The 121,896-nt window shown below is 40.3% G+C and overlaps 4 protein-coding genes and 1 long non-coding RNA gene across 5 annotated transcripts; 2 read left to right on the top strand and 3 right to left on the bottom strand.

The window, feature by feature from the left end:
• Positions 1-214: 214 nt before the first annotated feature.
• On the bottom strand, positions 215-18,207 carry usp38 (ubiquitin specific peptidase 38). The gene is made up of 11 exons (XM_054780088.1): positions 18,060-18,207; positions 15,758-16,448; positions 15,549-15,684; positions 15,341-15,470; positions 13,632-13,733; positions 13,260-13,418; positions 7,356-7,549; positions 7,184-7,277; positions 7,004-7,110; positions 1,588-2,887; positions 215-1,230 (listed from the first exon to the last, which is right to left on the bottom strand). Exons 2-11 carry the CDS (start codon positions 16,437-16,439, stop codon positions 1,063-1,065), a joined length of 3,072 nt encoding a protein of 1,023 aa, XP_054636063.1. The 5' UTR covers positions 16,440-16,448; positions 18,060-18,207; the 3' UTR covers positions 215-1,062.
• A 695-nt stretch (positions 18,208-18,902) lies between these two features.
• On the top strand, positions 18,903-34,987 carry smarca5 (SWI/SNF related, matrix associated, actin dependent regulator of chromatin, subfamily a, member 5). Its single transcript, XM_054780271.1, has 24 exons — positions 18,903-19,169; positions 20,465-20,590; positions 20,684-20,850; positions 22,368-22,468; positions 22,564-22,664; positions 22,759-22,938; positions 24,495-24,650; positions 24,766-24,897; positions 24,961-25,029; positions 25,112-25,221; positions 25,298-25,524; positions 26,811-26,932; positions 27,018-27,170; positions 27,250-27,382; positions 30,287-30,435; positions 30,526-30,648; positions 30,721-30,828; positions 30,911-31,024; positions 31,102-31,224; positions 31,305-31,437; positions 31,504-31,622; positions 32,503-32,715; positions 32,814-32,924; positions 34,495-34,987. The coding sequence occupies exons 1-24, from the start codon at positions 19,098-19,100 to the stop codon at positions 34,558-34,560; spliced, it is 3,108 nt and encodes a 1,035-aa protein (XP_054636246.1). The 5' UTR covers positions 18,903-19,097; the 3' UTR covers positions 34,561-34,987.
• Positions 34,988-37,693: 2,706 nt separating this feature from the next.
• Positions 37,694-81,516, bottom strand: frem3 (Fras1 related extracellular matrix 3). Its single transcript, XM_054778587.1, has 24 exons — positions 76,515-81,516; positions 75,389-75,478; positions 62,413-62,559; positions 60,708-60,938; positions 60,491-60,616; positions 58,418-58,669; positions 55,425-55,574; positions 55,149-55,358; positions 54,863-55,060; positions 53,376-53,540; positions 53,116-53,298; positions 52,917-53,047; positions 50,546-50,704; positions 50,115-50,418; positions 49,916-50,047; positions 49,511-49,842; positions 49,014-49,206; positions 48,829-48,933; positions 48,480-48,607; positions 43,825-43,959; positions 43,610-43,736; positions 43,342-43,529; positions 38,806-38,952; positions 37,694-38,728 (listed from the first exon to the last, which is right to left on the bottom strand). The coding sequence occupies exons 1-24, from the start codon at positions 81,514-81,516 to the stop codon at positions 38,174-38,176; spliced, it is 9,390 nt and encodes a 3,129-aa protein (XP_054634562.1). The 3' UTR covers positions 37,694-38,173.
• Positions 81,517-89,451: 7,935 nt separating this feature from the next.
• On the bottom strand, positions 89,452-112,955 carry LOC129182452 (uncharacterized). The gene is made up of 9 exons (XM_054778598.1): positions 112,791-112,955; positions 110,950-111,177; positions 110,622-110,711; positions 107,480-107,527; positions 107,318-107,397; positions 105,262-105,364; positions 103,801-103,881; positions 98,860-99,069; positions 89,452-90,160 (listed from the first exon to the last, which is right to left on the bottom strand). The coding sequence occupies exons 1-9, from the start codon at positions 112,822-112,824 to the stop codon at positions 90,156-90,158; spliced, it is 879 nt and encodes a 292-aa protein (XP_054634573.1). The 5' UTR covers positions 112,825-112,955; the 3' UTR covers positions 89,452-90,155.
• On the top strand, positions 104,441-114,372 carry LOC129182453 (uncharacterized). The gene is made up of 3 exons (XR_008570645.1): positions 104,441-104,497; positions 112,901-113,039; positions 114,193-114,372. It is a non-coding gene; the product is annotated as an uncharacterized LOC129182453 (long non-coding RNA).
• Positions 114,373-121,896: the final 7,524 nt, after the last annotated feature.

The following is a 121,896-nucleotide window of genomic DNA, read 5'->3' as shown; positions in this document are numbered from 1 at the left end:
CTTGTGTTTTGGATTAAAAAAAAATATTTGGACAGAGATAATATACATTATAATGAAATATGAAACATGTTATCAAGTATAAATATTTGTGGAAATTATAAGTTAAATTTAATGTTGATTTTTTTGTAAATAATTTCTATAATACAAAAAAAATATTTCCTAAATAAACAGGTTACTTTCAACAGATGCCTGGTAATCTCTGCATTTCAGTAAATGAACACTATACTGTATGAAGAAATGCAGTAAATAACATGTATATGCAGTGCACTTTTTCCTTTTAATGTATTTAATTCGACTGAGTTTTCACAATAATTATTCGTTTCTTTTTAATTATTGAGGGGAAAACATCTTACATGACACTTTTCAGTTCCCTTTTTGCAGCCTGTACTCATTTCCACATGTGCCAATATATTTTGCGTGTTAAACAAAACAGCATGTATTGGTTTTAGTAGTATTATTACAAAACACCATACAACTTTGTATCTTTAATAGGGAGAATCATCATTGTGTCCAAGATGCAGAATGCAAATAGTCATTACCTTTAAAATGTACACACGCACGCATACACACACATACAGTATACAAGTTAGTATTTTCCAATTATCAAGGGCTACATTTTAAGTCAAATGTACATTTATTGCATGTGATATTAAAATTTATAAAAGCACAAACCAAATACTTAATCGGTCGGGGGGGACAACACACACACCACAGGTCATGATTAACAACATGCATGTAAATAAGAGAATACATTAAGATAATATTATACACTTTTAACATTTTTTTTGTTACTCAGAGTCTTATATGGTGTTTGTGTGCGGTTGCATATGAGGTATTCCCAAAACGAGCTTGACTGAAGAAAATATATTTGTAGCCATGATTGCTATTGAGGTTTATGTCAACAAAGACCAAAAAATGGCATCAATAAATAAAAAATGTTAAAAGTGGTATAAAACTGCAAATCCAAGCGCCCTGCTATGATTTCAGTGCTTCTTTATGAGGGTGTATGAACATCCACACACAAAGTAGTAGTCACATTGTGTGCTTTTTTTTTTTTTTGGATTAGAAGACCAGTCTACTAATGGTGTTAAATCCCCCTCCTCCACCTCCTCCTCCCCCAGATGGGCCGCAACTCCCGGGTGGGTTGTTGTCATCTGAACCATTGGGCCTGAAGGAGCAGGAGGATGAGGGGGCCTGCAGAGCCTGGGTTCGAGCGTTCAGTTCCTGCTCCTATGGAAAGAGAGAGAGGATTTATTTTTGGGTATCACACATATGAAACGGCACCCTCTAGTGGACCATTTATTACATTTATTATTTTAACTGGGGCCGTTCCGCTCATAAAATTATGTCTTGCATCTTTTGGAGAAATGAATCAGAATTCACTTAATGCAATTTTTTTTATCTGATGATGCTTTATCAAAGTTTCTTCCACTTCACAAAGGACAAATTTTTTTTTTTTTTAAAAAGCAGGCTTTGCTACACAACTTAAAATAAAGCCTGGAGCTCTGCCAGCTATCCATCACTCAGCTACAAACGTGGGAGGTGGAAATATGAACTGTGTCTACTGTGTCTCCCTTCTTGTCTTACCTGTAAATACAGCTTGTTGTCCTTGATGATAGCATCCAGGAGCTCTTTCTGCAGTGGTGGCTCTGCACTCTGCCTCAATCCATTTGCCACCAGTCCTTTATTCACATTCTGACCCGCTAGCTCCTGCTTCCTGTACATGAGCACGTAGGCTGTGTCCTTGGGGAAGCGACTGGTGATGTTCTGCACCGACTGAAAGGACGTGAATGTCACTCTGCTGTCGTTGAACAAAAGCCAGTCACTCGTCTCCAGTCCGCGAGCAGGCGGTGTGCTGCCTTGTCCGGTTGAACCTGGGAGAGCGGCACACTCGCCTTGTCCGTTCCTCACATCCTCCTTGAGGCGACGGGTGGGATCGCCATCTGTTGCTGTGATGTTGTGGCCGCAGGAGTAATAGTGGCCGCTCTCGGATGAGATGCCTGAATGCATCACGACGGAGCTGAGGACGTAGTGCACTTGCACAGACAAGTCTCCTCTCCCTGCTTCACTCTCATCTTCATCCTCGTCTTTCTGAGAGGGCTTGAGCTTCTTGGCCAGGTTTTCGCTGCTCTCGGGAGAGTCCACCTGCAGAGGGGAGGATGTGCAGGAGGAAGCCGGCGAGGGCGCAGCCGGGTGGTGAACAGGGAGGCACAACTGTGGCGGGATGGTGACGTTCTCCAGGATTTTCCTGCGCACGTGGCACTTGGCGTCGTAGGAGAAGCGCAGCAGGGTGAGGATGAGGTACTCCGGCGCCGACACAACCTTCATGGTCTTCTCGGCCCGCTGGAGGCAGCTGCACTTCTCACAGAAGTAGGCGTTGTCCTGGTCCAGGATCTCCGGCGCCAGGAAATAGTTGACCAGGTCGGGCACAGAGAGGGGAGGCCTGCTCGTCTCTGGCGCAGGGTGGACGTGACTAGCTTGGTCTGTGGCTGAGCCTGGCACAGGAATCTCACTGCCACCGTTGACGGAGCCCTGACAAACCACTTTGGGCTCCACAGAGGGGCCCTCGCATTTGGTGGCGTCCTGAGAGGCGGCAGAGGGGTAAAAGGCCAACGAGAGGTCGGTGAAAGGCTCCTCTTTCTCAGAGATGCCGTTGCAGTGCGTACAGCGAATACCTGTCACCAGCTTGCCGCCAAAAGTCCTCTCTATCAGAGTCCTTCTGTCATCGTCTGCTTTGCTTTCCGCAGGACTCAAAGAGGACGTTGCGCCCTCTTCGGGAGAAGTCTGACCTTTTGGGTCTTTGCTGATGGAGTCCACAAGGGCAGCAGGGGCAACACTTGGCTTTGTAGATTCCAGCACCTGGATTGTTTTCTCCTCTTCATGTAACCTTGAGATTAGAAGACAGGGGCCATAAAAATCTGGAGGAGAACCTACAGTGGAGCCTCTAAAGTCAAATGCAACTCAACTCGTACTGTCTTGTGGTTCTACCACATGTTTGCAAAGCTACTGCACAAAACATGAAACTCTGAACCACCATCATGTGCGATGTCACACAAGACTTCAGTATCTGACGCATGTTTTTGCGTTTTCTTGAGCTTTTTATTACATTGTTTTGGCATGCATCCCAACCATAGAACCAGAAAAGGGGCTAATGTGTCTCTGTCCTAGCTGCTCAGTACAATACGTCTAAAGCAACTATTAATAATAGAGGAAGAAGGCAGAATGTGTTTATGTGAAGAGACTCACCTCCCAGGTAAAGGCAGTAAGTATTGTTTTAGGTTTTGCCATACAATGGTTAACTTAAGCCCATATTTTCATTTTTAAGGCTTTTTTGAGACACCTGTTAGCAATCCAGTGTTTCCCAAATATTAATTTATTTGCGGCAGACCACCACCAATGAATTTTGACCAACACAGATCAATTTGGCACTACTTATTAAGAATTCCCCATGCGCGCTTATGCAAAGACTCCCATTTTGAAACCTTTGACTTTGAAATTGTCACTTCTGCTTCCGGTTTGTGTGTGTGTGTGTGTGTGTGTGTGTGTGTGTGTGTGTGTTACACACGGTAATCTTATTCGTTCGACCACTTTCTATGATCTACCGATGCAAAAGTCATTGTCATCGTGAGTTTTCTTACGCTTTAAAATATATTTGGGGCTAAGATATAGATATATATAGATATAGATATATTTTGAGGATATATTAAGGACTTCTCCTAAGTGTTAATGATGTTTAATGATGTTCTGATAAATGGCTAACCTGCACACGGCGATTTAAAGGAATGGTTCAGATTCTTTGACATGAAGGTGTTGGACATCCCCATCAGCAGTGTGGTGCATCTACTGTGACTTTTACCCCTCTTCGTCCCGTGAGCCTGTGTGAGCCCGAATCTCCCTATATATGCCATTGTTTTCCTGTCACGGACATTGCTATTAGGAAACTTTGGCTTCTTGCCATATTGGCTATAAAGTGGGAACCAAAGTGGCCAGAACGAAACAGCTTTGTGTGTGTAGTGCACACTTGAGCGAGGATGATTACGTTCCTACAAGCCTAAGGCAGAGGAAGAAACATGTTTTCAAGAGTTCTGCTTTTCCAGCACCCCAGGTAACAACCAGCTCATGTGATGCCGCCGACCACCTTGTTTACGGTATTGCACTTGAAAAAGGCTATCAAGGAGCAGCTCGTAACACTGAGTGCAGCAAATCACCAAATGTCATATTCCCATGAAGCCGCTCCATAACATTATATGATGACTGTGTCTGTTATTATTATTATTATTATTATCATCATCATTATTATTGTCAGCTACCTGGAAGTTGTGGCCTATGAGTATGCTTCCTGTCACAATTTATAGGTTAGCTTTTTGCGAGTTTTTAAAAACACTGACATATGTCCTGTGTCAGTTGGAAATCAGTCAAAATAACACGGCATAACAGACATGTTTACTCTCACTATCCCAGCAGTAAACACTGTGAAACAGGTGATGGACAGGTGATGGATGGCGCGCAGTGATACCAAGGGAGAGAAAAAAAACAGAGCGATTGTGAGGTTTGACTTTTTCATGTTTACATTCATATTCAGTTTATATGCACATATGATGCAAACATTGAGTAACTAAAAGTAACGTAATTAAAGTAACTAAAGTAATGCACTATTAAAAGGAAAACTGCACTTTTACAGGAATTTTGTTCATCATTCACAATCCTTATGTGAGACTTGAACACACGCCTTTCTCTTTTCTGTGTGTTCTAAAGATATACAGTAAAAACAGCTAAAAAGGGGCAGCTAAGAATGCATGTAATGGGATGCAAGTAGTCCTCCTATAAAGCCTTCTGAAAAACCTCCAACAACCACCAACAATGCACCATTTACATTAGCGGTCCCCAAACTACAACCCGCGGGCCGGATGCGGCCCGCCTCCACATTTTGTCCAGGCCCCTGAACAATACCAGAGATGTATGATGATTTTTTTTTTTCCAGTCTGGCCATGTGATGGAGACTTGTACATGCATAGAACGTAACATTCTATTCCACCCTTCTGCAGTCTGTGCTCTATCTGAAACCTCTCCCTCAAAACAAAAAAAAAATCCTGGACACACCCCTGTTAATTAAAATAGAATAATGGAGGAAAGAGTAGGTAAGAGAAACATTTATTCAGAATGCAGGGTATTTAACCTGCAGTGGACAAACGATTATTTTTTTGTTCAACGCAAAGAAAAGGCTGTTTGTCTCATCTGTCAAGAGGCGGTGGCTGCATTGAAACACTATGACACTATGAATCCCATCACAAAGACAAGTATGCTAGCTTGCAAGGCCAAATACGAGCAGACAACCTCTCAAAGCTAAAAAGTGGACTAATAGCTCAGCAGAATACATTTGTACGCCAAGCTCAGCTGAACCAGTCCTCCGTTCGAGCGAGCTTTCGAGTTGCCCAACTGATAGCAAGCAGCGGTAAACCTTTCACTGATGGAGAATTTGTCAAGAAATGTGTGAATGCGGTCACAGAGGAGGTGTGTCCCAACAAGAAAGATGTCTTTAATGCCGTGAGTCTGTCGGCGACTACAATCACAAGACGCATTGAAGAAATCGGGGGTAATGTATATGCCCAGCTGCAGCAGTAGACGAAAGGATTTGACTTTTTCTCATTAGCACTGGATGAGAGCAGGACGTGCAGGACACAGCAAAGCTGCTCATTTTTATTCGTGGAGTTACTAAAATGGAACCTGACATTGAAACTTCTCACCAGCCAGATGCAGGCCCACAGTTCACATTGATGAACATATATAGGTAAACTTACTTTTCTGACTTGAACGAGCCATTGTGAGTACAAACAAATCCGCTCTACAACCATACTGGACAATACAACCATAATGTATTGTGTTGGTAGGTGTTGTATCAGTTTGGTTTCTTAGCCTGCTTGATTTCTGGTTTTCATAGTGAAGTTGATGAGAGAGAGAACTGCAAACAGTGGTGAAAGGTTTATGTTCCATGGCCTTTTTTTCTGTGAAAAACTTGAAAAGGGTTATTTGTTATTATTTATTTCATTGATCGTGTTATTATTTATTTTCAGATTTTTTTTTCTTGTCAAGATCCCAGAAAGGGTTAAGATTTGGTTATGTGTGGCTTTCTGGAAAACACCTCTCCGATCGTCACACTTTTTGTGACAAACTGACCCTGGCCCCCCGTCAGAGAAGGGAAAATTTATTTGACCCTCACAGGAAAAAGTTTGGGGACCCCTGATTTACATAATGTGACCTGCACATTATCCAAGCTATAGCGACATTGTTATTATTATTGTTATTAACATTGTTAAGCCAAAGAACTACGTTACTGCCGTAGTGACACCTGGCCACACCACAAAGGCTAGCCACTAGCCGACTAGCGGGCTTTGTAAGCGCAATAGGTATGTCCCATTACATGCATGAATTAGCTGTTTTTATATCTCTAGAATGCACAGAAAAGAGAAAGACGTGTTCATGTCTCACGTAAAGATTGTAGAAGGTGGGCAAATTTTTTTTTTTTGAAAAGTGCAGTTTTTCTTTAAAGTTGATGAGTCCATCTGTGTGACTTTGGTGTCTCTGACCGGAGCCCCAGAGTGGTCAATAATTCCAAACTCCAGTTTCAGAGATTAATACTCAACACGACCTGTTAGCCCTCCTCATAAATGCATGTGTCATGGACATTTATGCAAATAAGATGGTGACATCATCCATACCACTCGCCACAGTCAGAATGGCAGTCCTTTGGGAAATACTGCAATCTTGTACTAAAGCGTTTCATTTTTGTGGTGTTTTATAATGGTTAACTTCTTTTTACACTTGGAAAACAATTACATAATGTTCAAAAGTGAAATGTGTTGTCATTATGCCTTTGTAATCTGCCATCAAAGTTAAGACTTTGACAGTTATTTTTACACTTATGACAGTTAAGAATGTTAAAATATCACTTTTAACCCTGTAACAGACGTATTATTGAGAGTACAACATCAACTGTTTGTTTTACCTGTCTAGGAGAAAGCGGAGGTACTCTGAACAGTCCTGCTGAGAGCCCACATTGAACCACGGGGGTCGAGAGGCCTCTAAGAAATTTCTGGGAGCATATGCCGCCCTCTGCAGGTGGAAAAAAATTGACATTGCATCACACTTGACAGTAATATCTTCACTCCGTATGCAGCACACCAACCTGAGTGTGTGCAAGGAAAGCAAACAGCAGCTGCAGCTTTTTCATCAGTGTGTTGGATCCATTGAGGTGTAGCGATAAAACATGTCGTCTGAAACTGGAAAAAAAAGAAAAAAGAATGTAAGTATGACGCAATCATACTGTAATCGCTCCACAAAGAACCTTGCGGACTCACTCTGTGGCCATGAAGAGAGTCTGAAGGATGCTGTTCATGTAACAGGTGTTCCCCAGGTTGACCAGGCCCGTCTTGCCCGTCTCGGACTTACAAGCCTGCCTCAGTGGGCCGGAGGTGAAAGAGTTGGACTGGGACGTCCAGGCACTTTGATTCAGCACCAACTTGATCTTCTCTTCGCCAGGTTTTGGGAGATCCTGGAGAAGAGATGATGGAGTTTAGATAGCTTTTTCTGCTGATTTTCAGTCTGATTTATATATTTGTACAAACTGGGGATGATCAGTAAGCTGCATGACAAGCGAGAAAGTACAATTTCGGAAAGTGAATGCAGTGATGTTCCCTGAACTGGCTCACTTAGTACAGTGTTGCAGCTGCTGGAATGACTTTTCAGATACAGATATTTTTCTGCGAGATCAACAAGGCTGGAGATTTGTTTACTTTGTTAAGATGGCTGAATATGAAGACAATTAGCTTGGAGGCTCAAGTTTCAGTGTCATTCTGCTGTTTTGTCAAGACAGTTAATGTTTAAATTGTCCAAAAAAACAGAAAAAGTCTTATTAAAGTCAAGCATTTTTGCACTTTTTCCATTGCATGTTACCTACACCTTGCACCAATCCACTTCAAACGTCGCAGAAAGCTTAAAGACCACGGCGCATTGAACGCATCAGTCAGAACAAGACATGCTAACAAATAACAAGGGTCTCCTAGTTATACACTCCTGATCAAAATTTTAAGACTAGTTGAAAAATAGCAAGAATTTGCATTTTGCACTGTTGGATTTTAAGAAGGTTCCAAGTAGAGCTTCACAATGTAAAAAGGTGGTGAGACAACAAATGTTTTGAATAAGCAATTTATTGCAAACAAGCATTAAATTGAAATAGGCTGTTCATCAGCTGGTCAAAAGTCTCAGACCACAGCCTTTAAAAGCCAAAATTTGGCAAAAATGTGGATTAAATGTCATTTTGTGTCAGGTATTCACATTGTCATGACCTCTTGACAGCAAAGGCAAAAAAGCTTTTTCTCTTAATGGCTTTTTGAACAGGACAACACTGCAGTCCACAATACCTACCTGACAAAGGACTTCTTCCAGAGGACTACACGCACTCTTTTGGACCATCCTGCATGGTCACCTCATCTAAATCCAACTGACAACATTTGGGGATGGATGGCAAGGGAAGTTTACAAAAATGGACATCAGTTCCAGACAGTGGATGCCCTCCGTGAAGCAATCTTCACCACCAGGAGCAACATTCTCACGTGCCTCCTCGAAATACTGGCATCACTGGCATGGTCAAACCCATTATTGAAGTGATTAACGAGAATGGCGCAGCTACTCATGATTGAGTACTAGGCCTGTCACAATTAACCATACGATAAATACAACCTAAATCAATAATTTTTTTCTGGCCTCAAGATAGGACTGGGCGATATGGACCAAAACTCATATCCTGATATATTTAGGTTGAATATCGACATACAATATATATCCCGATATTTTTTAAGCAAAGTGAGTTTCGACAAAATCAAAGCCAAATAGGTGTGTCAAGTTGTTTTCTTGAAATCATTACTTAACATGAGGATGTTTTATGAACTTTTAAAGCTTCCAGCATCCATTTAAAAAATCGTATCTAAAAATAGCCGCTAAAATAAAGTAGGTCATCCTCTTTTTTTTTTCTTCCAAAATTGCGCCGTGAGTGGCTGCCGGTTACAGCAGCTCTGTACCTTTCTTCCACCTTTTAGTGTTTTTATAGTATTTTAGTCTTCTTCTTACTTTTTCTTTTGGTCGCATTTTGTCGAGTGTGCAGCTATGGAGGTTCATATTGTTACTTTTCTAGTCTGCGCCTTGATGCTCTTTGAACATTTCAGTTCAACTGTGGGAAACCTCTTCAGCCACGGCTCCCCATTCAACCAAGGCTCCATTGTTTACACCCAGGATCAGCTGTTAGCCCTGAGCCACACACCCCCTCTCTGCGCGGAGAGGCCGCAGATCCCCTAGGAGCTGCGGAGGAGCAGAAGAGGATGCAGGTCGGGAGTGAAGTGCAAGAAGCGGAAAAGACAGTACAAGCCATGTCTACCGTCTGTCATCATGGGGAACGTAAGATCTCTCCCCAACAAGATGGAATAGCTAACGGCGCTGGCCCGACTGCAGAGGGAGTACCGGGAATGCAGCCTCATGTGCTTCACAGAGACGTGGCTGAGTGAAATTTCTCCGGATTCACACGTCACAATGGACGGATTCCAGCTGGTACGCGTGGACAGGAAGGCAACGGAGAGCGGTAAGAAGAAGGGAGGGGAAATCGCTGTGTTTGTGAATGATAGATGGTGCCACCCGGGACACATCTGTGTGAAGGAGCAACTGTGCACCAGAGACGTGGAACTGTTAGCGGTTAGCATGCGGCCATACTACCTTCCGAGGGAGTTTTCACATGTTATTGCTATGACTGTGTACATCCCCCCCCTCAGCGGTCGCTGCTGCAGCTATAGAGCAGATCCACACCATCGTCTCTCAACTTCAGAACCAGCACCCCCAATCCCTCCTCCTCATCTCCAGTGACTTCAATCATGCTTCCCTGTCCTCTGCTCTTCCCACCTTCAGCCAGTATGTCAAATGCCACACTAGAGACAATAAAACTTTGGACCTCCTGTATGCAAACATCAAGGATGCATACACCTCATCCCCCCTCCCCCCGCTGGGTCGTTCTGATCACAACCTCATCCATCTTGTCACAGACTACACTCCAGTAGTGAATAGACAACCCCTTGTGAAGAGGCCTGTGAAGCAGTGGTCTGAGGAGAGCAGTGCTAGGCTCAGAGACTGCTTCCAGACAACAGACTGGGAAGCGCTCTGTAGCCCCCATGGCAGTGACATTGACAGCATGACACACTGCATCACAGACTATATAAACTTCTGTGTGGAGAACACTGTGCGCTCCAAGTTGGTGCGGTGTTTTCCCAACAACAAAGCCTGGGTGACCTCTGAGATTAAGGCCCTGCTGAATAAGAAGAAGAGGGTCTTCAACTCAGGGGACAAGGAGGAGCTGTGCAGAGTCCAGAGGGAACTCCGGCATAAGATCAGGAAGGGGAAGGACTGCTACAGGAGGAAACTGGAGAAGCAGCTGGAGGAGAATAATGCCAGGGAAGTCTGGAGAGGCCTGCAGACTCACAGGCCATGGTAAAGGAGTGGGGAGAGACCAAGCCAGTGGGGACAAGATCTGGGCAGATGAACTCAATCATTTTTTCAACAGATTTGAGTCTGCCCCCCCCCACCAACTCACCACTCTTCACCCCCACATCCCCATCCCAGCCATCCTCTACCCCCCTCTCCATAATTGATGATCAGGTGAGAAGTCAGCTGAAGAAGATCAAGGCAAGGAAGGCCCCGGGACCGGACGGCATCAGCCCTAGAATCCTCAAGGACTGTGCTGACCAGCTCTGTGGAGTTCTCAGGCACTTGTTCAATCTCGGCCTGAGCCTGGAGAAAGTCCCGGCCCTGTGGAAGACCTCCTGTGTGGTCCCGATACCAAAGACACCGCGTCCCAAGGAGCCTAACCACTTCAAGCCTGTTGCCTTGACCTCTCACCTGATGAAGACCATGGAGAGGATTATCCTGCAGCACCTGCGACCCCTGGTGGGCACTCAGCTGCACCCCCTGCAGTTTGCTTACAGGCCTCGGATCGGAGTGGACGACGCAGTGATCTACCTGCTGCACAGATCACTGCTACACCTGGAGGACAGCGGGAGCGCTGTGAGGGTCATGTTTTTTGACTTCTCCAGTGCCTGTAACACCATCCAGCCGCCACTACTCAGAGTGAAGATGGAGAGTGTGGGAGTAGACCAACACCTGACTGCATGGGTTATAGACTACCTCACCAACAGACCACAGTATGTGAGACTCCGTCACTGTGTGTCTGACATGGTACTCTGCAGCACAGGAGGGTACGGTGCTCTCCCCTTTCCTCTTCACCTCGGACTTCACACACAACTCCACACAGTGTCACATCCAGAAGTTCTCCGATGACACAGCCATTGTGGGTTGTGTTTCAGAGGGGAATGATCTGGAATACAGGACGGTCATCAGGGACTTTGTCAGCTGGAGTGAGCTTAACCAGCTGCAACTCAACACCAGCAAGACAAAGAAGATGATCATTAACTTCCAGAGGAAAACATCCCATTTCACACCGGTGAACATCCAGGGAGCGGACATAGAGTTGGTAGACAGCTACAAATTCCTGGGTGTTCACCTTAACAACAAACTGGACTGGTCCGTCAACACCCACGCCCTCTACAAGAAGGGCCAGAGTCGCCTCCACCTGCTGAGGAGACTGAGGTCCTTTGGTGTGTGCAGGACTCTCTTACGGACCTTTTATGACTCTGTGGTGGCCTCAGCCATCTTCTATGCTGTGGGCTGCTGGAGAGGGGGCAGCACGGACAAGGACAGGAGCAGGATCAATAGACTGATCAGGAGAGCGAGCTCTGTCCTGGACGGTCCTCTGGACTCCGTGGAGGAAGTGGGGGAGAGAAGGATGTTGGCTAAGCTGACATCCATCATGGACAACACCTCTCACCCGCTACATGACACTGTGGGTTCCCTTAGCAGCTCCTTCAGCAGCAGACTGTGACACCCACGGTGTAAGAAGGAGAGGTTCCGCAGGTCCTTCATACCGACCGCTGTCAGGCTCTACAACACCTGCACCACCTGAACCATGTTGTAGTCAATATGTATTCTTTACTTGCGTATCTTGCTTGCTGCTGTAACAAGTGAATTTCCCCGCTGTGGGATAAATAAAGTACAAATACAAATACAAAAAGTCAAATATTATCTTTTTTTATAAAAAAAAAACCTTTAGCTATGCTCTAATCCCCAGCTAATAACAAAAGAACAAAATATCAAGGAGTGCCCGGTTTAAGAGGAAATTTTAAAATGTCAGCAACTCAACAATACTTTAAATTGAACAGTAGTATTTTTTTAGGTAAACATTTTTAGAAGACACAAGCATGTCCTTACTTTGTGCCAGGAACACCAACCTGTCAACTGCATCAGGCTTAGCGACTTTCTAACTTCCTTGTGCATTTGTGGTATCGCTGGATATTGTTGAGTCCATCGTTTTCAGCCAGCTTCTAAAGCAGTTTTTTTCCCCACTGTTGTAACGGGGACAATACCAGACAGACAACGCGCAGCCTTAACAGTCCTCGTATTGGAATTTGTGCCAAGTTTTAAGGTGGTGAAAAAGATTCATTTGTGTTCTCAATTCGAAATATCTCCACATTACTAAGCTACCGCTTATTCCTTGCTGACTAATTCTTCCACTGCAGGTACTGTGCAAATTCAGTCTATACCGATACCAACAATATGGTTGGTTTTGATATCGTACTTAATTATACAGTAGAGTAAATATCAATATTTTAAAAATATCGATATATTGCCCAGTCCTACCTCGATATATAGACATGTGCATTGCCTGTTTTTTTCAAACATTTTTATATTTTAGGTTTTGTTTTGGGGTTTTTTTTTACCTATGGTTAGCTGATGAACAGCCTATTTCACTTTCATACTTGTTTGCAATAAATTGCTTGCTCTGCTTTTTTGGCTCACTCCCACTTCTTTTTGCATTTTGACGCTCTACTTAGAACCTCCTTAAAATCCAACAGTGCAAAATGTATATTTTAGCCATTTTTCATTCTTTTTGCATTTTGACGCTCTACTTAGAACCTCCTTAAAATCCAACAGTGCAAAATGTACATTTTAGCCATTTTTCAACTGGTCCCAAAATTTTGCAGCAAAGTGGAGAGACTATGGAGCAGTAGATAAGGCAGCAGCTGTACCATTACACCACTATGGACTGACAGGTGAGTGGCTGAATTCACCCATCTTATTCTCTTATACTATAGTATTGCGTGTTTGCGTACCTTGATGGCTTCTAAAATGTGGTCATAGAGGTCAGGGAAGCCAGAGTACTGGTACATCATGCAGTGTATAAGCTCAGTGAATTGCACCAGGAAAGCTTTACTGGTGGGGAGGCAGTCCGCCTGCAGAGACTGGACCAGATGGACCACATGTGGAATAACCTGAGAAAGATTACAGTACATAAGGATACATTGCTAGATAAAAATATACTCGTGATCTTTTTTACACTAAAACGACACGGGCAAACTTTCATACAGCATTGGACGTAAACCAGAGGCAAGTCTGGTGAAGCCATGGGAAAAGCAGCTTTTGTGGTTTTGAGGTCATTTAAGACAGAAGAAAAATGAGCTGTGAGGAGACAGGACATCCCTTACCAAATGGAATGCCTCTGGAGAGTGCTGGAAGCTGAGCAGCATATGGGAGAGGACGGCTAACGCCCCCTGTCGCACTATGGGGTACCACAGACGATTAAACACCTGCAGAGAAAACGGTAATTAAACAATCAAGGCTTAAACATTTCACATCTTGTGAACAGCTACTATCTAGGACCTTAATGGCTAAAAGGAGATCCAGTGGCGGGTTTTTATCTGTGTCCAAGGGAACAAAATGAAATAAGATCTCAAATAAGCATAGCAAATTATGACCGGATAGATGACTGAACAGAGGTAAGTGTTGTTAAATGGAATTGGAATCTGTATCAGATACAGGTTAAACTTGGTTTTGACATTACAACATCTCACCGTGAATACACATAGAAAATATGATTCTTTTATTCATTAGTTACTTATTTGTGATTATATTTATTATACTTAACCCTGTGGGGTCCCCAAGGACTTTGTTGTCTTTTTTGCTCATAACTTTGGCTGTGTTACTCCATATGGCATGATTTTTCCTAAGACGTTTATTTTCATGAAAAATTATAAAATTCCGATTTAAAATTTGTTCCTGGGTCAACCAGACGGTTTTCAGGTCCCTAGAGTACAAAAAAAAAAGTCTACTGCCCAAAACCTTAAAAAAAACTTGCTTATAACGGAAGTCTATGACTCAATGGCTCGAAAATTTGGAATCTGACCCTGCAAAAAAAAAAAAAAAACATCAAAATCAATTTTCTTACTAATCTTATGTATTGTTAAGCCTGATCTTTGACATAGAGCCCTGACCCCCTAACATTTATGATATGGAAACTAACTCATTTTGCAAGTATACTTTCTAAGCAAAAACAGTGACGTAAATGTGTCAAGTGAACATTTAGAGGGTTAAAATAATACAAAATATTTACACGTTTGGTATTTTTTATTAGATCTCAAGTTAATTGAGAGATCTAAGCAAAAAAGTCGAAATAAATATTAATCTCTTATGTGTTTATAGCAGTTTTTTGGGAGTAGACTTTTTTTGTCCTCCTGGGACCACAGCGGGTAGTAAAATAAAAGGGATCCCAGGAGGTTACATTTTGTTTACTATACTACAGTAAATTTACATTTAAGGTGTCAATTTACCTTACATTTCAAATTCAAATATTGAATTTGCACTAATATATAATCTAAATTTTAAAAAAGGCATGTTTTCTTTACATATTATGTCAAATAAATAATTGTGAATTAAATAATTACAACATGGAACATATTACAGGGTAATACAATTATAAATAAAATATATATCAACTTGAAATAATTGTTTTTACTTAATTTATTCACACATGTATTTCATTCATTCACATTCATTCATTGCGTCAGTAGGGCATCAAGCGCAAAAACTAAGCCAAAACAAAAAAAAGTCATGCGATTGACTTGCTGTGGCAACCCTGAAAAGCCAGAAGTGAAAAAAGCAAAACAAAAAATGCGCATTCATTTATTTATTGATTTGGTTGTTTTTTTGTCATTAATGTGCTGAACATCTTTGGAAGAAAACAAATTCTTTCCACAAAAAACTCTGTATTCGATAAATTCAGAATATTTAGAGTTGCATACATTTAAATAACCCAGCACCATATTAAAACGGAGGTTACAATCATAATATTGTGAATAATGACAAGGTATGAATGACTAGCCATCTCTTCAATGTAAAATCGAATGAAACTACTTACCAGTTCAATTTTGAGCAGAGTAACGTCAATGAGGATGGTGAACTTCTGAACGGCAGCCAGTCCTTTTAGCAAAGCAATGACCCAGGTGTCAACGTGATGCGCCAGAGGCCAGGAAAGCCAGTCGATCATCCTAAAAAAAAAAAACAATAAGAGTGTAAATACAGAAATAATCAAGAGTTGCCTCCTCCACCGTGTGTGGCATACACACCTGCATAGTGCTTTTGTCATGTTTGCATCTTTGACGTTCTGGTCCGTGGTGAGGCTCTTAATGAGGACTGTGATCATCTGAACCGGGATGTGCTGCACCAGGCTGGCCAAAGCGATGGACGGGTCAAAGGACGGGTCTAAAAAAAAAGTGTGAGATGTGAGACTTCAGCCAGAGTGACCTCAGTCTCAAATCAGAAAGTCAGGTCTTACCCGTGGAAGAGATGATGGCAAAGACCTCCTGCAAGGAAGGCAGCAGAGTGGCCGGCTCGGCCTTCCAGATGTTCTGCAGCAGCGTGCTCACCTTGGTCACCTGACCCACGTACTCCCCAAGCTCCTGCTCTTGACGAGCCATGCAGTGGAAGTAGCTGATGGTCCTCACCAGCTGCTGGCAGAACAAAACGCCGGACTTGTCCCTCGGCACGCACTGCACAAAGTCGGACAGCATGGTGCTGAGGCGGGCGCAGAGGGCCGGGTTGGGCCGCTCGCACACCAGCCTTAAAACCTCCACCTGGATCACACTGAAGAGCTCCAGCACAGCGGGGCAGCTGATGAGCAGCCGCAGGCCGCAGTGGATGTAGTCCACAAGGGCCGGATCTTTGCGGTCCAGCTGCTCGTAGCCTCCCTGGAGCAGACTGAGTACAAAGTCTTTGCTGAAGAAGTCCTCAAACTCAGAGCGGTGATAGCGGGCATAAGCTTCCAGAACCTGGAAGCCCACCTGCTTCTGGAAGGCATCCTCGCCCAGCAGGATCAGGCGGGTGGTGACAGTAAACAAAGCCCGACACTCCTCCGCTGCCACGTCCTTCTCTGCTGCTTCTACCACCTTCTTCACGATGGCCTTCTTCACTGGAACTGTGTGACCCGAGCTGATAAGGCCCTCCAAAATCTTGTCCATTATGGCGGTCTGCAGGGGACAAGGGATGAGGACACTGACAATAACTCAACATAATGCACTGAAATGTCCACATATCGACAGAGGACAATACATATCTTGGATGTTGTCAAGTGACAGAATATTCAGGATATTATTGGAAAAGTCGTAAAAAAGTTGACAAAATTAGGCCATATGAAGTGTTAATGTAAGGAGGCAAATGTTGCAGAATGACAAGAATAACATTGTAATATTTCAGGAATAAAAATCAATGTTACCAGAACATATGTATATATAAATATAATATTATATGGGTAAAATTAATATAATGTTGTAATGTTGCCAGGATAAAACATAAATGTTATGAGAGTATTTTTTTTAACGTTACATACTGTAACTAAAGTTGCAATGCTATGACAATACAGTCATAATGAAATGAGAATTATGTTGTAGTGGTACCAGAATAAAGTCGCAATGTTACGAAAATAAATTTGTAAACAAATAAACTTTTTTTTAAAGTCGAAAGTTGCTTTGAGAATAAAGTGGTAATGTTAGAAAAATTATTTACATTTCCAAAAAAAAGTTGAAAGGTTAGGGTGAATAAAGTTTTAACGTTGTAATGTAATGAAAATTTTAGGAGAATAGTCGTAATGTAATAAAAACAAACTTCTAATGCTACGAGGAAAAAGATGTAATGTCATGAGAATCATGTCTTAAATATCAAGAATAAAAGCCGCAATGTCACAAGAAAATGTCACAAGAAAATAGACATATTACAAAAAAGAAATAATAAATAAGTTTTAACATTTCGCAAAAAAAAGCTGCAATGACAATCGCAAATCAAATCTAAATTTAAATTCTTAACGTTGCAAAAATAAGGTGCAAAGCTGCGAGGAAAAAGTGATAATGTTATGAGAATTGTCATGTGTATATATAAAATAAAGTCAGAATATTACGAATGTTACGAGACAGTTTTTTTTCCCCTGATATTACGGGAATAAAGTCGTTAATGAATGCCATGAGCTAAAATGAGCAATGTAACATCTTGAAAGTCTCATCACATAATTGGGACGTTTGAGTGTTCGAATGAACTCCAGTAGTAAACGAAACCATTTGTTTTTGTGTGTGACCGACTTTGAAAGCTAACATACGAGAAAATAATTATTTTATTCTTATCGTGATCGCGTTGACAATATTAATGTTAGGATGAGGGGCGACGACAAACACAGATTCGACAGCATTCCAAAGTGTCAAATGGAGAAGATAATACTAATTTAAATTTAAATGTAGTTATTTAAAACAAAAATACCATGCTTGTTTTCCACCTTTTCCTCCTCTACGGGAGCCCATCTGTCATGAGCACTAGCGCGTTGACGGTAGCCGTAAATGTTGACAATAGCAGCCACTGCATGGACACATGGATTCAATTCATGGAAAGTACTGCAACCATATATTTGTATTGTTCACTGCGCTATCATTAATGATTTGACATAACGGGATCGACATGTTGTCTACGAGCCCAGTATGAACAAAGCAACTTCAAGGGCCTGACGTTAGCCTGCGTGGTGTCTCTCTTAGCCACTGACTTAGCATAAATGTTTCCACGTTCTGGCGGGACAAAGACGGTGTCAAATGCGTCCTTACCCAAATGGAGCATGTCAGTGTTATCCAACCTGAACCTCTTACAGTCCCTCTGGTGTTAAAACGCTTATAAACAGGTAAAAAGTGTTCTATCTTGGTTAAATCGATGAACCGGAATCAGCTGATCAACATGGCCTTGACGTCATTTCTACGACCAGAGAAACAGGAAGGACCCCGGTGTACTGCTGACTTTGGTGGCCTTAACGTTGCCTTTCTTTGTGTAGTTTTTAAACGAAATTCAACTGTAATCTGAAACAGTATGTAAACGATTTTACGTAATTACGGCGTTTTTATAGTCAACTGGTGGAAAGTAACGAATTACATTATCGGCGTTACTTTAATTGAAGAGTTTTTTTTGTGTGTGTATAGTACTTGTACTTTTAAAAGTCTTCACAATGTACTTTTACTAAGTATGCCTTTTTAAACAAAAAAAATGTGAATAGTGAATTATGGGCAACACAACCCCCTGAAAGTTGCTTTTACTATGAGTAGCTCAGTTACTTATTTACTTGTACTTGAGTAGATTTTGAGACCGTGATTCAAATGTCAGAAAAGTTCTTGTATATTTACTTGAGTACAACATTTCAGTATACTTTCCACCTTTAATGTTCAGCAATTTATGAAGCAATTTTAAAGGAAAAGAAGATTCCCCTTGGTTCGTGTACCGCTGGCAACTTGTGCACTTTATTTTCGTAGTTTAAAAAAATAATGACTTTTCTAATTAGCTAAGTATGACATTAAAGTACGGGTATGTAGTTTGTTTTGTTTTTGTCGTTATAATGTGACTTATTAAACAGAGTGGCAAAGTTTCCGAGTTTCACGAAGGCAGCATGAGCAACTCTCGCGATAACACAGCTAACATCACGCTGTGAGAACGCGGGGGAACTACTGCTAGCATCAACCGGTGTTGTGTCTTTCATAACAGGCGACAGCACAGTGTCAGACTTAGACAAGAAAGTTGTCAGCGATCTACAGAAGACCCAACAAGGGACCACACTGGTGAACGATATTAAGACAAATTAAAGAGGAATCGCCTTAAAAATGTCGGAAAGTCCAACCTGCGTGGAACAGCGGGAAGAGCAGACGGAACTTGAAGACGCCGGGGGTGCTGAGGTAAGATGGTTGAAAATGGAAATTGTTTTTAATGTTCGTTATTGTTTCCCTTTCTCCTCTGAGATTATTCACACACACACACACACACACAATTCTATTGACTCCTGTAATTACTTAAAGTGTCTTAAGTTGGTTAGCGCCCGCTAGTTAGCTAATGCTAGCTGCCGCTGAGCTCAGGCTAGCATCACAGCACAACTTGCTAGCTTGATTCATCAAGGCACCACCGCCATTGTTCACCACGCGTATGTTGTTAACGCTCAAGACTTTAAAAATACTGTTCCTCGCTTATGAGAAGAGGTCGGGCATCATTAAATTGTCCACGACTGAGTTACCCAAAGCGGGTCTTTGTTTTCAAAGAGCCAGTGCGGCGATGCATGATGTAGTACACAACAAGGAGGCAAAAGCCAGCGCCTGCTTGTGCCTCACTTTTTGTTTTCCTTTTAACTCCAAGAAACGAACGTTTTAATTTTAAGTACTGGGAATGCAAATGTACTCAGGGAAATGTCAGAGCAACAGAAGCACACAATCAGCGAAAACCACAATGTAATAAACGGATCAAAAGGATGCAGTCTGCAACAGATCTGGATCAAAACTGGTTTCCAATGATTGTGATTGTTTATGATCCCTGAATACAGTACATGGATCTTTCACAGCAATACAACTGAAAGTGTCTGAAAAGGCAATTAGATTTTTTTTGTCACCATCACAAATTGCTGCTAAATCTGTAGGATGTCTGGATAGTGCAGAAGTTTCCCCAAGTGATTTTTATGTTTTTTTGTTTTTTCAGGCACCAATTGTGTGTATCTTTTTTTTTCATCATCATCCATCCATTCATCTTCTATGCCGCTTAACCTCACTAGGGTCGCGGGGTATGCTGGAGACTATCCTTTGGTCGAGAGGCAGGGTGTACCCTGGACTGGTCGCCAGTCAATCGCAGGGCATTTTTTATTATTATTATTGTTATTTTTATCTGCAATATTAAATTTCCATCCATTTTCTATGCCGCTTCTCCTCATTTCACTGTGCTGAATATTTTGTTTTAAGATTCATCCTCATGTAAAAATAGACTAAAATGATCTTTTCACTGTAGCCAGTGGTGTACAGACCAGTACAAGAAATTATACTTTCAATGATTTACGTAAATTACTTGTTATATAATGTGTACATTTATTTTTAGTTTGTTTTGTTTGGTTTAGTTTTTTTGGTGTGGAATGTTGGAATTCTCACCAAATAGTAAAAAAAAAAAGGGGGGGGGGGTATGAAAATGTGTGTTTTACTGTATTTTTGTTTTTTAGGAAAAGTCAGATTCCTCAGATGCTGGTAAAGAATCATCTTCAGATGCTGGACCTGATGGCCAAGATGCGTCGTCGTCCTCCTCGACCAAAACTAAAGTTTCTATTCCAGGTTATGAAGAGAAAGTGGTGAGCACACCTTTCATTTGCAGCCCAATAGATGAGTAAGTCTGTATTTGGTAGGTGAATAACCAAATTTACTTTTTGTGTGTGTGTGTGCAGCAAACAGACCGGACCAACAGATTTGACTACCTGCTGAAGCAAACCGAGTTGTTTGCTCACTTCATCCAACCGGCCGCACAGAAGACCCCCACGTCCCCGCTGAAGATGAAGCCGGGACGTCCTCGCATCAAGAAAGATGAGAAGCAGAACCTGCTGTCTGCTGGAGAGTGAGTATGGTGTTCATTAGAAAAATGTGGACCGCCACAAATACATTTACCACTACCCGTTCGCCCTCGCTCCTAAACACATTATAATGGGACTGTCTGTGGCTATAGCTGGTCGTTACAACTCCGTACAGCAGATGGAATCGTAACTCTGCTTCTTAGCACACCTCATACGCACAGGATCTGCCAGAGAATAAGACGACATAACAGGACGGATAAGTGTTGCCAACTTAGCTACGTTGTCCCTGTATTTAGGGAGTATCAGACCCCCCTAGATTGTCTTTTACAAAAAAGCAACTAGTGACAAATGTAGCGACCTTTTCTGGCCTTTTTGGGGACTCAAACATAAAAGCATGTGCAATCTTCCATCGTTTATTGTGGTTAATTGATTCCAGACTTGATGAAGTGAATTTCTGCAAAGTAGGATTCAGTATTAAAAAATTTAATATTTTCATAGTTTGAGCATAGAAATATGTTTTTACCATTATAAGAGCCCTGTAGACAAGGGATGCTCTTACATAAATTAATCATGGCGGGGGAAAGTCAGGAGAATTCAAGGGTTGCCTGACTGCCAGGGGGCCCAAGAAATGAACGATTAAATGAATACGGTAATTAATTAATAAAAAAAAGAGGGGGACAACGTGATTTTTTTTTCTTCCCATGGTGCCCTCAATTCCTGGCTGCACCCCTGTTGGCTAATTGGCTATATGATATGAAAAAGGAACCATAAAATCACCAACTTTGGATGTGAGATCGAGTACATGGGTGGAGGCCGAGCAGGACTTCCAGCTAGCACGTAGGTGGGCTCTAAGTTAGAGGGCTGTCCGCGAACCCGGTGTCTTCCACCGCTTGGAAAGGCTGGTGATCTTGTCCGAAGAATTGTTATTGTTCGGGTTATTTGCTTAGCCTTCTTTCTGACTGTCACGCACATACGGGCGAGTGTTGTCCAGTGTTTTGGCTGCGTTAGCTGCTTTTTGTATGATGATCACACCGTGAGCCTCGGAAACTCACCATACTCGGTCAAGTGTTTATTCTTCAAATGCCGTATTAAATTAAAGCTTTTTAACATGCGACCCCTGAGATATTTTTCATGGTATGTGATGAGTTCCACACAGTAGTTTTTGGCTTTGGGACGCCTGCACAGTGGGAGGAGGACGCTACTCAAGACACTACACTGAACGTAGGGATCGTTACAGGCTGCATGTTGCGATGTTCGAACCACACAGTGGCGTGGGATGACTGTATTTCTCTTCTCAACGAGCAGCAGGCACTGCTGTGCCCCCATCTAAAAGCACTGATAAGCGGCCCTGTCTTGAAAAAAATGTAACAGGAAAAAGTTAACGTGTTTGTTTGCTTTTCTTTTTTTGTGTCCCATAACCACAAATAGAGTGCAGTCCTGCGGTGTACCTACCAATGTGGTGGAATATTCCATAGGAAATAATGGAAATGACAATCTGTTCCAGGGTCAAACTCAGATCAGTGCGTCATGTTGATGGATTACTCCCATTTGTGTTCTACAGCAACCGTCATCGTCGCACAGAGCAAGAGGAGGACGAAGAACTGCTCAACGAGAGCACCAAGACCACAAACGTCTGCACCCGCTTCGACGAATCACCCTCCTGTACGTAGCCATCTGTTTTGTTTGTTTTTTTGCTGTTGAAACATAAGAAACATGTGCATGGGATGAAGGTTATGTCCCCATCTTTCCCCTTACAGATGTCAAAACAGGAAAAATGAGGGACTATCAGATCCGCGGTCTGAATTGGCTCATCTCTTTATATGAGAATGGCATCAACGGCATCCTCGCCGATGAAATGGTCAGAGCTTTCTCCTCACAGTCTAACGTTGTACATCTACACTGAGCTGTTATCTTATACATTTTGAATTTGTACCACATTTGTGTGTCACCAGGGTCTGGGAAAGACACTCCAGACAATTTCTTTGCTGGGCTACATGAAGCACTACAGAAACATCCCAGGGCCGCACATGGTGCTGGTGCCCAAGTCCACCCTCTACAACTGGATGAACGAGTTCAAGAGATGGGTCCCGTCTCTACGCGCAGTCTGCCTCATCGGAGACAGAGACGAGAGGGTAGGCTATCTTCCATTTTTACATTTGTTTAATGCTGATTTGTTATTACTTTATATCTCATCATTTTTCAAAGTAATGTCATTTTGCAAGAATAAAGTTGCATTATTATTAGAAAAAGTTTCAACATTAACAAATTCCAATTGTTTTTAATAATTCAACAAAACATTTAGAGACAAAGTCATAATTGCGAGAATAAAGTTGGAAAAATGATGAGAAAAGTCCCAATTTTCAGAGACTACAGTCATATTACAATAGAAAAAGTTGCAATATTACAAGAATAGTCAAGGGGGGGAAAACGCAGCTTGCACAAATGTTTTTTTTGTAACATTGTGAATAAAAATGAAAACAATAAAAATAGTAAATAATAAAATATGTAAGATATAACAGTCGTCCCTCGGCACTTCACGGTTCGAACATTGCTCCCCCTGGAAAAAGTCCTTTGTGCCAATAGATGGTAATCACATGAGGCGTGGATGTTGAGTGGCGTGGGAACTTTATGTCAGCCATGGGAAAGATGTACATTTTGGGACACATGATCAGTAGTGTACCTTTTGAATCAGTGGGTGTTTTGGCCTTTCAACACTCACATCAAAGGCGGCCAACTACATGGTGATCAAGGGTGAGCCTTGTGTCCCATGCCCACCAATCATGAGTAATGTGGTGCTTGGAGAGCTCATTAACACCTGGCATCCCAAGTGTGTGCCCCCTCTGCTTTGAGCCCAGCAAGTGTACTTGCCCTTGATCCACTGGCTGCTTCTTTAGGCCACTTCAGAGACTGATCTTACTGTCAGTCGCAAAGCCTGTCCATGAATGCCAAGGTCTTTCATAAGCCTGATGGTAGAAGAAGCCACAAAACCTCTGCATCCTACTTTAGCTGGATAGACCTTCGTCTTCCATCCTTGTTGTGCATCTGCTGCCAGATCTGTGTAGCGCAGTTTCTTTCGTTCGTAGGCCTTTTTGGTGGAATCCTCCCATGGGACCGTGAGCTCTATGATGTAGACTAACTTTAGTGAAGGGGACCATAGACCAATAAATAAGAATATCACGCCAAATTTGTCTGAGTTCAGGTTAAAGTCAGTTGAATTAAGATCAATAACGTGTATCAATAAAGTCTGTCTAAGTCTAAAAAGGCCAATTAAAGGTTCAGGAAGGTTTTGCAGTTCATTTTTTCATTACAGCATGAACCAGTCGTTTGCAATATTGAACTTTTTGACAAATTAAAACATTTTTATGACATACTGAATTTGGGGTTTTTATGTGAACTAGGGATGTCAAAAGATCTTGTAACGTTTTAATTTTGTTAAACGAGATCTCGCAAGATTAAAATGTGACAATATTTCTCGTTTAGAGGAGAAATGTCTAGCGGGAAGAGGGCAACCAGGCGCTAGTCAGGCTTTAATTTTGTTAAACGAGATCTCGCAAGATTAAAATGTGACAATATTTCTCGTTTAGAGGAGAAATGTCTAGCGGGAAGAGGGCAACCAGGCGCTAGTCAGGCTGTATACGCCGGTACAAAAATTAAAACACATCAAATGAATGTAATTGTGTCATTTCAGACGGCTCTAATCAGAGACGTGTTGCTGCCGGGCGAGTGGGACGTGTGCGTGACATCTTACGAGATGCTCATCATCGAGAAGGCCGTATTCAAGAAGTTCAACTGGAGATACCTGGTCATCGACGAAGCCCACAGGATCAAGAATGAGAAGTCAAAGGCGAGGGAGACTCCCCCCCCCCCCCCCCCCCCCCCCCAAAAAAAAAAAAAAAAATTAGCGATTTCACTGTGGTTATAAGAAGCAAAATAAAGTTCAAATGTGCATCTCCTCACAGTTGTCCGAGATCGTGCGCGAGTTTAAGACCACCAATCGTCTGCTGCTGACCGGAACGCCTCTGCAGAACAACCTGCACGAGCTGTGGGCTCTGCTCAACTTCTTGCTACCCGATGTCTTCAACTCCTCAGAGGTATGACTTGGAATAACTTGGCCACGCTGACATTTTTACTAATGTGTCCCTTTTGCTTTGTAGGACTTTGATTCCTGGTTTGACACCAACAACTGCTTGGGTGATCAGAAGCTGGTGGAGCGTCTACACACAGTATGTGTTAAATATGCAACATTAGCACAAACACTCACATTTGAAGCACACTTTGAGGTTGTTTTTTTTTGTGCGCGACTAGGTGCTCCGTCCTTTCTTGCTCCGGCGTATAAAAGCCGACGTGGAGAAGACACTCCTCCCGAAGAAGGAGATCAAGATGTACGTGGGCCTCAGTAAAATGCAGCGAGAATGGTAAGCACCTTCTACTGGACAACATTCTAATGCGGCCAGCCGTGTTTCCTGCTAGTCACCGTCTTGTCCCTGCTAGGTACACAAAGATCCTCATGAAGGACATTGACATACTGAACTCAGCTGGCAAAATGGACAAGATGCGCCTCCTAAACGTTCTCATGCAGCTGAGAAAGTGCTGCAACCACCCCTACTTGTTCGACGGTGCAGAGCCCGGCCCGCCCTACACCACCGACCTGCACCTGGTGGTCAACAGCGGCAAGATGGTGGTGCTGGACAAACTGCTGCCCAAAATGAAGGAGCAGGGTAAGTCTTTGGCAACATGTGTATTTTTTGGTATGTTTCGGAGGTATTGCATTTTTCTATTTTGGTCTTGACAAAGTTTCAGAACACTAGGTTTCACTGCATGACAGCAACCAACAGAGGGCGCAATTATCTCAAGCGCTCAGTTTTGTTAACTGAAAAATAACACTTAACATCATTGTAAATGTTACAATGCAGAATAAACAACACAAATTAGGTCAAATCAGTGGACTGAGGTTCCCAGGGTGTTTGTGCATTATACATTGTGACAGTGTCTATACCTTTTGAGCATGATGTATTTGTTGCTAGGCAGATCCATCCTTTTTCAATGCCGCTTGTCCTCAGTAGGATCGCGGGGGTGTGCTGGAGCCTATCTGAGCTGACTTTGGGCGAGAGGCGGTGTACGCACTGGACTGGTCGCCAGCCAATCGCAGTGCTAGGCAGATTTCTCAAGTTTTGAGTCTCTTTATCTTGTCACAGTTGGAAAGTGTCTTGTGTTTAATTTAAAAGAAAATTAGCTCTGAGTAGGCCTGCCAAAATAATACGTGATTCCCTTAGTATAACACCTCATTGTGCACCAAACACATTTTGCTGTATCGAAAACATGTACTTTGACCAAAGTCCGACAAAATGTTACACCTCATTAAACATAAACAGCATATTCCACACACACACAATGTTGGTAAAAGTGAATATCATAAGAAGTGTATGAGTATTCTCGGGTTATTTCTTCATTTTTTGTTAATATTGAGACAATCATGAAAGTGACACTGATTCAAAGTCAGAAGTACGGCGTAATGTCAATGATACGTGTAACGTTTCAGTTTTCGACTGATCTATTTTATCTGATCGATACACTTTGGGGAACTGTTGTTTCATCATGCTTCCACCTGATTTATTTTATTTAAAAGCTCTTGACATTCCAATTACATTGTTAAATACTTTTGAGAAATTAAAGTTTATTGCTTTTGATGTGGTGTACTCAAATTCTGATGGCATATACTGTCATATTATTGAAAAATCTCAACCAAATGTTGGCAATAATGTTATCAACAATAATTTGTAGGGCAGTTATCGTCCAGCAAAATTGATCATGACAGGCCCAGCTCTGATACTCAGCTTCGTACACACATTTTAATTCAACATTGTTTTCTTAGAATTTTATAATTGTTAAAAAAGATGATTCAATAATTATTTAGAATATAATGTAATATATGTCTTATTGTTTATAGTATAGTTTGTATTTTGTATTTTCTTTCCATAACTTTAATTCATCCCTTCTTCTCCAGGCTCCCGTGTGCTCATCTTCAGCCAGATGACCAGGGTGCTGGACATCTTGGAGGACTACTGCATGTGGAGGAACTATGGCTACTGTCGCCTGGACGGTCAGACGCCGCACGAAGAGAGACAGGTGCGTCACCAAATGATTCTCTTGTCCACAGCTTAAGAAAAAAATGCTGTGATCATAACACAAAGCATGTTGACGCGTGTTTCAGATCTCCATCAATGCGTACAACGAGCCCAACAGCAGTAAGTTCATCTTCATGCTGAGCACCAGAGCCGGCGGCCTCGGCATCAATCTGGCCACCGCCGACGTGGTCATTCTCTACGACTCGGACTGGAACCCCCAAGTGGACCTTCAGGCTATGGTCCGTACTCAACTGTTACACTTATTGAAACCTGAGGGACTTCAGGAGCTGCTGGATCTGATTTATCTGTTCCCAACAGGATCGAGCTCATAGGATCGGTCAGCTGAAGCAGGTACGTGTCTTCCGCTTCATCACGGAGAACACAGTAGAGGAGAGGATCGTGGAGAGGGCGGAGATGAAGCTGCGCTTGGACTCCATCGTCATCCAGCAAGGTTAGCGCCAAACAAAAAGCAAACAATCGGACGATAGACGATAGACTTGCACCAAAGCCTCAACTTCACAGATACCCACCTACAAAAAAAATCAAAACAAAAAAATATGGAAAATTGATAATTTAATATTATTAATAATATACTATATAAATATAATAAAAGTCTAATGATAAAATAATAAAACAATGAATTAATAGCCGCTTTCACACAGAGCGATATTGCTGCAATTGTGTGCGCTTTTACGAAGCATTGTCGCATTTGGACAATGACATTCATGTTGTATAAAATACTTGGTGGACAGTGACAATTGCTTTCACCTAGGGCTGTCAATCGATTAAAATATTTAATCGTGGTTAATCACATTTTGTCCATAGTTGACTTGCAGTTAATTGCACATAGAAGATGTTATCTGTAATAAGTAGGGCTATAAATCTTTTTGTGGTAAACTATTTGATACGTATCTGCATACATACATGGGTTAAGATACGATTAAAAAAAATATATATATATATTTTTAAAATGGAGCTATTCGATACAGTGTACCAATGATACGATTTTGATAAGATACGATCCAACGGTTACATTTGTTGATGTAGACATTAATCTTACATTATAAAATAAAGAAGCCAATACACTAAGTCCCCAACTTACGAACATCCGACATGCGAACATTCAGAGATACGAACACAAGCTGACTGGTCTATATTTTCATGTATTTTGCCTTTTGGAACTCCATATTTATACTGCTACATGCTTGACCAATAGAGGGCACTGTGACACTGCTAATGGGACCAACAGGTAGAGGGAGAAGAGGAAGAGGAAGAGGAGGGAGGAAGGCTAAGTTGTAGTTATATGATACAACCCGGACAGAGCGTGTGATTAAAGTTTATGAAGAGTTAATAGGCCTGCTTAATTCTACACCACCCACAGAACACTACCTCTTTTAGAAGAGTCTAACGATGACAACCATTTGTCCTTTTTTCCAATATCTCCTCCTCCACCACCACAACGACGTATGCTCGACCACTCCTCTTCAAAGGTAAATAACATTTATCATTACGTATTATATTATTTTTATTATTAGTGTTTTTTTCATTAATTATCCTCGTTTAATATTACTACTGCATCCAAACTCATATTTACATACATACGCATATACTGTATGTATACTTAGTGTACATGCATATGCTGTATGTATACTTAGTGTATACATATATGTGTATGTATGTAAATATGAGTTTGGATGCAGTAATAATATTAAACGAGGATAATGAATGAAAAAAAATAATAAAAATGATATAATACGTAATGATAAATGTTATTTACCTTTGAAGAGGAGTGGTCGAGCATACGTCATTGTGGTGGAGGAGGAGGAGATATTGAAAAAAAGGACAAATGGTCGTCGTCGTTAGACTCTTCTAAAAGAGGTAGTGTAGGTAACTCTTCATAAACTTTAATCACACGCTCTGTCTGGGTTGCATCGTACAGCTACAATTTAGCTTTCTCTCCCCAGCGTCTGTTGGTCCCATTAGCAGTGTCACAGTGCCCTCTACTGGTCAAGCATGTAGAAGTATAAATAATGGAGTTACAGTACTTAAAGGAAAAATACATGAAAAAATAGACCAGTCGGCTTGTATTCGTATCTCTGAAAGTTCGCAAGTCGGATGTTCATAAGTTGGGACCTAGTGTACTGTATATGTATACACGTACATGTAGTACCTATATAATTGGTAATATTAAATTTTTTGCAACTTAAGAACAAATCGACTTGCGAACAGTCATCTGGAACCAATTGTTTGTTGGTTGGGGACTTAGTGTACTGTAAAAGTGGCATTCTTGCAGTATTTTCCAATGTGTTAAAGAGCACATCATATACCCAAGAATGCCGCGAGGCCGGGGTCCCAAACCACCATGCTGTGGGAAACGTTACGACGCAAAAAAATTAAAAATTAAGTAATTTTACATACATAAAATTGTATTTAAAGGGATATCAATTTTGAAAATATGGGCCATTACTTTATTTTAAAAATAATGCACAGTTAGAAATCTGCACAGTTTTCCTATGTTTAATGTGAGTGGCGACTATATTCATATATGTATGGTGCACCTCTCTGAAAAACAACCACCAAGCTCGTACTAGTGGATGGTGGGTCTGTATTTATATTTATTTATTTAGCACTTTTAATTTGATGTTCCTGTCATAGTTTTACATAATACATTATAAATAAGAAAAATGAGTTCGCTATACTGTATGTATCTTTTGCTGATGTGATAAATGTTGACCAGCGACTAGCTAGTGAGCTGCTAATGCTATTTACATCCATTCTCGTCTTCAGTGTCACATTGACACAAGCCCCTAAATAGCTGTCCTCAGCTATGCCTGCCGGTAACTAGCAGCTCATAACCCAATTTTAGCTCGCAGTTCAAAGCGCAAAAAAAAAAAACACTCGTTAGTTGGCACACTCTTATGCCAAGGTACCACTGTATAAATGACAATAATAAATACTGGTAGTGCTTCAGTACCTTTTCACTTCTCTCTGGCATTCTACGTACTCCATGACAACTCAACTCACAGCCACAGTAAATACAAATAACTTGCCAGGGCTTTGAAGCTAAACTTACCATTCAAAATACTCTTTGTCTATTTCTCCTCAATATTTGTTCCCGCTTGTGGCTCCACATCCACCGCTCCGTTTTCTCAAACTACAGCGGCCCATGTTAATCGCCTCAAAAAAGAATAGTGCCGTTAAAGGAAATTTCCATTACCTTTGGCAGCACTACTTTCAACACTACAGTGTGGAAAAAGCCGGCTATTCCAAGCAATGTAAAACTGACTACTGAGGTCCACAGGCTTTATTTCAGATGTAGGCACACATTCAAGTCGCCTATTCTACATCTCAACAGGCCGACTCGTGGATCCGAGCGCCAACAAGCTAGGCAAAGATGAGATGCTGTCCATCATCCGTCACGGCGCCACACACGTATTTGCCTCCAAAGAGAGCGAGATCACAGACGACGACATCGATGCCATCTTGGAAAGGGGCGAGAGGAAGGTGAGTCTGGGCGTGCCACAACACACAACCATGATTCTGGGAACGGAAACGGCACAGTTTTGGTGATGTTGCTTGGCTGCCGCCCACCAGACAATGGAGATGAAGGAGAAGCTGTCCTCCCTCGGCGAGAGCTCTCTGAGAAACTTCACCATGGACACGGAGAATAGCAGCGTGTACACCTTTGAGGGGGAAGACTACAGAGAGAAGAAGAAGGTACGGTTGGAGGTTTCATTCATATAATATGGAGCCGTTACCATCATCTGCTGATGATCTTTCTCCATGCAGGTCATCACCAACTGGATTGAGCCCCCCAAGAGAGAGAGGAAAGCCAACTACGCTGTGGACGCCTACTTCAGAGAAGCCCTTAGAGTCAGTGAACCCAAAGCCCCCAAGGTAAGGACCTACAGGAGCACGAGACAGACAAGCATGAAATACCTGTATTGTGTTTTAACTCTGATTGGTCGACACCCTGCAGGCTCCTCGTCCACCCAAGCAGCCGAACGTCCAAGACTTCCAGTTCTTCCCTCCACGTCTCTTTGAGCTCCTTGAGAAAGAAATCCTCTTCTACAGAAAGACCATTGGCTACAAGGTAAATGTTTCCCTGTCTTCTGGGGATGTCCTCTTCAGGTTTGAATGAGTTTTGTTAAAGTCGACGTGTCTGTTCAGGTGCCCCGTAATCCCGACATGCCCAACTCAGCCCAGGTCCAGAAGGAGGAGCAGGCCAAGATCGATGAAGCAGAAGCCCTGACCGAGGAGGAGCTGGAGGAGAAAGAGAACCTTTTGCAGCAGGTATCCCACTCTGATCCTGTGTAACCACCACCTTCTAGTGTCTTGGCTTTTACTTCCCCCCTCCCAATACTCCATCGCAGGGATTTACCATTTGGAACAAACGTGACTTCAACCAGTTCATCAAAGCGAACGAGAAGTGGGGACGAGACGACATTGAGAACATCGCCAGGGAGGTGGAGGGCAAAACTCCAGAGGAAGTCATGGAGTATTCTGGTAATGCCTTGGTAATTCCTTGGTAGTCTTCCTAGTGATTTATAATTTATTGTCAATGTTCCTCAGCTGTGTTCTGGGAACGCTGCAACGAGCTCCAGGACATTGAGAAGATCATGGCTCAGATAGAACGAGGAGAGGCAAGAATCCAGAGGAGGATCAGCATTAAAAAGGCATTGGACTCTAAGGTCGGTCCACAAGCGGAAGCACATTCATCTCCCTGATGAATTGTACAGTATCTCATAAAAGTATACCACCTAAGTGAAACGTGGATATACTTTCAAGTAATCTGTGTACAGCTTGTATAGCAGTATATATTTGCTATCTACACACAGCCATTATTGTGTAGATATCTCGCAACAAAAGTGAGTCCACCTCACAGTCAACATGTCCACGTTGTGCCCTTGGGGTAACTATTTAGTGTGAGCACCATTGTTCTCTAGATAGATACTTTATCTCTAAGAGAAATTCACGTACTGTATTCACTAGTACTGCCTTAATCCTCTTGTCCATGGAATTCACCAGAGCTGCACGGGTTGTTACTGGAATCTTTTTCCACTCCTCTGTGATGACATCACTGATGGAGCTGGTGTATATTTTCACACCTTGCGATCCTTCACCTTCCTTCCACTTGAGGATGCCCCACAGGTGGGTTCAGTTGTGGACTAGACGTACTTGGCCACTCCATCACCTTCAGCCACTTGTCATCTTCGAGGTGACTTCAAACTGCCATGCGGCCTACCTTCTGCTTCACAATTTCACAGTAAATGTTGGAATTTGTGTTTCTCCATCAATTAATGTCAGTTGGTCACCATGACACTACCCCCACCATGCTTGACTGTAGGCAAGACACCATTATCATGCTACTCACTTAACAATAATGGCTGAGTGTTGCCTCATTTTCAGTGGATAGTATAGCTATACCGCAATGCAAGCTGTATACTGACTACGCTGTATAGTATATCCAAGTTTCAGTTCTATAGTACTGTCCCTGGACTGTACTGTAATAAAAGTGGTTGCTGAAATGTGACGGGTGTACTCCCGGATCAATACCTCTCTGTGGTACAGATCGGTCGCTACAAGGCGCCGTTCCACCAGTTGCGCATCTCCTACGGAACCAACAAAGGCAAGAACTACACAGAGGAGGAAGACCGCTTCCTAATCTGCATGCTGCACAAGCTGGGATTCGACAAGGAGAGCGTGTACGACGAGCTTCGCCAGTGCATCCGCAACTCACCGCAGTTCCGCTTCGACTGGTTCCTCAAGTCCAGGACAGCCATGGTGAATTTGTCATCATACTGCTGTTCTTGTTTGCAGGGGGCGGCGACGTTTTTCCCAATCATATTGATGCTAAGATATGTTTGATGTTGTTTGTGTAGGAGCTCCAGAGGCGATGCAACACGCTGATCACGCTTATCGAGAGAGAGAACATGGAGCTGGAGGAGAGAGAGAAGGCAGAGAAGAAGAAAAGGGGCCCAAAGACTGGCTCTGTAAGTGGAAAACCACGCAGCCTTGCAGCCAATCATGGGCTCACAATTTTCTAGAAAGCCCACTTTACGATCCTCCCAATTAAAAATATTTGGCGGGAGAACACACATAATCGAAAGTGGTAATGAGTTCCCCTCCTGGGCATACCAGGAAATCGGGAGGGTTGGCATCTCTGAAGTCGTAACATGATTCCTTCCAGGGCACTGGTGAAGCTTCAAAAATCCATTTTGTAATCTATTTTTAAAGGGATAATTCGGATTTTTTGAGATAACGTTTTATGACGTCACCATCGGCATTGTCGTCCATTAAACGCGATTTAAACATAAAAAGGCAGCGGGAGCAAAACTGAGTTCGGTTGTACTTAATTGAAGTATTTTAGAATGTACTCACGTTATTTTTGATCAATCCTCATCCACAAATCCATCAAAGTCTTCATCTTCTGTATTCGACACACAAAATAAGCCGTCTTCTTTGCCGTTCGCTTAACTTGTCAGTGTTATTCAGCTCTGAACCGTGGTAAGAACGACCTGACTCCAGCAAAGAAGGAAACTTCTCCTGTTGCTTCTGCCAACTTTATTTATTGAACGCGGCCACCAGACAGCAGCTCAGAACACACACACATCTCTCAGCATCGTCTCTCCTTCCTGCTTGCCCACAAGGCAAAGGTTAAACAAGCCCCGCTACATAGCTGTTCAGTCAATGCCTGTAAGAAATGACACCGTTTATTTCCTGGTGTGCACTGGTCAATACTGTAATGCCGCTTGTTGTGGGGAAGGAGAGACTCACGTCGCCGATGCACTTTAATGGCTTTATTAACAGCGGAGAACACTGCAGGACTTTACATCCACGCCAACATAAACACACTTCCCAACTCTCTCAAAACTCACAGCTAGCACTGAGCCTAGCTCTCCTTCTCGGGACGCCCACCGTCACTTCCCGTCACTAAAACTAAACTAAAGCTGTAATGACAACTCTGCCGTATAAAAAATAAAATATTAAAAACAAGCATAACAAAAGACATTACTAGCACAGCTTTGTTCTGTGGGTGGTGGATAATAACAAGCCTAGTAGTGCTGTACAACTTTTATCCGCAGTCCCACAGTGCCCTCTACTGGTCAACATTGATCTTCCCCTCCCCCCCCTTTTTTCCCTCTACTGGTCAACATTCAAAATGGCCACCAACCTGTCTATAGAGGCCACTTTTGCAGTCTCCCTATAGTGGCCACTATAGACAAGTTTGACTGTGTGTATGTATATGTGTGTGTGTGTGTGTGTATGTATGTATGTATGTATGTGTATATATATATACTGTATATAGTTTCTGAACATTGGCGAGTGATAGGACGAATTTGCCAAAGCCTCTCCATATAAAGACAACTCCTATCCTGATGTGCATTCTGTTCTTGCATGGTTGAGTTACATTCTACAGTCTTCATCCCACTTTTCCTCTTTTGTCATCACTGGTACACTTCTTTGGTGTGACTTATAATATAGTGTATCTGACTGGTTCTCTGTGTAAGTTTTTTTTTTTTTTTCCAGAAAAGCCTAATCAGTCCCTTTCTTCTGTCCTAGGCCCAGAAACGTAAGCCTGAAGGCAACCCAGATGGTCGTGGCCGCCGGAAAAAGCTGAAGTTGTGAAGCTGACAGCTCACTGTATGTACAGCATAACGTTATCATCATCAGCCAGCGACAGACAGACAGACAGGCAGACAGCCAGCTAGCAACAAGAAGAGTAGTATTAGTGAGTGTTTGAAGGCTTTAATAGTGTCAAACATCCTACTAGACCTGGTTGGCTTGTGATTAGGTTCTAGCAAGTTCTACATTGTTGTCATTTACTGAAACACTGCAGCTGTGCTGATTTTGTTTGTCTTCAGTCATTTTTTTGTATTAGTACTTAATGGAAATAAATGTATTTATGCCTGTTGGTTGTACCACATTCCAATTTTTGTTTTTAGAAATGTCTTTTTGCCTCAAATAAAGATTCCCTTTTTTAATAAAAGGAAAACGGAGTGTGCAGTTGTAAATAACACATAAATGCAGGGTAGGTTCAGGGACGATTCAATTTTGCCATCATCGAAGACTTGTCTTCTAGGTTTCAGGAAAAAAAAGCATATATTAACGACTTAATTGTCTTCATTGTTCCCAAAACATGTACGAAAGGTTCACTGAATATTTACCAGTTCAGTGTTCCCTTGTTCATCAGGGGATAGGTTCCCAAAATAGCCCGCAGTAAGTGAAATCTGTGAAGTAGCCAACTTTGTGTTTGCAATTATTATGTTTAAAGGCTGTAAAACCCCTCACCATACACTTTATACACTTTTTCTCAGACAGGAAATAATATTTTCTCACATTTCTCTCGTTTGAACACAAAAAAGTTCAAAACTTTGTTTGAATTTTAATGATCAACGCAAGAAATTAAGTCACTCACATATATTTCACTCCTGTGACTGCCTTTTCGTCCTGGTGCCATTCTGCTGTACTGTAGCGTTTTTTTAATCCTTGTTAAAACATATTGCTGCAGATGAACCGAAGATTAATTTACAAGCTAGAAACCTAGTAAGCAAGCTAGCAATGACACAGGAGACATGGTATGACGGCACGAAGGACATTGATTGACAATGGTCTACAGCCAATCAGGACGCAGAAAACAATGGGCGGTGCAGACAGAGGAGAGAGGGAAGAGAGATACTCAACTTCCCACGATGCAATTCGTCTTAAAGGGCCAGGTTTGCCCCGTAACAGTGTTCGCACTCAGTAATGGAAAAAAAAATAGGGCGAAAAAAATTCTGTGTATCCACAAACAGTGAATCGCGAGGGAACACTGTACAAGGACAGTAGATTCAGTGAAAATAAAGTTGTTTATGATGATAAAAACCGTTTATGATTTTGATTAAAAACCTGTGTTAGATTTGTTGAAGACTATATTGGGTGTTTGAGTCAGTCAGAAGTAAATAGTAAATTTAAATGTTTGTTGGCTAATATTTTATTTTTCAAAAACACGTATGTTAAGCTGAAGACAAAATTATATTGGATGTTTACGAAAAACGTTTGGATTACCTATTAATTGTCATTGTTTACAAAAATAGTTTTGGTGGAGACGAAATTGTCTTTGATGTTTGGAAAAACGTACGCTTGGTTTGTTGAGTAAATTGCTGTTGATATTTACCATAATGCGTACGCCAGGTTCATTGTAGACTGGATGTTTACGAAAATGTGTACGTTAACAAAAAATGTATGTCTGAAGACAAAAGTGGCTTTGTTAAGTTCAGTGACTATTACATTGTATCGAGCACGGTTCAGTCAGCGAAGATGAAATTGATTTTAAAATGTTTTTTGGCCAAATTTTCTCTTTTTCAAAAACACAATCGTTAATTTAGTTGGAGACAAAATTTATATTGCATGTTTATGAAAGTAGGTTCGTTGAAGATCAGATTGTCTTGTCTATTGTGAAGCTTGGGAAAACACATTTGGTTTGTTGAAGACTCCGGTATTCACCAAAATGCGTCCATTTGGTTCACTGTAGACTAAACTGTCTCGGATGTTTATGATGTTTACCCGTGTACGGTTCGTCGATCGATTTGTCTTTTGATGTTTACAAAAACAGATGAAATTGTCTTATTTCTCAAAACATACGTTAGGTTCAAGACTCAAGACTATGCAAACACGTACGCTTCATCAGTGACTCCAAATGGTAAACGTATATTAGATCCAAGACTTGTGTGTATCTGTTGGGTCCACTGAAGGGCTTATGCCTCCTTTATCGCGGCTAAAGGCCCTGGCACACCTTGACTATTTAGCCAGCGTACACCAACGTATGAAAAATTTGGCCAATACGCTGGTGTACATCGAATGCAGTAAGTTATGGGTAAGTTTTGTATAAGTTAAAATATGAAGTACGCCGGCATACATCATAGTACGTCCAAGTCGTCCAAAAATTTTGTGCATGCACAAAACCTTTTGACGTATGTCAACATATGATTCATACGTCCCACATACGCGGGCAATAAGTTATGCGATCGTTGACGCATAAAACTCATCAAAATGATCACGTCAGGCATGCGCTGCCTAAATCGTCAAGGTGTCACAGGGCCCTAAGTGGTTCCAGACCCAACTGTGATAATGTTTTTTTCGCAAAGTAGCATCTGTTATTTAGAAATAGAATATTTTTATAGTCGGAAGCATGGGAAACCTGTTTACGACCGTCTAAAAACTGTTTTTAACAATGTTAGAGCCCTCTAGGTATGAAATAACAACCCTGTAGTCACCTTTTACATTCATATTAACCAAAATAGAAGACATAATAAAAGTAAATGACTAACACTTATATCAGACTTACGTACTTGTACATTGTAATTACACACACACACTAACTTGGAAAAATGCTGGAAATATTTGTTTGATGATGCTACATTAGTAAGGCATACCCAAGGCATTGTCTTTGAATGCATGAGTACAGAATGTCTTCTGAGTGCCTTACATTTTTGTCTTTTAGTTCATTTAGCAATTTTTATGCTTGAAAATTCGTAATGAAGTCCAAAAACAAATACAAGTGGCTTAAATGTGCATATTTTTGAATAACAGGCCGTAGTCAACTGCGAGGAACCACAATATGATTTTTAAAAATGAACATATTTGGAAAAATCGTGAGTGAAGTCGAAGCACGAAGTGGCAAAGGATGACTGGAGTAATAATTCACAGTGAGAAGGTCTTGCATCTGGCTTCAACCACATTCATCTCAATAGTTTTATTCAAAAATATGAATTTCTCCATTCTTGCAAAAAAAAAAAAACTATCTACAAAACCTGTTTGTGGTGAAAAATATAACAATCTTTTATCACATTAGCATTCAATGACATCAACTAACATTCAATCCAGTCAACAAGACACTGTCAATTGCAGTAGTAATAATAATAAAAAACAAAATTAGAAACTTCGTTCATGTCATTAAAATAAGGCTGCCTGAGCTGATTACATTTAGCGGGTTTTTTTTTTTTTTGCCTTTCATGCAGTTGCGAACAAAAACAAAAATGAAAAGGGACCTTTTACAAGAAAAGGAGAAAAAAAACATAACAGCAAGAAATGCCCATCCTCAGTGTGTCCAAAGTGGATCTCAAGCACCGACATCAGCAACGTCCACAGGTGGTACCGGGCTCTCTTTAGTGCTACACAAGTTGGGAAATGAAGGCACAGTGGTGGAAGAGACTATCATTGTCAATAATGGGGGGGTGAAGCAGAGCCAGATCCTCTCCTTTTAGACCTCAGAACTATCCGTGCCGCCCCACATCCTGGATGAACCTTGGCTGTAGCCGTTGTAGGCCGAAGACGACGAGCTTGCATAGGGCGGACTCTTCTCTTTCTTTTTGCGCCTCAGCAGCAGAACCACAACGGTGGCAATGAAGCAGGCAAGGAGGATCAGACCCGCCAGGCCCACAATCATAGGCAGGGTGGAGCTGTCAAGGGCGCTGGAGCTCCCCAGCATGGGGCGTTCCAGCTGAGGGGTGCGGTCGAAGCTAGGTGACCAAGGTTGGCGCTGGCTGACCACCACCCTGTCTGCGCGGTCCAGAGCGATGTGCTGGATGTTGGTGCCCCGGTTGTTGCCTGCGCCGATGTCTTGGGCGACAGCAGGGCTGGAGAAAGAGGGGGCGGCACGGCGGTGTCTCAGGGGGCCCAACTCTGATGTTTTAGGATGCGCCACAGAGGAGATGCTGTGATGGAGGAAGCCCACGCTGCGTTTGCCACGGTTGGCGTTCTCTCTGGAGCGCACCATGTAGATGGTATGGATGAACCACTCTCGCCCTGCAGCCACCTGGGTATCACACAGTACCCTTTAATGGATGTGCTCTGGGAATTCTGGGTAATTTATCACAGAGGACACATCATTACCTGGAATAGTGGAGATGAGGACAGGGTGAAGCCGTCAGATCCTGGCTGCTTGACCAAAGAGAGCGCTCCAGCTGTGTCTTGAGCCAGTGTGGCCTTGAACGCAACGTCACCAAACGCAGTAGCTTGAGTCTCTGGCTGGGCCTTGTCCTAAAATACCACCAATTAAACATTGGAATCAACACAGGTCTTCAGCTTCCTCCCACAGTCCAAAACCAGAAGGTTAGGTTCATTCAAGTTCATTGCCGTTGATGTTTACCAAACACTTATGTTAGGTTTAGGTAAGCCTGTTGCACGAAAGTAAGATTCAGATATCCAGTAACCAACCCAAAACAAGAGCGTCTAGGCTTATTTGGTTGCACAAAACCCAAGCCAGAATGAGCGGATACAGATTCAGCAAGCAAGATGAAACCAATCCCGGATCAGTGCGTGTACACCGCTTCCTTAAGTAAACCCCGCTATCCATCACAGAGTCACCGATTCACCATGGCAACGAGAGCAGCATACTTTTCCCTAGACGGAGGCTTACGAGGAGTTAAAGAGCAAATAAAAAAAAATGGCATCACAGCCATTCATACAACAAAGAGAGAAAGCGTGGCAAAGTATTGCAGATCGCGTCTGCAACGCTTTGTGTGTAAGTAGTGCACAAAAATACACTCACTGCTCCGCTGAAACCATCATAATTACAATCCAAATAATGAATATTGTTTGTTGCTTGTTTAGTAACAAATTAGCAACAGCAATGTATAGTAATAACAATTAACTCTTTATTGCTTTGTTAGCACATCACCATTACTTGCTCGTAGCTTTAACAGTGTGTATACTTCCGGTTACTCCTTGAGCGAAGCCTTCTGGGTAATGTAGTACACACCCACTTTAACCGACACAATATCTCCGAAAACATACCATGGATGTGAACTTTATATATAATATCCATCCATTTTCTATACCGCTTCTCCTCATTAGGTTCGCGGTGGTATGCTGGAGCCTATCCCAGCTGACTTCGTGCGACTGGCGGAGTACACCCTGGACTGGTCGCCAGCCAATGGCAGGGCACATATAGACAAACAACCATTCACACTCACATTCATACCTATGGACAATTTAGAGTCTCCAATGAACCTAACATGCATGTTTTTGGAATGTGGGAGGAAGCCGGAGTACCCGGAGAAAACCCACACGCACACACGGGGAGAACATGCAAACACACAGCCCAAGGGAGAATCGAACCCAGGTCTTCGCGATCTCCAGGCTGTTACTGCGTTGGCCAACGTGCTAACCACTAGACCACCGTGCGGCCCTTATATATGTTATGTGTAAATTATCTAATAAATGATCTAATGATTGCAACATCTACAATCATTCATTCTACAATAATTGTAGTGGGCAGTGGAATAGTTATTGGTTATTGACTGCTGAGATAGGGGATGATTGTGAACCTTATAGCCTGGTCTGGAGCAGGCTAACTCCACAGAAAACATGGTCATTCATGTCAGAACATATCCCACTTTCCACTATACCACTTTTGTACATAATCTCTTATCCTCGTTTTGTGCAACGGGCCCCACTTGCGAAAACCACCGGGATGAAATCACACAAAGATGTTTTCACAGGAGTTGCTTTCTGGAGTTATCATAGAATCAAAGTCATCATTGTTTACTGTGGAAATCATAACAGTGTAAACCCAACAATGGACTAACCAGAAATGAACAGAAGATGTTGAAGGACGTGAGTTTTTGCACTGTTTTTGGCAACATGTTGTAGCAGTAGTTGAGAAATGATACTACTTAGCTTACAAAATGTGAGCTTCAAGCTAGCATTTACTGCTTAGCTTACTAACATTAGCTTAAAGCTAGGCAAAGGTTTTGCCAATTTAAGTACTTACGGTTTTAATTTTCCTGAAATTTGTGTTGCTAAGCATTTAGTTTGTTGCGTTGTGTAGCTGTCTGGCATGGGTATCGTGACAATGACTATCCATTATTATTAATATGGCACTACACTGATCCCTCGTTTATCTGAATTTACCAGCGAAGTAGGATTCCTTATTTATAAATCAAATATTTTCGTAGTTCGAGCTTAGAATACCTGTTTACGACACCTACAAACGGTTATTAATATTATTAAAAATCAGAGAAAATAAGCCATTTAAGACAAAAATAAGAGTCGTGCTTGTGTGTGTGAAGTGACGTCGGGGATTTTGAGTTGAGTTTTAGCTGTAACAGTATCCCGTGTTATTATTATGATTATGATAATGATGATGATGATTATTGGTATCAATGCGTATCGCATTCACACCATTAATATTCTCCGACGTTTTTTTTCTTTAGTATTATTCTTATTCCGCCGTTTTTTGACGCCTAACTCCTCCTTCATTTTTCACACCATTCAAGCATCAAATTGTTCAGCTCATTGTTCAGCTCATTCGGGAATAGCATGGTAGCTAAGATTTTCCGAGACTTTTTTTCCATTGAAAATGAATGGGGAGTTTTTCAAAGTTCCATATTTCTCACATTTCTCAGCCAAATCGGACCACCTCCGAGAAAGAATGTTCAAATCATTGGAGAATTTATTTTTCTGCAAAAATAAAAATCAGCTATTAGAGCCAGGTCGCGTCTCTGGGAGCCGATTGGGAGCCAATTACTTTTTCCTTGTGTTTTTTACTGTTCAAGGCGAAACCTCCACCATTTGGTTATTGTTTAGGTTGCTATCATGCTGTTCGCGAACGAATCGGCTGTTAGGGGCGGATCTTTCAAATAAACTACAAGAGCCAGCCTGCGTCGTTGGGAGCTGATTAGTTTTTTTCCTTGTGTTTTTTACTGTTCAAGGTGAAACTTCCAGCATTTGGTTATAGTTTAGGTTGCTATCATGCTAAGTTCATCCTCAGTGGTAGTGTGCTGACGTTAGCATGTTAGCATTGCTAGCAGGCAATGTGAATCGCAAACAAATCGGCTCTTGGAGCTGGGTCTTTAAAATGAACTTCAAGAACCGATCCGCATCGTTTGGAGCCAATTGGGATACGATTGTTTTTTCTTAGTGTTTTTTTTATTGTTAAAGGCAAAAGCTCCACCATTTGGTGGTTAGAGTTAGATTTAAGGTTATGTTTTACAATGCTATCATGCTACCTGTTAGCATATAAACATTAGCGTAGTAGCATTTGTAGACATTTTCTGAAGTAGACATTTATGTAAAAATTTATGCAAAGAAAAGACTATTATGTTAGATATTAGCATGCTAATATGCACAGTGGCCGAGTGATTAGCATGTTGGTCACACAGCTGTATCCTCTCGGATAGGCTCGAGCTTACCTGTGACCATAGTAAGGATAAGCGGAGCAGAAAATGGGTGGATAATAGCTATAAGTATTTGTTAAATTATTGATTGCTTGATAGTTCGTTAACTTCTGACAGAAAATGAGTAATCTTCAAAATAAAAGCTTCGGGCAAGTCATTGCTTTTCATTCGGAAGTTTCACGGAATAAACATTCTGGTGTTCCATTTTGGAGTCTGCTTCTTTCAAGTGCGCAGTTGCAGAGTGTGTGATGTCATCGCGGTGCGTGAAGGCTGTCCTAATTGGAAAACGCTTCAAGTTAACATGTGACACACAAGCGTGTCTGCCATTTCCTTTAGTTTTAAGTGTTTATTGCGACCATCCTTATCAGATACTTTGGACATTCAGTGATAAAGATAGTATCTTGGCAGTGCTACACAGAGAAAAAAATGACGACTTGTACCCTATTGTAGCAGGATGGACTTGATCACCCATTAAGTGTTGCCTGATTGTGGTTGTTAGCCAGTAATCGCGAGGGGCTACCGTGTTATCGTCTCCAGTCTTTTGTTCGTTGCTGCTTGGGTACGTCTACTTTTTGGTCGCAGGTAGGTAGGTACAGTAAGTAGCAGTTGTTTGCATTTTTAGCCATTTTCATAAGTAGACCATTTTATAAACATTTAGGCCTCTTATGCTAAGTGTTACCATATTAGCATGTTAACATTAACATAGTAGCCTGTATTGCTATTTTATTCAGCTCACGCTTCCTGCTCATTTCTGTTTTTCCTCTTTTTAATCTCCTTATTCATCTCATGCATTCACACCATAATTTCTCCAGAAATGGTAGTTCCTCTAGTTATTGTTTTTATTGTGCCTGTTCTGAAATAAATCAACCTGCACTAATTGTTGCTGACAGCAATCAAGTCTGGTGCGACACCAATGGCCAATGTGGAGCACCGTTCATCAACGTCCTTGAATCCCTTCAACTGTTTTTGGATTTTAGTTCATTTAGTCGTTTTTATGCTTGAAAATGCTTCACATAGGTCAAGAATACATACAAATTTCTTAGTATGCATATTTTTTGACTAATAATATGAGGTGGTCAACCACGGAACAGCTGTCATTAATTAATTAGGCACGTGTTCAAACTGCTAAGTGGCGAGGGGCAACTTTATATTTAGAGCCTCGTTGCCTCCAGTAGCGTGGTATTTCGGGTTTAGGTGGTGTAGTAGTGTAATCTCCTGCCTCTCCTTGACCCTGAATGGATGGTCTTACCAGGATCTTAAACCTGTAGAGCAGAGAGGGAGAGTCCGCCAGGCATCCATACTCCTTATTGGTGGGGTTATATTTGGGAACGTAGCCATCTGCTCCTGTGCACAGGAAGACCTTCTCGATGCTGCACGAGAACGAGTCGCCCAGGTTCTGCACCGGGTCCACCATCACCCGACCGTAGATCACCGACCCTATAAAAAGCAATGCAGGTGTTCACCTTGAGCTGTCGGCTGTAATGCCAGCTTAAATCCATCAGGTGGCACTGTTGTACCTTCTGAAAAAGCGGTATCGGTGCCTTCCCCAAAGCCCATTGACCCATCTGACAGCCAGAGTTCCTTCTTGGATAGGAGGAACATCTGCGTATTGAGGCTAAACTCTGCCGCCACTGGGTCGCTCACCTGGAGTCACATCAATATTTAATATGACAGCTGTGTCATTTAAATCGTAAGTTCAAAAAACGTGTTTGGTAAAGATATAAGTGACAACCTGCTGGAAGCGAATGTCCATATCGAATGTAAGAGGCTCCCTTGGGTGACACACAGGGGGGATGCTGAACTCTCCGTTGGGGGATGCGATGCAGGGGACGAGCTTCACCGTGTACGTCCCTGAGTAATCTCGCACCTTCACGCACACAAAAATGACACTTTTTATTCTTAGGACCCAAAACAGTCCCCCTCATAAAAAAACACCCCAAAAAACCTAACCATAAGCCTTTTAAAAAAAAATAATTTTGTGAATATATACAGTTGATCCCCCGCACAGTCACGATTCAGCAGTTTTTATCAAAACATTTTTTTATTTGTGGAAAAACCCACCCATTTGTGCTTTTTTTTAATCTCCAAAAATGTGCCATTTTTTTCAGAAAACCCATCTCATTTACTCTAAGCCAGTTATAATTTAAAAACGTGATAATAAATCATAGAATGCCAGAATAGTACATAACTACATTATAATGTAGCACACTGTGGCAAGCTGGAGTCGCACAGGAAATTGTCAGAGGTACACTTGCTTTAAGGAGGTGCTTTTTTAACTAATATTTTATTTGCACCCACAAAGCACAAAAGGACACATGGTCATCAACTCGAACCACTATCTCACTCAGGGCACCATCAACACAAACAAATGCTGGTAACCCTTTCCCAAATGCTACCTTGTACTCCCTGTTGGTGGCACCACATCCACAGTAAACAGAGCATCAAAAGTAAACATTTTACCTCTCAATTACAGACTGTAAACCTCCACCAAAAGTGGGGATCTACTGTATATATATATAGGTATATATATATATATATATATATATATGTAGGTATATATATATATATATATATATATATATAGGTATATATATATATATATATATATATATATATATATATATATATATATATATATATATATATATATATATATATAGGTATATATAGGTATATATATATATATATATATATATATATATACCTATATATATATATATATATACCTATATATATATATATATATACCTATATATATATATATATATATATATATATATATATAGGTATATATATATATATACACACTCCTGATCAAAATCTTAAGACCAGTTGAAAAATTGCTAGAATTTGCATTTTGCACATTTGGATCTTAATGAGGTTTTAAGTAGAGCTACAATATGCAAAAACAAGAAGGGGGAGTGAGACAAAAAAGCATTTTGAAAAAGTCATTTATTGAAAACAACAATTAAAACTGAAATAGGCTGTTTATCAGCTGATCGAAAGTTTAAGACCATCGCTCTCCAAAAACTCTCCAAAGCAGAACAAAAAATGTTCTCAGTAGGACTCAGTAATGAGTAGCTCCACCGTTCTTGTTAATCACTTCAAAAATTGCTTTGGGCATGCTTGATGCGAGTGTTTCCAGGAGGCTAGTGGGAACATTGCTCCAAGTGGTGAAGATGGCTTCACCAAGGGCATCAACTGTCTGGAACTGATGGCCATTTTTATAAACTTGCCTTGCCATCCATCCCTAAAGGGATGGATGGCAAATGAGGGGAACATGCAGGATGGTCCAAAAGAGTGATGTTATTCTCCCTGAAGAAGTCCTTGGTCAAGCGAGCATTGTGAACTGCAGCGTTGTCCTGTTGAAAAACCCAGCTGTTACCACACAGACGAGGGCCCTCAGTCATGAGGGATGCCCGCTGCAACGTCTGCACGTAAGCAGCCGCCGTTTCACGACCCTGCACCACCTGGAGCTCCGGTGTTCCACTGAATGAAAAAGCACCCCAGATCATGATGGACCCCCCCTCCACTGTGTCAGGTAGAAAACATCTCAGGTGGGATCTCCGTGTCATGCCAGTAACATTGGAAGCCATCTGGACCGTCAAGGTTACATTTTTTCTCATCAGAGAATAAAACTTTTTTCCACCTTTCAATGTCCCATGTTTGATGCTCCCTGGCAAAGTCTAAACGGGCAGTTTTGTGGCGTTGAAGGAGACGAGGTCTTTGAATTCCTTTTTTGTTTTTTAAACCCATTTCCCGCAGATAAGGGCCTTAATTTGGGTGGAAGACCGCCCTGTGTCTTGATGGACAGCCAATCGGATCCTCCGGCTCAGCGCAGGTGTGATTTTTTGGATCTACCACTTGACTTTTTTGTTCCATAATGCTCAGGATCTTTCAAAAAATGTAGAATGACTGATTTACTGCTCCCAACCTCAGCAGCAATGGCACGCTGCGAGAGGCCTTGCTTATACAGCTCGACAATCCGACCACGTTCAAAAAGAGAAAGCTTCTTAGCTTTAGCCATCAGGAGGGCATGACAGCGTGAATGCCTGACAGAAAATGAACATTTTGAGCAGATTTTGGCTTTTATAGACTGTGGTCTTAAACTTTTGATCAGCTGATAAACAACCTTTTCAGTTTCATTGTTGTTTTCAATAAATGAGTTTTTCAAAATGCTTTTTGTCTCACTCCCCCTTCTTGTTTTTGCATATTGTAGCTCTACTTAAAACCTCATTCATATCCAAATGTGCAAAATGCTAATTGTAGCAGTTTTTCAACTGGTCTTAAGATTTTGATCAGGAGTGTATGTACATACAGTCAAACTTGTCTTAGCGGCCACCTTTATAGAACGGCCACCTGCCTATAGCCACTGAAAAATCCCCCGCAGCAAATTTACATGTTATAGACCCTGTGTATAGCAGTCACCTGTCTAACGCAGCCAGCGGCCACCCATTTTGTCTCCCTTGGTCAATATCTGACCGCATATAGCGGCCAAATTACCGACTCAAGTAGAAGCTTCATGCACGAAAAAGTTTCGTTTTTCAATCAATGAAGCCGTCGTGTGTAGACTTTAATTACTGAGTCCTAGCTCAGTCACAATCATTCACAAGATCCACACAAACTGTCAGTTGTTCCACATAAAAAAGCCGTCTTCTTTTGAGCTTGCTATTTCCTGGTCAAACATGTAACTTTAAGAGCATTTGCACCAAAACATTACCGCAAAGTAGGCTGGGAACAGGACGTGCTCCCAGCGACGCTACAATAAAAAAAAAACATACGCTAGCATGCATGCGGCAGTGGGAGCAAAACTGAGTTCCGTTGTACTTAATTGAAGTATTTTAGAATGTACTCACATTATTTTTGATCAATTCTCATCCACAAATCCAACAAAGTCCTCATCTTCTGTATTCGACACAAAAAAAGCCGTCTTCTTTTCCATTCGCTACTAGTCCGTTAACTTGTCAGTGTTATTCAGCTCCGAAGCAAAGAAGGAAACTTCTCCTGTTGCTTCTGCCAACTTTATTTCTTGAACGCGGCCACCAGACAGCAGCTCAGAACACACACACATCTCTCAGCATCGTCTCTCCTTCCTGCTTGCCCACAAGGCAAAGGTTAAACAAGCCCCACTACATAGCTGTCCAGCCAATGCCTGTAAGAAATGACACCGTTTATTTCCTGGTGTGCACTGGTCAATACTGTAATGCCGCTTGTTGTGGGGAAGGAGAGACTCACGTCGCCGATGCACTTTAATGGCTTTATTAACAGCAGAGAACACTGCAGGACTTTACATCCACGCCAACATAAACACACTTCCCAACTCTCTCGAAACTCACAGCTAGCACTGAGCCTAGCTCTCCTGCTCGGGACGCCCACCGTCACTTCCCGTCACTTCCTGATGAACTAAAGCTGTAATGACACTCTGCCGTATAAAAAGTAAAATATTAAAAACAAGCGTAAGACATTACTAGCACAGCTTTGTTCTGTGGGTCGTGGATATATTCTATCAGTTATTATTAAGCCTCTAGCTTCCTTTTAGTAAGTAAAAACCTTGGCTATGATTGCACTACATTGTCATGTAGACCTACAAAGTACACTTGGAAGAACAAGAGGTGAATAAATGTATTGAAACTGATGTGAAACTGATGAGGGGTAAGATTAAATAAGCTTTGCTTCTTCCTACTCCTTTTTGGACATGCAAAATTGTGAATTGTACTATGTGATGTGCTACTGTTTTACTCATATGCATGTTCAGGATGAATTAAAACCATGAACCATGATAATAACAAGCCTAGTAGTGCTGTACAACTTTTATCCGCAGTCCGCAGTGCCCTCTACTGGTCAACATTATTATTATATTTTTCCCCTTTTTTTTTCTTTTTTTTCCTCTACTGGTCAACATTCAAACTGGACTCCAACCTGTCTATAGAGGCCACCTGTCTATAGCGGCCACTTTTGCAGACTCCCTCTAGTGGCCGCTATAGACAAGTTTGACTGTATATATATTTTGTAGAAGATAAAGCTCTGCTAGCCCCTGGTTGTTTAGGGGAGGGGGGACCACACCTGAAATCCATTTGTTAAAGGTAAAAGGTAGAGGCTTAGGTTTATGAGGTATTTCTGGGAAATATGCTATAACATGTCAAGATTACAGTAAAAAAAAATGTGGTTATAATAGGAGTCAGTGGTACCAAATGGGTTTGATTGTAGGCATATTTGCAAATCTCCTATTCTACACAGCTTGCACTCATTGCTTTGTAAAAATAATAATAATTAAAAAAACAAATCCTAGCTTTTATGTTGTCCTATCTAAGCTTGAGAACTGACTGATCAAAAAAAAAGTTTTAAAAGTCAAATAACGTTAGCGACAGGAGATGTTTTGGCACTCACAGCAAAGTCGGAGATGAAACTCCACTGTTGCATGGGCTGGTTGTGTGTAGGCTCGGTCCTGACGAGGGACAACGTAAACGTCAGCCCCGGGTGGTCTGCGCATATCACCATGGAAGACACGCTGGTCCCTATAAGTGGACATATATAGCATTAAAGTATGTTTTATTTATAGGCTAACCTTTGATATTGTTTTGGCCCCTCTGACATTTGCTCACATGACCTCTCACACTTTCACACCAGAAAATCCCCTCATGTGGAACTCCAGGAATAACCCAAGAGAGGGGATGTAGGGTAATCCAATAGCAGACTGCATTTATAGAGCAAAAGTGTGTGTGTGTTTGTCCCATACCTGGATGAGACATAACAAACTGTCCCCTGTAGCGAGCCTCCGTCTTGAAGTTGACCACAAGGCGTCCCTCTTCATTAATCCTCATGCTGGTGGGGTACATAGCACCTAGAAATCCACGGAGGTTTTGCGTTAGATAGCAATGAAACACCCGAAGGGGGCAGAGTTGGTGTTTAAAAGAAGCGCACCCTGCAGCTCTGACTCCGGTGGGCTTCCGATGCCCTCCTGCCAGAGAATGGCTGTGTCGTACACAAAGGTGAGTTTTAGCTCCGACTGAAGGTCAAAGTGCTGCCAGCCGCCCACGGCCACGGGAGAGTGGAAGACGTAGGACACAAATAGGGGGACACGCAGGGTGACGTAGGACTGGACCAAGTTGAGCACCTGGAAAAGTGAGACAAAGCAGAAACTATGCAGTCACTGGCTGGTCTACTTGCCAATGAGTGCATATAGCCGCAGTTATTGGTTGGCATGTCACTTTTATCCCATGTAGAAATTGGTTTGTTTATTTATCCAATCTGCTCCGCATTACCCTGCAGAAAAGGGGAGTGTAGATACAATTCATTCACCGGCTGGTCTAATTGTCAACCAGCATTGCTGTGTAAAAGGCACATGCAAATGTCTCTGATGCTGCCATTTTGCAGGATCTCCGTGTAAAAAAAGAGACTACCACAGATAGTTTGCGTACCTGTCCGTCGGTGCCTATGGATCCCCCGCAGTCATTGAGTAGCTCGGACATGTCGTAGTAGCTGGTGAACTCCCAGAGGCAGGCCTCCAAGTTCAGGTTCCTGTAGAAGCGTAGGGAGTTGGAGGAGCGCATGACGGTGCTGTACTGATAAGGCGATGTCTCGCCAATGATCTCCGGGTTCTTGGTGGCGTCGGTGATGAAGCCGTGGCCCGTTTGGATCTCGTTGAAGTCCAGCAAATTAGAGCAGCGGTGGTTGCCCACGCGGGTCCCGTCGGGGCTCAGGGTCAGCTCGAAGTTGGAGAGGGGTCTTGTGGAGATCACCGGCAACATGCCTATTGAGGAAGTATTTATTATTAAATACGCCATCTTGTACGTGTATTCCCACAGGATGATTGTGCTGCTTACCATCCATGTGGGGCATGTTGACAGTCAGTTTGATGAGGTTGGGGAAGTCCGGGTCGTCCGGACCCGTGTAGCGGATCTTTGCAGAGAAAGGTTCCGCTCCTACAGTACCTTGAACACGAGGCTGACACATGCCTGGAAATAAATTAGCGTCGATAAGCTCTGTCCTGCAGTGGGCGACATTCACCACCCAACCACTTACCTTCCTCCTTGCTGACTACCACAATGGGACTGGACAGCTCCAAACCAGCGTCGCCGTTGGCGTTGAAGGCCCTGGCAGCGCACTGGACCCTGGAGCCCGCTTGGAAGTAGATTGAATCCAAGGTGACGGACTTTGTGTTGGTGAAGAAAGTGTTTGTGTCCACCTCCCTCATGGGACTAGTCACTCCATCTGACCCGGTGGGGGCGCTGACCAGCCAGCGATATTGGGTCAGGGTGTCGTTGATGTTCTCCGCCGAGCAGATGGAACCGGTTTTGTCAAAGTCATTGTACTTCGGATTACAAGCCTACAGGACAGGGAGGGACACTTAACACAATTAACGCCCATCCTCTCTGGTAAAGAAATGCCAAAGCTGTAATTACGGCAAATACGATACGATTAAAAAATGACAAATGTAAAAACATCCCACTTACCGTCACACACACAACAGGGTATCCGTTAGCCGGGTTGGGGTTGTCTTTGGTTTTAGCCGTGTCGTCGTACATGAGCAGGGAAACCACATGTGGCACCGCAGGGAAGGTCACGTCTGCCACGCTGTCCATCTCCTCGATGTACACGATGGCTTTGTTCATCTAGCAAGAACAAAGGAAGGCGTCATGAGGTGATTCTCTGCTTGCTTGAATGAAACTGAGGGAAAACTGTCATCACTTGGTCAAATTTCAAGAGACTATAAGGAGATCTGAAGCACTGTTACAAGCGTGCACAATTTGAATGTGATCAACTGAAAACTCTGACCCATGTTCTGCGCACCATTATCCCATGTTCAAAGACAGCACTCTAATTTGTTTATTGGGCAAAACTACAACAAATAAGTACGGTTTTATGATAAGATATTAAAATTAAAATTGACATATAAAAAAAAACAAATTAAAAAAAACACACAAAAAGAGAATTATAATCTACTGTGGAAAAAATACATATCATATTAGTGTATGTATTAGTAAAAGAACCAGATTCTTACCAGACTTTGCTTGGACATAAATAATAGTTGTTAAAAAATACAAAAAAAATACTAGGGATATCTGATATTGGCTTTTTTGCTGATAAACAATATTGTCCAACTTTTAATTTTCGACTCCGATATCAACCGATACCGACATGTGTAACATCGCATATCTTTTCTTTTTCTTGAGTAAAATTGTTGTAGTACAATACTCTTAAATGAGTACAGTTGTTTTGTTGGCTACTCCACCCATCTCTGAGTAGATAATTTATGTATTACAAATTTTATATAAGAATACATTTGTGTTTCTTGTGCCTTGACTTATGTTATTTTTGGAAAGATTTAATTTGTTTTCAGTTAAAGGGATATCGTTTAAAATACATCAATTCATGTTCTTACTTTATATTGTTATTTTATTAAATTAAAACTACTATATATATAAATATATAGTGTATGGTTTTTCGGCACTACTTTGTGCTCTACAGCTATAATGTAATGTGAATTGCTACTGCGTTGGATCAATAAAGTTGTTATCTTAGCCATCTGAGAAGATCAAATACATTGTTTTTGGTGCCTAACTGTTTCCCAAGTATATTAGGGCATGTGTGAATGTATAAACCAGAGGCATTAACTTAAATTTCTTTGCAGAAAGGCGCTTTATGAAGTACACATTTCCTTGTATTCACTTACACTGCAGCCTTGCCACATCCAGTATGGCGGTGACGCTGACGTACGGCTCAGCGAAGCAGTGTCTACGTATATGGTTTTGACAGCAGAGCTTCCTGTTTCCCAGTGTGCTTTGCTGTTCTGTTGGTGTAAATAGCTACTAAGTTACAGTGAGTAAGACTAGCGTGTGGCATGGTACCTCCCCCCACAATTTCTATAAGCTATAAGTTCATTGTGAGCTTTGTTATTACTCTGCTTGTTTAATTATAAAGTTACCTTATTCTCACAGACTTGTGAGCAGCACAGTATTAACTTCATGATGCAGCAAGTTCAGCAGGGTTGCAAATTTGCCACCTTGGCGGAAAAAGCTCTGTATCGGCTTTTATTGTAGGGAGAAAAAACAATACCGATGTTGGACGATATAATCGGACATCCCTAATAAATACTATATGAAATATAATATGAAATATAATACGAAATATATATATATAATACCGTATTAATAAATACAAAGATTTTTTGATTTACATAGAAAATCCCATTTAGACCTGCTAAATTGTCGCCAGATATTGCTTATATAAAACAAGATAAAAATATTTATGTAAGGTTTTCAATTTAGCTAATAATACATACAAGAATAAAAGAAGAAAGAAGTTTCTTACACTAGCCGATCAGGATGAACGTTCATCTGCTTTCGACTGTTATGATCCTGGATTACGGCCGGTCACCCGTTTATTTCGCAGTTGACAAATGACTGTTTTTGTTTGTGTTGTAACTTGCAACCACCGAATGACATAAACCTGATTTAGGTGCGGCTTCTGATGCCTGTTTATATAAATACATCACTGCGTCGCCTGTGATGTCCATCCAGATGTGTTTTTCAGGATTGTGTGCGGCCTTGACGAGAGCCCCCTCATGGAGACTGATCCCAGTTTTGTTGGTCTGTTTCTATCTGATGGCTTCCATTCTGTTTTAGTCTCATCCACTGCTGTGGGACGTCCGCCTCCGCGTGTCACTGCAAAGCTTTTTATAAGACGTAGTGCTGGAGGCGTGCTGACAGCAATGCCAGCTGTTGCCACGGGGGCTATTTTAGCAGTGTTTGTAGCTATGCAGCGTGTGCACCTACAGTAATGCTTGTATGGGGGCAGGCTGAGGGTGTGGGGGTGTTGGGTCACCTGTATCTCTGCCACCATGTTGTCATCAGGCTTCATGTGCACCGTGAAGGCCTCCCTCATCTCCCGCTGGCCGTCGTACAGGATCTCGATCTCCACAAAATGTTCCTTGTCGCCCTCGTTGAACTCCACGTCTGCATCACACAGAAAGTCAAGTTAGCTGTAGTCGTTTTACAGTCCCTGTGTTCGAGGAGGGTTTCACCTTCTGAGAGGGGGTTGTAGTCTTCTCCAGAGGTCGCAGATCCGTCCTTGGTGTGCACCCTCACCACTGACACCTTAGAGGTGTCTCCAACACGTAGAATGGGAATCTTGACAATAGTCATGTCGCCTTTCACCTGCGGCTCTCGCACGCTGTACTTGATCTCGGAGAAGCGAATTATGGGTTCTAGAATGGGAGGTAGAGGGAAAGTGATGTGAAAATGTTCCACTGGTGCAGGTTGCATGGTCGGCGTCCTGACGTACTATCCTTCTCATCCGTGACCTTGATCAGTGCCTCCTTCTGCTCCCCGACCGAGGCTCCGTACGGGGACTTGCTCTTTGGGGTTCCCAGCACCAGGCGGAACTCCTCATCCTCTTCGTGGACCGAGTCATCCTCCAGTTTGACAACGCATGGCTTCTCCGTCTCACCTGGACAGGTACATCAACATAACAGCTTAGATTTTTTTTGGGCCGTTTGTATGTCATGCAGCCTCTACTACATCTTGAGGCACTGGCGACGCAAATGATTCAGACACGACTAATTTTCTGCCTAAACGGGTTGCCTAAGAAATGTAAACAAGAAGTAAAAATTAATGTTCTGAAGTGTACAATATCATGCAATACAAAAGCGGTACAATACCATGTGATATAATACCTCTGAATAAAGTATATACAGTACATAATACGATATGATGCAATACAAGACATTAACATGTTACAATGAAATACATTGTAATACTATACAATACAATATGATACAAACTTTTTCCAGTGAGGGCCACATAGTGAAAAATGAAAGGATGCAAGGGCCACTTTGATATATTGTAATAAAAAACTGCATCCCAGATTTGTGATAGTGGTGAAAAAGCCTATGAAAAAGCGGCATTTTTTCAATTCAACTATTTCAACTTTATTGTTGTAAATTTTCTTCTCCTGTTATTGTGACTTTATTTCCAGAATAATTTGAGTTAATTACCATAATATTATTAATTTTTCCCCAACTTAATTTTCCAAAAATTACAAGTTTTATTTTGTTTTGTCTGTTTCCTATAATATTCTGACTTTTGAAAAAAAACCATTATATTATATTTTTCCTTTACTATTACAATTCTATCCTACTAAAATGACATTATTTTTCCACACATTTTCCTAAAATTGTGACTTTGTTTCTTGTTAGAATGTATTTTTTTTTCTCTTAATATTTAACCTCATTGTCTTTATTCTCTATTTTATGATCATTATGGGGTTTTTTTACTTCCATTTCCATTTTTTTCCATATACTGTACCATATACATGACGATACGATAGAAAAATGATGAGATTCCGAGAAAATATGATGCATTACGATACATATGATGTGTTGCGACACAAGTGTGATGCAATGCCAATGCAATATGATGCGATACATCACGATATAATAAAAAAAAAAAAATGACAAGGTTACAAGAAAATATGATACAATACGATATATAAGATGTGTTGGGATTTTAATGTGCCATGATGTCTGTACAATATGATACCATACATTACGATACGACAGAAAAATGATAAGATTACGAGAAAATAGGTTGCAATACGCTAAAACAATGCCTTATGATATGATTTCATGCATTCTTATGTAACACGAGACCACACAATGCAATACAATGCAATATGACACTATACATATGATACAATTGACAGGTATGGTAAGTATAGCGTACCAATATCATCACATATTATGGTGCAGTGAGGGTGGAGGGGGGTCTTACCTGGCAGGAAAGTGATGATGGATGCATCAGTGTTGGGTCTTTCACTGTAGTCCATCATGACCTGAGCAGATCCCTGTCTGGTGTAGCAGCGCACCGTAGACTTGAGGCTGATGTCTCCACTACGGTACACGATGGCCTTGACTTCCCCATCCGCCTCATCCACCTTGTAGCTGCCTTCCTTGAACTGAAACTTTGATACTGTAATGACATGTTTGCTTGTTAGAAGAGACATCATATACTGTATGTGGTATAGTCATACATGGAAATACGCAAACTTTCTACTTGCCGTCTGTGGTGGTGTCATTGATGGTGATGGTGGTCTTGCTGGGTTCTCCTAGCACCGCATTCATGGGCATGCGGAGAACCAGGTCAAAGGTCTCGGGTCCCTCCAGCTCTGGTTGACCTAAGTCATCCAGGATGGTCACTCTGAAAGTCTGCATTGTCACCCCGGGGGCAAAGTCCAGGTTGCGACTGATGCCCACATAGTCCAGTCCAGCTACAGAAGAACATAAGATGATTACCATAGCAATGTGACATCACCCTCATAGTGTCAAACACTTACCTTCAGCAGAGACGGGCTCACTCTTCCTGGAACGAACCGTCACAGTGGCCGTCTTGGAAAGGTCAGTGCCTGTCCTCCACACTTTCACCTCCACATAACCCGAACTCTCGTCCGCCGTGTACTCAGGCTCTCCGAAATACAGTGAGGGCTCTACAAAGCAACGTAAGAAATACAATAACACTCATAAGTACTTGGCCAGAGTCAATGCAGGGGCTGGAGCCTATCCCAGATCATTGGCAGACTAGAGTGTATCGAGTGGGAACTGATCCTACACCCGTTGCACCAAAGTCAGCCATGTGAACAACTACACTACAAATAATGAAACAATCTTAGAAGTTTTTTCCTATTCCCTAGTAATCTTTAATGACAGGGGCAAGTATGCCCCCGCGACCCGGACCGGGATAAGCGAAGGAAAATGGATAGATGGATGGATGGATATTGTAATTATCCATCTACCATCCATCTTCTTTTGCTTATCTGAGGTCCGAGGTCGGGCCGCAGGGGCAGCAGCCTACGCAAGGAACCCCAGACTTCCCTCTCCTACTTCATCCAGGTCCGAGGCGTTCCCAGACTAGTTCAGAGACATAATCTCTCCAACATGTCCTGGGTGTTCCCCGAGGCCTCCTGCTGGTCGGATGTGCCCTAAACACCTCCCCAGGGATGTGTCCGAGAGGCATCCTAACCAGATGCCTGAGCCACCTCATCTGGCTCATAGGGCCCGGCCGGGCATAGCCCGAAGAGGCAACACGGGTCTCCCCTCCCATGAGCTCACCTCTCATAGGAGAGGCCAAAGGGGTCGGGTGCAGAGCGAACTGTGTGGTGGCCGAAAGTGAGAACCTTTTTTTAAAATTATATTTTCATTTTATTATTCAATTCATAAAAGTAAAACTTCCAAAAAAAAGCCCAAAATATTACAAAAACATTTGCAAAGCATATAATTGGAATAAGAGACTCTAAAAAGGGGAACTCAACAGCAGTTGGTGAGGGTAAACACAAGTTTCCATGCTAGCGTGCGTCCTTTTTTAAGGATACCTTTTACTGTGTAATCAAGCTGGGACATCTGGAGCTTGATCGCTATCAGGTATATTAGTACTCCTTTTTTGTAGTTTTTTTGCTGTGATGAGCATGAATGGCCTCACACAGGAAGACGCCTGTTATTCCCCCTTTGCTTCCTTTCTTTAAGCTGAAGTGATGCACCTGTAGAAAAAGGTGGGCATGCATGCAGAGTCCTGGTACACGATGACGGAGGAGCTAATAAGGCAGCCGAGGAATGTTGTCATCTCTCTTCACTTGTGTATAAAGCATATGTTCTTCACACACTACCTATGTTCTTGGGAGATCCGCTCATGGCTCCCATTTAGACATAGTGCCAACACGGCAGCCCTCAAGGGTCAACAGGAGGAAGAAGCACACAAACAAGATGACAATGGAGGCTCTTATGCTGGGAGAGTCCAAACCCACAAATCAATGCAGACGGACAGATGCAGTCTCATTTATGGCGGGCTGTTACTGCAGGGCCCACCAGGGAGTTGAAGGCACAATAGAGAAGGGGGTCTTCTCTTGTTTCTTGACATGTCTGGGAATGCACGCCGACAATTTATACGTACAGTTGAATTGTGTCAGGAGCGCAAATTGCCTGGGAGGGACCCTCGCGCAGCACGAGCTAGCGCAGTACGTTAACGCGGGTGAATGGAAGGTCACGTGAACACAAAAGGAAGATTCCCGCTATAAAGGCGACAGGAATCTTAGGCATTCGTTTGGGAAGTTTCTGATCTACATGTTCAGAAAAACAACATAAAAAAAAAAAAGTACCACTAACTAACATCAACAGGGTATGAAAAAGGAAAGTTATAGAATTACTAGGTTAAAGCAAAAAATGTGGAATAAAGTCATAATTTTACAAGACAAATATTACAAGAATACATTTGTAGTAGTAAGAGAGAAAGGCTTTATTTTGTGAGAAAAAGTCGTAATTTTGACAAGAATTAAGTGGTAATATTACAAGATTAAACACATCAAAGAATTACAAAAATAAAGTAAAAATACTATGACAAAACTAATTTTACGAGACAAATATTGTAATATTGCTAGAGTAAATTTGTAGCAGTAAGTGTGAAAGGCTTCGTAACATTGTCAGTCTAAAGTAATAGAATTACTACAATAGATCAAAGAATTACAAGAATAAAGTCAAAATACTATGAGAAAAAAAAGGCATAATTTTACAAGATCAGTGCTGGGATATTGCAAGAATAAAGCGTTAATAGTAAGAAGGATAGAGACTTTATTATGTGAGACATTTTTTTTTACAAGAATTTACATGTACATGAATTTATAGGTTTTTATGTTGTTGTTTTTTTTAACAAAAATGGAGTTGCAGTATTAAAAGAAAGTAGAAAATACCAGGAATGGTTGTAATATTAGGAGAAAAAAGTGGTAATGTGAAAATAAAGTCACAGTATAACGACAATAAAGTCAGAGAATTACTAGAATACATTCAAGAACCATAAGAATAAAAACCTATGAGACAAAAGTTTGCATTCCAAAACAAAAAAGTCATAATTTTACGAGAATTACGTTTTGGTTTTTTTTTGTATCACAAGAAAAACGTTATGGAATTACCGGAATAACTCCACAAATCACTTTGGAGTTGTAATTTGACAAGAATTATGTAAGAAGTGATAGAATTACAAGAATTAAGCTGGAGTTTTGAGAAGAACCTACCATAACATTTGAAAATTCCAAGTTGTAACCGTATCGCTAGATAGATCATTTAACGAGAAAAAAGTTGCAATTGAAGGAGAATAAACTACTTTTTCCGACAATGACTTGTTGCACACTAGGCACACTATCAAAGTAATCCATGAGTAGTGGTCGACAGGAAATCATCACTTTTTAACAGGAACACACCACGTTTTAAAATATCAGAGACCGGATTGGGGTTAAGGTTACAAAAATGTAAAGAAAACCAAAACATGGCGATAAAATCCACTCACCGTCATCGCTGTCGGTCAAGATGGTGACCTTGGCGGTGGGGAAATTGGCGCCCACCCGGCCCCCCATTGGCATGCTGAGGGTGACATTGAAGCTCTCCTCCTCTTCGTACAGTGAGTCGTCGATGATGATGACGCGGCACAGCTTCTCGCGCTCGTCTTTGTAGAAGCGCAGCACGCTGGTGTGGTCCTCGGGACGGGTGATGTAGTCGGAGTAGGACAGGACCGAAGTGGGGATGGTACCGGTGGCCGTTGCTTTTTGTTTTTGCACCAGAAAAAAGAAGAATTAAGTAACACTATCAGGAAAATAAGTCATAATTTTATGAGGAAAAAAAATGCAATTTGAGAATCTGAATAAAGTTGTAACATTGTACTCGTATTTGCAATAGTAAAAAAGAAAATAGTCAAAAATGTGTTATTTGAATGAGAATTAAGTTGTAACATTGCGAGAATAAAGTTGTAATAATGCAAAAGAAAGTCTTTATCAAGAAAAAAGTCATCATTTTTACAAGTCATGTCATTTACGAGAACGAAATCATAGAATTACAACAAAACTGTTCAAACTTGTTCAAATTTCTCGTAATTGTACAAGAAAAAAATGTGTGATTTGAGAATCAAAATGAAGTCATAACATTTCAAGTCTAAAGTTATAATACCAACAAATTTATTTTGCAAGAAAAAAAGTCTTAAGTTACGCCATCAGGAGAATTGCGTCATAGGAATTCAAGAAAACTAATATTTATTGAGAATAATCAAAAATTTGTAATTTCAGAATGAGAATTAAGTTGGAACAAATAAAGTTGTTCATCTAATAAGAACGGAACGGAAAACTTCTTTATTGAGAAAAAAAGTTGTTTTTTAAACAAACCACACTATTATGATAAGAAAAATGTTAAAACCTATTGAGAACGGTTAGAATTTTAACAAAAAAAATGCAATTTGAGAATGAGAGTTAAGGCATAATATTACAGGAAAAAACGTCATAATTAAAAAATAAATAAAAATGGAGTCACAGTATTACAAGAATCGAGTCATTGAAAGAAAAGAAAAAAGTTCACATTTATGGAGAGCAGTTGTAAAAAAAAAAAAAATCATATCATGACGAGAATAATGTAAAAGAATTACTTGAATGCATCACGGAATTGCAGGAAAAACGTAGGAAACAAACAATGAAGTTGCAACAGTAGGAGAAAAAAAGTTGTAATTTTATGATCATTATGTTTTAATATGACATAGTCATAAATAAATAAATCACAAAATGCCACAATGTTTTGTGAAAATAATGTCATTTTACAAGAATTTATAGAAGTCGTAGAATTAGGAGAATGAAGTACTGTCGTCCCTCGTTTTTTTGCGGTTAATTGGTTCCAGTCGATAAGTGAATTTCCACAAAGTAGGATTCAATATGAATAAATTGAATATTTTCCTAGTTAGAGCATAGAAAACCTGTTTATGACTTTCTAAATAATTTTTTTTTACCATTATTAGAGCACTGTAGACAAGAAATAACACCCCTAGTTACCTTTACACTGCTATTATTCTTTGTTTACAACGCATTGCTCAACTGTAATGCGAAGGCTACGGGATCACTGCAGGGACACAAGAGACGGCTGCCGCTTTAAACATAGCATGCTACGGAGCTAACTAGTTAGCCTGCAATTTATTTATTCTAAACTTAAGAAAGTGCTTCAAACGGAGTGGGGAAGAAGGACAAAGTAAGAAGGCAAAAACGTACCACTTGCACACGGAATGGGAGGAGAACTTGTTTTCCCTGTCTCATGTTGGACATGCCAAGGCTGACTACATGCAGTGTGAGGGTAATGTAATCTAACGTGTCTCATCAGTGTAACAATAGTGATGCCTTGTGACCAGTATACTATTATTACTGTAACTTGTTTTTCAATATTTTTTCGACAAAAAATAGTCCATAACAAACCACAAAACAGCGGTCATTTACTAATTAATTGCTGAAAACCGTGATAGAGTGAGGGAGCGACGTCTGAACCGCGGTGTACAGAGGGAGGACTGTAATATTATTTTGGGAAGAGTGTCATATGATTCTAGAATGAGTCTTACCTTGCTGAGTGTAACAGACCACCATGAGTTCCTGGCTAGCATCTCCCGAACGTCGGACTGGCACCAGAAGCTCACCAACATCCTCCTCAATCTTGAACTCGGCTTGAGGAATGAACACGGTTGACTCTGTTTTGAAGGAAACAAACCACCAGTCATCCTGAGTCTTGTTTAAAAGCATGCGCATCTACAAAAAAAAAATATATATATATATATATACCATCTCCGGGGTCCACGATCTCCACGGTCGCAGCATCTGGGAACTCCAACACTGCCATGACCGGGTCTGAGAGTTTAATCTCAAAGGTCTCTGATGTTTCAAACTCCTGGTCGGTGAAGATCTTCACCTTCCAGGTAGCGGTGGTCTGGCCTGGGTTGAACTGGACCTGCTTCTGGGATTTACCACGGAAGTCTTTGTCCTTCTCAGCGGTACCATCCTTGGTCGCTATGCCTAATGGAACGGAAATTGTGGTTATGGACTTTGGCTCTACTCAAGTCGAAAATATCATACAAGTCACACAGTTACGAAATTAAAGCTGTAATTTTTACAAAAATAAAGGAATAATTTGACAAACAAAAGTCATGAAAACTGACATCACAAGAATATAATATAACATATTACAAAAAAACTTGAATTGAATGGTAAAACTGTGAGAAAAAAGTAATTGTATGAGATTTAAGTCGTAACGCTACCAGAATGAACACATGATATTTTCAAAGAAAATAAGTCGTTACATACATTCCGAGAAAAAACTTGCGATATGATGGCAAATAGTTGCAGTTTTACAAAAGTGAAGTCGTAACATTGCCACAATAAAGTCTCAGAATGCGATGAAGTCGAAATATAAGAATGCACTGGGAAAAAAACATTTTTTTTTAGCTGAAATTATGTGAATTTAATTGTAATCTTCAGAGAAACATATTGTCAAGAATTAAGACGCGGCAATACAAGAATAAAGAAATACGAAAATTAAGTATGAATTTTCAGAGGAAAGAGTTGCAATAATCATCGTAATATCACAAGAAAAACTTGTAATGTCAGGAAAAATTAACATAAAGTCAAAATATTAGATGAAGAAGTAATTTTACCCAAAAAAAGTCGTAATTTTTACAAGAAAGTCATGGAAATACAAGAAAAAAGTCAAAATGTTTGGAGTATAGTTGTAATTTCGCAATAATTTTTTTTTTACTTTATGAGAGTGAAGTCGTAATACGAAATTAAGTCATCGCAAAATGAGAATAAGAATAATAAAGACTTATGTCAAAGATTTTTTTTTTAATTTTGTGGATAGTGAAGTCGTAAGATTCCGAGAATAAGCAGTATGAGAAAAAATTTGCGATATGATAGCAAAAAGTTGAATTTTACGGAAGTGAAGTCGTATTATTGCGGCAATAAAGTCTTAGAATGACGTGAAGTCGAAATGTAAGAATGCATCAGGAAAAAAGTTGCCATTTCAGCTGAACTTATGTGAATTTCATTTTGTGAGATTTATGTCGGAATGTTATTAAGAATTAAGACGTAGCAATACAAGAATAAAGAATTACAAGATTTAAGTAAGAATTTTCAGAGGAAAAAGTTGTAATAATCATTGTAATATTGTGAGAAAACAATTTTAATATTTTAAGAAAAATGTACAAATTAAGTGTGATATAAGGAGACATAACTTGTAACATTCCACAAAAAGGTTGCAATTTTACCAATAAAACGGTAATATTAGGAGAATTACGTCAAAGAGCTAAAACAGTCAAAGATTATTGTTGTCAACTTACAAAACAAAATGTCAAAACGATACGTGAATAAAGTGGGAATATTACAATTAAAAAAAGAGTTGCCATTTCATTATAATCAAGTCGCAATAGTACGACAATTACGTCCGAGAAATAACGAGGATAACGGACAATAAAAGTATCTGATAAGAACTCACTGACGAAGGACGTCTCCCCTAAGTATCCTCTGCGTTTAAGCGTGACTTCCAGAAATTTGGCATCTTCATCCACGAGGTAGTACTCCCTCTCCAGTGAGATCCAGGACCAGTTGAGTCGGAATGGCTGAGGCTTCAGTTTATTTCCACCTGAAGGAAGAAAGAAAGGGAAGCTTAATTAGATGGTTGGGAAACAATCTATTAGCTGACATACAAGGCTAGTGAGGCACAAACATCAACCACGAGTGACTGGAAGGAAATGAAAGAAGCATTTTGTGGAGGTAATACGATAACTTAATGACTTGACCTCATAGTCTTTACCAGTCTTTGTCAAACCCGACGTATCCTTAATCCTAACTATCTCATGACTCAGTAATCCCTTATGGTCACTGACTGAGAACCGCACAGATATTGGAGATTATCGGTTCCTCCGCATAGTCAGGTTCTCTTGGACCTAAGATGACGAGCGGCGGGGTGACCCGCTACTTTTGATGTGAAAATGGGTCATGGTCAGCAGGCTCAGCGGGGTCGTCCCTCTTTAGTCTCGCATGGCTGCTCACGCTGACGACGGCACTGTTGACTCCGCTCGAGAAACTTCGAGGTTACTTTATGACGGGCTAGCATAAGAAGACTTTTTTTGTTTGGTGCATTTTAGGCTTTTGCCGAGACTGTGGGTCACTGAAAGCAGACTGGTGGAGGTCTTCCAAAGCTTGCCATCAAATTTTACAGAGTTTAATTTTCACAAAAATAATCTGCAGTAGTTTAATTTATTGGTATACATGTTGGCCACACTCATGTTGGCCACACAGTCAGGAGATCGGGAAGATCTGGGTTTGAATCTTCGTTTGGGCATCTCTGTGTGTCTGTGTGTTTGCATGTTCTCCCCGTGTGTGCGTGGGTTTTCTCCGGTTCGGTTTGGCTCCCACATTCCCAAAAACATGCATGTTAGGTTAATTGGTGACTCTAAATTGCCCATAGGTATGAATGTGAGTGTGAATGGTTGTTGTCGCGAAAAAAAAAAATCACTTTTCAGAAAACTGCTGCTGGCTTTCCAAAACTTTGAGTATTTTTTGGGCTAGCCTTCTTGAAATCACGTGACAGCTACACATCGCTGTCAAATTCTATTGGATTTAATTTAACAAAACAATAACTGCAGTAGCTTCATTTTTTGGTGTGCTTTCACATTTTGGGTCATTCAAAACAAACTTCAGGAAACTGGTGGACGCTTTCGAAGCTTTGTGGGTTTTTTTTGTGTGTGGTTAGCCTTTTTTAAATGATACGACAGTTCCATGTTACTATCAAATTCCTACCGAATTCTGTTTAACAGAAAAACATTTGCATTAATTTAATGTATTTTTTGGCGCCTCTAGTCAACATTTTGGGTCAATTGGAAAACTGGTGGAGACTTTCTGAAGGTTTCAGTGTTTTTTTTAGGCTGGCCTCCTTTAAATTACATCACAGCTACGCTTTGCTATCATATTCTGTATCTGTTTATATCGATTTTATAAATATATCTGCAGTAATGCCCTTTTTTATTGTGTTTTCACCCTTCGTCAACCTTTGATGTGTGTTTGCGTAAACGTGCATCAAATCTCTCATGCACTTAAAGCGAAATTAAAGCATTATCTTGCGGGAAGTTGGTTGTTCTTTAATCGCTTCAACGTTGTCATTTGTACCAAGATTTAAAATGTAAGAATGCAAAAATGCATGTCGACGTAGTAAGGTTTGTGTGAACATGAAAGTTTGTTGCATGTCATATTGGTGTTTTTATGGGGGGGTGGACAGTTTTGTATTTTTTGCTAGTGGTGTGCTAAGACTTGGACACGGCACGATACGGTTTTAAAAATACCCGCCTTACTCTCTGAAGTGGACATAGTAGCAAACTGTTAACAAAGACCAAGGAGCTCAAGCGTGTCCCCGCAATAAAAGTGGCATTCAGCTCAAAAGAGGCCGTAGTCTTTTATGTGAGGGTAGAATGAAAACACTTGGTGGGGGGGTGGGGTCAAGTGTTGCCATTCAGGAAACTTCAACGTTACTTATCATCACTGAAGCCACAAGATCTGATTCTGCTTAGCTATTTGTTTTTTGAGCCCAATGAAATCTGCCTAGCAACAAGTGTCACTCTTTGAAAGTCATCAAGACTGTGGTCCTGTTCCAGCCCATGTAGAGTGACAGCTGTCCTACACTCTGCAACTACAACCCCCCCCCCGAAAGCTTTGTTCCCTTCGGAGGCTGGACAACTGAGTGGGACAGCAAGCCACAGTCTGGGTGGGCCACCTTTGGCGCCATGCCTCAGCATTGTTCACGCCAGCCCTGGAGGAGGTTCTCCTCTTTCCGGTGACTTCTTCTTCTCAGGAGGAGGAGGTCGGCCATGGGGGCCTGACGCCGCCCTTGTGACAGAATTCCCACAAGATTTCCCACCATAGCAACCAGTCTTGTAGTTTTTTTAGCACACACACACTGCACGCAGCTCTTAACAGTAAAGCTAACATCAGTGCTAATGCTAACACACAAAAAGATACTGTATGTCCTGGCTGGCTCACACATTTGATGGACCTCTTCAGGTGTCATGGCAACACGCGATTCCTCTCATAGCAAACCAGTGCTATTTTTAAGGTCAAACTGTTACATATTGGAGCTTTAACTCTTGGTCAAATTAGCAGAGCAACACGAGGTGGTCCTGGCTGGTCTACTAGTGTCATTGAACTCTATAAAGTAGGCAACACAGGGTCACTGCAGAAACAACAGAGAACAACAGAGTTCTTTTAAGGTCAAACTGTTCCATATTGTAGCTTTAACTATGGAATACTCTGCATATTTCTTTATATCAAGTCTTAAAATAAACAATGTTGGCTCCTTTTAGTTCAGCATGTTGCAAAGTTTGAACAATAGGTAAAAAGCTAAAAACCACATGAAAAGTAGACCTGGCTTGTCTACTAGTGTCACAGAACACTAAAGTAGGTGATCTTGGGTCACCATGGCAACAACAGGGATGATATTCTACTTACAGCCGGCCCATATAGCGTCAACATTGTGTCATTTCTAGCCCCAAATCTTACATATAGTAGCTTTAACACTCAAATGGTAACTTCGCCCATTTGTAATAACATTATGTGTTGAAATTAACATTGTCTGTTCATTTTTGTGTGCGATCGTTTTTTTTATTAGATATGTTGCTCGTGCTAACACACTAGCTGTCCAGGCTGGTCCAGCACACTTTTTATAGACCGTATGTGATCGCCACGGCAACAACAGAAACACAATTCTTTCCTTATTGCATGCCAGTGTCGCGTCATTCACACCATTTTCAAGCTGATTTTTTTTACGATCCAATTTCTGAAGAGTGTGGCTTTGATTCCAAGTGTCTCACAGACAGCGTATACATGACAGGGGCAGCGTCAAGTTTTCCCTGCACCAGCATCCTTGGATGTCACCCCCCCTCCACCCCTATATATTTACACCACAGTGTTGCCTGTGGGCTGTTTGGGGGGTATCAAGGGCAAGACGTAGCTTTGACGAAAGGACGAGAATCCAGTCCCAAGAATAACCCGATTGAGTGGCAGGGGCCGCCATGATAGCGTTTCCTCGCCCTGGTTTTGATTTGAAATGCTAGTGATGGTTTCAGGAAGTGTGGCCTTTTTGATAGGTTTAAAAGTTGACAAGCGCCTCCTTACATTTTCAATTTACACGTTATTATTAGCGTCCCCTCTCTCGTTTCGAGGAATTTGCGCAGCCTGAATCGTAAATTGACTCGTCAGACGGGAGGAAGGGCTGCTTCGGCTCCTTGCAGGATATCGCAAATCATAACATGACACGAGTCATATCCCAAACATGCCCACTATGCATTACAGGCATGGGAGAGTGGCTCTTACCACTATGCATTTTATATTGAATACAGATCAGTGATACAATTCCAAGTAGATGTTTAAACTTGTCTCATCATCCTTATTTTGCTTGTTTCTTTTGACTTCTTTGACTTCTGCCTTCTTTTCTTGTTACCTTTCTGAAAAACAGGGGCACCTCATTGTCAGCCGCAGCTGCGTCATTCAAAGTGGCCGTGGCTTTCATACGCCGCTTCTTTCAATGGCCCTACACAGCAGTTATGATAAAGACCTACGAATTGTGCCTAGCAGTAAGTGACAGAGTAACCGAGAGACGTGACAGGAACAAGAATCAGAGAGAAGCACTTTGAGACAAATAAAGAAAAACAACTTTTACAAGAGGGCGTCTGTTTCGCAACGTGTGACGTAAGAATTGTTAAGATGTGAAAAGAACACGCATTTGAGCCATTCAAGATTTCCTTTTGTTTTTGTTCCGGTTCCTGTTTTTAGCTACTGTTGTTGGAGTAGCCGATGGCAATTAAAGCCAGGGTACTATAGGGGAGGTGCAGCAGCATGACAAAAATAAATATAAAAAAAATAACTTAAACTACATGTTAATGGCAAAATTTACTATTTTTTTGTTCCTCTTCCTGTTTTTAGCTGTTGTAATTTCTATAGCCTATAGCAGGGGTGCTCACACTTTTTTAGCTTGCAAGCTACTTTTAAAATGACCAAGTCCCAAAGATCTACCTACTACCATAAATATAGGAAGTATATAAATTTACTTTATTTATTTTTTAGAAATATGAGTACGTATTTATGTACATATACATGTATATCAGGTACAAGGTATCAGGTACAAGTACAAGTACAAGTCAAAATGATCTACCTCTTTCTATAAAACATATAAAAAATGTCACCAGTAAACTCTGAAATTCTATTGTAAATATTAATGATTAGTATTTCACATTCACATTTTCAAAGTTTACAGGTAATCAAAGTGGTTGCTATCATAATTCACTTCAATATGGAAATAAAGATCATTCCACAACTCCTAAATAGTTGTGTACATAAGCTGAGTACTGGTAATATGTCAGTCACATTAGCTATGTAACGTTCATTAGGGCACACACTTCATGTATTACATCCAGTTAGCATTTGCTATCAAACATTTCCCATATACAAGAATTTAAAATGATGATGCAAAAGACAATGCAGCCCAAGTCAAGGCAACATACTGAAAAGGTTTCACCAATGGGCACATTTTTAATTTCATCATGAAATAATAGTTTAAGAAACGAACGTGTAGAAAACGATGATTTCTGTAGGAGAGTTCATGACGCCAAGCAAAGCCAGTCAACAATACACTTTTTTTCTACGTAACTAGCCACTACAAGTGAACAGATAACTTTTGTTATAGATATAGACATCTTACCGCTGAGTTAGTTCATCCATAATCACAATAATAAAGATGAAAGTTGCATCTTCGTGTGTAGCTTGAAACGCTGCAGGGGAGCAAGCGCGAATCAGGAGGGGAGCTTAATGTCAGCTGACTGATGTCATATGACAACTACAAAGTGACGTTTACACGATCGACCCAAACTACCTTGGCGATCTACCGGTAGCTTGCGATCGACGTAATGGCCACCCCTGGCCTATAGCAATTCAAGCCAGAGCGCTTTAGGGGAGGTACAGCAGCTTGAGACAAATAAAGAAAAACATTCGTGATATGTCAATAGCAAAATATTTTTTTTGCTGCTCTTTTTGGTTGTTGGTATTGCCTTTTGTAATTCAAGCCAAAGTGTTTCAAGGGAGGCCCAGCAGCTTGAGAAAAATAATGAAAATATTTTTTTTGAACCGCCGCAGCTGTTTCTGGGAAATTTTGATAATTTTTTGGTTCCTGTTGCTGTTTTTAGCTCTCATTTTTGATTGTTGGCATAGCTTGTAGAAAGAGCAAGAGGGGAGGCGCAGTTGTTACATGTTACTGGAAAATCGAAAATCGATGATAAAATGTATCCACTTTTCGTTCCTGTTCACTTTTTCCCGCCTGTTGTTGATTGCTGCTAAGTAATCGGTTGTTTTGCGGCTTGATTAACAGAAAAATGCGATTTAAACAACGTTCGCTAGTGTTGCCTCCCAGCAACTGGGGCGGGCGAAGGAATGGCGTGAGGGGCGGCTCAATGACAACTTGGCTCGGGCGGCCAGCGGGTTTGCCATCCGAGAGCAGATAAGAATAACCTGTAGGCCGTACATCATGATGCCTCACCCCACCATAAATCACGCCTGGAGAAATAAAGGATGAAAAAGCTCTGGATATGGATGCAAGGCGACTCTGTGAAATAGATATGAGACATAAGCCTCAGAGGGAAGAAAGGGTGAAGACATGATGAAGACGAATAGAGGAACACCTGAGGTTTGTTCCTCGTATTGGACTATGAGAGATTGGGTTCTGCAGGGATGATGGTTTGGGTCTTTGAAAGGAGATCCATACTGGTCTGCTCACTTCACTTCCAGGCCTTCTTCCCCTCTCTCTCTCTGTCTGTGGTCCTGGAGTCTGGAGTCTTGCAGGAAGTGCATTCCTCCACTAGTTTTCAGCGATCACATGACACCCCCCTTAACCCCCCTGAACCCTCTGCTGCAGAGCTGCACTCAAAACCACCACCACGACATGATGACCACCGACCACCGCTCTAATAAGACCCAATACAGCAGTAGCATCCAAAATCATTGGGATTGTGTTGCGTCATACTGCCAATTGTTTCCAACATTTTTGTTATCCTGTTGCAGCCTAACAAGTCAAATGTAATAAGATAAAAAATAAAAGTAAATGATAAAGTACAATAACGATTAGTGACTGTTATGGACACCATTCATTAAATGAAATTAAATGGAATTTAATGAAATTGTTTAGAATATGTTTGTTATCTTAAAATAAAGTAAATCATCAAGTAAAATAAAATAATATATAATAAAAGAATATTGTCTATTATGGACAGTTAAATGTTAAATGTACTAAGTAAAAAAAAATAAAATAAATCATAAAGTAACATAAAATAATGTAAAATAAACCATTAGTGACTGTTATGGACACCATACTGTTATATTAAATCAAATGTAACAAAGCCAAATGATATCTAATGAAATTATGTATTTTTAATATTTTTGTTATCTTAAATAAAGTAAATTAGAAAGTCAAATAAAATAATATAAAATAAAAGAATAATGTCTGTTATGACTACCTTATTATATTAAACAAAGCCAAATTAAATGAAATTAAGTTGAAGAATTCAAAGCAAGCATCATACAATCAAATGCAAATTAAATGTGCATGTTAAAACTGTTTCTGATATTGTTGTTATTTTAAACAAAGTAAATAATCAAATAAAATAATATGGCATTTTAAAAATGTGGGTGCCATGCTGTTAAGTTCAATGAAATTCAATGAAATTCTGTGAAATTTAATGAAATTCAACTAAATTACACTATGACCAAAAAAAAACCAATAAATAAAAGGACCTGTATAGTTTTATCAAATAAGTTAAAAGTCAAAGTAAAATCTAATTAAAATGTGCCATAGACCACTCATTCCTCCTAAAAGTGTGTCATGAACAGTTACATTAAAATATTGAATGCACAGCCCATATCCGACCTCTTAAAAATATTTTGAAAATATATTTTGTATTGGCATTTATTTTCTTACTTTGTGAAATATGAATGAACTAGCCTGTTGACTATCTTATTGTATTGATTTTTATCCTTTTACTCCTCTTAGGTTTGATAATATTGTGCTCCGAAATACATTTTACCCATGTAATTGTGTGTATTTGTGTTTAAAAAGATGCATTTGACTAAAGGTGGCATGCAACTCAATATATGGAACATACTGTTGCATGAAGTGAAATGAAATCTGGATCTGATGATGCACAGACTGCTCTACAAGATGTACGTCAGAGTCCTCAAACTGTGACTCACTTCCAAGCTTCTAAATGTCTGAACGTGTTTGGCAGTGAAAGGAAGGCCTTTAGCCATCCTCCTGGAGAAAGATACATTTGAGCTGCGTATTGACTCGAAAGAAAAAAACAACTATTTGCAGCTTAAATGTTCCACACTGTAGGGAGATTTCTGCCCTGATCACTTCAAAGCACGTTATTAAGGTCTATGGTTATCATCACATTATCTTTCCACCACTATTACCCATTTCAGCTACACACACACCCTCGCTGCAAGTCCTGTGCATGCCTCACGACTATTATGGGACTATATGGCATTTTCATGAGGTCTTAGCTATGTGCAAGCACCCTACAAAGGAGCTAAGGCTGCAAGACAAGCCCCATTTATTTTCCTTACTATTTAAACTAAAGTAACTCATAGTTACTAGTAGCTATAACTTTGTTATTTTAAAGAGCTTTTTCCACAGCGGGCATGTTGACATAGAAAACCGTAAATAAATAGGACGTCAGTCAGGCTTCTATTCCATTTAGGAATGAGAGGAGAGCTTCTGTTTGGAGGTCACACTCAATACTTGTGTGTTTTCTATTTAAGAGTTGGACAAATAATGAAGAAATAAATACAAACTAAAAGAAATAACATAAATTAAATTCAACAAACATAGAATTAAAGATAGAAAATAAAAATGAATTAAAATATTTACAAATATGAAATACATCAGCTATCTTCAACATGACTAAATGGCCAATAATAATCAAATTATAGTACATATATTTAAAGACAAAACACGTTTTTATAGTTTTCCAATTCTAGTTTTACTTGCAGTAAACAATTCTGAATGCATATAAATGCGGAATGAAAGGGAGGAATGCGAGATGAACCACCACCACCTTCCTGTTTTCAGTCTCGTCAAGAATCACGTAAAAGTAACCTTAAATGTTGATTTATATCCCTTTCAGTCATCATTTATATGTATTTATCGGCATTTAGAATTGTTTTCATAACATTTTTGGCTTTCTGGAATGGATTCATTGGATTTACATTATTTCTTATGGTAAAAGTTGATTTGGTCAGAGTCGGACATTCTGGAATGGATTAGTGACGCTAACCAAGGTGCCACTGTATTATCTTTTTAAAAAAATTTTAATGTCAATTTTATTATTTAATACAATCATTTTTTGAGGTTATTATTTTGAGGTAATTTGCATTTCTTCTTATTTTTTAATATATGCTATGCTTATAAAGTTTGGGTCACTTCATTTGGCACAGAATCGTATGTAGGACGATCAAAACTGAGCATGAAATCTTTGTAAAAATAGAATTTTTTGCTACTTTAGTATTAGAACGGCCGCACGGTGGTCGAGTGGTTAGCATTGGCCAACACAGTAACAGTCTGGAGATCGGGAAGACCTGGGTTCGATTCTCAATTGGGCATTTCTGTGTGGAGTTTGCATGTTCTCCCCGTGCGCGTGTGGGTTTTTCTCTGGGTACTCCGGTTTCCTCCCACATTCCAAAAACATGCATGTTAGGTTAATTGGTGACTCTAAAAATTGTCCATGGGTATGAATGCGTCTGTGTAGGCTCTCAGTCGTACAGGAGTTGTCCATCATTGAATCGGAATGGTGGTTTGAGGTTTAATTTGGACCCTGTGTTCAGCAGGTTACTGAGACCAAAACCCACAGCTCTTACTCTTGCAAATGAGGTGAAGCCAGGGCCGAGCCAGAACAATAGATGCTAACAAGCCAGTATCAGAGTCGTTCATACCCAACTACAGGGAGCTACACTTCCCTTTGTTCGGAGGTGCTAATAGCAGGATTACTCCGCCCAGTCTTAGTGTAAGGAACCATAGGAGAAGGGTGTTGCCACACCAATTCCGCCCACTCTTACTGTATTTAAGGCCTAGGCTACCAGCACTTGTTAGTTCGCTGACGAAGCTCTTCGGATGAGGAGCGAAACGTTCGACACCTTCTTCACAGAAGTACAGATGACGTCTTAAGAAGCCTTTCCCTCCATGGGTATGAATGTGAGTGTGAATGGTTGTTTGTCTATATGTGCCCTGCGATTGGCTGGCAACCAGTCCAGGGTGTACCCCGCCTGTTGCCCGAAGTCAGCTGGGATAGGCTCCAGCATACCCCCGCGACCCTAAAGAGGAGAAGCGGTATAGAAAATGGATGGATAGAGTATTAGAGCGCATTGCAGTTTCGATAAAACGTTTAACTGGTTTATTATTAAGATTTGACACGATCCTTAACGCAAGACTACCCAATGTGCAACACTATAATGGCTGCATCTTTGAAAGAGTTTGGCTTGACCGGTGTTGCCACAAAGCCACAGTGAGATTTCTTGTCAGATAAGCTGACCATCAGTGTCCTCTAGACCTGCATGTCCCTTCATGTCTAAGATACCTTCACCCCCTTGACCTCCTTCATTCCCCCTCAGTGAGGCCTTCAACACTTGACATGACACTCCCTTTTATCTCCTATCTTCCGGATGTGTCGTGTTTATTTGTTTGTTTAGGTCGTGCATTCATCCAACATGTTTTTATCTTGCATGATGTTAATGCTCTCTAGACGTTCTAGTCTACACGGTAATAATGTCTGTTATCAATTACTGTTAGGGAAATGGATGTAAATGACTACCTACTAAACGTGCAGTCAGAGTGAAAACGTAACGAGTAGGCTTTCAATGCAGCGAACATGAGACTTGACTTTGCTGACAAAAATACTGAACGGTCTAAATATTTCCCACTGAGCAATTCAACTTTCCCTGCAGCATTAAACGCATTTCAGTGGTGTTGTTTGCATCTGGTAGCAGCGGTTAAAATAGCCATGGCCACCTGTTAGGGTTTTAATGCCTGGCCTTTGCTATATATACAGCATATATCATCCATATCACCTATGGATGTTGAAGGCTTGAATGACAGCCTCCTTCAATAAATGCGTTGTTTGTGAAAGACTATATTGAAGATGATGGCATAAGGTTTCAAATTCCAAAATATATAGTGCCTAGGTTCCCAAAGTGGGGTACGCGTACCCCCAGGCGTACGCCAATTGTAATGGGGGTAAGTGAATAAAAATGAAAAACAACTAGAGAAGTACTCGGAGAGCGCAGACCTCTGCCAAGTGGCATAGTTCCCCCCATTTTGTCATTCACACCAAAATAATAATCCTACATTTTTTGGCTCAGTCTTTGATATTTTGTAGAACCTGTTGGAAACTTGTCCTGTATTTTTGTTTTCAAGTGCCCTGACCATTTTTTGTGGAGTTATATGCACAAATGGCGAAAATGGTCCTATCTCGCAAAGTTAAAGAATCCTTTAAAAAATTATCTGAATCACAAACACAAATTTGAACACAAACCGACACACAGATAAACGCCAGCAAAAACACAACCCCCGCACTGCTCTTGTGCATTGCACTGCGCTTGGCGGAGGTCATTAGTGCCTAACCCTCGAGGATTTAAATCATAGTGATTGCATCAAAATTTGACTATGCAAAATACAACATTTTGAACCAGAATTACTTACTATAACTTACTTACGTACTCTAGAGCAGGGGTCACCAACGTTTTTCCTTGTGAGAGCTACTTTTACAAAATGAAAATGGCCAAGAGCTACTCATTTTTGTAACATTTATTTTCAGAGCTTATTTTAAACCCAAACAAAGCGAATATGCTTGTTTTACCAGAACATGAACAAAATGCTGGTGTCCACAACTCACATTTTGTATTTCAGAATGCATTTCTTTCTACTGTTCTTTCATTATTAACTGAAAACCTGAATGAAAAGCAGGCTTGCGGGAACCTCATGTGGTCGTGGGGGGCTACCTGGTGCCCACGGGCACCACGTTGGTAACCCCTGCTATAGAGGCTAGCACCTCAAAAGGGGACAATTTGAACCGGGCTATTCAATTACAAAGTTCTGGGGGCCACATTTTCACAAAGCTAAGGGTTGGGGGTTATATGACAGGAACACTTTGGTTTTAAACAAGCTGCGGCAAAAGCGGAGTCAAAGATCCGCTATATCAGGGAAGGCCTTTCCGTTGATTGCGAGTTAGGCTCCCCTCCTGTTTCGCTACCGGCAAAGATGAAGTGGTGAACAGATGGTTGCAAGCTGTACTCGGAGATGCAACGTTCATCTTTATTATTCCGATTACAGATAAACTAACTCAGCGGTACCTATTGTACATCTATAACAAAAGTTATCCGTTCAAGCCGTGTTAGTCATGCAGAAAAAAAGTGAATTGTTTGATGGCTTTTCTGCGCATCCTGAAGTCCACTATATGAACGTGTGTTTTCTGCACTTCTGTTTATTTCATGATAATTGGAAAATGTGGCCATTGCTGAAAGCTTTTAAACATGTTGCCTTGACTTCAGCTGCATTGTCTTTTGCATAATCATTTTCATTTCTTGGATATTTGTAATGTTTGATAGAAAATGCTAACACATGAACTGCGTGTCCAATGAACACATACACAACACATGACAGGCATACTGTTTTATCGGTACTCAGTTTATGTACACAACTATTGAGCAATTATGTGTAATTATCTTTATTACCATGTTGAATTGAATTGTGAATTACTGAATGATATCAACTACTTTGATTTTAAGGACCTAATGCAAAAACGCTCCTTTGTATGACAAGAACACTGTTGTTCTTAAGGACGTACTAGTCAAAAATACCGACAGGAATGATTGCTGTTTTTAAGACTCTAAAGCAAACAACAGCAGTGAAAGATCCTATATATGACAGTAGCACACTGCTATTTTTAAAAACCTTCAGCAAAAATACTAGTCTATATGACAGAAACACTGTTCTTTTTAAAGATCTGCAAAGATCCGTTATATGCCAGAAATGTTAGTCGTTAGGTAGTTTTGGACTAAACTCGCCAGCCTGATGTCATAAGAGGGACCAATTTGGCCCTCGTGTGACATCGGCAGTTGTCTGGTGCTGCCATGGGGTGAGCAAGTTATTGTTTCTTGACAACAAAGTCTCAAGTCTCAACAAAGTCACAGTCACCGTTTGGCCCAAGCGCCCTTTGTCCCCCATCCCCATGTCCTTTAAACCTGCCGCTGCCTCCATTGGGTCTCTATATTGGGTGTCAGTCACGGCCAACTGCCTAAAGTCTTTGTGAGGTAAACACTCACTGAATTTGCTTTTTTTTTTAAAGCCATTTAAAACCATTTTGTCACTTTTAAGAATTTCTTACCGTTGTCCTCAATGGTGAAGTAGAAGATGTCGCTAGTGGCATTGCTCCCATCCAACAAGACGTAGCAGATCTTCATGTCGTTGATATCAGCTGTTGGCAGAATACACGCAGAAGTTAGTGTCAGAGTTGGTGTGTGTGTCAAGATAAATGTAAAATGTAGTAAAAGTAGGCCATCTTCACTGGTTTTAAGTTACAGCCCCCCCAAGCTACTCTCATTATTAACATGCCAACCGCAGAGCAAATGCCTTTCACATCTTTTTTTGCAGTCCATCAATCCAATTTGGAATCTTCCACCAAGCCCAACGAACGCTTTTTTAAATAAACATGTGAAGAAGATTCGGAGTCTTCATTGAACATACCTTTCAACAAAAGTCATGTGCAACAATTTTGAGTTGTGAGGGTATGCGTTTTTGTAAACATTCAAGGATAGACCTAACGCTCTTTGATTTTGCGAACGTTTAGTGAACCTAACGTAAATTTTTGTAAAAATTTAACAACATTTTTGAGTGGTCACCATACAGGTTTTTGTAAATATCAAGACAAGAGCTTAGAGCTTATGTGTGGGATTTGTTAGCGGTTAGATATCATTTGAGCCTTCAACAAAACGACTGCACAGTTTTCTGTAAAAATCATAGACGATTACATTGATGAAGATAAGATTTTAGAGCCTTAAAAGTACATCATTTTGTTACATTGAAGATAACATAGTCTTCAATGAAACTAATGTAAGTTGTTAGTAGCTATTAAAGATAACTTTTAGTCATCAAAGAACCTAACGTCCAAATTTCTGTAAACATTGTCGTCAATTTAACGTCTTTAATTAACTTTATGTGTTTTAGATACAATCAGTCTCAGTTAAACTAACGTGTTTTATTCATTTCAAATGTACATTTTTGTCATCAGTGACAAAAGTTCAAATTTTTGTCTTCAACAAAAATAATAACTAGTTTTTGGTAAACGAATTTTGGCTCACTAAAAAAACTCTCTCTTCACTAAAACATTTTTGTAAATGCTGACAACAATGATTGTGTGGTAATTTTGTAAACACGTATCGACAGTGATCGTTCCCGAGATTAGCTAACAATACTTTCATCAGTTATGGTCAGAGTTTGCATAATAAACGTACCTTGCGTGAAGCTCTTGATGCTGTCGTTGCCCTTGGCGAGGTTAACGATGAAGCCATGCTGCGGTGCTTCGGACACAACGTATTTCAAGACGGTTTGGTGACTGTCGCGGTCCTCCGATCGCAGGGCCTTGCTGGTGATCAGGAAGCCCAAGTGTCCCGTGGGGAGGACCTTGAGTGAGGCAGCGGCCTTGTTGACCACGATCTGTGGCACGCCGTTGTCCACTGTGTTGATGTGAATGGTCATCATCTGGGGTTTGCGTGTCTCATATACGGTGTCGGGGAAGACATAAAAGTCTGTGTGAGTGCCATCCGTGATGGTGAAGGAGAAGCTGTCTTCGCTGGTCTCGGTGCCATCGTGCTTGTAGGTGATCAGGTTCTCGTTCAGGTCCTGCTTGGTGAAAGTGGTGACAGGCTGAGAGTTGTTGAAGAGCAGCTGCCCATGAACCGGGACCTGCGTCACAATGAAGCGCAAGAGATTGTCTTGCGTGTCGCGGTCCTCTGCTGTTAGCTCAAATGGCGTGATGAGCTTGGTTTCGCCCTCCTCCACCAGCAGATTGCTTATGGTCAAGACCGGCTTCTTATTGTCAACATCAGTGATGGACACTCTGAATGTGCGAAAGACGGGGTTGTAGCCATCCGTCACCTCAAACTCAAAGCTGTCCATCTTCATTTCATCATCCGACGTGTGGATGTAGTAGATCTTGTTGCCAGCAAGCTGCAATTGGGTGAAGGTGGAAATGGGAACACCAGGATAGTCCGTGCACTCCAGATGGCCTCTGCTTGGGGCCCGCGTGATGCTAAAGCTGAGGAATTCATCAGGGCTGTTGATGTCAGTGGTGCTGAGAAGGTCGGTGGTCAGGGTTACTCTCCCTCCTTCCTTGAGAGTCACGCCTTTGTTGATGACCTCCGGGAAGACCATGTCAATGCTTCCGATGTTGATGTAGAAGTAACGGTCAATCAGGGCATTGATGCCATCCGTGACATCAAACTTTAGAAGGTCGCGGATTCCCTCCTGGCCAGTGTGCACATACTGGATGAGCTGTTTGTCGATTTCGGCCTGCGTGAAATTCATTCCCACAGTAATGTTCCCGATAACATCGCCAAACTTGCTGATGCGCTGAAGGTAGCCTTGGCCCGGACCGTAGCGAACAATATAAACTAACGTGCTATCTTCAGAGTCAAGATCAGTGGCCTTCAAGACCCTGTTGCTGATGACTTTAGTCTCACCGATCTCAACCTCAAGGCCGTCATTTATGGCCATTCTTGGTGTCTCGTCGTCAACGGGAATGACCATGATTAAGATTTTTTTTTCCACCTTGTGTTTCCCATCTGTGAGCCTTATTACAAAGCTGTCCTCTGTGGTTTCCGAGTCATCGTGTTCATAGACGATGTTTGATGCCTCTTTGATCTGTTCCAAGTCAAATCTGTCCACTGGGAGTGTGCCGGTGCTGAGTTGCTGAACTATGGCGCCGTGCTTGGGGTTTGTGATGATCTCAAAGTGCAATTCGTCATCAGGGATGTCGGCATCGGCTGCGTTTAGGATTGGTGTGTCAATGACCAGGCTCATTCCCTCCATTACTATAAATTCTCGGATGAAAATTTCAGGCTTCTCATCGTTGGATGGAATGATCACAATGGGGAAGAAATGTCGTTCAGAGAAATTAATACCATCTGAGCAGCGGAAGGTGAAGCGATCCTCCACAGGTTCCACACCTTTATGGATGCTTTGGACATAGTATATATGTCCAATTGCCACATCTTTAATGTTAAAGGCAGTGATGGCTGTCCCTGCTCTTGATTTCTCAGAGCCAGGAGCGGGGGAAATGTTCTCCACATAGCCGGACGAGGGTTGGACAATGATAGTGCACAGGATGTCTTCACTGTTTGTGTCGATATCTTCTGCTTGGATTTGGTCTAGAGTGATAACATTCTTCTCGCCTTCTACCACAACAAACTGCCCCCCGACACTAACGATAGGTGGAATGCTATCAACAGGAAGGATGGTTACATGGACCGTCACACCTTGGACCTTGTTGCCACCAACCACCCACTGATCAGACAAATCAGACAGAGTGAGGTTGAAGGAGTCGTGTTGTTTGACCGGTCCAATTTCACCGGATGTGTGAACATACACCACCGCTCCATTGATTATGTCTGCCTGGGTAAACTTCTCAGCGGCTGCTCCGTTCACTAGGATTTCGCCAAGCCTGGGGGGCTCCTCCACTATGAACATGAGCATGAGGTCATCCGTGTCTTCATCTTGTCCCTGAATTACATTGCTTGTAATTTCCGTGGCTCCGTTCTCCAGCACATCGATTGACGCGCCGAGCAGGCCCTCTGGAAGCATAATGGTGGGGGATTCGTCATCCACGGGGTCCACGCTGATTTTAATAGTGATGGGCACCTCATGGAAACCGTCACTTACGTCAAGCTTGATGGCATCGTTGAGCGATTCCTCACCTCCGTGGATGTAAGCTATTCGTCCATTTGCAATGTCTTCGAGCACAAATGTTTCACCGTTTGACATGTCGATGCCTAAGTACTGCAGATATCCATATTTGGGAATCTGGGTTACAGTGAAAACAATGCTTTCATCATCTGTGTCAGTATCTGTGGCGTGCAGATCTTTCCTGGTGATCACATATGAACTTCTCTCCCGAAGAGTTATCCCTGTGTTTGTAATAACTGGGGGTTTGTTGTCAACCGGCTGCAGGAAAATGGTGAACAGTCCATCTACTGTGTTACCGGAAGTGTCCTCCACCATAAAAGTGAACTGAGCCACTTTGGGAGTGATGCCCAGCTCCTGGTCGGGAGGCCTGTAAGCAACTTTATGGTGATTGACCTGTGCCTGTGTGAACTCTGTAATCACGATGTCAGGGTTGTCGGTCAGCACAATTTCACCCAAGGGCGATGGGTTGTTCTCATCGGTGTCGGTTGGAGGCTTAGTGATGGTGTACTTAAGGTCCCTGTCGTCTGAGTCAAGATCAGTGTAGCATAAAAATGACTTTGTGAAGTATGTCAGCTCATATTCCTTGACCGTCATGTGAAGGGTAGTGCCAGGGGAGAGCTCCGGAGCTAAGTCGTCAACAGGGTGGATTTTGATGGTGAACAACTGTTCGCCTGATTGATTTGGCGGGTCGTTATCATCTTGGACTCGAAACACATACTGATCGATTACAGTGGTGGTACTGTGGCTTCCGATGTGGCGATAGAATAGCTTCCCGTCAAGGATATCTTGTTGAAACCATTCAGTTACCACCTGTTCAAACATCTCATCTGTCTCACTGAACTTCCAGAGAGAAGGATCAGAGGGAGGTTCCACTTGTCTTAGCAGGAACTCCCCCAGAGTAGAGTAAGGAGCCTCTAAGATGAACTTAATGGTGGAGTCTTCTGAATCGATATCAGTTGCGCTCAGAATGAACGGTGATATCTGCATGACTTCGTTCTTGAAGAGCACTAGCCCGGTGTTGGCGTTAATTATGGGTGGCTCGTCATCAGTGGGGACGATCGTGATGGGAAACAGGAATTCTACTTCATTCCTGCCGTCTGTCATTCGGAAAATAATATTGTCGCTATAGGTGTCGCTCCCGTCATGCTGGTACACAACAATGCCAGCGTCTAGGTCAGCAGGTGTGAAGAATTTTCTGCGGTCCCCCAGCATGCTCAGCTGTCCGTGCTTCAGTCCATCAATGACAGTGATCGTCACATCTTCCAGGTTATCTTCATCGCTGATCTCTAAGTTCTGCGAGCTGGAGAGTGCTCTAGACTGCCCCTCAAACAAGAGCTGTCCCGTGTTTTTGGTCGCCACAGGAGCCATGGTGTTCATGGGCTTCACCACTATCATGAAAGCAAAGGGGTCGGACACGGCGCCATCGGTGTCAATGATTTCAAACTCGAGCTGGAAAATCCTCTCCACTTCAGAGTCCGCTGAAGGTGGCTTGTAGGCTATTTTGAGATCTTTTATGTCCTTTTGATAGAAGGAGGTGATTGGCATGTTCTGGTCATCGGTGCTGATAATGTAGCCCTGCTGAGGGCTCAGCGGTGACGTGATGTTAAATATTAAATCCTCTGAATCGGACTCAACATCTTCTGCGGCCAACATGTCACTGGTAATCGCGGTCATCACAAACTGATCCACCTCCATCATCATCATGGACACAAAGCTTGGTTTAGGAGCTGTGTTCTCTGCACCTTCTCTGATTCTAACCATCATTTGGAAATGTTCTTGCATGATAATGTTGCCCTCATTATCCTGCAGCTCAACTATCATTGGAATATAGTCTCTATTTGGTGAATTGGTTTTAGCTGTGTGCTTGTAGCGAATGCCACGCTTCACAAACTCATCACAGTCAACCATTTGGCCACTGGTGGGGTTATTGATAAGAGTGCCATACCTGGGAAGACCTCCAGCGCCGACCAATGTGGTGATCTTACACTGCGTGACATCGTCTTCGTAGGAAAACTCCAAAGCCTTCTTGTCAATGGGGTTGCTGTCGCCGTTCAGCTTTTCCACATTGATGGGCATATTCCTGGTGAGGATCTCCAACTGCTGGAAAACCACCTCCACCTCCAGCATGAACGGGATGATGACGGTGTCCGTGTGTGAGTCATAACGCAGCTGCAACTTCACACGATCCTTGCTGGGGCTCCGGGATCCAAAATGAGTATATTTCACTTCATCTGGTGCGAAAGAACAAGAGAACTTCTTGGGGGTCAGCATCCCCGGTCTCTGCGATAGGGGGTCATTGTCTAGGACTGTGATGTGGCAGCGGTCTCCTGGTGCTACTTCTGTCACTAGGTCATGCACGGGGTCCAAAAACACAGATTTCCCTAATGGGACCCTTATCCCATTGTTGGCGATGATGATATTGTCCTCATTAGGTCCGGGCTTGTACTGGTAGAGGTGAGCTTGGCTGAATGGGTCAGTTCTGACTGAGGCGAAACAGACGCTAAGAGCAAACAGGAGCAATCCCCATTGTGAACTTTGCAGACAAGCTTCCATGTCCGCTGCTTTCTTGACCTGAAATTTAGTCGCAGGTCAGCCGTAGCGGACGAAAATCCAACAGTTTGCCAAAAAAAGAGCTTGTCTGCAGTAGTCCTCTCTGTCCTCATACAGACACACAAGTGTGGTGAGTGCTGCAGGGGCTGTGCAGGTAATAATGAAACTGTAGACAGGGACCCTCGCTGGCCCCTCCTCCCTGTCAGCACAGAGATGGGGGCTGGGGGGTGCCTTCCTCCTGCCCCCATGGTTGGCTAAATTAAGAAAGACCATTGGACAAAACTGTGAAAGTGCTCCTCCAACCAAGAGAAGACTTCTGTCCCACTCTTTCTTTCTTTCAAAGGAACTGCTGTGGTGAAAGGCAAATTTAGTAGAATGGATGCAGTTTTGTTTGTGTGGGATTAAATAATTAAAAATGCAATTAATAAAAAGCATAACCTTCAATAATTACATTTGATCACTTTTAGTTATAAATTCTTCCGCAACCATTATATTCATTTCATTACTGATTTCCATATTTCATGATGTTTTACATTATGTTACTGGCATTTGAAAATATTTTTATTTTTTAAATATTTTTGTCTTTTTATTCATTGAATGTCATTTTAAAAATATTTTATGGTGTTTTTGTTTATTTAATTATTTTATGTTATATAATAATTAAATTAAATTAAATTAAATAATTTAATAATAATTTTTATTTTTATGTCATGATGTTGTAGTGCTTTGAATCTTGTTTGATACAACAACAAACAAACCATTGTATTTCAACAATGTATTAATTATTTCTTTTGACAGCCAGCATATTAATTTAATGACCGATTTCTCTATTTAATGACCTTTTCTGTGATTTATTGGCATTTTCAATTATTTCCAAACATTTTTTAAATTTCAGTGGCATTTTTATAATATTACCTGGCATTTTTATATATTTTTGTTTTTATTATATATATTTATTTTTATGACTGAGTTATTGATTTCATGACATTTTCAATGATTCAGTAGCATTTTTACTTGTTGAATTACTTTTAAATGATTCCTTGATCCTATTTTTAATAGATTTTATGGCATTTTTTCTATATTTTGGGATGCATCAGCGCATTGAAAAACATCTGCAAAAACGTCATACTGTATATTTTTGTACGTTTCGGTCCGTCATGTGTGAGTGAGTAAACCCCCAAATGTGGTCTCTGTGGTCAATTGAAGTCCGAGTTATGCTCATTATGCCGAGTGATTTACAAGCAACTCCGAAGTTGGCTTTTCACTCTGATTGCTGTTGGTTTTGCATGTCGTCCTCATGTTTTGCGTACAATACAGAAATGTTATACCCTTTTTGGGTTCTTTTGTCTTTTTTTATCCCCCCTGGAGGGCATGTCATTGGGTCGCCACGGCACCAGAGTGTCTCAAAGACAATAACCGGGCATCAGCTGGCTGGGACAGGTGGGGGAAACAACTGGTCATAACGTTAAAACGTTGTAAAATTTTGATTGGTTTAACCGTCCAGTATGAGATCATAGATTAGCATAGATTAGCCAGTTTGTGCGGTGGTTCCACACAAAGCAGACGCAGGCATGACAGATGAAATGCGTACTCAATAAGGTGCACAAGGTCATGTGCAGGGGTTGAGCGCTTGATGACCTGCTTGCAATATTTTCACTCTCAAAATATAAATATTAGATTTTTTGCAGAGTTTGTTATACAGCAGAATGTGATATCATGATACACGTAAGGTTGTTTAACGTGAAATTTGACAGTAAAGGTTAAAAAGTGTGATAACCACGCAATAACCTCATGATAAGGGGCAACCGTGCGACTCACTCAGCAAAACTCCCCAGAAAAAATGCGGGCCAAAATAGCCGAGATGCCACTCGCACATTCTCTATCACACTTTTCAGTTGGGCCTCGAAATACATCTCCTCACTTGACCGGGGGCTGCCAGAAATAAAAAAAGAAGGGGGTCCGTCCGCACACAGCACGGGTTGGTTGGAGGGTGTAACTATAGAAACAAACACACCAAGCAGGCTTTTTATACTCCTGGATTTCACTCACATCCACCCTCCTGGCAGCGTGGCGTACTGTAAAATGAAATAGTCATTAATTGTGTTTTTTTTTTAGCCCACCTTCAACTGTCAGTGAACGGTTGACGAGGACGTAAAATGTCTTAATTGGGCCTGTAAAGCCATTAGCTTGTCTTTGCTCAATGTGTTCACTGAGAAGCCTTTAATGCAGGGGTCACCAACGCGGTGCCGGCGGGCACCAGATAGCCCCCCCACGACCACATGAGGCGCCCGCAAGCCTGCCTGCTTTTCATTCAGGGTTTTCAGTTCATGTGAGAACCGTAGAAGGAAATGCATTCCGGAACGCAAAATGTGATTTGTGGATCCCAGCATTTTGTTAATGTTCTGGTAAAACAAGCACATTTGTTTGGGTTGAAATAAGCTATGAAAATAAATGTTACAAAAATAAGTAGCCATTTTCATTTTGTAGAAGTAGCTCTCACAAGAAAAAAACGTTGAAGACCACTGCTTTAATGTGTGTGAAAATTAGATATAAAGCCAATTAAATAGATAACTCAAATATATTATACTGTATATGAATATATACTGTATAAATTCATCAAATGCAATTGTCCGTTAAGTTTTTAATTTTGTATGGATAATCTTAAACATTGTATTTATTGTTTTCATGATCAATTTATATATTTCATGAGTTTTTACATTTTTAACTTCAATTTTAATTGTTTAATGACATTAATGATCACTTATTTAATGTTATTTTATAGCATTTTAATGTATTAGATTATAATTTATTACACCTTATAATCCTATATAATTATACTTAAACAGTGTATTTTATGTTTTCATTTAATTTTTTTCCTGCCCATTTTATGACTTTTTACATTTTTAACTTTTATTTTTAACTTTACCACTTATAGAGAACATGCAAACCCTTTATTCCTAAAATCACAACTATTATAATGTGTTGATCTGGTACACCTTCAAACAGCTAATATTATGCATAAAGCAAAAAATAACCTGCTACCCAAAAACGCAATACAATTCTTCTCATCAAGAGAGGAGAAATATGACCTTGGGAAAAAATGAAACACTTATACGCCCACACAACGCTAAAAACCTTCAGCACGTCAGTATGTGGAATCAAATTATGGAACGGCTTGAGTGAAGAACTCAAACAATGCACTAAAATGAGCCATTTCAAGAAGCCATACAAGCAGTTGATGTTTCCAAAGTATGAGGAAAAAGAATCGTGGACCACAGGGAAATACTATACAACTGCAAACCTACTGCTTTTGAACATGTGGAATTGTGAATTGTGATATGTGCTGTATATTGAAATCAAATGAATGTTCAAATAAATCAAACCATTACCATTATCGTTACCATTTTTAACAGTGTTAATTTTTTATGCTATTTTGAACTTACTGAATGACACTGAATTATTTAATGTTATTCTCTATTATTTGTATATAATTTCAGGTTTATTTCATAATGCTGCAGCACATTGAAAATCGTACCTTTTAAACAAACAATTTATTTCTGACAGCATGATCAATTTATATATTTCATGATGTCATTTTTTACACAATTTTACTATTGTTGAATCATATTTTGCATTCATTTAAATAGCATTTAATCGAATACTGTTAGTTTTTCTTTTGTTTGGCATTTAATATGTTCTCTCTATATGAGAAATATATAAACATTTTCATAATACATAATCAAAGACAATAAATGTGAAAAAACCCAGCACATAGTGTTATTAAATAACTGGCAAATCTTTTTGCGACTAACTACCCACATAAAAAGTTTCTTACCTTAGCTAGTATGCTGTGTAGGGCTAGTACGCTTAATGTTAGCAATTCAGCTAACATGATAATTGGAATAACACTGGCGTCACCAAGGTTGTAAATTAGAATTATGGTAAAAAAGTGTATGGTAAAAAACATGGTAGTTTTTGTCGTGTTAGCATTAGCAACAATAGCTGAATTAGCTTTTTGCTCAATGCTTTATACCTTTTCACTTGATTAGAAAAATAGGAATTTCACCCTAAAGTTAGCTATAGAGTTAAATGATTAGTTTTTTTTATCATAAAATGCATATACATTCGTCACTCGCCACTTCGTCGTTCAAACATTGCTGCCTCCGTCTATCACGTTTGTTCAAAAATGATAAATGATCGCTGTTTTGTGGTTGAACATGGCCTATATATGCATATTTACGCCATTTTTTGGTATTCCTGGCCTAACATTTTCAAGCATAGAAGTGGTTCAATGAACTAAAAAAAAAAAAAATGCCCTCAAATTGGTGTATGTAGTGTTCTACACTGGTCACTAGGTGTCAGTAATGTTACCCTAATGTTCAGTGAGACACAAAATCACCAGACTTCATCATTTGCATGATCAGCAGGCTTTTATTGCACGTTTGAATTATCTCACAACAGGCACCATAATTCCTAATAAAAACCCTGAATCAAAACACGGGCTACTATGTCACTTCGTCACTATGTCACTTCCTGTCCACCACACGCTGAGCTCCCCCTAGTACTGGAACACATTAACTTAAATTGGGCAATAAGACTGTAAAGGTAGCTATAGGGGTGTTATTTAATGTCTAGAGGACTCTAACAATGTTAAAAGCCCTATTTAGGTAGTTATAAACAGCTTTAACTACAAAAATATAAAATGTATTACTAATTAATCCTACTTCACGGAAATTCACTCATCACGGTCGGGTCTGTAACCAATTAACACGACTGTACCGACGTGCCAACAATTAATATCTGGTTTAGGTCAGAAAATAGATCTGCGTGACCTTAAATCACAGCTACATTCCGCGGTGGAGTTCACTGACAGGTTTGAGTTGATGTTTCCACTTTATGAGCGCAACAATTTTCCCTGATCATTCTTGGCATTCTGAGCTCAACCGTTTGTCTTATCGCTGGGGAACATCTCCAAGATGAGGTGCTCGCGCCAGCTGTGCAGGACGCTTGTAGATGCTTATCAAGACAACGACATGTAAAAGGTCTTTGGGCGTAATGACGTTCGACGCAATCATGAACGCTTCTGCCTTTGCAATGCAGCCTGTGGACTCGTTGCCCATTTTAGCTAGCACGCATTAAAATGCACCGAGCAGGACGAGTGTTCACTCTGACAAGATGGCTTTTGCATGTACTCTGCTAAACATCCGTTCCGTAAATACACACAGCGTATAAATAGACAGCGATACTGAGACCGGAGACATTTGGAAGGCAGGAAGAAGAGATTTGTGTTCAGCTGCAATGAATGCTTTCATGCCGGCTGTCCGTGATTGCGGTCAGCTAGCGCACTTTCCCACCTTCTTGATGTACCGTCCTGATTGATATAGACTGACGAGTCCCATGGAAACAGGCTGTTTTTAACTGTTGGACCCCACTCACACGCTGGGAAACACATCACGGCTACGGAAACGACGGAATTGGAGATACGTGCTTTTCATTTCACAGGGATATGCTGAATCCCATAGAAGAAACTTTATGAAGAGCAAACTCCCTAGCATTAAAACTTCTGACACACTATCTACAAATTAATATTGCAGTATTAGTAATAGTATTCTTGTGCCTTCAATGTTGCTTTTTTGCATACTGTATTCACTACTCTACTCTATAACACAGTAAAAAAAGAGCATGATTTTGTTATATTTACAGAACCCCATTCTTTTTTTTACCCCATGAATAGGAATACACAAATATGAGTGTACATGTTGTCGCCACCCATTGAAAAGGATGTATCTCCACATTTACTTTTAGTAGAAACTGAATTTGAGTAAAAACTGAAAAAACAAGTTGGAGATACATGTTTTTCATTGGATGGTAGTATGTGCATGTGTTATACAATATTTTTAACACCTTGTAACACAAATATGAATCACATTTATATGAATCTATATAAAGTCACTATCCAGTGGAAAACATGTATCTCCAAATTTTGTGATCTTTTTTTCTTTAGTAATTTTTTAAGACAACAAACACAAAAAACTTTAAAGCAAAAATATGACTTATTGTATATATACAGCAGAGGTGTCCACCGTGGGTCACATACAGAAAAATGAAAGGATGCATATGCTAAGAAGTTTTATGTACATTTACAGAAAAATTTAGAATAGTTTTGGTGAAAAAGCCTGCTGTTTATATGGATCTGTTTTTTCCATTTTTGCTATAGTTTTTTTTTTATTTTCCAAATTTAAATTTTCTTCTTAATCTTTGTGAAAAACATTTTGTAATATTTTGACTTTATTCCTATAATAGTATAACAACCTAATTTTACAAAATCTATAACTTTGTTTTGTTTCTCAAAATATTAGGACTTTTATAAAAAAAACTTTAATATTTGAACTTTATGCTACTAAAAATGACATTATTTTTCCTACTAATATTTTGAGTTTAATCTCATAAAATTGCGACTTTTTTTCTCTTTAGAATACAACTTTTCTCTTAAATATTTTGACTTTATTCTCGTAAAATTGCAGCTGTTTTTTTCCACTTGTGCTGTTTTTTTTTTAATTTTCCCACTATTTTAACTTTATTCTCAATTTTCTTCTCAGAGTTATGACTATTCCCATAAAATAACCTTTTCTCCAACTTTATTTATTTTTAATTTAATAAAGTACAACTTTATTTTGCTTTGTATGTTTCTCATAATAGTACGACTTTTATAAAAACAACATTTTTTCTTCAACATTTCAACGCTACACTCCTAAAAATGATATTATTTTTCCTCCTAATATGAGTTTAAGAATTTCGACTTTCTTTCTCATCAGAATACAACTTTTCTCTTAATACAGTATTTGGACTTTATTCTTGTAAAACTACAGCTGTTTTTTTTCCACTTGTTTTTACATTTTTTTTTAAATTTTCCAACTATTTCAACTTTATTCTAAAATTTCTTCTCGTAGTAACGACTATTCCCATTTTGTTTGTTTCTCATATTACGACTTTTAAAAAATAATGTTGTTTAATTAGGCCTGTCAAAAATAACGCGCTAACGGCGGTAACTAATTTATTTTATCACGTTACATTTTTTTTGTGTAATTAACGCATGCGCACCAGAGCAAGTTATGGCGGCAGACGGAAGCACACTGGAGCGTCCCCACACAGTCACACAAAGTCTGACGCTCTTTTGTAACTTCATTCTCACCGTTCATTCTGATACTGAAAGTATCGCCAACTCACACACATCTCTTGTCTGTTCATCCTCGTTACAAGAGAGCGAGATGCATTCAGCGACACTCTGAACATCACAAAAACGGCTTTATAATGTATGTGTGTGTGTGTGTGTGTAAATAAACAGGAACATAAGATTTATTCAGCTGTACACGTTGCTACATTTAAGTATGCTGGAATATACATTGAAAACAAGTACATTTACCTGAAATTGTCTTTGGATGCAGCCCCTCATTGCTCATAATAACACGGTTTAAAGTGTGATTCAAACATTCTGCTACTATCAAAGAGACTAGTGTGTGACAAATAGATTTTTAGACTTGTGTGGTATCTTTTAGCTTGATTGAGATGATTCACTTCATTTGGAGCTGTTAATACATACAAATACTGTATATGTCAACCTAAATACAGTACAAATGGGCATATTTCAGACAGAGTTGCTAATCGTGATTAATCATGATTAATTCATGTAAAACTGATGAATCTGATCAAAATTTGTACTCATTTGACAGCCCTACTTTTAATATTTCAACTTTATACAATAAAATGACGTAATTTGTCTTCATAATATCACAACATTCTTGTAAAATGATGACTTTTTCTCATTAGGTTACAACTTTTTCCCCTTTATATTTTGACTTTATTCTAAAATTAGTGCTAATTTGTACATTTTTGCTGTTTTTTTTCTTGTTAAAATTATATTTCCTGAATGTGTCGCAGGCCATTTGAAGGAAACAAGCAAAAGTTTTTCATTTCATCCCATTCAAGAAGCTTGCCTAAAGGACAAAAAAGCAGCCACCAATATAGGATTTTTTTGTTTGTTTTTTGTTTTATTGACAATATCCATCCATCTGTTTTCTATGCCGCTTATCCCAATTAGGAGGCAGGCTGGACAATTTAGAGTCTCCAATTAACCTAACATGCATGTTTTTGGAATGTGGGAGGAAACCGGAGTACTCTGAGAAAACCCACCCACACACGGGGAGAACATGCAAACTCCACACAGAGATTCAAACCCAGGTCTTCCCGATCTCCTAACTGTGTGGCCAACATGCTAACCACTCGGCCACCGTGCGGCTCTTATTGACAATACTTCTGTTATGTTAACAGAATAGAGAATATCACTTGAATTTTCTTGATATGAACATGCACATCGACACTGTCCATTGAAAAGTATTTGCAAATGTTGTCAATTTTTCTTTGAAATAAAATGCGAAAAAAAAATGGTTTAAAAGACAAAAAATACAACTGCATATCTACGTCTCAAATTTATCATACACAGTTTCACTAATCAGGCAAAAATATACAGGCAGTAAAATACTGACGACTTTCCCAAATATTGTACTGTATTTTACTCACACTATTTTTCACATATTTTTAGTATGTCATGCACTTCCTGGATCTTTGCAGTAGTTGTCTTTCGTTCAATCTGTAAGAGAGACAAAGAACAATGAAAGTCAAAAAACGCATCCTGCCCCACAGCAATCACCTGCACCCTTCCCCCCGTCCCCCCTCCCCCCCTGTAACTTCTGCTTTGGCCTGGTTTATGTGGCCTCTGCTATGACCTTCCACCTCTGCGCAGAAACAGCTGTTTGAGCAAAAGGCCAGCTGACATAATCCCACTGTAAGAAAAAGTACCAAAAAGGTACCCATTGCAAATCACAACCAATTCCCCAAACAGGCGCTGGCGTATTGCGGTAAATATTAGCCGAAAATATGTTGCTTATGAGTTTAACTTATACAAAAAAAGTTACAAAAACGGTAAAAAAATATTATCATGGAAAGTACATTTTTAAAAAATAAAATTAAAAAATGTCATAAATAGTAAGTAAATGTCGGAAATTTTGTATTTTCAAATATTTGTTCCGAACCGGTTTTAAATTAAAAAATAACTTTCGGAAAAAATGGAGGTAAAAAATCCTTGTATTGCTTTCTGCATACAACCGAGCTGTTAAAATCTTCCCAAAAATATGCTGTCAATAATTTTTATGGCCTACAAAAACAGAAGGAGAATCAACCGGAGAGATGAAAGCGACATGATGCATTGTCGGTGTACTTTCGCTGGGTAAATAAAATGCAGATTTACGGCCTCTGCTGTAAATAATCAAAGTATTAGTTCCAAGAATTTCAGGGAAAACGTGTCAGAAACCAAACGGCTAAACATTCGTTAACGAAGAAAATGATGTTGACTGCATGGTCATTTAAAAAAACACAGACATGCTTGATTTTTTGGATTATCAGTCATTAGCGTGTTTCAGCTAACTTTTTATAAGTAGAAAGCTACAAAGCAGTAGACTGACAATGGTGGAGGAATGCGTAGCTGGAAGGCGTAGCGGCAGGTGAGTGTCCATCTTACGGCACCAAGTGTGACAAGGAATTTGTTCGGCCTGAGGACAGACTAGGCCAGTGGTTCTCAATTATTTTCTGTCATAGAAATGTTTTTGCGCCCCCTGATTTGAAATACTATTGAGAAACGGCTATTTATTTATTTATCTGTACCGTACAGACTGAACTTGAAACTGAAAGCAGCAAAGGAGAGCAGTGAAGCATACGAGCGTATTCAAGAGTCAAACTGCATGTTGAGTACGACACATTACTAAATAAAAAAATGAAACAATGAAAAATAAATGATTAAAATTCATGAAACATAATAACCGATTTAAAAATGTGAAAATAAAATCCTGGAGTGGCACTTTCATCTTGATTTGCACAAAAATGTAATGGTTCTATCATTGGGTCATTCCTGCCCTCCCCAAAGTTTTATGTAAATATTTAGTAGTATTAGTGTTAGTAGTATTAAGTTGTTTTTTTGGTTTTTTTTTTGAGAAATTCTTCCATGCAAAGAAAAAAAACAGAGACAATTCTAAGTATGTAAATTAATTGGGCTGTCCAATAATATCGGCCCATCGATATTATCGGCCCGATATTGGCATAAAAATGCAGTATCTGTATCGTTTTTTCCCTATAATGAAAGCGCCACAAGCAACATTGTGTCGCCATAACAGTCAACATGCAACATATACTTGAGCCGATGTTTTGCTTAACTGTGCTCGGGGTGGCAGGACGTGGTGGGTTGTCAAAACACCGCTAATGGTGAGCGGGGTAGCTCACAGACACATAGAGTCATGGAAAAAATGATTAGACCACCCTTGTTTCTTCAGCTTCTTGTTCATTTTAATGCCTGATACAACTAAAGGTACATTTGTTTGACAAATACAATGATGACAACAAAAATAGGTCATAAGAGTTCCATTTTTTGGCAGTACAAAGCTCGAGCTTTTCATGTAAGAACTTAAGTTTGGTTATTATCAAGAAAACCATGGAAGTTGCTAGATATCAGCTCTTAAATGAAACTCTTATGAGCTATATTTGTTATCATCATGATATTTGTCCAAACAAATGTACCTTTAGTTGTACCAGGCATTACAATGGATCAATAAACTGAAGAAACAAGGGTGGTCTAACCATTTTTTCCATGACTGTACATGTAGACGCCGGATCGAGCATTCATGTGCTGCAAACCAAATCCCAACATTTCACAGGTAAGACTTAACAATTACCTTTGACAGTATTTCCATTGTAACATCGTTTTGAGCGCATAATTTGCCGACGTTGTAGAAAACACTGTATTTCCGCCCACAATTCAGTCATTCATATGTCTATGGGGTAGCGGGAATGTAAAAAAAAAACGCGAGATGTTGTTTACAGCCACGTCGAGAAGCTAAATGCTGATGCAGTGTCCATTAGTTTCACAACAGATACAGTATGTGTTAATTCCACCACAGGAGATATGTGATGTTACACCGGTATCGGTTGATAATGGAATCGGAAATTGAGAGTTGGACAATATGGGCATATTGGATATCGTCAAAAAAGCCAATATTGGAAATCCCTAGTAAACATACACTCCTGATCAAAATCTTAAGACCAGTTGAAAAATTGCTCGAATTTGCATTTTACACATTTGGATCTTAAGGAGGTTTTAAGTAGAGCTACAATATGCAAAAACAAGAAGGGGGAGTGAGACAAAAAGCACTTTGAAAAAGTAATTTATTGAAAACAACAATTAAACTGAAATTTGCTGTTTATCAGCTGATCAAAAGTTTAAGACCACAGGCTATAAAAGCCAAAATCTGCTCAAAATGTTCATTTTCTGTCAGGCATTCCCACTGTCATGCCCTCCTGATGGCTAAAGATAAGAAGCTTTCTCTTTTTCAACGTGGTCGGATTGTGGAGCTGCTAAGCAAGGCCTCTCGCAGCGTGCCATTGCTGCTGAGGTTGGGAGCAGTAAATCAGTCATTCTACATTTTTGAAAGATCCTGAGCATTATGGAACAAAAAAGTCAAGTGGTAGACCCAAAAAAATCACACCTGCACTGAGCCGGAGGATCTGATTGGCTGTCCATCAAGACACAGGGCGGTCTTCCACCCACATTAAGACCCTTACTGGTGCCGACTGCAGCGCAATAACCATCAGACGCCATCTGCGGGAAAAGGGTTTAAAAAACAAAAAATGGATTCAAAGACCTCGTCTCCTTCAATGCCACAAAACTGCCCGTTTAGACTTTGCCAGGGAGCATCAAACATGGGACATTGAAAGGTGGAAAAAAGTTTTATTCTCTGATGAGAAAAAATGTAACCTTGACGGTCCAGATGGCTTCCAAGGTTACTGGCATGACAAGGAGATCCCACCTGAGATGTTTTCTACCCGGCACAGTGGAGGGGGGGTCCATCATGGTCTGGGGTGCTTTTTCATTCAGTGGAACACCGGAGTTTCAGGTGGTGCAGGGTCGTCAAACGGCGGTTGCTTACGTGCAAATGTTGCAGTGGGCACCCCTCATGACTGAGGGCCCTCGTCTGTGTGGTAACAGCTGGGTTTTTCAACAGGACAACGCTGCAGTTCACAATGCTCGCTTGACCAAGGACTTCTTCAGGGAGAATAACATCACTCTTTTGGACCATCCTGCATGTTCCCCTCATTTACTGTAAATCCCATAGAGAACATTTGGGGATGGATGGCAAGGGAAGTTTATAAAAATGGCCATCAGTTCCAGACAGTTGATGCCCTTGGTGAAGCCATCTTCACCACTTGGAGCAATGTTCCCACTAGCCTCCTGGAAACACTCGCATCAAGCATGCCCAAAGCAATTTTTGAAGTGATTAACAAGAACGGTGGAGCTACTCATTACTGAGTCCTACTGAGAACATTTTTTGTTCTGGTTTGGAGAGTTTTTTGTTATTTTTGAGCGATGGTCTTAAACTTTTGATCAGCTGACAAAGAACCTATTTCAGTTTAATTGTTGTTTTCAATAAATGACTTTTTCAAAATGCTCATCAAAATGCAGGAGTATTTTTAATGTATTTTATTTCATAGACCATTTTACAAAACAAATATCAAAAAATAAAATCCAGAAAATGTGACACTGCTGTAGTAAAAAGTTAATAGTGTAAATATGACATGGCCTTAGGATAAAGGTAGAGAATGCAGAGGGGTGTATTTTGTGCCCCCCTGACTACAAGAGGACTGACAATTCCATCCCATTCTGCATAGACTTGCTGAATAGCCAAGAATGAGAGCAGGTTGACTCTGACATTGAAGCCACATTATTCACCTGTTCAGCCTTTCATTAAGATTGTCTGACCCGCCACCTTTGGAAGACACTTCAACCAAGAGGCCTCGACGGGCCTGGAGGAAGAAGCGCACCCACCCCTCCTCCAGGGGTCTTCTTCTGTTAAGAAGCTAAACAAAGAACGCGAAGGGAGACAATACAAGAGTACAGTGGTGTCACATGATCACGCTGACCCTGTTTGGAACGACTGACCTCATACCCGACAGGTCAACACGACTGGCTTGAATAACAATTTGTCTTCTTGTTCCATTTTGTTTTGGCCGCAAACAAGAAACCGGCTGACGCGTTGTTCATGCCGTTCATCCTCGGGCCAAGTCATAGCATGTGGCCTGCTGACACAAGTTACGCGACCGGTCAACTTTTAACTCGTGAATATGAACTCGGCTAGTAGTTAGCATCATTTGTGCTGCTCTTTGTCAAACAAGCTGGTATATACGGTATAGTACCAGGGCGCTATAAACACCTGAAGCAGGTAGCTTGTAGAAGCTAATGTGGCTAACGCGGCTTGCAAGTGCACCATTCGATGTCACTAACGCCGGTGTAGACAGATGATGTAGACCAGTGTTGACACACCATAGACGTATTTACCTGTATAACTGTTACCAACATGATGTGCTACCACAACTTAAACACCACTATCCCTTTCTTAACGTTGTGTTTAGTTAACATACCATGGATATCCCTATCTGTGTAGCTCTAATGACTAACTTGCATGTTGCTATTTGCATAGCGATAATGATGCTAACATGACTTGCTAACTTGCATATCACTATCTACATAGCTATAATGATGCTAACATGACTTGGCAGCATGGATATTGCTATCTGCATAGCTATAACGATGCTCTAACTTGACTTTCTGTCTGCATAGCTATAATGATGCTAACATGACTTGCTAACAAGGATATCGCTATCTGTGTGGCTATAATGATGCTAACATGACGTGCAAACATGGATATTGCTATCTACATAGCTATAATGATGCTAACATGACTTGCTAACTTGCATATCACTATCTACATAGCTATAATGATGCTAACATGACTTGGCAGCATGGATATTGCTATCTGCATAGCTATAACGATGCTCTAACATGACTTTCTGTCTGCATAGCTATAATGATGCTAACATGACTTGCTAACAAGGATATCGCTATCTGTGTGGCTATAATGATGCTAACATGATGTGCAAACATGGATATTGCTATCTGCATAGCTATAATGATGCTAACATGACTTGATAACTTGCATATCACTATCTACATAGCTATAATGATGCTAACATGACTTGGCAGCATGGATATTGCTATCTGCATAGCTATAACGATGCTCTAACATGACTTTCTGTCTGCATAGCTATAATGATGCTAACATGACTTGCTAACAAGGATATCGCTATCTGTGTGGCTATAATGATGCTAACATGACGTGCAAACATGGATATTTCTATCTGCATAGCTATAATGGTGCTAACATGACTTGCTAACTTGCATATCACTATCTACATAGCTATAATGATGCTAACATGACTTGGCAGCATGGATATTGCTGTCTGCATAGCTATAACGATGCTCTAACATGACTTTCTGTCTGCATAGCTATAATGATGCTAACATGACTTGCTAACAAGGATATCGCTATCTGTGTGGCTATAATGAGGCTGACATGACTTGCTAACATGGATATCACTATCTGTATACCTGTAATGATGCTATCATGACCCGCTAACAAGGATGTTGTTATCTACATAGCAATAATGATGCTAACATGACTTGCTAACATGGATATCACTAACGGCATAGCTATAATGATGCTCTAACTCAGTGGTTCTCAGTTATTTTCTGTCACGCCCCCACTGGGGGACAGGAATGTTTTCGCGCCCGCACCCCCCGATTTGAAATACAAGTGAGTGATATCTATTTATTTATCTGTACTGTACAGACTCGAAACTGAAACTAGCGAAATGCAACAAAATGTAGAGCAGTGAAGCATACAAGCGTATTCAAGAGTCAAATTGCATGCTGAGTACGACACATTCATACATGTTGGCAGGTCTGCACTAATATTGAAAGTCCCCCCCCCCCCCCCCCCCCCCCCCCCCCCCCCACCGCAGTTCACCGCGCCCCAAGGGGGGGCCCGCCCGGCTATTTGAGAAGCACTGCTCTCACTTGACTTGCTATCCACATAACTATTATGATGCTAACATTTATATCTCTCTTTGTAAAGCTATAATGATCCTAACTTGACTTGATAACACACCATAGACGTCAACTGTCCCATAGCTCATGTCTTGTGGACATACCATGGATGTAGGTACCCCTAGCTAATTTAGCTATTGTGACCTGCTAGCATATCATTAGACATCAACACCCTGTAGCAAGTATAGCTAGCATCACTTGCTGAAATACTGCTCCACATAACTCGCTGTCTTCATTTTCAGTCCTATGCTAAAATATTCACAAATCACAAATCTGAACACCACTCAAGGAAAAATTGACGCGTCACCCAAACTGCTAGCGCAGCACAAAGTGCAGGTGTTGCATGACTAGCTGCCCTTGCTTTTCAGTTTGTTTTAATGCTCCTTAAAAGTGTAATGGTTTGTGGTAGGAAGGGAGGACAGGACCAGCTGTTCTCTTACAACCGTCCCGACAGTCCCTCCCTCCTCTGCTAAATTTTTAACTAGCCTGTCTGAACCGCATCAAACCTTTAGGAAGTGTTCTCGGGTATGAGTCGGCCGCATATCATGCACTTTCATTGCTTTTATCATGCGGATTGACAGAAAAGTCTAGCTGTGGATGGTAAAACTGCTCGTCTGTTTTAATGTTTAAACACGCTACTATAAAGAAAAAATCAGACTAAATATTTATCTCACTTCTTTCACACATTCGCTTCGTGGAACTTGTCCTCGGACTTCAAGCCATTAAAAAGCCAGAAGGCAGTCTGACAGGAAAATAACATGGTGGTGTTTCAGTGGCCTAATTATGCCCGTCTAGTTTACGACTTGTCAGCTCACGTCCATTACCTGGCAGCGTTGAATGATCAACCACTGCTTTCAACTCGGGTTTCCAGCTTACTCATTGCCTTCCAGAAACCTTCCAAAAAAAAACAGGTGGGAACGAGGAAGGTGTCACGTTTTGCGCCTCGTAACGGCCATAGGACATTTTAAAATAGACATATTTGGCAGTTGTCAACTGCTTTGTAATGCGCACTACCACCCCCTACAGGGCTGGAGTGGAATCCTACCAAACCAAGCTTTCTAATTTATCACCGCTGTTTGTTTTCTTTTTTAGTGGAAAAACAAATTTGCAAACAGCTTGTCGTGGTTCAGGGTTTTCTGCCGTTTTCTGCTGTTATGTACAATATTAGCCTGCTAGCCACTAAGCTATCAGGAAGGAGCGCTTATAACTTAGAGACGTCATTATCAGAGTAGCTATTGTGCTAACAGTACATGCTCACAAACTTTTTAGGCCTCACCGACCGAGCCGCTAATGCAGTTTGCAAACACACCTTTAGATGGCACAACATTTTTAGCTAAGGCAGCTAAAGGGAAACGCTAACACTCTATTGTAATTCACCATGCGAGTGGCTAATGCAGCTAATGCTACTTGCTACCACAGACATCCCCCAACTGAGACACTAACCGGATTTGCTAACACACTCGAGTAGCTGATGTGAGATGCAAACACAGCACATTAATATGATAACATACAATATACGACGATAACTTCGATACTACGAATTTCACTGTACTACGAAAAACAAGTTTCTGGAAAAAACTATTGTCATTGTTTTATTTTAAAAATACAATTGTTCTAAAAAAATTTGACAACTTAATTTCCGCAATTAACTTATTCTCGTGGCATTTTGACTTTTCTGTCGAAAAAATATGACGGAATTCTGATAATACACATTACATCACAATACATAGAAATAACTTACCTTAAATCCTTTCTTCCAGTTGTGAGTACTACGAATAAACCTTTTACTAGAAAAAAAACGTGTTCTAATATATAATATTATAAAGTATCTATCAATAATTTTACGACTTAAGTCTCGTAACAACTTATTCTCTGAGCATTTTGACAACGGAAAAAATAAGACTTTATTCTCATAATGTAGATATTACGACTTTAATATTTGGTCTTCTAAAAATGTTTTTTTTCCCCCCCAAAAACTATAATCTTCTAACATTACAACTTTATTCTCATAGTATGACAACTCTGTGATTGTAACTTACAGCTTTTTCTGCTGGACACTTACTTTCTATGAACTTTGCACCTTTGAAACTCATCAAAATGGCTTCTGAGCAACATCAAGCGATGTGGTAAATGTTGCGACAGAACCGCAGCTTTTCTTTGGTTGCAAAAACGTGTGGAAATATGATGAGTGTGCTGCAAAGCGGACCTAAGGTCAAGAGCAACATAACGTCATGTTTTAATTGCACCCGGGACCCATTAAAATTCTCGTTGAAACGATACTAATTATCATAAATAACGCCAACCTTTCCTCGGAGACGCGTCAGCATTGTTGCTGTTGTTCTCATTGGTCTTCTCTGGCGTTCCCTCTGAGGTTTTGTCGGTGGCGTCTCTTCCTGCCGGCTCCACCGGTGCCGGAGGATCCTTCTCGGAGTCTTTGGGTTTGTTCTCTGAGTCGTCTGCAGGTGGAGCCGCAGATGCAGACTCGGCATGCGGCTGACGGTCCTCCGCTTCAGCTGTGAGGACCATAAAACGAAATTGCTCTTTTAGTGGCTCCCGAGCACATTCCCAACAAAAACGCTGACAAATTAAGCGGTCAGTGCTGGTGGAAGCGAAGTTATGCTTGTTGCTCGTGCAGAGAGGATTTCACCACGTTTTGCTAATGAGAAGGCCTCAGTGAGTGTGAGTCGTGTTACAGCTGATGGACGCTGTGGGAAAGTTAGTTAGACCCGTCATTATGTGACCTCCAAGGTCAGATGCAGGGAAAGCACATTGGAGGGCACCATCACTGCCTTGTGATGCCGGTACTGCGTCAGTCACCCCTCACCACTTTGCGGTTCGAACATTGCGCCCTCACTATCAGGTTTTTTCCAAAAATTTGTGGTTGACTACGAACTATTATTAGTCAAAATATATGCATATTTAAAAAAAAAATCATACTTTATTCTTATACAGTCGTGTCTATTCTCGTATTTGGTAAAAAAAAATGCAACTGTTCGTTGTTCATTTGTTTGTTTATATATTAGAATTATAACATTGTGACCATTTTCTTGAAACAAAAAACTACTTTATTGTCATATTTAATAAAAAAGCTACTTTTCTAATAGTTCATTTTTAAATATCACTTTATTCTTGTACTTGATTTAAAAAAATACTTTCATAATATTTGATAAAAATATTTACTAAATATTATGATTAATAAAAAGCCTGTTCTCATAATATGATTGAAACATGACTATTCTCATATTTGAGACAAAAAATAGTTTGAAAAAAATGTATGTCCACATCACATTCACCAACTATCATGCGCATTTTGTCCCAACCTGAAAACGCAACCATACGGGCGCATTATAATAGTAGGTTCCGATCCCTGCACTGCACGCACGGGGAACCGAGACAAAAGGTGTGTAGGCTGCTTACTTAAGATATTCGTCAGTGCTAATGAGACATTTTCTCAAAATCTGACCATACTAACTACTATTTTTTGAGCCTGGATTATTGGGGCACGTCCTGTCATGTTCGCAACTTCACACGAGCATCCGTGTGTGTGTGCACTGATGATGCATGTGAGTGTGCTGCATTCACCAGTTATGCTGGTTAAAAGGACAGGAAGGTTTTTCATACTTTCAATATGCAGAAATATACAAATGTTGAACATTTCAGGCCCACATTTCGGCCCACAACCTAAAGTAGGCTTTGAGTTTTGGCCCCCTCTGCAATCGAGATTGACACCCCTGTGTTACAGTATATTATAATTAGAATATTACAGCCTTTTTCTTTAAACAAAATACAAATATGTACATATATTTCTACATATATACATATATCTCTCTATACAAAACATGACTTTGTCGTATTTCCTCAAAAATACTTATATTTAATAAAAAATATTTTAATATTTTATTTTAAAATATATATATATATATATATATATATATATATATATACTGTATATATATATATATATATATATATATATATATATAAATATAAATATATATAATTTGATATAATTATAATTTAACAGAATTTAAATATAATATAATTTAAATATAACTAAAATAGGAGAAGCGGTATAAAAAATAGATGGATGGATATAACTAAAATATGACTATTTTCGTAAGATACAACTTCATTCCCATAATATTAACACAACTTTATTCTCATATTTGTTTAAAAAATAAAACAATTTTCATATTTGATTAAAAAGACGGTCTTTGTTTATTATGTTATATATTATGTTTATATATTATACTATTTCACTTATAGTACTTTCATTTCATATTTGAATAAAAATACTTTATTCACAATGTTTGAAAAAATATTTTATTATATATTATATTGAATATAATAAATACATTGTTTTTGTTCTCATATTTGATTTTAAAAAGTGATTTTATTCTCGTAATATTTGATTTAAAAATGCTATTGTCATTTAAAAAAATATTTAAAAAATAGGACTTTATTCTCATATTTGTCTTAAAAAATGTATATTTTCATAAGAGTTGATTAAAAATAATACTTTTTTCTCACAATATTTGATTAAAAAAACAACTTTACTGTCATAATATTTGATTAAAAATAGACATTTATTCAACAAGTATTGTATAAGATCAAAAAAAGACTTTAGTCTTGTGATATTCCATCTTTGTTCCTGTAAAAATAGGACTTTATTCACTTAGGTGGTAAAAACAAAAGATTCTAAAGATTTAAGTGTCATAGTATAAAACCAAATTCTAACCCTATTCCCATCAACTTCATTCTGAAGTGAGCACCTTGGTGATAGAGGCAAAGAAAAATTCCCTTTATATTTGTCATTTAGTCGTCGATGTGTCTGAGCTGCAAACAATCACCTGTTCCCTCGCTGATGTTTATACAGTTTCCCATGAGAGGAAGAAGCGTCTGTTCTTCTCCTTGCAAGCGACCATCAACACTGTCCACTGAGACAAAGTGTTGCCCCAAGGCCGTGAGGCAAGCTACGACATGACCTGTGAATGTTACCTCTCTGGGAAGAAGACCTTTTTGCTCAGAGTCAAACAGGAACTCCTCAATCACTCTCAGACAGATGGAGATGTCGGGTAAGAATGAGAGTCAGGTCAAGGAAATATGCAGCTATACATGCTCTCATGTGCTTCTCATAAAAATGGAACCCCCGTAAAAACTGACTTTTGGCAATACTTCTAAAGAGCCTCTTTTGGTCATGTAATCTAGTACAATTCACATTTATAAATAATAGCTTTTCACATATTGTGGCCATGTGTTTATTCCACAGGCTGTCGTGGTTAAAGATGCTTTTGCCATTAGTTGTTCGCAGGGAAAATGGAGGTCAGGGTCTTGTTAACCAGGCCTCCCTCGTGTGGTCAACAGGAGTACTGCAGAGCACAACTGCAGCCACATTGACTGGTGTAAATGCAATCAGTGTCTTTGTTGCTAATGTATTCTACCAGGGTTTTAGGGGTAAATGCACAAAACGGGTGGCGGATCAATCTTTTTGTGGTCAGTAATTCATGTTGTCATGCTAGATATCACACAACACCTCGGTAAACGTTGCAAGACTTCAGCTCGTAGCACTCACTCTGTGCGTTTTGCTTTTTACTTGGCCTTTTGTGGCTTTGTGCATGACACTTTTTCCAAAATTTTACTTTTTCGTTTGCATTTTTAATGTCCAGTTCCCTGTCGTCATACAATTTTCGAGCATGACATGAGATCTCACTTTGGCATTATCGAAGGATTGAGTTGTTGTTGGGTTTGTCTTTTTCTTTGGCGTGTGTATGGTACGTTCAAAAAGCGGGAGCGCCAACACGGATGACGTCACGCAAGGGCCACTTTGATATTTTGTAAAGCACGTGCTAAGAAGCTCCCATTTCAACTTTCTTCTTAAATAATCTTCATAAATTTTCTTTTTGTAACATTATGACTTAATTCCCATAATATTTGGACTTTATTCACATAATATTATAACTTTTTCCCCACCCTAATTTTTCAAAAATTACAACTTTATTGTGTTTTGTTTGTTTCTCATACTATTAAGTTAAAAAAAATTCCAACTTTATGCTACTAAAATAAAATGTTTCCTCATAATATTAAGAGTTTATTCAAATAAAATTGTGACTTTTTTTCTTGTTTTAATACGACTTTTTTTTTCCTCCATGATTTGACTTTATTCTCGTTACATGACAGCAGTTTTTTACATTTTCAATCTCCAATTCTTCCAACTTTCTCCTGTAATTATTTTTGTAATTATGACTTTATTCTTGTAACATTTTACTTTTTCTGCAACCTAATTATTCAAAAAATAGAACTTTATTCATTTTGTTTGTTTCTCGTAATATTATAACTTTAATATTTCAGCCTTGTGCTCCTAAAATGACAGTTTTCTTTATGTTCTTGTGAATTTTTCTCTTAATATTTCTATTATGGTCACAAAAATTATAAAATGTTTCCTCATAATATTAAGAGTTTATTCAAATAAAATTGTGACTTTTTTTCTTTTTGACTTTCTTTTTGACTTTTTTTCTTTTTGACTTTATTCTCGTTACATGACAGCAGTTTTTTACATTTTCAATCTCCAGTTCTTCCAACTTTCTCTTTGTAATTATTTTCGTAATTATGACTTTATTCCCATATTTTGACTTTATTCTTGTAACATTTTACTTTTTCAGCAACCAAATTTTTCAAAAAATAGAACTTTATTCATTTTGTTTGTTTCTCATAATATTCTAACTTTAATATTTCAACCTTATATGCTACTAAAATTTTTAAAACTAAAATTTTATTTTATTCTTGTGACTTTTTTCCTCTTAATATTTTGACATTATGGTCGTAAAATTACTGCTGATTTTTCCACTTTTTCTGTTGTTTTTTTAGGGTTTTTTTTGTGGTAAATTGTATTTTTAGAATGCGCCAATAAAAAAACAGCCGCGGCGTGCACTTCGGAGACGCCTGCAATACAATAACTGTGCTTAACTTCTTTTTTCACTTATAATAGTTAAGAATGTTGAAACGTTACTTAAACCATTTGCTTGTACAGTTAATAAAGGTTTTATGATGGCCACAGTTTGACTCAGGAACAGATTAAGTTCAAAAACACCACCAAAATGGAGCTCGAGCAGGTTTTTGGAGCAGATTGTTTGACATCATCATCTCTCACTAGCGTTCTGTTACAAACTTCCTTTTCTCGTGGCATGTTAAGCCATTTTAAGAAAGAGGAAGTTCAATGGTTGCTTGAACAAAAGTCACTTTCTTACTTTTTTGCCCATCCGACACCTCATCATCATTGTCATCTTCTTCTTCAGCACCTTTACCATCGCTTTGAAAGGTTTGCAAACCTGCAAAAGTAATGAACATAGAGTAGGTGTTAATGTGACATCATTGTAGTGCTAGGATGCTGCAGTGTTTCAGTGTTGCAGTATTTTTTATAATGTTCATCATTTTTTCATGTCACAAGCAAGATGGAGGCGCCTGTGAGTGCTTTCAGACGGGGGGCTGAAGGGTGCGTTCATGTTAGTCTCCAAAAGTGTCCAATATGAAAGTTGCTACATTTGTCTTTTAAAAAATGAAATGAAAAATGTCTAAATATAGCGACAAAGTCAATAAGTTGTTGATTTGCTGTGCGTATGAGCTGTGTATAAGAAGCAGAGATACGATGCCATCTACTGTACGGAGTTGGAATGACAAGTGTGATACCCACTGAAGTGTGATCACAATTGTGTGCAATACTGCAGAATATAATAGATTTCTTTCTACCATGTTTGAGTAAAAAAGACATTATTTTGTGCATAACGGGGTAGTAATGGGCACTCGCCAGCAGGGGGCAGTGTGGCAGCTCGCCTGGCTCCAGGTGTATTGTCAGTTGGTCTGCTTGGCGAACTTCCTCTTTCTGCTTAGCAAGACGATGGACAGACGTGAAGTTGGCTGTGTCTCATTAATGTATCCTGTTTTCAGGTGGGTGAAACACCAAATTGAGCCATGTGACTAAAATGCACTATGTAAATATGTTGTGAAATGTTTAGATGCACCGTGATGAGGCTGTTAATAATGTACGAGGAATTATATGTATGTAAAGAGAGCAGTGCAACGTTCGCACGCTGCAACGCCATCTTGTGCCAGTTAAGTCATATTGAACAGAGTCATTGTTAGTTTTGTGATATAGAACTCTCACATTGAGCGAAATGTATAGTTAAAATAATACAGTGGTTAAAAGGAAAGTTAAAACATATCATCTCATGCATTGTTTTGAGGAGTAAGCAATTTAAGGGAAAGGAAAATTAAACTGATGCACTTGAGAAGCACATGTGAATGGTAGTAGAAGCTATGCTTGATTGCAAGGTAACATAGTACAATGTTGTGATTGTTTATTGTACATTTGATTTGTGTCAAACTAAATCTAGCTCAGTAAATGTACTGAATATGGGTTAATGAATGTATTGGAAACAATGAAAGAAGAGGTTTTAATGTGCAGATGTTTAATAAACGTCCTCTCTTTCTGCTTAGCAAGACGATGGACAGACGTGAGGTTGGCTGTGTCTCATTAATATATCCTGTTTTCAGAGAGAGCATTTAAGCTATCTAATGGTGCAATGGGAATGACAGTCCCATTATAATGTGTTCATCGGGGCGAACAGATAATGGCAAATCTATTTGTGGAAGTCCGAATTAAAAAAAACCCAACAACAACAAAAAAAAGAAAAACTCTTATGCTGACCCACCGTTCTGTGGCGCACTATCAATAGGTAATTCAGGTTCCAGGGTGCTGAGGGGGATGTTAGCTTCATCGGGCCCCATCACCGGGGATAAGTCCACAGAGGAGTGCTAAAAGAAAACAGGAGTTACAAATACTCATTTTAGCATAAAGCCGAAAACAAATCATTACCATTTTAGGAAATACATCAGATGGATGTCATTTTCAGAGTAATTTGTACCACATGCTATATACTGTATATATACTGTGTGTATGTATATATATATATATATATATATATGTGTGTGTGTACACACTGCTCAAAAAAATTAGAGGAACACTTCGAAAACACATCAGATCTAAACTGGGGGAAAAATGATCTTGAATATCTTTCCTGATAATAAGTGGGTGACGTATTAGTAACAAAATGATGCCACATCATTTGATAGAAATGAAAATGATCACCCTATAGAGGGGGGAAATCAAAGACACCCCAAAAATGAAAGTGGAAAAATGATGCAGCACACTGGTCCATTTTGCCAAAATGTCATTGTAGCAACTCAAAATGATTCTCAGTAGTTTGTGTGGCCCCCACGTGCTTGTACGCATGCCTGACAACGTCGGGGCATGCTCCTAATGAGACTACGGATGGTGTCCGTGCAACTTAGAGTGCAACTTCAGGAAGTAGTGGCGTGTACGACTGAAGTGGAAGCTAATATCACGTTTTTAAGTCTTATGCAGCCCTCTGCCACCTTGTGAGTTTGATCAAGTGTCAAGTGGAGAATTACTACGACTTCTGTTTGGACTATTCAGACCGCCAAGCGTTCACTATCACCAACGGGTTTTGTGCTGTGCTGTTGGGCATTCGTCCTGATGGTTGGCGCTTGCTGGGGCGTTTGATCGGCGAAGTGAATGTATAGTGCCGGGCGGCGCGAGCTTGCGATATCCAGCGTATGTGAAGTGGTGACGCCCCGCGGTGAGTGCAGTAGTAGGCATCTTCTGTGCCTCACACAGATACATTACACTTGAGTACCATCTAGTGCACAGGTGTCAAACACAAGGCCCGGGGGCCAGATGTGGCCCGCCACATCATTTTATGTGCCCCGCGAAACCCTTGGAATAGTGCATGTCAATAATGCACTTCACCTCTGCCCTTCTAAAGGTATTTGACGTGTCATTTTGACAGAAAAATTGCACTGCATGCGGTTCTTCTAAACGTCAGTACAGTATTATCTAATCATGCAGCAAGATATTCAAGCATTTTTCAAAAACAAATACTTGAATGTCTGCTTGTCACCATGACATTCTCACTTCACTTCTCATTTCCAAGCAAGTTATCCATCAATTTGTTGGTAAAAATATAATGATCTAATGCATGGGCAACTGTGTAATAATATTATGAGGTTCTATTCATATTTAGATTCATAAAAACTGACAGTTACAAGTGGCCCTCTGAGGGCAGCCGTAACTGCGATGTAAAAAAGAGGGTGACACCCCTGATCAAGTGGCTCAAATGTGACATGACACTGATCATTGAACGATAAACTTAATAATATGGTCTAAATAAGGTCGAAATTATAGACTATCGTTGATAATTTATTATCCCCAAGCAAAATTTGTTATCGTGACAGTCCTATATACTGTACTGTATATACAAATCGTTTTTTTTATTTAAATTTTGTGGGTGCGGCTTACATACCAGTGCGCTCTATAGTCTGGAAATGATGGTATATTAAATATGATACAATATAATCAATATCATGTATAATACATTACATTTATAGAGCACACATTTTAATTTAATTCACTTCATTTAATAAAAAAAATAATATGAAAAACGTATTTATTTGCATTTTAAAAATACAGTATTAACAATGAACAAATTGATTTAAAAAATGTTTTCTTTTCATTTTTAACCATATTGTTATCATTTAACCAAGATTGTTTGAAAGCCAGGCTATCAGGCCAATGATTACAGTTTTTTTTAAATTGTTGACGTAGAAGAGTTAGTGTCAGGCTAGATGTGGCTAAACTAAAAACCATTGTTTGTCATTGTGTTAGTGTATTTAGAATTTTCTACTAACCCTTCCTCGTCTCCTCACAATGTAGCAAGCCAAAGCGAATCCGATGGCGATGACAATGATCAAAATCAGTATGATGATGCCTTGGAAGCGACATCAGAAGCTATCAAGTTGAAATGTCACGATATACAGTACGTGCTGGAACAAACGCTAAGGGTCACTCACCGGTGTTGTCAGTTTTCTTGCTATCAGGCTTTGCTGTGGTGACCAACCCTGTGTGACAAGAAACATGTCATTCATTTAACTAGTCGAAAGAGGGTGCTCTTACTTGTTTTTTGGTTTGTTTGTAGGTTCGTTAGCAGTATTACGCCAATGTCACACAATCGCTCGAACAAAACCAACAGAAACCTATTTTGGCAACAGAGGCAAGGAAAAACTCGGACAGACGCAAAACACTTAGGAATCACTGTAGTCAATGGTGCCAAAAAGTCATACAGAAGAATAAGTTGTGGTACTACAGTATATGACGTTTAACTCCAGAAAGGCAAAAAAATACATTATTTTTGACATTATATTGCAGACGCGAGTGTGACTTATCTGCCTTTTTAATTTGAATGTATTGTACTGTATGTTTGCACTTAAAGCAGGGTTATCCAACATGCGGTGCAGGGGACATTTGGGGCCCGTGGCTGTTTTTTTATTGGCCCGCGGCACATTCTAAAGACAAGAAAACAGAAAAAATAAAAGCAGTAATAAGCCGTAATTTTACAAATATAAAGTCAAAATATTCAGAAAAAAACGTAATCTAACAAGGAAAAGTCTGAATTTTACGAGAATAACGTGATATATTATAATCATTTTGGAAGCACAAAGTTAAAGAAAAAGATGTTCTTTTAAAGTCGTAATATTATGAGAAACAAACAAAACAAAGGATAAAGTTGTTAATTTGAGGGTTGCGGGAAAATGTGAAATGTTATGAGAATAAAGTCTAAATATTATGGTCATTCAGTCATTATATGGGAAGAAAATTTACGAGAAAAGTTTAAGTATTTGGGAATAAAAAAAAAGAAGTCCAAATGAAGAATAAAAAGTTGTATTCTAATGAGAAAAAAGTTACAATTTTACGAGAATAAACTTTAAACTATTGTGACTAGGGTTGGGCATCGAGCATTGATGGGAACTGGGACTAAGATTCTGATTCTTCCGGAATGATTCAGTTTTTAAAATTTTGATTGCTACTTTCGATGATCGACAAGCCTGCCAACCGGAAAAAATGGCCGCCTAACACCAACAACGAAGAAGGAGGCGGACACCAACAAAGAAGGAGCGTCAGGAAGCGTTTGTATTCATTCATTTCAACCATGGAAAGTGTGCCACGGCGCTCAAAAGTTTGGCTGAAATTCTGCAAGAAAAATTAATGGTGAGCGCAGTGTAACATTTGCAACACCATCATATCATGCAAAGGAGGGTGCACCACTAAAATGGTGAAACACCTCACGTACACTTCACGTACACTTCACGGTGTACAGAGTGCTCTGTTTTTGGCACGCTACGTCAGACGTCTTCCAACCAGTCAGGTTAAGTCAAACAATAAATTACATCCAACATTGAAGCAGCAGCTTACGTAAGGCTATGTACTTTTTCATAGACAAACGACCTGATGTTAATGCTAGCTTTAGCCAGGAAGTTGACTGGACCTCGCGTTAAATGTCACTCCATTCACCGTACTTGTTTGATATTCTGCACGCAGGTTAGTAGGAACTCAGTAACATGGTTAAAGGGGACCTATTATGCTTTTCCTCTTTTCTGATCTTTAAATGTTGTTACAATGTTGTATATTTGTGTTAAACGATGCCAACACGTCAGATAAAGAGGTTTGCACATTTGGACGTGAGCCCTGAAAGAAGTTTTGGGACGGCTCTGTGTTTTACAGAGTTTTTTTTAACACCGAGTTCCATTGACATCAATGCAACCTGGATTTCCTTGTATGGGCATGCCCAGCACCCCCGCTCTGCTTCGCTCTGTTCATGGTGTTAGCACATCGAGCGACGGCTCCCAGGAAATGATTGTTCGGGTGTGCCTAGAGAGGCAAGCATCAGGCAGAAGTGGTTGGAGTTGCTGAATCACAGCAAGAGAAAAATATGCTAATCTGTCAACGGGACTTCACACGGGACCGTTTTGTGAACACGGGCCAAAACGAAGCTGGACTATCCGCCAAACTGTTGCTGAAGTCCGACGCCTTTCCAACGTTACTTGGTCGTGTTGAAGAGTCAGAAGATCAATCTGTAAGTAACAATTTATCAGTGTCCTAACTGTGTTTATTTCATGTGAGTAATCGGACAAAAGGGGTTCGGCAGCTGTCCGGAAGTCCTTGGGAGTGTGACCAATCACAGCGGAGTGGGCTCAGCGGGAGGCATACCTGGAGGAGGGCCCGGAGTGAAGTAAATTACACAGACCGTTTGGGCTGGAGGAAACACTGCGGGAATCTGGAAGATCTAGAAAGCTTTCTGTGCGGGTTATCGTGTGTAGCTGCTTTATAGGAGTCCAGAACTCAATACAAAGACCCAAAAATTAGTACAATAGGTCCCCTTTGTCTGCATCATAAGACACTCTCCAATACATAAACAACATGATATGTGTAATTGTTTTTTCATGAGGTTTACCAAAATAAAAATCATTTGTGAACGTGTATTCAAAACATATATGTTCAAGTTCAATAGTGTGATATGTATACAGTATACGGGTTGAAAATAGCTGTGAGAAATTCATCGTCAAGTAATTCACAAAAAGTTCATATAATAAAAAAAAAATTCATTTCTCCCAAGAACTTTGGTTAGCACCCTCATTTAAACCATGCAAACTCATGACCCTACCTCTGAAAAGAATCGGATTCGAAAATCGTTAGGAACCTGAATTGCTGAAATTCAATCAATGCCCAACCCTAATTATGAGGAAAAATAATGTCATCGTGGCTGCAGAGAGTTGAAATATTCAAGAAAAATGTCATTATTGTTTAAAAGTTGTAATATGAGAAACAAACAAAACAGAATAAAGTTGACATTTTTGGAAAATTAGGTTGGGGAAAAAGTTATAATATTATGGGAATAAAGTCATATTATGAAAAGGAAATGAACAAAATTATTTAAGAAGAACATTGAAATTTTAGGATTTTTTTTAAGAGCAAAGATGATACTAGCATATCTACTGTATGTAAATGTGATGCTTTACAAAATATCAAAGTGGCAGCTTGCATTCTTTCATTTTTCAGGATGTGGCCCACACCGGACACCCCTGACTTAAACTATATTGACAACGAAAAGACAAGGAAAAAGTCTTGTACGTCTTGTACTTGTACGTGTTGACTTACTTTTGTCTTTCAGGTTGTCTCTCATTTCAGTGGAAAGTGAATGGATGGTAGTCGTCATGGGATTTGGCGTGGTGGCATCAGATTCAGTATCTTCATCAAGTCAAAGACATGTCAGATGTTAACGACACAAAAAGTCCAGCAAAACCTTCAAAAAGTCAATTCCCCCAACGATTCCACAAATTTTTAAAGTCACGCAAATATCAGAAGTTTGTATGATGTTGGGAGAGAAACAAAATATCGATCTTGCAATCTACGATATAAAAACACCAGCTTCAAGTAGTGATATTGTGCTGCAGAAGTCGTACAATTTGGTGTTTTTTTTGCTTACCTTTCTGCTCTGTCCAAGTTGTGACGGCTGTGGTGGTGTTAGCATAGCTCATGCTACTATTGCTCATCTCGCTGTTGCTCTTGTTGTTATTGCTGTAGTTTGCGATGATGAACATTTCAGTGGTGATATTTTCCAGTGTTGGGTCATCCGTGGGGAGGATTTGTTGCTTGGATTTATTTGCAACGCTGGGAAACATTTGCACTGCGTCGAGCGAAAGCAAAGCCACGCCTGTAGGAAGACAAGAAGGCAAACATGAGAGTTACTGTACGTAACGTTTCAGTATTCTTTAAAACTGAGTTATTGTCTGACATCACGTTACATTAGTTCATCACATTTAAAAGAACAGCATTAGTCAACGATTTCTCCTTAATAAATAAAGCCTATTTAAATTTTGTTAAATTAAAAAGCATACAAATTCGAAAAATATTCTCATGTTTTTGGCCCCAAAAGTCGTACGGTATGAGTTCAACACACATTTTTAAAGTTTCACAAACATCAGAAGTGTGTAGGACGTTGGGGGTGATCCTAAATATCGATTTTGCAATGTATCGTATTGTTAATGATTACTATACACTAGAGCCTGAGCGATTTATGACGTATCACCGTTGAATGAATATCGGTGAATATATACCCGGTCTATTAACTTTTTTTGCTGTGCGGAGGTTCTGTCGCTTCATCTCTCTGTGCTGCTCCCTGACCCCTCCCACTCACACACATGCACACAGCGAGGTGCCGCTCTTACTGCCTCGCTCACTCGGCTGCAGCAGAGGAACGGCGAGACAAATGACATTTTTTCACACCAGCTGTGACTTTGTAAAACAATATAACACTACACTTTAGTGCCACGCTGTCAGGGCCCGTCAGGGAGAACATTCTACTTTTTTTCATGCAAGTTTTGGAGAGCGTAGTACAGCATTTTAACATCGTGTAAGTTGCATTTCTGTGAGATAAACAAAGATAGATGCGAGTGTTCATGCACATGTCCACCATTATCTAATGCAGTGCTTCTCAAATAGCTGGGCAGGCGCCCCTGGGTGGGGGCGCGGTGAAGTGTCGGGGGCGTGTGAGAGGCAGGGCGGACTTTCAATATTAGTGCAGACCTGCCGACATGTGTGAATTTGTCGTACTAAGCATGCAATTTGACTCCTGAATACGGATGTGTGCTTCACTGCTCTCCATTTTATTGCATTCCACTGGTTTCAGTTTCGAGTTCAGCCTGTACAGTACAGATTAATAAATATCAGTTTCTCAATAGTATTTCAAATTGGGGGGGGGGCACGAAAACATTTCTATCCCCATAAGTGAGAACCTCTGATCTAATATATGACTATTATACATCATTTTAAAGTGAAATAAAGATATATCCAGATGCACACAGCGTCCCATTCATGTCATACTTATGGAAGTAAGCAGGATTTTCAGGAGCTCATTACATTCACAAATGAATGAATTCATTAATCACTTAGAAAATGTTATGCATTTACTTGTCATTTTATATATTACATGTTTTGAAAGCAGCTCCATTGTTACATAAAATGTAGTTTGGCTCCTTGTAGTACGTCTAGTAACATGATGCGTGTTTATAAGTTAACATACCACTCTTTTCAATATATTCTCAAACCAATCAGGGTTTTAAAAAATATATTGTAAAGTTCAGGTGTTATTTTCATCTTTATTTCCCTGATATTCCCTGAGTATTTTATTTGGTACATTCAATTATACGTTATCATACATTTACAAGTTAGACGTTTACAAGTTAACATTAAAAAAAATATTGTACTCCAACTCAAAACATATACACACACAAAAAAAACACACGCACACACACACAAAAGCCTTACCCAGCGTGAAGAGACAAGGGCCAAACGCTAGCATTGTGCATGTGTCGGCAGAATTGCTGTTGACAGAAAAAATAGAGAATTATGTGAAAATTGATATATATCTTTTTCAGCCTAAAGACAAAGCTGTAACTCAGAAGGAACCCAAAAAGAGGATCAAGGTCTTGCTTCAACTGATGCAAGTGAGAGGAAACGCTGTGCCGCCTTCTGTACACACTATTTCCTCACACTCAACTGCACAATGTGTAACAGGTACTGTACACTCTAAATCTACTTTGCTACTAACAATAATAACAGCAATGCAAAGTAATTTACTACTTACAATATTGCCCGGGGTTACAATTTTGACATTCCTAAGTCACACAAAATAAAACATGTAAAATTACCACACCCCTGGCCTTTTTTACTACATGGATTGATTGGACTTTTCCATCAGGGTTAGTACTGTGTTGTGCTCACTAGATGTCGCTGTAATTTAGGGTAAGGAGGGCAGCCACGCCAAGTGAGGGTGTATTTAAAGTTGAATATACGGCAAACGACACCAAATGGACATATTTCACAAAATACCACAAATATTTGCATTTCATTTTTAATCTATTTTAAAATTCATAATTTAAATTGTCTTACACAAATGAATAGTAGTCTATTTAAGATAATCATATGAAAGACAATCTTATATCATTGTCACATGTATGTATACTGTATGTCATATTGTATTGTAAAAGTATTAACATTTTTCATAACTATCATGACCCCTCTTTGCTGATTGGCTGGGTGGGGTCACATGGCTCTGCTGGCTTGAAGTGAGAGGTTACCAAATATTGTGTGCAATTTGATGCTAATGGGAAAATAGCAATATGGAAACTGGAGACTATTTGTGGAAGCTCGCTCTTCTACTCCTGAACCGCCGCACATAAAAGGGTGAACATTTGTCAAACATGCACCCGTAGTATGTTGCCAGTGCTATTATTTGTCTGACAAATACACCACACGGTGGCGCTAGTATAAGTCTGACTGACTTGAAATTTCTCATGCACAGCTCTACTGCGCTCCACAAAACACCCACTGTAACTTGAGAGTGTTTAAATTTGCTACACACCTGTAGTAGAGTGTCAAGCACAATTTGAGGAACATTGGTTGAAAAACATGGCCGCCATGTACTAACTGTCCATAAGTTACTGAGCCTTTGTCTAATGCTTATACAATAAGGATGTCACCAGACACTCAGTTGACGAGACAAGACGTTAGACAAGATTGGGCCAGCAAGAACGAGACGAGACAAGATTTTAATATTTCTTTTAAGAAAAGTGCAATGCATTTTTTTCAATCTACCAATGTCATTTCTACTATTAACGCTCTTCTGCTCTCTGTGTGCATGCTACTTGCCCCGCCTCCACCCACTGAGACGAAGACTATGACTGACAAGAGCTCACTCCGTTCATGCCGTTGAAACGTGCCAACGTGCTGAAACCAATGTACAGAGTGAACTCTCTTCCTGTTTGGAGGTGGGAGATGAGGAACACAGACACCCATGCGCATAGCAATATATTGAAGCTGGCAAAATGACCAATTTTTTTTATTTATTGTGTGATTAATTATTGTCCCATGCCTCGTGTCCACTAAACATTGTACTTTTCTGAATGAAAAATTGTCACGTTTTAATCTCCCGAGATCTTGTGACACCCCACTATACACAATATTGAGGATACCTGTATTACATGTACGCTAGCATGTCTTCCAAAGCACAGCCCATAGGGGGCGCAACAATTTTTTTTTTTTTTGGTGAAAAAATGCAGACACCCTCAAGACCCTTGCCCAGGCGTCTTTCTCATGGGACACTTATCACCTATCATGCCCGGCCTCAGGCACCAAAAGCAGGCTGAGCTGGAGCCTCGGTGGATGAGTTAATGGAGGAGAGAAGAGTAGTAGTTTGAGAGTCGATGTGTGTGAGCGAGCAAAGAGCCGGACCACCCACCCGGAGAATTCAGAGGCACAGGATTCACAGCCCATTCTGTTGACCTGCCACACCGCCCCGGCTCTGGGCAAGGCCCTCCCCAATTGTTCCGCCTGCTAACATGAGGAGGAGGAGGCGGAGGTGGTTGAGCAGTAAACAGTGGGCTGAGTCTCTCTCCTTCAGCGTACAAAAGGCGGCTGAATTGTGTCGGGGCCTGGAGCACGTTTGGAGTGGCCCTGAATGAAACATCTGTGGAGGCCGAGCCTCGGGGAGAAAATGCTATTTTGCTGTTCAACCACACTGACAACCTGTTTTCTCTTTCTTCATCATCACCGCTCCCCCGACCACCCCACCCCAGCCCAAACCCTCCACTGGCAGCGTCCCATCCATCCCTCCCCTTCACACAAGCTCACCCTCATTCCTCTACTGGCCTTGAAAACGTACTGTGAGCGAGAAACAAAAAATGGTATAAAATGACAGGGACGGACAAGAAATTTACAGCAATTTGCACATTTACAGTTTTCACACAAAAGCCCCTTTCACAGATACTACCTATTTAAACTGTTTGTGCCGATTAACTAAATCAAAGAGGAATAGCATGAATTTACCACTCAGTCTAAACACTGCTTCATAAATATATTTCCAATTAACAGTACATTTTAGTACCACCAATTTGTCACAAGGGTCTCTTCTGTTGTGTCTTCCGTAGTTTACTAAACGTACACTGACTCTCTGCACAGGTCCTTAAGTCCACGTAGGAATCAAACATATACAGTATGTTAGCATTCAAACTTTGCAGTTACATAATCATCCTGTTCCCAAAGTATGAACAACAGTATGAAAGATGTGTAAGAATCTTCATAAGCTTTTATGTCTTTTGGTGTTTGAATATTTCACAGCATTTGTTTCAAATAAGTCCATTTTGATGTAAAACTTGTAACAGATGCCAACCTGGCGCAGCTGTGCAAAAGCACGTCGGGAAACCTCACTCCCTAAATCCTTAGTCATGCTGGACGTCGAGTTGACAGCCTCAGTGCTCTCGACTCACTCAGTCTGCTTTCCTGGTTCAAGCCGGTGCGGAAGGCAGCGTTTATTAGTCTAATAGCCCAGTGCATATCAGCCTAACTGAGGCCTTCACAATACACACACCCCTCTGCTTAGCACAATCAGAGTTGTGCAACACTTACATATGACTGATGGAAAAATACTGAGACGACAAAAGCTTAACTCACTTCACACAAACGTATCTCGCTTTCCAGTAGTGATGTGGGATACCAGTGATTTGCTTTCCAATCCAATACCGAGTAAAATTTTGGCGATACCAATCCGATACCGATACTTTGTGCAAATAACACCTAATATGTATAAATATGTATAACATTTTTTAAAAAGTGCATTTCAAATCATAGCATGGCTCATAGCATAAACAATACATTAAAACTGTGAGGTAGCGGCGTGATTTACAATACAGTAATCCCTCGTTTATCACGATTAAACCTGACCGCGATAAGTCAATTCCATATTTATAAATCAAATATTTTCATAGAGCAACCTGTATACAACCTTCTACATCTGGTTTTTAATATTACAGCCTTCTAGACTTGAGATAATTTAAACCTGCAATAAAAACCTGCTCAAACCTGTTCTTGCAATCAAGTCTGAACATTACAGTAGCATTACTGACACCTAGTGACCAGTGTAAAACACTACATATCACATCTGAACATTACAGTAGCATTACTGACACCTAGTGACCAGTGTAAAACACTACATATCAGAAAGTCTTGTCTTCCGAATGCCTCCTTGAAAAAGTTTTACTAAAAAAAGCTTAAATATGCATATTTTTTACTAATAGTGCACAAAACAGCATGATTTATTAATATGTTTGTGAAAGAATCGTTGCTGTACGTTTTTGTTCTAGTCATATCAGTAACGCCACTGTTCTTTGTAGACTTGTAGCTCTTATGCACATTAAAGCCCAATTTGCCATGCAGGAGCAGGGTCAACGGTCTTAACTTTATTAGACAGAGAGTAGCCAAAGCGCTGTGAAGTGTGATGGACATTTACTATGAAAGGTCTCCTCTGGTCAGCATTTTTAACTTCCTGTCTTTGATGACATCATAGAACTGAGCTATGAAATAGATGGATGGCCCCTCCTCGCCTTCGGTGCGGCGAGTCCATCCATCAAATTCAGCTCTGGAGTCACCCACCCTTCAGCCCCTCCTTGTTTTTTCCCTCCACCATGTGCAACCAGACCACTGAGACATTTCAGTTTAATTGAAGGGGAAAACAAAGATCCTTGACATACTTCCTGGTCACTTATTTTCTTTAATCTATTTCCTCCGTTTTGGTCCTATATCATCTGTAATGACTTTTCCTTACACGCCCCCCCTTGTGGGGACCCCACCGCCCCACACACTCAGTGTGAACCCCCTACTGTAAGATATAAGAAGCTAATACCTTTGGCATCAATACTCACCGGCCCCCTTCGGCTCCTCCTACATGAACAATGGCGAGGGCCCGCTGGCTCCAGAACCCCGCCAGGCCACCCCTGACCCTGCCCACCTACCCTGCTAAACCCCATGTGGACTGACGCATGCATTTTTACATTCATTGCATTCCTTATGTTCAAATCATCTTTTCAAGTGGATGCTACCTACTCCAGTCTTCACTTGACTGCAGCACTCATTTTTCTCACTGCCCTTAGTCTCCTATTGGATAAAATGTGTGTCATTAAAATACAGAATGCCCTCATTCCCTTTCATTGTTTACTGGTACTGTTACTGTTAATGCTACCAGTTACTACGAGATACAATTACCTGGGGTTTTTAGGGGCTTTTTTTCTGCTGCCCCACCTCCTCTTGGATAAAATTTGTGTGCTTAGAGAGGTAAATACATGAGGTGCTCATTCTCTTCCACTGTTTTTAGTCTGTTAGTACTGTTACTGTTAGTACTACCAGGTTGAACTACTGGCTACCAGCTAGGGTTCTGAGGGGCTCTTTCTCGCTGCCCTCAGTCCCCCATTGGATAAAACGTGTGTTCTGAGAAGTAAATACATGAGGTGCTCATTCTCTTCCACTGTTTTTAGTCTGTTAGTACTGTCACTGTTAGTACTACCAGGTTGAACTACTGGCTACCGGCTGGGTTTCTAAGGGGCTCTTTTCTTGCTGCCCTCAGGATAAAATTCTCCATTGTTGTTAGCATGTTAGCTTGTTCCAATTTTAGTTTTCACCCTGACTACCAAGGCGGTACGTTATGCACCCCTGATATTGAAGTGGTAGGCATTAAAAGCCATTAGGAGGTTATTCATTTTGCGTGCACACACTGCATGACGTGAGCTTGCAGGGAAAGGGTCAGGCGTCAGGGACACTTTTAAATACCAGCTCAGCTTGTAATCACTGCAGTTTGAACTTTAGAAGACTTCTTATGGCAGGAGGTCGAGGGGTCACGTCACTCATTGGCGCCTTTCCTTTTCGTCCTTGCCGCCCGTCTGTCAGTCAACCTCTTGCTCTCTGATCCCGACGCAAGGCTTATGAAGAAAGGCCAAGCACAATGAGATTTATTTGCATGTAATTCCCCATTTTTGGCTTCCATGCCAGGGTAGGAGTACAAAAAAATCATAAATATATCTGGCACTTACCTCACTACATGTACATTTTATAGGCTGGATTTTTAAGAAACTCCTAAATGAAACACCTTGGACCGTTACCAAATTTGACCACCCAAGAAAAGAGCAGCTGTACCACCCACACATGGGCGATATCGCTGAGATTTATCACTGACGCTCTTGATGAATGAAGCGGCTGACAAGTGTTGGCATTGTGAGCCTCTATGATGGGCAAGTGAAACACTGCTAACCTCACACACATAGCCAGGATAGGGTGGAGGTAGAGGCGGGGTGATCTGGGTCAAGGTGAATAAAAATTATTGCTTCAATATTGTAATATTGTACTGCGAAATGTGGTAGTGACAGTCCTGCCTGGACCCATGATGTTAACCTAGGAACATGTGTCTCATATTGAACAGGTGCTAAAGTGCTAATGCTAACATGCTAACAGTTGGTATGCTACCATAAAGCTAAAATACAATACAAATACAAAGTATAAAATAAAAATAAGACCATATAAAGGATAATATATAAAACCATAAAACATACATGGCATACAGTGGTGTGAAAAAGTGTTTCATACTTTTTGCATGTTTGTCACACTTAACACAAATTTAAATATTAGTCAATGACAACACAACTGAACACCAAATGCAGTTTTTAATTAAAACTTTTAAGGGAGAAAAAAATCCAAACCTACATGGCCCTGTGTGAGAAAGAAAGTAACTGAGTCTGGAAAATGTTAAAGCTTTGGGATTCCAACGAACCAAAGTGAGAGCCATTATCCACAAATGGAACAAAACATGGAACAGTTGTGGACCTTCCCAGGAGTGTCCAGCCAACCAAAATTACCCCAAGAGCACAGCAACGACTCATTCAAGAGGTCACAAAAGACCCCACAACAACATCCCAAGAACTGCAGGCCTCGCTTGCCTCGGTAAGGTCAGTGTTCATGACTCCACCATAAGACACAATGTCTTGCATGGCAGAGTTCCAAGACGAAAACCACCGCTGACCAAAAAGAACATTAAGGCTCGTCTCAATTTTGCCAGAAAACATCTTGATGATCCCCAAGACCTTTTGGAAAATACTCTGTGGTCTGACTAGACAAAAGTTGGAAGGTGTGTGTCCATCTGGCGTAAAAGTAACGCCGCATTTCATACCAATAGTAAAATCTGGTGGTGGTAGTTTGATGGTCTGGGGCTGTTTTGCTGCTTCAGGACCTGAAAGACTTGCTGTGATAAATGGAACCATGAATTCTGCTGTCTACCAAAAAAATCCTGAAGGAGAATGTCTGGCAATCTGTTGGTGACCTCAAGCTGAAACCAACTTGGGTTCTGCAGCAGGACAATGATCCAAAACACACCAGCAAGTCCACCTCTGAATGGCTGAAGAAAAACAAAATGAAGACTTTGGAGTGGCCTAGTTAAAGTCCAGACCTGAATCCTATTGAGATGCTGTGGCATGACCTTAAAAAGGTGCTTCATGCTGGAAAACCCTCCAATGTGGCTGAATGACAACAATTCTGCGAAGATGAGTGGGCCAAAATTTCTCCACAGCGCTGTAAGAGACTCTTTTTAGGTTATAGCAAAGGCTTGATTGCAGTTGTTGCTGCTAAGGGTGGCCCAACCAGTTATTTCTTTCATTAAAAAACTGCATTTTGTGTTCAGTTGTGTTGACATTGACTAAAAATGTAATAATCTCAAACATTTAACAAACATGCAAAAAACTAAGAAATCAGGGAAGGGGGAAAACACTTTCACACCACTGTGTATAGTATATAAAGCACAAAGGCAAACCAAAATTAAATTGTTAAACACAAATTTAAGAAATTGCTAACAAACTTTTACAAACTCAGACACAAATTATACTACAAAGCTGAAAACCAAAAATAATCAAAATTTTAAAAAATTCTAAACAAATTGACAAAAATGTGAAACACTTTTACAAAATAGAAAATAAGTGTACAAAATTGTACAAATTTCATAAAAAAATTATGAAATTCTAAAAATGTATTTTAAATGCATTTTAAATGTATAAATATTTTACAAAATTGATTAACATTTTCCAAATCTGACAGTAAATGTAAAAATTCAGAAACAAATCTACTGTTGGGAAAAACAAATCACAAAACTCAAAACAACAAGAAATATATTGTAAAATACAAAATTAAGAAAATGAAAAAAACAAATGCACACAATTTTGCTAGTGTGTGTACAAACCTGCCAACAGATTTACACCATTAGAAACACACGCACGCACACACACAGCTTAATACGGTGAGAATAACTCATTTTAGCATTTTTCTTGTGTGAACCAGACAGAGTCGCCACAGTGAAAGATGTCACATGTGCCGCACAAAGATGGAAAGACAAGCATGCACACATTTTTGACATTTGCAAAGGGTGCATTCACTGACTTACAGAAACATGTCACATCCTGGTCTCCGAGGAGAAGGACACACAGCATCATAGCCTGCAGGTCTTCCACTGATTGACCAGATGAGGACCAAAGACTCCAATCACTGACTTGACGTGTGTGCGTGTACAGTCTGTGTGTGGTAGCAGCTGTATGCGACCACACATGCCGTATTAGACGACTCTCCATCATTTACACATTAGGCTCTTGAAACCACTCCAGATATCATCAAGACCACAAAAAAAGGCACGTCCTTCTCTTCACCTTTATGCAACCTCTTTTCAGTCCCTCATAAGAGCAACCACATCAGTAGAATAGGAGCTTGTCTTTTTAACTTTAATGTGAGGACATGTTGTCTCTGTGGGGACACTGTGGCTGGCCCACACAAGAAAATGCTAGGATCAACTCCATTCATCCATTATTCCATTTTCTGTACCGCTTGTCCTCACTAAGGTTGCGGGTATGCTGGAGCTTACTCAGCTGTCTTCGGGCAAGAGGCAGTGTATACCCTGGACTGGTCTCCAGCCAATTGCAGGGCAGCTAGGATGAACTCCTTCCACTAGATTAGACCTATTAGTGTGTGCATGTGTGTGTGTCCTTGTCGTTCTATTTTTTTGAGGCACACACTCTTGACCATCGGGACACCATCGGGACCATCAGGACACTGACTCGTCCACACAAGAAATAATGATAGGATGATCTGCTGTCACCCTATTAGACCATGTGTATGTACTGTATCTGTGGTGAGGACATGCATTATTACTGTAACAAACATTTCAAGAGATGATAGGTTATAAAATACTAATTTTAAAAAATGTTAAATACATTTGCAGACATTTACAAATTGATACAGAAATTACAAAATGATACAAAAAGCACAGATGATTTAAAAATAAAGAACTGATCAAACATTTACATAGTGGATAAAACATTTACAAAATTGTTTTAAAAAGTTTTAAATTGTGAAAAAATTACAGAGCAAAATACAAATTATTTTAAATACAAAGAGGTTCTATGTTTCGTCGTTTTGTGGTTGCCTAAGCGCCCCCTAAATTGTTGTCCCTCGACACGAGACTTACTGGAGAACTAGTTACAGCCTTAGCTACTAGTTACGTGCGACTCCAGCGAAG

This window comes from Dunckerocampus dactyliophorus, chromosome 6, assembly GCF_027744805.1.
Source record: "Dunckerocampus dactyliophorus isolate RoL2022-P2 chromosome 6, RoL_Ddac_1.1, whole genome shotgun sequence".
Lineage (NCBI taxonomy): Eukaryota > Metazoa > Chordata > Actinopteri > Syngnathiformes > Syngnathidae > Dunckerocampus > Dunckerocampus dactyliophorus.
The sequence above is the reverse complement of the archived record's forward strand: the minus strand, read 5'-3'. Positions and strand labels throughout refer to the sequence as shown.

Coding starts and splice junctions, on each gene's coding strand:
- usp38 (XM_054780088.1), bottom strand. CDS start 16,439: ATGGACAAGATTTTGGAGGGCCTTATCAGCTCGGGTCACACAGTTCCA. Junction 15,471..15,548: donor ATGACAAAAGCACTATGCAG/GTGTGTATGCCA, acceptor TTTTTTTTTTAG/GATGATCGACTGGCTTTCCT. Junction 2,888..7,003: donor CTCCGCTTTCTCCTAGACAG/GTAAAACAAACA, acceptor TCTAATCTCAAG/GTTACATGAAGAGGAGAAAA.
- frem3 (XM_054778587.1), bottom strand. CDS start 81,516: ATGGAAGCTTGTCTGCAAAGTTCACAATGGGGATTGCTCCTGTTTGCT. Junction 75,479..76,514: donor CATCAAGAGCTTCACGCAAG/GTACGTTTATTA, acceptor TTCTGCCAACAG/CTGATATCAACGACATGAAG. Junction 55,359..55,424: donor TGAGCCCGTCTCTGCTGAAG/GTAAGTGTTTGA, acceptor GTTCTTCTGTAG/CTGGACTGGACTATGTGGGC.
- LOC129182452 (XM_054778598.1), bottom strand. CDS start 112,824: ATGCTAGCGTTTGGCCCTTGTCTCTTCACGCTGG. Junction 103,882..105,261: donor TGATAGTGCGCCACAGAACG/GTGGGTCAGCAT, acceptor TTACTTTTGCAG/GTTTGCAAACCTTTCAAAGC. Junction 99,070..103,800: donor GGTGTCGGATGGGCAAAAAA/GTAAGAAAGTGA, acceptor TGGTCCTCACAG/CTGAAGCGGAGGACCGTCAG.
- smarca5 (XM_054780271.1), top strand. CDS start 19,098: ATGTCGGAAAGTCCAACCTGCGTGGAACAGCGGGAAGAGCAGACGGAA. Junction 22,939..24,494: donor TCGGAGACAGAGACGAGAGG/GTAGGCTATCTT, acceptor GTGTCATTTCAG/ACGGCTCTAATCAGAGACGT. Junction 31,225..31,304: donor AAGAGAACCTTTTGCAGCAG/GTATCCCACTCT, acceptor ACTCCATCGCAG/GGATTTACCATTTGGAACAA.